General features: G+C 41.3%; 1 protein-coding gene and 1 long non-coding RNA gene across 2 annotated transcripts; one reads left to right on the forward strand and one right to left on the reverse strand.

Moving 5' to 3' along the window:
• Positions 1–3,979: 3,979 nt before the first annotated feature.
• LOC125466329 (BMP and activin membrane-bound inhibitor homolog) lies at positions 3,980–52,124 on the forward strand. Its single transcript, XM_048560690.2, has 3 exons — positions 3,980–4,384; positions 32,534–32,818; positions 51,253–52,124. Exons 1-3 carry the CDS (start codon positions 4,309–4,311, stop codon positions 51,666–51,668), a joined length of 777 nt encoding a protein of 258 aa, XP_048416647.1. The 5' UTR covers positions 3,980–4,308; the 3' UTR covers positions 51,669–52,124.
• On the reverse strand, positions 24,780–107,169 carry LOC132206114 (uncharacterized). The gene is made up of 4 exons (XR_009442835.1): positions 107,056–107,169; positions 71,139–71,336; positions 63,356–63,432; positions 24,780–25,791 (listed from the first exon to the last, which is right to left on the reverse strand). It is a non-coding gene; the product is annotated as an uncharacterized LOC132206114 (long non-coding RNA).
• Positions 107,170–144,179: the final 37,010 nt, after the last annotated feature.

Raw genomic sequence — 144,179 nt, forward strand, 5'->3', positions numbered from 1 at the left:
AGAGGGCCATGATCCTGTTGGATGGTGGAGCAGACTCAAGGGGCTAATTGGCGTACTTCTGTTCCTTTCTCTTATGAACTTATGGCTAAAGCCGGACAGATTCTTCCTGTGTCTGTGTCCTTACAAACGAGCATGTTTACACAGCAGTACTGGTGACATTTAGGAGCAAAAACAGAAATTGCTGGAAAAACTCAATCAGTCTGGCAGCATCTATGGAGAGAAATCAGAGTTAATATTTCAGGTCCAATGACCCTTCTTCAGAATAGATGGCATCTAGGAAAAAGTTGATATTTATGCAGAAGTTGGGGTGGGGGGAGGGTCGAGGGTAAATGATAGGTGCAGATAGAGCTCGAAGAGAGAGAAAAATAGATGGACAGAAAAAGGAATGGCTAAAAGGTTGTCTGGGGGAATGAATAGCTGCTAATAGTGTGCATTTGTAGCTGACAACAGGTAATGTGTGGCAGCGGCCCACATGATAACAAGACCTGGTGTTTGGGGTTTGGCGTAAGAACATGGTCTCTAGCCCTAAAATTGTTGAACTCAATATTAAGTCTAGAAGGCTGCAGAGTTCCCAAGTGGAAAACGAGATGCTGGTCTTCCAACTCGTGCTGAGCTTTGCTGGAGCACTTCAGCAAACCTGAGACAGAGATATTGACCAGCAGAGATGCTGGTGCATCGAAGAAGCTGGCAACTGGAAGCTCAGGGTCTTTTTTTGCAGGCAGAAGGTAGATGTTCTGCAAAGCAGTCACCCAGTCTATGCTTCATTTCCCCAGTGTAGAGGAGACCACATTGTGAGCAGCAAATGCAGCAAACCAGATTGTAGGAGGTGCAGATAATGTGCTGCTTCATCTGGAAGGTGTGTTTGAGCCCTTGGATATTGAAGAGGGAGGAAGTACATGGCCGGGTCATCCGTAGATTCTTAATTCTAGATATCTTTAAATTGAATTCGAATTCCACCATCTGCTGTGATTCGAACTCAGGTCCCGTGAACATTAGCTGGACTAATAGTCCATTAATAATATCACTTGGCCATTGCCTTCTCTGATTTTATTCTATTTATCCGATGTAGCAATTTGGGTAGATGATGTTCAAAGCTTCTCAGTACAAAATCTGTAACACAATGCTATTTTTGTGCAAAAAGTCACAATTTGTTCAAAAGATGGAACAGATTGACTAAAATAGAAATATCATCATCAAAAGATGAGCTGATGTGATCAGAGATCTAAAATAGTGTTTCTCTTTTCTGTTTACTAATCTGTAAAAACCTGGGTGCTGAGCTTTGAGAATGAGGTGGTGCTTCGGACTGAGAAGAGAGGAGAGATGCTTCTTACTTTCCTCTAGGTGCTCTGGTTTCCTCCCACAGTCCAATGATGTGCAGGTTAGCTGGATTGGCCATGGTAATTTGTTCATTGTCTCCAGGGATGTGTGGGTTTCATGGTTTAGTCATGGGAAATGGAGAATTACAGGGAAAAAGGTTAAGAAGGGATGAGTCTGGTTGGGATGCTCTTTGGAGGGTCAATGCGGACTTGATGGACCGAATGCCCTCTTCCACACTGTAGGGATTCTATGATACTAGATGAGTAACACCTGAAAGTCAAACATCGCCCAAGTATTCTACAGACCAGCCTGATGTTGGTGAAGTGATGTCCTAGCGGTATTAACGCTAGGCTATTAATCCAGAGACCTAGGTAATGTTCTGGGGGACTGGGCTTGAGTCCCACCATGGCAGATGGTGGAATTTGAATTCAAGAAAAAATTATGTAATTAAGAGTCCAATGATGACCAAGAATCCAATGTTGATTGTTGGAATAACCCATGGGGTTCACTAAAGTCCTTTAGGGAAAGAAAATGCCATCTTTCCTGGTCTGGCCTATACATGACTCCAGGCCGAAGCAATATGGTTGACTCTTAACTGCCCTCTGGGCAATTAGGGGTGGACAATAAACGCTGGTGCTAACCAGTGACGCCCTCATCCTGTGAATGAATAAAAAAAAATTCAGCTCTGGACTCGAAAATAAAATCTGCCACTTTGGATGGAGAATGACTGCAAAATGGATACCAAATATGAATTAAAATGTGTAGATTTTCCTTTCTTTCATTGTCTGTCCCCTGCATCAGTGCTGATTTATGTGAACAATAAAAGACAAATACTTTGTGGTATTATCGCTGGACTGTTAATCTAGAGATCCAGAGTTCTGAGGAATGGTCACCGGACCTGAAACATTAATTCCGCTTTTTCCTTCACAGATGCTACCAGACCTGCTGAGCTTTTCCAGCAACTTTGTTTTACAGCATCCGCAGTTCTTTCGGTTTTTATTGAGTATTTAGCTCACTGCCACATCTCTTCCAGGCATGCCCACCTTGAAGAAGTTCTGCTCCTCTCTCCGATAGGATTTCTGTTCCAATCTCTCTTCTTGCCCACAGACTTTAATCTCACTGTCATTCCTGGTGTTTGACCAGGTATTTGCTAAAACTCACTTCCACAGCCATATCACATTCCTCAGTTACTGCCTCCGGCTCAGACTCACCTCACATGGACTGCAACTGAAGTTCCATCCCTCACATTTTGAATCCTCCCAGGATGACAGATATGTCCGGATGTTCAATGTTCCACAGACAGCTGCTCTCGCCACATCCTGAGTTCCACACTCAGTGCCATGCGGCGTCACATGTATACTCTTAGCCTTTCTCTCAAACATTGTTGATTGTTGAAGAAAACTCATCTGACTCACTAATATTCTTTGGGGAAGGAAACTGCCATCTTTACCTGGTCTGGCCTACATGTGATTCCAAACCCACAGCGATGCGGTTGACTCTTAACTGCCCTCTGGGCAATTAGGGATGGGCAATAAATGCTGGCCTAGCCAATGCCACCCTCATCACGTGAATGTGTTAAAAATTTCTCTAGGTATCAGCAATTCAATTTTTACTCTGACTTAGCCTTCCCATTAAAATAGTAGAGCTTCTGCATATTGAAAACTTCCTATATAGTTGGCCTGGTAGAATTTCCCCTTAATAGTTCTCAGTTAAACCCAACTTATTAGAGTACGGAAAGGTGATCAGCCATGATTGAATGTCACAGCAGACTCGATGGACCAAATGGCCTAATGCTGCTCCTACATCTTATGGTCTTACTGTGACTACTCCAGCTAACATAACCTGTATAATGACTTTTAGATAAAAGTGACAAAGTGGCCCTTTTAAATGCACAAAAACTTGTACTTTGTATATATAATTGAAGGTTGTTTATACGTTTGTTAAAGTAACTCTTTTTCAAACACTTAGAGTGCTGGAGAAACTCAGCAGGTCAGGTAGCATCTGTTGATTGAGGAACAGTCACTGTTTCATGTCTGGTATGATTAATAAGAAATAGGAGCAGGAGTAGGCCATCTGGCCCCTCGAACCTGCTCTGCCATTCAATAAGATCATGCCTGATTTCTTCATGGACTCAGGTCCACTTACGTGCCCTCTCACCATTTACTGCTCAAAAATCTGTCTTTGCTTTCAAAACGTTCAACTAGATAGCGTCAGCTGCTTCGCTGGGCAGGGAATTCCACCAATTCCCCCAAAATCCTCTTCAAAAATTTTAGATTTCTTCAGAGAATCAACTGAAATTAATAAAAGAACAAAATTAATAAAAAGTGAATTTCAGTTTCATAAAGGGGCAACATTTAAAGTCATATACATATTTATATTTATATACATACATATAAACGCATTAAATAAAGGAAAAAAGGGGGAAAAGACTTTTCTCAGTTCAATAACGCAACTTGCTAAATTTCCCGTTACACCTTAAATTCCTTGACTTTTGGAAGGACTCCAGGAAATCCTACGAGATGTGATAAGGTTCCTCAGGGATGCCAGTTTCGTTTAGTGCCCGGTTTGGGGGCAGCTCAGTCAAGTTATTAGCAGGACCGATCTCTAAAGGGAGGGGGCAGCAGCGAGCCTCAATGCGAAAGCAGGAAGTTTTTAACAGTGATCCCACTCGCTGCTGTTTGCCGCATATCACCAGGACTGGGGGAAAGATATGGGCTATTTGTAGGTGAATTTCTCTCGACATCATTCGTGGATCTGCTGTGCTCTGGACTTGAATGTGACTGGCGTGGCAATTAGCCAGACTTTCAGCGGAAGAAGCAAAGAGATAATTGAGAGAGAGAGAGAAAGTTCAGTGACTTGGAGGAGGGAAAGAGAAAGTTGAGAATAAAAGTAGAGCTGGTGTTTACATGGGTTTCCTGCTGGGGACTGAGGCGCTGCTCCGACCGGATAGAAGTGCACTGAAGTGGTGGCAAAGTGACTTAAACAGAATCAATGGATCGCCATCCCAACTTGATGGCTTTGTGGCTGAAACTGAAATTATGCGTCATCACCATCCTGTTCACAAAAGGCAAGTTTTTTTTTAACTGACAAACCAGATCTTGCAGATTGAGCAAGTTTGAGAACAGATAGGAGGAAACAAACTTTTCCATTTTCTTTGTTTTTATTGGAAAAAGTTATCAAAATGCACTTTAGAAACTTGTTTCATAATAGTTCAATTTCTTCTGGCTGTCCGTTTGCAATATTTGCCTCGTATCGAAATTTCTTCTCTAAGTGGGAAATGCACAGAATATAGCAGGGAGCTGCTTTAACGAAGTTCTCAGTGTTTCTCTCATGCGAAGTGTAGCCTGACAGCACACAGGAGCTTTAACTCCGCTTTGCCGGTGGCTCTAACCAGTCTTGCGGTGTTTCCCGGACGCCAGTGATTAAGGAGCGAGGGATGAAATGAGTTGTGACAGGGGCTGGCTGTAGAAACTCATTAATGACTGTTAAGCGAGTTTCCTGGAGCGTGGAGCCAAAAGAAAACACGATTAGATTATTGACCAAGACGAGCTTGAACTGCACTAATTGCATGAGAATATTTGTCAGAGTTTCTTGGAGTAAATTAGAACAAAGGTCCCTTTCAAAATACAGGCAACAATTTTTCCCCACATTTTCTTCTTTTTATTTTTTCATATGTGTCTTTACTTTTCCCCCTCTCTAACAATGAAAATGAAATTATAAATTCTGTTCTTCCCTTTTGTTAATTTCAACTGATTCTCTGAGGAAATCGAAAAAAAAAGTCCTAATTTGTTACAGATGAAAGCCTCACTAATTCAGGCTTTTTCCAGTGGACCGACTTAAGCCAGCTAGGTTGGCAATGATCTGATGAAAGGGGTTGTTTTGGGGTCAGGCTTTGTTATAAACATTGATCCAAGTTTACAAAGCCTGTGGACAAAAGTGGGTCAAAGACACGAACCATTAACGTTTCCTATTTCAGCTACTTACACACTGAGCCCTCCTTATCGTCACTAATAACAGCCTAGAAATTGCATGCTGTGATATATGCATACTAATGTTTAATATATTTATGTGAAATTACTTACTAGCTTAATGAAAACTTTTTTAAACCACCCTATTAAAATACAAAATTAATTTATGAAGAACATGTTAAGCTTTTAAAATAAGTAGCACTCAAACTTGAGAGTCAATTCTGAACCATAAGCCATTATGTTCATTATGTTAAATGGTTAATTTTCCACCCTCCCTCCCACTCAAAATGCCATAAATGCTCAGAGTCTTCCCCGATTCATTAAATATGGTTGTGCTTCTAAGTGAACCAATTTGGAAAGATATGCTGCATTTCACTTTATTTTTAAAAAGACCTTGAATGTTTAGATGCTGATGTGCAACTTTCCTTGTGTTAGCTTTAAACATAAAGTTCAAGTTCCATCATTTTCAGGTTTGTGCAATTCTTACCCAATTGCAGCTTCAAGTAGCTGATCTACTTTCACATTCCTAAGTATGTAAATCAAACGTCTGATGCTTCAATAAATGAAGGTGATGTATAATCAGGAAGTTTCAGTAAATGAATTTCCCAAACTTCCAAAACTCAAGAGGCTGTGGAGAAATAATTGGAATGCTTAGTTTAAGATTGCTTTATTTAATGTTGATGAAAATACTGGAGTTTGATTTGCACAAGAGCATGCATCTTCTGGAAAGATAGGAAATAACACGACTTCAATTCCCAGAAACAGCTCTCTGACTTGTTTAATTTTGACTCCCAACTGGAGTGCTGCTAACCTTGACTCCCAGAGTTGTGGGGATTTTGCTAACCACACATTTATGTTCTAGCGACTGTGGAAATAACAAAAATAGGCTTTCTTAACACTGATCATCTTTGTCCAGTTTCTTAAACACATGCAATTTCTGGCTGCATTGGGTATCATGCAAGTTTAAAGTCTGCATTACAGGATCAAAACAATGAAAGAGGCTTTTATTCTATGCAGCAGTCGATGTGACGTTGTAAATATGTTTTCATTGAAGCTGTGGAGTTGTACAGCAGGCAGCATGTTTTATTTCTAACGCTCTTGCGTCATTGAGTTGTGGGACTAAGATATAATGAAATGTCCAATTGAAAAAAAATGGCATCTTGCCATTATTTATAATCTGGTCTCGAACTGAGCATGTGCATAGACTTTGCATCCACCCATGTATCTTAACAGTGTATTCTTTTATATAATCCAAACAATTACATTGTTCTACGCACCTTCCAATAGGCATTGTGCTCCATATGACTTCTGTTCCTTTTCTTCTCTTTGGTGAGCCAACAGGCAGTTTCTAGTTTCTTGTTGGGAAAACAATCCCCCTAATCACTATTCTCACTTGAGGCTGATTAATGTCATACTCCTGCCCTTCAGCTCTATCTTCACTGTCCATGTTAAATAATTTGCTCACATCTGCATTATTTAAAAACTGCTGTCTGTTTCTCTTTCCTGCATCTGCAATGGCCATATATTGGCTTTTCCATTTCAACCATGGTGTGGGAGGATGGAGCCACAGAATGGAGATAGGAACTTTTCACATGCTGTTCCTAGCTGTAGCTACTCCTGCCAGGCAGATCTGCTAACCGATTTGTATTGTGCTGCCATCCTGCATCCACTATAACTCTGTAAACTGCTCTGTAATTTTTGTCATCCAATGTGTCAAAGTAGACATCAGGGAAAACAAATGAAACTTGCAAGTAACACATACTGATTCATCCTGTATAAAAAAAATTGGTTTGATATTGTCAAATGTACTGAGACATGGTGAAAAGTATTGCTTTGCATGCTATCCAGACAAATCATACCTTATGTAATTTATTAGGCTAATAGAACAGGATGAAGAATATAGCATTACAGCTACAGAGAAGGTGCAGAGAAAGATCAAATTTACTTGCAGTACATTCATTTCTAATGAATACTTTTAATTTTATTGGTTTTGCTCTCTGGAAGAGACATCTGTAGCTTTCAGCTTTACTCAAATGGCCAAACTACTGACCTTTTCTTTTCTAGATGTTACTTCTTACAGTTCTTTCTGCTGTGGTTGCTTTGTCTGGTTTTATGGTTGGTACATGGAATCTTCAGCGTAGGTTTTATCATCCTTTCAAAGTCCATTCAACTAGCAGACGTTTAACTTAGTGTCTCACAGGTACATGTTAGTTGAGGAGTTCAGGGCCTCATTGGCACAAAACTAAGACTAGTTTGTACTTATATTCAGTTGTGGAGTGTAGTAAAGTGAAAAACTAGAGGGTATGAAGCAGTAGGTTACAGTGTTGGTGGGTGCAATAAAACTGGCAAAATGAAAGCACTAAACGGAGAGGACTGGATTAAAATAATAACAACCTTTGTGTTTACGAAAGTGCTCGATAAGGCAATAGCAGAATTAAAATACTTCTGTGCTAAAAACTCATGCCTGGTAGGGTTTAGCAGAAAAAAAATTCAGTTTGCAGTCATCAGTCCTTATGTTGCTATTGAAATATACACTGAGTCACATTCTTAAGGGGTTGTAACTACTCTTTTAACAATAAATTGGAGAATGCTTTTTTTCATAACGATTTGAACTATTTATCAAATTGCAGGACTGGTTAATTATTGGTGAATTTGAGAATGAGATGCTGAAAGGATGTTCCCCCTATCGGGAAAGACGAGAACTAAGAGACACAATATCAAAAATAAGGGGCTCCTGTTTAAAACAAAGATGAGGAAAACAATATTCTATCAGAGGGTTGTAAATCAGTGGAACTTTACTTCCCCAGCGAGCAGTGGAAACAGGGGCATGGGATATTATTAAGGCAGGGCCAGTAGATTCTTGATGAACAAGGGAGTCAACGGGTATCAGGCATAGGTGTTGAGCCCTTCAGCATTTTGATGATGATGTAGTTGAGCGAAACAGCCAACTGGAGGGACTGAATGTTCTATTCCTGCTCTTAGTTTGTATATTCAAATAAGATTTAATGACTGAGTCTTAGGTTATGTCCACGTGGGTTGTACTTGGCTGTGAGTTGAAACATGCTGGAGTGGAAGAGGATAAAACTAGAAATAAGGCACTTAAGTGATTTGGACATTCACTGTGTGATTACATCAGGTCAGTGGCTGAGGCCACACTTTATACCCATGACTGGCACTCCCAGTGACTTCCTGATTTCAGCATCTCTTTGCGAGTGTTGAGTGAAAGACCCAGCATTCGTCCTTGGAGAGGGAAAACAATAACGGCTGACCAATGCTGGCACGTTTTGTATACATTCCCCCTACAGATTGGAGAATGGCATTAACAGAGACCGGAAAATTGATCACATGTCAGAGCCCAGAAGGGTGGCCAGGATTTTCAGTTGTTCTCCTTGCCAGCTCAAGAACGTCTACCCATGCAGTTAATTAGTCGCTAATAAAAGTAATGCAACATGTGCAGGCCAGGCTGATATAAGGTAGGACATGAGATTGAAATGTCAAGAAACAAAAGCCTACAGATTGGAGTATTTAATGGGAACTGGAGTAATGTACTTTCTTGTTCCTGTCAAATGGCTGATCATTGCTCACTTGGAAGAGTTTGTTATCTTTATTTTGTCCAATTACCTCACTCATGAGCAACTTCACAGTGATGTGCAGCCACCATTGGCAAATTGAAGGAAAAATATCCAGAAAAAAATTGGAAAATATTACCCAGAAGGAACACGGATTTCATCCAGTCATTGTGGTGCACTCATTCTTCAGAAAGTGGTTCAGGAAAAAACAGATCATATTGCTCATCAATCCAATTTCATCTGAAGTGTCCTGACATGGAATTAATTGACCTTCTCTCACTTTTCCATTACCACAACCACAGGACCACCTACTATTGAGAACATAAGGGACCTAAATAACGTACCAGTCCAAACTGACTGCAATTCTAATAGTGCATTTGGAAGACACCGAGCTGAAGATCAAAGTAAACTCAAGCATAAGACTCATCGAATAAATCAGATGGGCTATAGGTGCAGCTCACCCAAAAATCTTTTCTTTCGGAATTTAGCCAATTTCTCTCCAAGCCAGTATTCAGAAGTAAATCTGGGTGCGGGTGGAGGCAAGGCCTTGGAGTGATGGTAGTTGACATTGGCCCAGAGTATGTTGGGTCTGAAGAAGGCCTCTTGCTCCTTCCAAATCTGTAAACACAACCATTTTGGGATATTTTCTCCTAGTGCCCCATTTAGGGACCACAGGTTTAGCAATTCCAAACCTGACACTGTTAATAGAAACTTTTTCATAATTAGATCTGACTGGGACAAACCAATTTACTATGATGGGTCAGAAATGATTTTGGGCAGTCAACAATGTTTCTGAATAAAGAAAGCCCCTGACCCAATTTACTTGTGGCCCTGATACCCATGATACCCACGAACACATGGTGCAGGCCTCTCTCCTGCCAAATTGATTATCTCACTTTAGGCCTACAATAATGTTAAGTTTAGATCCCTAATTTCCATCCATTATTATGTTTTTAAAAAGTGCAGTAATACTATTAACATGTCAACTTGACCTGCAAAATCACAAAATCACACCTCGACCGTTATCAGTTTGAGCTCCTTTAAAAAAAATACCAATTTTCATAAAACCAGTTACCTGCTTTATGAGTCTCTGATAAAATGGCTTTCTAATCTTAATCCTCTCCAAAAATGTTCTAAATGATGTTACAACACCATCTAGTACTGCAATCATTATACAAATTAAATAGATTGCTTACTTTAGCCATATCTATACTTTGCATTAATTTAAAGCATCTAATTTATGAAGTTTTATCCCCATCAAGATGAAAGATTTTAGTGATTGGGGAATAGAAAGCATTTTTAATGTTTACATTGGTTGATATGAAGTATTTTACAAACCAGGCAGTGTATGGATCAGCTGTAAAGTGCCTGTCTCTGGGAAGTACAACAGCTTCTGAAGATACTTTCCGGTCTGGTCACACTATCAATCCAACGGTTGTCTGGAATCCCCGCTGCAGGTTGTGGGGCTGTGCAGAATGTTCGACATGAGTAAACATATTTAGCTGGCAAGTGTTGGCATAACTGATTCATTTTGCAGCAAAGATATTGGCATTTGTTCTTTGAATCTTTATCAGGAGAAGATTACATGAAATATTCAGCTCTATAGGTCTGGCACCTGTTGTAAACTCCTCATGCACAGGCTTTGGAACCTGCTGTTAATCAAAGCGACTTCATATGATCCTAACCTGAATGAGAGTGGTGAAATAGTATTTGATTTGTACTGTGTTCTGTGCAACACAGGCGAAGACTGACCAAGGGATATCTGGAGTCCATTCCAGTTTGCTCTTGGCAAACGTATAACCTCTTAATTGCCAAGTTCCTAGATTGAACAGGAAATTTGGAATGCTGCCTTGTTCAAATGCCAGGAGAATCTGCTAAGATTGCATATGTGGACCCCATAAGGAACTGGAGTGAAACAGACGACTCAAACTCATTTTTATCAGGACCCTTATGGTTGGCTGGGAGACGACACTGTTTATCCATTTGGGGGAAAATTGAAATCAGATCCCAGGGCAGTGATCTAATTACACTACACCACCAAATTCCCTTTCAAAACACGCTTGGAAAGATGTTATCTACTCCAAAGGATTTTACAAACTAGCATAGGAATTTTCAGTACTCACACTCCGTCATTACACTTTAGGTTATGGTACGCAGAGAGTATAAATTTCAAAATGACATTCTAGAAGATTTGAACCAAATGATTAGTCCTGATGTTACAAATTGCCAAGTGAGCAGTGTATAGTTGAAGCAGTGGATTTGCAAAGCATTGCGAACGTGAACAAGCGTCAAATTGCATGCGGTATATGTTTCCATTAATATCATTGCCTGTTATCTGTCCAATAAACAAAAGGTTAGAGGTGCATCAGTCTGTTTGCTTTACTATTGCAGTGATGCCAGCAGCCTCCAGGTTTGAATAAGATAAGAATGATGGATTCAAACGTCCGTAAATGATTCCAAACTAGTATGGCCAACTGGGTCAGTAAGATAATTAGTCAATTATTGAATCCATTTATGGCTCCTGTGCATCTCCTGGCACTTCCCTACATGCCCTACTTGTTTGAGAGTATTTGTTGACTACCTAGCTTGTTAAAATGCTAACATTTCCACTGATTTATGCAACAAAGTGCTTCCTGACATCAGTCTGAATGCTCAAGCTCCATGATTAAGGTTCTGCTGTTTTGTTCTGAACTCCCACACCACAGGAAATTGTTTCTCTCTGTCTTCTGTCGAAAACTATTTCACTGTCTTTTTTTAAAAAAATCAACAAGTTCACAGCTTAATCTTCTTTACTCAAGGGAACATAAAACTAATTCACAAAATCTATCTCAGAATTTAACCCCTTTAGCTTCAAGATCATTCTCGTGAATTTTGCAGTGCACCCCCACAGATGTCAATATATTCCTGTAAGGTTTGAGAACTGACTATAGCATCCCAATGCTGCCCTTACTGAGATCTTAGCTAGAGCTGATTGGTATCAAAACAAGAACTTTCTAGGTCAGTATGATTCATATCATTTACCGACCAAGGTAATGAGGAAACATATTCAGGTTTCGGGACAACAATTCGTTGTTTAGGTGGCAGATTATGACTTAGAATGGATTTAGTGCTAGCTGGGGTAGACGGGGCACCTGAAGTCCGGGCAGAATACTTTTGGAATTTCGGAGGATTCTGCTGCTGTCACTTTCACTTTCTGAGATAGACATGCGATGAAAAGCAGAGAATAAAATTCCCAGGGCTTGCTTCCAATATCAAAGTGGTTTTCCTCTGAGATACACTTAATAGAAATTACTCTGCAGGAACATCACTTTGCAGGAAGTCGGATAGCTTTTACAATGACTTCTCCACATCTTGTAGTGCTCTTGATTATACCCCTTAATGAAGAGAAGCTGTGCAAGAAGTTCACTGATGATTAGAGTGAAGTCATGCTGTGGGATATTGGTTACAGATGCATTAATTCGTTGGTATAAAATTCAACTATTTTAATAAAGGTATTTTAGACCAGTTGACACTTCTATTAAAGAGCAGAGAGCAGACTTGCGTAGTGACTGTTTAACTTATTGGGTAATAATAGCACCGTGAGTGTACCTACAGGCTGCAGAAGATAGCTCACCACCACTTTCTCAAAGGCATTCCAGAATGAATGATGTGATGCTAACATTACATGAGTGAATAGAAAACAAATGACATCATGTGACCTGATTCTAACCATACAATGTGTGTACGTGAAGAGAAAGTCAACAATAAATAGCAAGAAAACCTAAACAAGTTTAGATGTGGGAGACTCAAAGTGAAAGAGATATTTGTGTTGTAATAAGATGACATCTTCCATGGGTACATATGACTGTCTATGATCTTAATCTCTGGCAAGGAGTGTAAGAAATTGTTAATGTTGGAAGAGAGGGAGAGAAGAATTCAGGGGATGAAAGAAATGCAGTGTATAGGCAACATTTAATAGCTTCCAATTTATTCAATTTGCCCAGTGAACTGCTCAAACTCTGCTGAATGGCAACCCTATTTCTAGTTTTCAGATCACAGAATCTTCCTTCACCCTTCAGTACCTTCTCGTGCCTAGTTATAACAGAAAAATAGGAGGTAAACTGGCAGAAACATTTCATATGAGCAGTTTCAAATAAATAAGATCATTCATTCATGTAAGTGCCAGCTGACAAAGGCCATTTCTAATGAGAGAGCATATTAACAATCACATTTTGACATTCAGTAGCATTATGGTTCACTTCGTCCAGGAGCAGAACTGGACTAGCTATGTAAATGCTATAGCTACAAAATAGGCCAAAGCTGGGAATTATGCAGCAAGTGACTCATCTCATGACTATCCAAAGCCTGGCCACTATCAACAAGCCCCAAGTCAAGGGTGTGACAGATAAGTGCAACTCCAATAACGCTCAAGAAATTTATCGCCTTCTAGGACAAAACAGCCGATTCAATTGTCATAGATAACAAAGTGTAAAGCTGGATGAACACAGCAGGCCAAGCAGCATTTTAGAAGCACAAAAGCTGACATTTTGGGCCTAGACCCTTCATCAGAGAGGGAGATGGGGAGAGGGTTCTGCACTTCTTCCACCACCTTAGACATTCAGTCCCTCCATTATCAATGTGCAATAGCAGCAGTGTGCAGCATCTACAAGGTGCCCTGGAGCAATGCTTCAATAGCACCTTCCAAACGTGGGGCTCTAAAGACAACAAAGACGCCTTCAACAGCAACTGTGATTCTAAGGACACTGGATTTCTGTAACATTGTTTAACCCATTGGGCACTAGCAACATTATGGGTATGCCTGCACCCAAATAAATGACAGAAGATCGCTCACCACCATTTTCTCAAAGACATTCAGGATTAGAAAATAGCTACTGGCCTTGTTGGTAATGCCACATTCCATGAATGAAGTGATGGAGTAGTGGTAATGTCAATCGACTAGTAATCTAGAAACTTTGACTGACATGAGACAAGTTGTAATAAAATGTCATCTCCCATGGATTCATGTGACTGTCTGAGACAGGTTCCACTGTGGAATATGGTAAAATTTGATTTCAATAAAAATCTGAAGTAAAAAGTCAGACTCATGGCAACCATTGTTGATTGTTGTAAAAACCCACCTAGCTCAATAGTAGCCAGAAAATAACTCAGGAAACATGGCAGAAAAGATACATCATTTATTACTGAACACCAGAGATATAAAAATAGACAGACAGGATAGGCTGCGACTTTTTTCACTGGAGCGTAGGAGGCTGAGGGGCGACCTTACTGATGTTCATAAAATCATGAGGGGCATAGGTAAGGTGAATGACCAGGGCCTTTTCCCCAGGGTAGAGGAATTCAAAATTAGGGGGCATAGTTTTAAGGTGAGAAGGGAAAGATTTAAAAAGGACACGAGGAGCAATTTTTTTTACACAGGGATTGATCTGTGTATGGAATGAACTGCTAGACAACTGATGGATGCAAGTACAGTTTCAGTGTTTAAATGACATTTGGATAAGTTCATGAATAGGAAAGATTTGGAGGGATATGGGCCAAACACAGACAGGTGGGACTAGTTTAGTTTGGGAAGATGGTCAATGTGGAATAGTTGTACTGAGAGTCTGTTTCGTGCCATATGCAATGATTAAAACAGAGGCACAAATCGCATACATAGGCCAGTCCAAGCCTAGGATGGACAGTTCCGCACATCTATCTTTGGGCCTGCTTTATGTATTTTCTAATCAGTCTGCACAGGGGTGTTATCACACACTTTTGCAGCAGGTGGGACTTGAATCCAGGTTTCCTGGCTGAGAGGTAGGGACTTTACCACTGTGCCACAAGAGCCCTCTGGGTCCACTTTAATTTTCACTTTGATGCCCGGAAGTGCTCTTACGCACAACTGAATGGTTTCTCCATGTATCCGCTTTGTATTTTCTAATCAACTTCAGTTGTTGTTATACACTTCTAGGCAAGACTTCTACACAGACAAGACTTGAACCCAGGGTCCTAGCTCAGAGGTAGGGATTCTACCACTGCACCACAAGATCGCTTTTGGTCTGCTTTAAGAATTTTTTCATATCCAGAAGTGGACTTTCCCACCATTGAGTCAGCGTGACATTTTTTTTCTTGTTTTAAACTATGAACCACCACCATCAGTAAATCACACACTTGGCCAATTAGATATTTGCAAGCAAAGCCCATTTCAGGGAATGGAGTTCATCAAAATGAGGGAGGGGTGGAGACAGCATGAAGGGGCTAAATGGAAATGGAGTTGAAGGGGAAATAAAGCACTCTGATGCTCGCAGGGCCCACCTTTCTCTTAAGCCATTGAGAGCATTGGCGGACACTGTATGCTCCCTCTGCAAGATCACCCAGGCAGAACGTAACCCAGAATAGGGGGACTGGGTCTGCCTTTATCGTTTTTCTTCTCTTCATATTAGAAGTGCTATCACACACAACTGAATGACTTTCTCACCACCAAATCACTGTGACTTCTGTTTGCCTTTCTTAGCTCCTAACTAACACCAGTGTAACTAATTAAACATTTACATGCAAAGCCCATCCTGGGCAATGCAAACCATCAAGGCAAAGGATAGGGGTAGGGAGAACGGGAAAAAACTTAATCAAAATGATGTTGGAGGTCAAAATAAAGCACTGTAACTCCTGCAGTGCCCACCTCTCTTTCACCCATCAACAGCATTGGTTGGCAATGAGTGCTCCCTCTCTAATGACAGCTGGGCACAGACTGGGGAAGAGGGGCAGACGGTCAGCAGATGTGATCCTCTCCACAGCCTCCTGCTCAGAGTGGCCTGATTTAGAAAGAATTCATCTGACATCCTTATGTAACTCAATGTTATATCCAGAGGAGAGTATTGTGGGAGAATGGGTAAATACTTCAGATTGGCCATAGCTGAGAGATGGCAGGGGTGCACAGCTATTCCACATTAAGGGATCTGAGCAGATTATGAGGAATTGCCTGACCCAGGAATAAAATCAATATTGCATTGTACATAGCTAAGAGAGAAATATAGGTTGAAATATCTGAAATTACATCTTTCTGCCTATCTTCATATATCTGTAAATCATTTTAAAACAGCATTGCAGCCTCACTATTGTGAGCAATGTCATTAAAGATTACAGACAACCTCGCCTCATAGTAACCATTTCACCTCTCAGCCTGTAGCCTGTGCATTCAGGTCCATGCTAGTAACCAGACCACGTAATCCAGTCTGGCAGTTCAGTGCAGTCAAAAAGGAAAGCTGTGCTGCTGGAGATCAGGAGAGATCATAAACCTAGGATCTTTCAGAGTAGTCAGTCGATTGGGACCAAAAATCATTCTGTTCTCCTGGTGTTCTGAACAATATTTATTTCTTAACTAGCACTGCTAAAGCAGATTATCTGCTCAGTTATCTCCATATCATTTGTAGAAGCTTGAAGTATACAAATTGCGTTTTGTGTTTCCCAGTGTTGCAGTTATAATTTTCATAGTAATTCAGTAGCTGTGCAGAAATTGAGATGGTATGAAGCTGTAAGAAACTACTATACCTTTCATTAGAACATAATAACTAGGAGCAGGAGTAGGCCATCTGGCCCCTCAAGCCTGCCCCGCCATTTAATAAGATCATGGCTGATCTTTTTGAGACTCAGCTCCACTTACCCGCCCTCTTACCATAACCCTTAATTCCTTTACTGTTCAAACATTTATCTAGCCTTGCCTTAAAAACAATCAGTGAGGTAACTTCAACCACTTCAGTGGGCAGGGAATTCCACAGATTCACAACCCTTTGGGTGAAGAAGTTCCTCCTGACCTCAGTCCTACATCTGCTTCCCTTTATTTTGAGGCAATGCCCTCAAGTCCTAGTTTCACCTGCTAGCAGAAACAAACTCCCTGCGTCCACCTTATCTATTCCCTTCATAATCTTATATGTTTCTATAAGATCTCCCTTCATTCTTCTGAATTCCAATGAGTATAAGGCCAGTCTACTCAGTCTGTCCTCATAATCCAACCCTCCCAACTCTGGAATCAACCGAGTGAGTCTCCTCTGCACCCCCTCCAGTGTGAGTATATCTCTTCTCAAGTAAAGAGGCCAAAACTGCATACAGTACTCCAGGTGTGGCCTCAGCAGGACCCTACACAGCTGCAGCATAGCCTCCCTGTTTTTAAACTCCATTCCTCGAGCAATGGCAGACAAGATTCCATTTGCCTTTTTAATCACCTGCTGCACCTGCAGACCTACTTTTAGCGATTCATGCACAAGGACACGCAAGTCTCTCTGCACAGCAGCGTGCTGCAGTTTTTTACCATTCAAAACATAGTCCATTTTGTGGTTATCGCTCAACTTGTTCAGGTTCTATCTTTTAGCATAAACCCTGGAATTGAGTCTTTTTTATTCAATCACGGAATGAGGCCATCTCTAGGCCAGGCAGCATTTATTGCCCATCTCTAATTGTCCAGAAGGCAGTTAAGAGTCAGTCACGTTGCTGTGGGCCTGGAGTCACATGTAGGCCAGACCAGGTAAGGATGGCAGTTTCCTTCCCTAAAGGATATTTGTGAACCAGATGGGGTTTTACAACAATCAGCAATGGATTCATAATCATCATTAGATGATTATTTCCTGATACTTATTGAATTCAAAATCCACCATCTGTTTGGTGGGATTTGAACCTGGGTCCTCAGAACATTACCTGGGTCTCTGAATTAACAGTCCAGTGATAATACCACTAGGCCATCACCTCCCCTATATTTGTCACATTTCATACATGTCTCACAAATAACCTCAACAAAAGATCGGTGTTCTATTTATCACATTCTTTAGAGCTGTAGCCTGATAATTGAAAGTACCTTCCCACCTTCGAACTACACTCATCAAGTAATAGTTGAATCCTAATTGATCTCAATCTATGTTCACATTTACCTTTGGGGTACAGTGACTCTGCTGCACTTTAGCAGCAGAATAATATATCGTGTAGCAAATAATATAATGTTTGTCTAAGATGTGAAATTCACTATGAGTGATTAAACATCTTTTTAAAATGCTTCTTAAGTAGAAATATATCTGCTCAGTAAGCTTTTTTTCGTATGAGTCAATTAAGTACACCAGACGACACAGTGGATCCAGTGATGATGAGATGGGGTAAAATAGCCAAGACAGGGAGCTGAAGACCCAATGCTGACCTACATCTACATGAAAACTGAAATAACTCCACAGAGGCCGGTATCACCGAGTCACCCTTCATTTGCACAAGGGAAGCCCTTGACACTGATCCTGCTCTCAGAGTGACTGGATGTCTGACACTTCTGTTCTTATTTGTGAGCCACAGCTCCCTGATTGGGGTTGTTAATCTGCTCCAGTTAGGGAACTTATATTCTATGAGGCCCAGCTGGCTGACCTCATTACAAGGACATAGGCCAGTTCTATTCCTTGGAGCTCCTCTTGGGATGTTTTAGCACTGCATCATGTTGCTCCAACTCTGCCTCAGAAGTGGTCTGTGTGTAACACACAGTAGCTCACTTATTGCACTCGGAATGTCTTGGCAGAAATTCATGATCTTTTTCAGCTGGCAAAGACACTCACCGTGTCCATCTCAGATTCCAAGGTCTCCTCATGGAATAATTGTGGGAAACAAGACATGGCTCTGTCAACCCGTCCGTCAGTAACTTGGAGAAATTGTAAAGTATGAAAGAAGTCAGTTTAATTGGTTTGGTGGCCTTTTCGTGGTCATTCTTGAGGAAGACCTTTTCATCAGAAAGTGCCACTGTCAAGTCAGGAACAGAACATGATAAATACAGGCAGCAGCAGAAAAATATGAAATTATTAGCTCTGTGAATATATTCTGTAAAGTTAGGTTAGAATACAGTTATTAAATAAAATGTCAAGGGCAGTTTCGGCAGAGTGAGCTAGAAGGGTAGCTCGCTGTTGATGTCAGACTGACCAGGGGAAATTTCAACTCTTCATTGGCTGTAAATACAAACTGAATTGAGTTTGGATAGAACCAACCAAGTTCATAGAGGACAGACGCCCTACACAATATTGAAACTAAGTGAAAATTATTCACTTTTGCTTTCTCATTGAACACAAAAATATTGCCTTCAAAATAAAGCTGAAATAAAAATCAGATGAACCCGTTAGAAGATCATGGTGATATCATGAACTAACATTTCATAGACATTATATAAACACATAAAACTATAAATACAAAAGTAAATAGAAATATCAGCATATTTTAGGTGTAATTTCTTAAGATATAATCTTGGATATATATTTGAAAATACGCACATAGTGAAAGCTTCTTTATTGGAAATTCCTAATACAAAAGACTAATATGTATTTGTAATTACATTTCTTCTTCACATTGGGAACATTTTGTCTTCCAAAAATCATCTGACAAATGGCCCTAGCAGCCAAAATTCAAAAATCAAGTCAGCTCATCTCTGAGAATTAATATTGTTGATAAGCAATTGCTTAAATAATAAAAAAAATTGGAAGTGCACAGCAGGTCAATAAACATTTGAAAGAAAACATTTAAACTGAAGATTTGATCACAATCAAAATGTTAACCTGTTCATGTATTGACAGGTTGTTTTTTTGGTTCCCCAGCAATTGTGATTTCCCCTTTTATTTCCTTCAGATTAACTGTTAAAACAACAGAAGTGTTGGCACAGAGGACAGCATGGCAGAATGCTGAAAGATATATTTGTATCCATTACTCCACACCTGCATGTGCTCGAGCATAGGTTACTTTTAATATTTTAGGCGATCTTCTCTGCTCCCGTGGTTCATCCACAAAGATGAAGGTAAATCTGCCATGGCTGTAGCCAAGACTATAGCCTGGGAATATTTTTTTGTTCAATTAGTGTGAATTTGGCAGGCAGCAGATAAAACTCCTTCATGGAGTTTTGGCAACGTTAGAATCAAAGCATTTTTTAAGCATTATTATGGCCAGGGTTCCCCTCTGAATAAAGGGATGACTGTTACTAATTGACCCTGAACTGTTTTAGAAATTGGCTGAGTGGCATTATCTTTGAATTTCAAAGAGGGTTTCTCTGTATGAGGTTTGAGTTTTTGCGCACTATTGTTCCAAGCCTGAGTCAGTAACTAGGTGCCATGCCCCTACGGTGCCCTCTCATTCAATGCGCTACTGATCCTCCTGCTCACTAAATGACAGTACTCACCATTGCCAAGACATCCTGGGATTCCTGATGTTGGTGTTAAGTCTAAAAGTCTATTATACACCTGATCAACTGCTGGCAGTCTTGAGCTGCTCTCCACAGCTTGTTACAACTACCCTGACAAACTGTGAATTGGTGCTCCACTTTGTGGACGAGGTTCCGGAGGTCCTGATGAATGGAGTGATATGGAGGAAGACTGTCCTTATCCCCAGGACCAGGCCCCTCCTGCCTGCCTGGCACAAGGCTGGCACCCAGATCAATGCAGTCTCAACCATCCTGAGGAACGGCCAACAATTTGCTCCTCCTGCCATCATCCTCTCTCTGCCAGGTCACACTCTTGCTGTCTCTGCTACTGCACCCACCTCCTGCTGAGGCTTCTGCCCTCACACTGTCAGCATTGATTGCAACATGCTCCCTTTGCTCACATTCATCCACCCAAAGCCTCCAGACTATGGCCTCTGCATCTTCTACTCACTTAGGACACCTCGCCAGCTTTCCTTCACCTGCACCAGCGCTAAACACTGTGTCAGCCACTTTCATCCCTCACTCAATTCCTACTTTTGTCTCATTATAGAGGATGATGACCCACTGTAGGGCAGAAAGAGCTGAGAAGGATGGTCAGATGTGCATTCAGCTCCTCAGTCCATACAAGGAAAGGATCCTGCCAGTGCACTATGCAGCCAGCTGGTGATGCCCAAGTTCTTGGCCTGATAAGCTCATGACCAAATGCACCAGGATCCCATCTGATGGGAATTCCTCTTTACTTGATTGAGGGCTTGACCTTCAGAAGAGCAATTAGGGATGCCTTACTCCTTGAGTGAATTTTAAAAAGAAGTTATAACAATAAGAAAAGTAGAACTGAAAGAAACAATTTCTAAAAGCGAGTTCCCCTTACAATAAAACAAAACTCAACAAGTGTCATTCAGATTACATAGAATTATATTAGAGTTTATAATGAAGAAACAGGCAATTCAGTCCGTCTGATCTGCTACATTATTTCATCTAACCATAGCAGCATATCCAACACTTTCTTTCTCCCTTATATCTCCTTCTTAAATAGTTTTATGTTATTCGTTCGAATGTATCATGAGGTCATGAGTCTCGGTTTCTCCAAACTTTTCATCCATCTATCAATTTTACTGGTATATTGCAGAAGGTCACAAGAAAGGTCTGCACCTTGCTGTATGTCAAATTTAAAATGTTACCTTTTCAATCTCCTTTGATACCAACATATATAGATATGGTTTTTGACATTTTAACTATAGTTATTTTTTAAAGTGAAACACAAAGATAAACCATATGCTTCTTCTTGAATCCCCTTTCTAGTTTAGGAAAGTATAGTTTAAACTCTGTGGTGTATCGGTGGATAGGGGTGATTATGTCTTTCAGTAAGGATCTTGAGATGCTCCTTAAATACAATTACCACATTATTGTATGAACCCCTTCTTTCAATGGATATATTAAAAGAGGCATTAATTTATTTTAATAAATAACTTTGTAATGGATAACTTTCTGATAGTATCCTCGCCAAAGGTTCCAACTACAGCACTGAGGTTTTCACTTGTTCCTTCATTGCTCAGAGAAAAGATTTGAACAGACAAAGTCCCTGTGCAGTGGTGAATCAGCCAATCTCGGTCAAGGTCAGGGCAGGTACCCAGGACATGCCAACAATAGGGTTTGCACCAGCTGGCCCATTGCAGATATGGTATTTTCCATCACAAACCCCAGTAGTATGAGCATTAGAGATGAGCTGTAGTTAATACCCCATTGCAATTGTTGGTCCTCACAGCCAAGGATTTTTTGATCCCTTCAAGTCCACTGATAGAATTTAAGCAAATTTTACAGAAATAATTCAGTTAGTGACTTTGGTGTTTTTATCGTTTTCCCTGACTTTTAAGTTTTGAATTATTTTCTATCTTTGGACAATAAAAATCATGCAGAGAGTTGAGTCTTATTGTAAGGTTTTCATGCAATCTTTCTCTTCTAGTTTCAGTTACAATGAAGGCCTGCAGCACTATTTCCACCTCTACCTTGTTTTTTACCGCTACATCAACAATGTCAAACAAAAACAGGAAGTGCTGGAGAAGCTTGGCATGCCTGGCAGCATCTGAAGTTCTGAAGAAGGGCCACTGGACTGAAAATGTTAACTCTGCTTTCTTTCCAGAGATGCTGCTAGACTTGCTGAGCTTTTCCAACAATTTCTGTTTTTGTTTCAGATTTCCAGTATCCACAATTCTTTGTTTTATATCAATAATATCAAATTGCATTGAGCTTCCTCACTGTTACAATTTTAAAGCTTTTAAATTTCAGATTTTGAATTATTTCATCACTGATTTATACTTGTATTTTCTCAGACTCTCATAAGCGTTGAATACACCTTGCACTTCATGACTTATCTCGTCACATAAGCTTTTTTATAGGAAAGAGTGCCCATATCAAACAATGTTTCACTGAAAACGTTCTGATTTGTTTCAGTTGCTCAGATGAATAACTGCATCTTATTTTCTTGTGCATATTTCTACTGTCTTGTTAGAGTAGACTCCAGAAAGTGCTCATCAAGGAGGGAAGCATAGGTGAAATGTCAAATCTTCACAGATGCCCCCGAGCTTCTTGAAGCAAAATCCAAGAAAAAGTCAACACAGAAGGATACAATATAAGTTTTACTTAGATAACAGATAACAATAAATTAGTAAATAGATTAACAAGACATGATTGGACTTGTATTTAATTTGCACTTGTTTTTCACTCTTTGAACATGTTTTCAATTATAAAAGTCAAGTTTCAATGGAGAGAGTTCAGGAAAGAATTTACTCGGATGCTGCGGGGAATGGAGGGTTAGAGTTATAAGGCGTGGCTGGATAGGCTGGGACTTTTTTCACTGGAACATAGCAAGTTGGGGTTTATAAAACCACGAGGGGCAACAGTGAGGTGAATAGTAAAGGCCTTTTCCCTAAAGTGGGATTGTTCAAAACTAGGTGAAAGGAGAAAGATTTAAAAAAGACATGAGGGGCAACTTTTTTACACAGAGAGTGTTTAGTGTGTGGAAAAATTGCCAGAGAAAGTGGTGGATGCAGGTACAGTTACAACGTTTAAAAGAAATTTGGATAAGTTCATAAATAGGAAAGGTCTGGAGGAATACAGGCCAAATGCAGGCTGGTAGGACTAATTTAGTTTGGGAACATGGTCGGCATGGATGAAGTGGACTGAAAGGTCTGTTTCCATACTGCATGACTCAGTGACTATACCTGATCTAATGCAGTCAACAGAGATGATGTTGATGTTTAGAAGATCGAGGAGTAATATTTGAAATGTATAAGATCCTGAGGGCACTTGCTGGGCTGGATACTTGGAGACTGGTTCCATTTGTGGAGAAAACTGGAACTAAAGGATACAGCTTTAGAATAAGAAGCCTCCTGTGTATGATTGAGGTGAGGACAACTTCTTTCTCTCAAAGGTCAATAGTACATGGCATGTTCTTCCCCCAGAATGCACTTGAAGCCGGATCATTGAATTTATTGAAGTGTGAGTGAGATTGATTTTGGATTGTTAAGGGAAACAAAGTTTTGAAGGACAGGCAAGAAAGTGGAGTTGAGACCATACCCAGATCAGCTATGGTAGAGCATCCTCAGTGGATTGAATGGTCAGTATCTGATCTAAAGTCCTCTCCTCTTATATGGAGGATAAAAACAAATGTTGACTGTCATTTGAAACACCTTTTTTTAAAATCATTAACTTATTACAGAAAGATAAAATTCAAAGAAAAAGTATCTTTTGAAAATGCACGGCTGTAAATGAGATAGTAACAGCAAATTAGTGTTGTGGGGTATCTGGGGACATATATTTAAACTGTACATTAAAGGATAAATAGATACTATGCTCACAGCTTGAGTGTATCATCAGGGTTATCAGATCACATGGAACTGTAACCTGAGGGGAATAATCTTCAAATAAAGTCCTGCTGAACCATGTCCATATAAATAGTGAACACATGTTCCTTAATTTACAGTAGCAGAGTTTTGAACCCTCTTCTCTCAAAAGCACAAGACCCTGAACTGTAAGAGGGTAAGAATGGACCGGATGTTAGACAGTTCTTCTTATCCCAGACAGATAAGTGTTATCACTGATCGTAGTGAGCCTATGGAATGTGTTGTGGCTGGTGCTGACTCTCTGATAACTTCAAGAGGGAACTGGATGGTCCTTGATGCAGAGATTGGATCATGTAGAAGATAAGTAGCTTTTGAGATAACACATGGTGATCCAGGTTTGTTTTGATCCCTGAACAAAGTAGGGAAACATTTTTCAGAGTATTATGTCACTTCTCCTTTTGTTTTTCCAAGGAGATGGGCTAGAGGGCAGGTAATAGTTAAGAAGTCTAGCCATGATGTTCCAACTATCATGAGTATGGGGCAAGCTTGATCAGTCGCTCTTTTCCTGCTCATCATTTCTGTAAGTTATTGTATTTAGAGTTTTAGATTAGGGAATGTGATACATTTCTATATGTCACTGTACTCTCTGTACAAGATATACAAAAAGCTGGGATGAGGGGAAGAGGGAGCAGCTATCCCAGTTATCTATCCATAATTTCACAGTGTGAGCTATCGGAGAGAGAAGGAAATGATAAATGCAAGGTGTGGACAACAGAAAACACAAGAAATTTGTTTAGATCACTTGTAGAGTTTTATGCTTTTATTTCTCTTCATTACTGAATCATTCAAAGTGGCTTGAATAATAGCCAAAGCACAGAATGATTAGAATCTCCATTTGTCTTCCATACAATTACGAAAAGCTGTGAATTTTCTCTCAGTGTATTAAAGTGAGCATGCTTTAGAGTTGCATCAAAAAACATCTGAACAGAATGATTAAAAATATTTACATAAAAGCAAAGCTTCTGTGGATGTTTTTGGACTCAGTGGAGATCAAAATCAATAACTCCCCTCAGTTTTGATTGGTTGGTGCATTATAATGAGGGCTCCATATAATTTTTTGAAAGCATCAACTAACAGAATGTTCAAAGACAAACTTGTTGAGGCTGGACTTTTTCTCTCTGCATTTTTTTTGGAATTGGAGTCATAGTCATAATAAGAATCTTCAAGGCAGCAGCCATATTCATAACACGAGATAGTATGATAAACCAGGCGCATCTGTATGTAACTAACATGTGCTCCTCCATTTCGAAATATGTTAATTATCAAAGAAGTAAATCAATGGTAATTAAAATACTGGGAAATAGGACTCCCTCTGAAATGAGGCAGTTTTAGATTCATATTGTGAGATAATGTTTGATGAATCGTTTGTTCATTTCCATAAAAAGTGGAATTGAGCCATGAGAGGTCAATTTACAAAAAAATTAATGCCCTTATTCACATCTCATCTTGCAGGTCTAGTGGAAGAAGTTTTAACCTTTTCATTTCAATAAGGTTGATGCTAGAGTGAAAACAACAGAGCCAAGAACTTTGAACACCCTGAATGCCAATATCTTGTGGTGCAATGTTGAGTACATTGAGAAGTACTATTGAGGCAACCTGATTGGTATCTATTTATGTAACAAATTTGCTCTAATGCATGCTACACACTTGAAACTTTCAGACACAAAGTCTGTCACTTTTGCTGTTGACAATTTAAGTGTCACGTTTGAAAAGAAACTGCAGTAGAACAGACAAAGGGTTGGCCAATGAAAGTTACTTTCTCCTGATTGGTGTTGAGGTTCTTGAGTGTTGATGCAACTGCATTCATCCCGAAAGTGGAGAGTATTTCATCTGATTCCTGACTTGTCCATTGTTAACAGGTACTGGGGAATAATGGATAGAGTTATTCAACACAGAATTCTCAGCCTCTGACCTGCACTTGTAGCTACTGTATTCATATGGCTGGTCCAGATCCCACTGCACCAATCTTTGCCTGACCTTTCCTTCCAAGAAGCATCTCACGTCCATCTAGTATGTCACTGTAACAAGTTAACTAAGATCATCGATTTGTCATATGAAGAATAACTGCTGAAAAACTATATCACCCTTCATTTCCTATACCCTTTCCTGGAACTCCACCCACCTGCAAGTCCCCTCCAAGCCTCTCATTATCCTGATTTGCAAATACATTGCCATTCCTTCACAGTCTCTGGGTCAAAATCCTGGAACTCACTCCTTACAGCACATGCACTACAGTGGTCAAGAAGACAACTCACCACCACTTTCTCAAAGGTGACTAGGGATGGGCAATAAAGGCTTGGCCTAGCTAGTGACACCCATGTCCCACAATTAGTTCTTAAAAGATTAGGTCATTGTCAAGGCTGTATCATTTTATGTTTTTGTAGTTTTGGTTGTGGGTTGAACTGTAAAATCGAAATTGAGGATTGTGTAAAGTATTACTGCACTTTATAAAAGCAGATTACTGACATTCTAAGTGTTGCTTACAGTGCTGTTTGTTCAATCAATAGGGAAGTTTTTAGTTGCCAGTGAGCTGGAGCCATGGGGTGTAAAAAATGAGTTTTGACCAGCAAGAATAGCTGACTGCTGTGTGGAGTGGTGACCCCAGTTTGTTGATGACAATGGCCATATGCCCATCAAGAAGTATGCACTTGGCTCCCAGGTGGCTGTGTTAAGTTATGGGTGTGATTATTCGGCTAAAAGCTATTAGACCTCCAGAAAGGAAGGTGCTCTCCTTTTCTCAAAAGTAAAAAATAATCTTGTGTCCAAAAGAAGCCACTTTATTTCCCCACATCAGTTGCTGTAAGCTGTGGCTTTTTGCTAATGTGTCAGAGACTTTCTAAATGTGAACCAGTTACCCTGTGCCTCCTGCAAGCAAGTGAATGTCCATGAGGTAGGAAGATTGAGGACCTGTAAGTCTTTGCTAGGACTCAAAGAGAGTTCACTACAAGTTCAGATGCAATGACCAGCAATTTGGTTGATCAGGAATATGAAAATTGACTTATACCTGATGGGAAGATGAAGTGGTGTGAGCCTATATCCTTACGTTGTATTATTCATGTTGATACAAAGCCAAAACCACTTACCTTCAATGTAAATAATGAAGTGTATATTTAGCATTTTCCAAGCTAGTTACTGACATATTTAGGACCCCAGAGTCTCTTTGTAGAAGATGTTGCATTTACTTATTAAATACAAATTGACAATTTAAGATTTTGCAACAAACTGAAAATTTGCATACCTGAAGCATAGTTGCATATTGTTGCTGGCCTGGCTTTCAAACTAATCACAGATAGGTATGCTGGCAATTATAAGAATAGTGAAAATTCCAAACTTGCATTAAAACACATGTTTAATATTGAATGCTACATTCCTGTGTTGAATACTGGGCACCTTTCCATTTGAGGTACCCAGACTAGAATTTGATACATTTAGTTGAAGGGGTGCACTCTGTAAGGAAGTGGTAGTTGACCCTAATAGACCAGATCACCCTGATTGACGATGTGTCTTTGAGGAGGTTCAAGTATTCGGATGGAGATATCAGAATTTACATAGGTTTTCACAGAATATGCAGCACTGAGCCAAGTCATTTGACAAAACTGTCCATGTTTAAGCTCCACACAGGACAATTCCCACCCTATGTCAGCTAACCCTCTTAGCCTAATCTTTCTCCTTCATTCTAGGCATTAGATTTTATCTAGTCTCCCCAGAAATGGATCCATTGCTGTTCAACTGAAATAATTCTTGCAGTTGTGAGTTTAATTTTCTAACAATTCAAGAAGTTCATTTGGACTTGAGTTTGATGTTCAGTGTTGTTGTAGAGAGTTCTGTGGTATTTCCAACCCGGTTTAATTGATTTAGGAGCACATGGAATATGTTTGCCTTGTATGGTGAAAAGTTGAAGTTAACTTTGAGCTGTCTCAATATCGAATTGATTAAACACATTATGCTAGCTGTTGAACGAGGGCTCGGATAGCTGAGATCCTCAGATTGTAGTGCACAATTATACCAATTGGATGGGGCAATCCCCATACTGCTGGTTATTTCAATTATATAGTTATGAATTTCTTACATGCATTTTATTATTAATTGAGGCAACCCATTGGTTCAGATAGGGTAAAACAAAGAATTGCATATGCTGAAGTTCTCAAGCAAAAACAGAAATTGCTATATAAACTCAGCAGGTCTGGCAGCACCTGTAGGGAGAAAGCAGAATTAACATTTTAAGTCCAGTGATCCCTCTTCAGAACTGATAGTAGCCATGAAAAGGTGGCATGGGGGCTGAAGATGGGAGGGGGAGTGCGGGTTGGATGGGGTCAGGGGAAGTAGGTGAATAGGTGAAGATGGAGCCACGGGACAGAGAAAGATGGGCAGGCAAAGGGATGGATGATAGTAAGCAAGGTAAGGACATAGAACATAGAACATAGAAAAAGTACAGCACAGTACAGGCCCTTCGGCCCACGAAGATGTGCAGTGGAATAATCCTAATCCAAAAATAAAATAACCGAACCTACATTCCCCTCGATTCACTGCTGTCCATGTGCATGTCCAGCAGTCACTTAAATGTCACTAATGGCTCCGCTTCCACGACTACCACTGGTAAACTATTCCATGTGCTCACAACTCTCTGGGTGAAGAACCTCCCTCTGCCTCCTCTATACCTTCCTCCTAACACCTTCAAACTATGACCCCCTCGTGGCAGTCAATCCTGCTCTGGGGAAAAGTCTCTGGCTATCGACTCTATCCATGCCTCTCATTACCTTGTACACCTTGATCAGGTCACCTCTCTTCCTCCTTCTCTCCAGAGAAAAAAGTCCGAGCTCAGTCAACCTCTCCTCGTAAGACAAGCCCTTCAGTCCAGGCAGCATCCTGGTAAGCCTCCTTTGCACCCTCTCCAAAGCCTCCACATCTTTCGTATAATAGGGCGACCAGAACTGGGCACAATATTCCAAGTGTGGTCTCACCAGGGTTTTGTAGAGCTGCAGCATAACCTTGCGGCTCTTAAACTCGATCCCCCTGTTAATAAAAGCCAAAACACCATATGCTTTCTTAACAACCTTATCCACCTGGGTGGCAACTTTGAGGGAGCTACGTACTTGAACGCCAAGATTCCGCTGTTCCTCCACACTGCCGAGAATCCTGCCTTTAATCCTATATTCAGCATTTAAGTTCAACCTTCCAAAATGCATCACCTCGCATTTATCCAGGTTGAACTCCATCTGCCATTTCTCAGCCCAGCTCTGCATTCTGTCAATGTCTCACTGAAGCCTGCAATAGCCCTCGATACTATCAATGGCACCTCCAACCTTTGTGTCATCAGCAAACATACTAACCCACCCCTCAACCTCCTCATCCAAGTCATTTATAAAAACTACAAAGAGCAGAGGCCCAAGAACAGAGCCCTGCGGGACACCACTCAGCACTGACCTCCAGGCAGAATACTTACCATCTACAACCACTCTCTGCCTCCTGTCAGCCAACCAATTCTGAATCAGACAGCCAAATCACCCTGTATCCCATACCTCCTGACTTTAAGAATGAGTCTGCCGTGGGGAACCTTATCAAATGCCTTGCTAAAGTCCATGTACACCACATCCACTGCTCGACCCTCGTCAACTTGTCTCATGACTTCCTCAAAGAACTCAATAAGATTTGTAAGGCATGATCTGCCCCTCACAATGCCATGCTGACTCCCTTTAATCACTCTATGCTTTTCCAAATAGTCATAAATCCTATCCCTCAGAATTCTTTCCAAAACCTTGCTGACCACAGATGTAAGACTGACTGGTCTGTAATTTCCAGGGATTTCCCTATTCCCTTTCTTGAAAAGTGGAACAACATTTGCCTCCCTCCAATCTTCCAGTACGAATCCCGTGGAGAGTGAGGAAGCAAAGACCTTCACCAGCGACTTAGCAACCTCCTTTCTCGCTTCCCGGAGCAACCTAGGATAAATCTGGTCTAGCCCTGGGGACTTATCAATCTTAATGTTTGCCAAAATTTCCAGCACATCAACTTCCTCAACCGCCCTGTTTGTAGAGATCCCACATTCCCCGGAATGAGCCCCAATTGTCCATGTACCTGAAGCCCTCCCTCCTGTACCATCCCTGCAGCCACGTGTTCAGCTGAAATCTCTCCCTGTTCTTTGCCTCGCTATCACGTGGCACGGGTGACAAACCAGAGATAACCACTCTGTTTGTTCTAGCTCTCTACTTCCACCCTAGCTCCCTGAAATCCTGCCTGACATCCCTATCCCTCTTTCTACCTATATCGTTGGTGCCTATGGTGGACATGGAATGAGGTACTCAGTTTCTAAAATTGTTGAACTCGATATTGAATTTTGAAGGCTGCAGTGTCCCCTAGTAGAAAATAATGTGCTGTTCCTCTTATGCTGAGCTTTGCTGGAGCACTGCAGTAAGCCTGAGACAGGGAACATAGTGATTTGTTGAAGTGACAGGCAACTAGAAGCTCAGGGTCTTTTTTGCCCACAACATAGGTGTTCAGCAAGCAGTCACCCACTCTGTACTTCATCTCCCCAGTGTAGAAGAGACAACATGGTGAGCAGAGAACACAGTGAACTAGATTGAGTGAAGTGCAGGTAAAATCTCTGCGTCACCTGGAGGCTATGTCTGGGGCCTTGGATACTGAGGAGGGAAGAAGTAAACAGGCAAGTGGTTACACCTTCTGCGATTGCGGGGGAAGGTGCCATGGGGATGTGGGGAGGTATTGAGAGTGCGAGAGGAATAGAACAGAATGTCCTGGAGGGAATGGTCCCTGTGGAAGCCTGACAAGGGACGGGGGGGAAATTTGTCTGCGGTGGTATCCTGTTGGAAGTAGTGGGAATGGAGTCATATGATCTTTTAAATGTGGATGTTGGTGGTGGGGTGGTGAGCCAGGACTGGGGTCTATCACTGTTGTGGGAGGGATGAAGGGGGGTGCAGGCGGAAATGTGTGAAATGGGTTGGACGTGGCTAAAAAGCCCTGTCAATCACAGTAGTGGGGAATCCTCACAGTAGTAAGGAAAAGTGTGGACTGGCCGTCCATCTCCCAACCACCGCAGAAGGTGACATCATTAGAACTAATATGACAAAGATGGAAAAACTGGGAAAGTGGGATGCAGTCCTTACAGGAAGCAGGTGTGAGGATATATTGTCCTGGTAACTGTGGGAGTCAATTAGTTTTAGTAGAAATTGGTGGCCAGTAAATCCTCAGAATGGAAGCAGAGATGCCTGTGATGTGAGGATCCACAGATCTCTGTAATGATAATTGTCTTGAATGATAGACTTGTTGATGATAACAAAGCTTGACGACAGAAAGCTGCAAAGAGTTACTGATATGTATGTGAATGTGTAATGCTGAGGCAGTTTGAACGCAGGGCATGAAAAAGAGGATTGTTGAGAATCTAGGAACCGTGGGTGAGTTGGAGATTCAAAGGTTAAATTACAAAAGCCACAAGAGATCTAGTGGACTGGAACAAAAAGTAATCAAAACGGGTAATAGATTATTCAGTTTTGTCTCAAGATGCTGGCAGTCAAAGGGTCAGAAGTTATGTCACAGCTGCACAGACTTCTGGCTAGACCCCATCTGGAGTATTGCTCTGGCCACTGTATCTGTGGAACTAGATAGTTGCCTTAGAGAAGGCGGTGGACAGATTCATTAGATCAAAACCAGGGCTGAAAAGTTAATTTACAACAATGTGTTGCAAAAAATCCAGTTTCCTTCCTTGGATATGGAAGATTAAGGTAAGTTTGAATTGAGGTGTTTAAGATGTCCAAAGTATTTGAAAGGGGAGATGGATAGAAATTATTTCCTCGTGTAGGATAGTCTAGAACAGAGGCACAGCCTTAAAATTAAGAGTTGGGTAAAGTAATGCTGTTAAATAGCATCTCTTTACACAGAATTCCAGAGCTCTCTCCCTAGGAGCACTGTCAACACACGGGTTCAGTGTAGGAGGAGGCCATTCGTTCCCTCAAGCCTGCTATGCCATTCAGTAAAATGGTCACAGATCTGATTGTAGCCTCAATTTCACCTTCCTGCCATGTCTGGTTAGGCTGGGTTGATTGTAAAATCTGAGAAGTAAGAATGAAAAACCACAACCTGAATTTATGGCGAACAAATAACTCTGGGTTTGGCTACCACTCCCAAAAAGTAGAATGTCTTGCCTCTGAAAATTGTAGCTAAGTTAATGACAGGTAGCTGTCCAGCCCCAGCAATGTCACCAGGAGTGATTGCCCCTGCTGGGGTGAGAGTCAGTCCACCATGAGGAGCAGTGATTGAGACTGGGTGGGAATGTTGATGGAGTGGCTCTTCTATGGGCAGTAGACAGATACAGAGAATTGGGGTGGGGAGCCACAACTGGGAGAGATGTAGGTAGAAATGCTAATGGTAGTCACCAATGAGAAGGAGAGGAAGGGCACATTGTATGTGAATTGTTAATGTTTCATTGTTCCTCAATAGACAAGAGGAACATTCTGAGTGACCTGAAGATATTATTCAAGGGTTTTGTGTTTTTAACCTTCAACTAATGAGTTTGGTTTGCTCCAAAATACTTATTGCCTTCAATTTCCCTCCTTAAATGCCCTCTCTCATGTGAACCTTTTTTGTTTCTAGGTGAAATCAGATGTTATTGTGATGGACCACAGTGTGTAGCAACAGGCTACATGTGCAAGTCCCAGCTCTCTGCCTGTTTTACCAGACTACTGGACCCCCAGAATATCAATTCACCCTTATTACATGGCTGTATGGATGCTTTCTCCAACACAACAGAGATCTGCCAATCGCAAGGCTCCTACCACCATAAAGGACACTGGTCACTTTTAGAGTGCTGCTGGGAAGATATGTGTAATTATAAAGGGCTACAGGAAATTTTGCTGCATTCTGGGAATAGCATGTCAGGTAACGAATACTAAAACATTATTAGTGCATGGTTTATTTGAAAAACCTTCAATAGGATTTTGTCACCATGTAAAAAATAAATAAGGCATCATACTCCACTGGTTTGGGACAAAGGAGAGTATCACGATGCATTGAGAAATTTACACTTCACTAGAATTTTCTACTTTGAGTCACGCAATCATACAGCACAGAAACAGACCCTTTGGTCCAACTCATCCATGCCAACCACATTTCCCAAACTAAACTGAACTAGTTCCACTTCCCAGCATTTGATCCATAACCCCCAAATTTTTTACTATTCATGTTGCTATCCAGATGTCCCTTCAATGCTGTAACTGTACCGTCCTCTGGCAGTTCACCCCACACACAAACCATCCTCTGCGTGAAAATGTTGTCCCTTAGGTCCTCTTTAAAACTTCCTTTTCACACTTTAAAAACATGCCCCCTAGATTTGAACTCCCCACTTTAGGGAAAAGACCTTTGCTATTCACCTTAGCTATGACTCTCATGATTATTATAAGCCTGTATAAGGTCACCCCTCAACCTCCTGTGCTCTAAGGAAAAAAGTCCCAGCATATCCAACCTCTGCTTACAGCTCAAACCCTCCAGTCCCGGTAACATTCTGGTAAATCTTTTCTGAGCCCTCCAATTTAAAAATATCCTTTCTATAAAAGGGTGACCAGAACTGTGTACAGTACTCCAAAAATGGCCTCACCAACATCCTGTACAGCCTCAATAAGACGTTGCAACTCCTATACTCAATGATTTCAGCAATTAAAGCAAGTATGCCAAATACCTTCTTAACCATCCTATCTACCTGTGTCATGACTTTCAAAGAACAATGTACCTAAATCCCTAGGTCTCTCTGTTCGACAACACTATGCAGGGCCCTACAATTAACTGTACAAGTCCTGCCCTTATTCATTTTACCAGAATGCAATTCAAATTAAGTTCCACCAGCCACTCCTCAGGCCATTGACCCAAATGTCAAGATCCCTTTGTAATCTTAGACAACCTTCTTCACTGTCTACTATACCACCTATTGTGGTGTCATCTGCAGACTTACCAACATGCCTACTAAATTCTCATCCAAATCATTTCTTAAATAACAAAAAAAAGTGGACCCAACACTGAACTCGCAGAATACCTCTGGTCACAGGCCTCCAGACCAGAAAACAACCCTCTACCACCACCATCTATCTCCTATCATCAAGCCAATATTGTATCCAATCGGCTAGGTCTCCCTGAATCCCATGTGATCTAACCTTACTAATCAGTCTACCATGCGGAACATGGTCAAAGGCTTTACTAAAGTCCATATAGACAACATCTTCCCCTTTGCCCTCATCAATCATTTTGGTCACATCCTCAAAAAACTCAATAAAGTTTGTGAGACGTGATTTCCCAAGCACAAAACCATAAAAACCCCACGCCGTTATTTTGACGAACAACAACTAACTTCTCTCTAACATCCTGGCCAATATTTGTCCCATGACCAACAGCACTATAAACACATTTTCTGATAAATATTCCGTGGTTGACTGTGGGAACTTGCTGTTTGCAAATTGACTTTCGTGCATTCCTCTTTACAAGTTCAGTAAGTATGTATTGGCTTTAAAGTGTTTTGGCTTCACCTCAGGATATATTATGAGTGAACCAGGAAAAATACTCTTCCCTTTCAACTTGGTTAGAAGTTTTGTTAAATAGGAGAAATTTAGTATGATGCAAAGCCCACTGTAACACTCAGCTTGGCTTAACATAGACCTAGGTAGAACATACAGCAGAGAAACAGGCCATTCAGCCCAACTGGTCCATCTTTACCCACAATGTGAGCCTTCTCCCACCTCTCTTCATCTCTCCCTGTCAGAATATCTTTCTATTCCTTTTCCTTGTGTACTTATCTTTTGATTAATGTTTTAGTTTTACCCTCTACTTTTTCTGGTCATGCTTTTTTGTTAACCTTTCTTTCAAAATTAAAAACTTCAGCCATTGCATCAGCCGCAGTTGACAAGGAACTTGATGTAATCTCTGATGTGTCAGATTAAGGGCATCATTGATTCATTTACAGCTTTAGAAACGGAATAATATGAAACAGGAAAAGAATATAGGGTGAAATCTTATAGGGGCATGCATAATGTGGGCTATGTTGAGGAATGTGGCAGAATTGCGTGTTAAGTCCAACTGCATCTATTTCAATGCTGTAACAATTCATTGCATTATTTAACTAAATTCCAGACATTATGCTGAGGTTCTCACTAGGCAGCGGCAAACTGCTAATTGGAGAGATTACTGCTTTTTAATGACCTTGTTAATCGCATGTATCACCTCATTGTTATGTGTCTTCCCATCCTAACACCTGCCACAAGAAAATTAGATGCTGATAATTCTTGATATAGACATCAGAGAGGTATCTGGTGACTTCAGCTCACTGTTTGATCCATTTTAAACACCTGGACACATTTCAAGGGCACCAGCCGTATTAACCCCACATCCAAGGTCATTGGCATCTGGATGTATCAGGCTCTAAGAACCCTCGTGGCTCATCTCCAGTCAACTTACAGTGCGCTTCCATGATTCAATGCTGCAGCTCAGGACAATATCAACAATCACTGTAGTGCTGCAGCAAGTTCACAAACTCGACCAGGCTGCACCTCTGTTTGCTTGCTCTCTCAGCGCTAACTCACTCTGAGCCTACAGGATGCTTACCGCCTTGATTTGTCTTTCAGATAGAGATCTCAGGCTGATGTACTGCATTGCCTCAAAAAGCCAGGAAGCTTGTCAAGGTTGTCTGCTGTCCTTAGTCAAGTCAAAACCAATTACCTTTGCTCAGGGAGTCTTGGCACAGTAAATCAGGGCTGTTTCTGATACCAGTCCAGGGTATTAGACATTGTCAGTCAGCTGCTCGGGGCTGTCAGAGTTGAGATGACGGCTAATCGACAGACCAAATTTCGGGCAAGCCACTTTGAGTGCTGTATTGTGGGTATAAAAGGAATGGGAGGTATTGAAGGAGATGAGAGTGGGTGACATAGCTGGTATTTTTGGTGAAGGTGGGGAGGGACAGGGTAAGTAGTCAATGTGACAAGTTCAGGAAGATATGGTAAGAGATTTCAGTAGGTCTGGAAGAGAGAAACCCTCAGTGAAACTGACACCAAGACAAAAACACCTAAGATTCAACCATAGATAACACGGTGTAGAGCTGGATGAACACAGCAGGCCAGGCAGCATCAGAGGAGCAGGAAAGCTGACGTTTTGGGTCTGGACCTTGAAGAAGGGTCAGCTTTCCTGCTCCTCTGATGCTGCTTGGCTTGCTGTGTTCATCCAGCTCTACACCTTGTTATCTCAGATTCTCCAGCATCTGCGGTTCCTACTATCTCTATGATTCAACCAATTGTTACAAATGCTATGAAAGAGACCTCAATCTTGGGCTTTACTACAGTGCTCAGCATTAACTCTGTCACACCCTTCCATCCTATACAACAGGTACACCTGCAGCCTTTGGTGGGGAGCTGCTGAATGTGTTTTCACTCTATTCCAAGTCTTTTGACGTTGCTAATATCTGTACCTTTCCCCCTTTGTGTTACCCTTAGCCGGCTTTTCCATTTTGTTGTACCACTGTTCACAAACAAGTGCATTCACATTTATATTCACAATCCACTTTTTATATATCATCTCAGATTCTGTTCCCCACTAACCTATATCTTCTGATGAGAACAAATTGAGTTTTTTTTTTAGTCTGTCTTCACAGCTCATTGAATCAAAGCTGGGACTTAATTGTTTAATTTCTCCAAATTCTTTCCACTGCTTCTATATCCTTGCATAAGTACAGTGATCACAGCTGTACACAACACTCCATGTGTGGTCTACCCTGATGTCTCCTAATGTGGGAGCATTCCACTGCTCCCACAGCTGAGTATAGATGGTTAATGCATTTATGTTGTGCTCCACAGAAATCTTCATGGAGGAAACCGTGGCTTCATTTGAAATTAGTTAGAAGTTATCCAAACTCTCTTGATGCCCAGTTGAGCTATTTCTCATGCACGTTTTTCCTTATGGATGTAGTGCTAGTACTGTGGAGGACACAAGATACCACTTCACAACAATTGGTGTCCATGCAGCTCCACTGGAACATCAATGTCAAATGTAAACACCTGCCCTTGAGATCTTTCAAATATACCACAGAGTACAGACTGAGCTTCACTTTAAATTTCTCACCTGTAAGTCAGCACCTCCAACAATGCAGCACTCCCTCTACAAAGAGTGCCCACTTAATTTGTTTTTGTCCAAGGGTCTGGTGTAAAACTCGCATCTTGCAGCTTCTGTTGCAGAATGAAGAGTGCTATCACAGAGCCGCAGCTAACAGATGGAAAATACAAGTTGCAATCACAATCTTTGAATCCCTTTTACACAATCTCATATGTATGCAAGAAAGCTATCTTCCTCTTTCTTTACGTCGATTTGAGGACCACGGCAAATGTAAAGTATCCATTGGTGAACTGCCACAAAAACTAATAAAGCAATATTTACCATCCTGTGCCCTAATTAGTTGAACTTTGGTCTTGTTCACATTGTTGCCAAGCACAATCACATTACATGCCTGTCAGAGGAATGTTAATGTACTGGAGAAACTCAGCATGTATGGCAAGGCCTGTGGAGAGAGAATCAGGGGCAAGTCTCAAGTCAGTTCTAACTGTTCTTGAAGAAACACCTTAATCATCTTGAGTCTTGTTGAACATTTTCTGTTTTTATTTCAGATATTCAACATCTGCAGTATTTTGCTCTCTTTTTAAATACACCCTGTTTGCAATACAAAAACAAAACAGAATCATTGCATTAGCTGTGGCCATTGTTTGCAAGCCAAATATTAGTTGCCCCACCAAATGCCCTTGAAATGAATGGCTTGTAATGCCTTTTCATGTTCAGAAACAACCATATGGATGTGGTTCTGGAGTGACATGTAGGCTAGACAGGTAAATATGACAGACTTTCCTGCCTTAAGGACACGGTCAACCAGATAAGTTTTTCCACCAATTTGGTAGATCTCTGGTCATCATTGCTCATTTTAAGCCCAGGCCTCTAGGTTGCTAATTCAGTGCCATTATCACTAATTCACAATTTCCCCAGATCACAGACCTTAACAACAGTGCATATTTCACACATACAATAGTGTGGAGCTAGAGGAATACAGCAGGCCAGGCAGCATCAGAGGAGCTGGAACGCTGACATTTTGATTCAGCATCCTTATTCAGAAATCTGATGCTGTCTGATCTGTTGTGTTCCTCGAGCTCCACACTGCAGACTCCAGACTCCAGCATCTGCAGTTTTTGCTATCTTTGAATGTTTCACACATAAATGCATCAAGAAAAACGGCCCTTTCATGTTATTTATGTCAACCTTGTTGATTAAAGAAGCCCTTTGCAAAAATAGTAGCTAATGATCCTCATTTAAAATGTAATAATAAAAAAAAGTGCAGTTTGTAAAGCGTGTTTTAATAATGTTTTAAAGTAAACAGCAAATGACTCAGAGCATCAGTGTGAGGATTATTTCACTGATATAGACAGTGATGAGAGAAGCCAGAAGAAAAGGGTGAGCGTGACTGCACTAAGGTTTGAATCCAAGCCAAGTGAATTGTTCTCAGTGTGTTTGGTGAGAGACCAGGCAGTTCACAGACTCGTACTATACAAACAACTCTTGGTCACATCAGTAATAACTTCAGACTTGTCTAATTTAATCATTTAACATTTGCAGCCTGCTATTTTATTATGTTTCTAAAAGCCCCGTAAAGATGCAAATTTACTGCTTCCTATTCTGTTAGAGTACTCACTTAAGTGGGCCATTCTCAGGAATATTGTGCTGTACAGGCTCAAGCAAAACTAGACCAGTTTCCCAGTGTTGTTAAAAAAAGGTAAAGTTGCCATGGTCCCCAAGGATCATAGGGCAGCTCTCTCATTAGAAAGAGACAACAGGTAATTAGTTTAACCAGGGCGTCACTACACCTCACTGGGGTCAAGTTTGAGCAGGCATGGTAACTTAAGCTGGTATGGGAATTGAACCCACAATCTTGGCATCACTCTATCAGAGACCAACTGTCCAGCCAACTGAGTTAACCAATGTCAACATCATTCTAGGATTATTACAATGTGGTGGAAGGGACTGTTGTGATGCAGTGGCAGTATCCTGACTTTTTGGCCAGAAATCTTAGATTCAAGTCCCATCTGCTCCAGAAGATAACACAGCTAGACTGGTTAATATTAAAGCATCTACAGTATGATGGAATGTTTAATTAAGTCAAACTGAGAGCTTTTCCAAGATTATAAGAGTCAAATGAAAAAGAAAAGAGGAAAGGTTAGAGACACTCAGCAGGCCAGGCAACATTAGAATGGCAATTGCTCTCTGCAAAGGTGGAATCTTGTGTCCTTCTCCAAAGCAAGGAGTTGATGGGAGGGTGGCTTTTAATTGTGCAAAGTGGGGAATGAATATGGAGACAACCACCTTCCTGCCTCCAGCCTCAGTAAATCTCAGATACAAAGGCTTTATCTGCAGCTTTCCTGCCCATCACCAATAAAAGCCCATTAACAGGCAATTAATACCTGAAACTGATGATTCTCATTGAATTTTTTCATAGAATCCCCAGAGTGTGGAAACAGGCCCTTCAGCCCAACAAGTCCACACCAACCCTCTCAGCATCCCACCCAGACCCATCTCTATAACCCACCTAATCTACATATCCCTGAACACTACAGGCAATTTAGCATGGCCACTCCAGCTAGCCTGCACGTTTTTGCATTGTGGGAGGAAACCCACGCAGACACGGGGACAATGTGCAATCTCCGCACAGAGAGGTTGTTCGAGGGTCGAATTGAACCTTAAGGCTCCACGAGGTTCCAGGCATGAGCCCAAGTTGAATCTACCGAAGCATTACTGCAGCAGCTGACCTTCCACCTCTCCCTCACTGAAAATAAATGCGAGCCTCACTGCTAAAACCCATGGCAACCCACAGCTGCCCGTCGTTTTGAAGTAACACATTCAGGGGAGCCATCTTGTCAGGTGTGAGACTAATACTAACCTCATTAAATCCATAAACTTTTTACAATATGCATAGAACGTTGTTTAAGAACAATTGGTGTGGAAGGGTAACTAAATTAATTAAAATTAACCAAGCCATGTATTGGCATAAGAAATACCATATCCAAGACAAAATGGAAATAAAAACAAATAAAAAGCTGGCAATGGAGAATTATTACTAGCTGGTGCAAATGACCAATCTTCATTAAAAAAAAATTGGTAACATTACTTTGTAACAAAGAGAGGTATAGGGAATATGGAATCAAGGAATATTGCTATTTCCTTTTTTGGCTTGTCTTTTTAAACAACTTCTGGCACACGTCTCCATTGCTCTTCAACAGTACTGAAATGTTTCTCAAGAATAAAGAAATTATAGATCTCGATGTTGCAAATGTTCCCTTTGTCCTATCCCCACAATAGATTTTAGGGAAGGATTCTGTGGAAGAGTCACCGGGCCCGAAACATTAACTCTGTTTTCTCTTTTACAGATGCTACCGGACCTACTGAGCTTTTCCAGCAACTTTGTTTTTGTGCATGGATTTTAGGGAATTTAAGTTAGTTCAGAATTGGTTCACATTACAAATTAAGCAGGGAATTCAAGTCTTGCGCAGTACTTTCCTTTTCAAATTGTAAAACATTGGAAACACTTACAAATTATTTGTAAGAATTGCTTATAACAACAAAAACATGCTGGAAAATCACACAATGTGTCATTAGAACCATGACTTAGTAACACACTTTAGTTTCTGAAATACAAGCCTCTCAGAAGGTTGGTGTTTGAACCTGTCCTTATTTTCTGCCCTTACCCTCATCATGCATTCCTCATCAGCCTCCACAAGTTTCCCAAAGCCAGAGAAACTTCTGGAAACTTCAAAATTTTTCATTATCATGTTGCTCAAATTCTCCAAGATGGTTCGGATAGGCTGACTCATGGAGACAATAGTGAGCCTGGGGGATTGCCAGACTGTGAAGTGAGCACAGTGTTTATATTTATGGATGATCTGCATGTGCATGAAAATACACACACAATTTGGTTTATGTGGATGCTTCTAAAATGCAGGTCAAAGGACATCCCAGCACCAAACAAGGGGCAGAAGATATGGTAGGCCCACAAAATACAGGCCAGTTTGTCACCTGGTTTGGCTTCTCTATTCATTAGTTTGTTATGTGTTGAAGATGCACAAAGATGACTGTAGTTCCATATCCAAATATTTATTCACAGAATGTTAAAATATCTTAGAATTGATAGGATTTTATATACAGGAAAGTTTTTTGCAGGGAGCCTCAACCTTGCTTGGAATATTCTGTATGGTGTTAATACGTGACACTTTGTCTTCACTCAGACATGGAAGAAATCAAGTACAGTTATGAGGATCAGTTACCAGATACCAGTTAACATTAGCAAACACAAATGTATTGAACCATTGAACACTGCATTCTAATGTTTCCATGTCCCTGCACATATCTTTTATTCCTCCAACGCTTTTCCTTTCACTGTCTCTCTACTCCTATATTAGGTCTGTCCTTTCTTCCTCAGTATCCCTGTTTTGCCAAGTAGGCAGTTATAATTTAACAACCAGTTATGCGTAGCTCACTGATAGTGCTGCCAGCAGGTGTTAGGCACATAGCTGGAGGTTTAATTACATGACCATGTTGTTGTAGTGCTCTGCTTTCCAATGGTCAGTTAGATGATTCATCATTCTCAGTCAAACAGACTATATTCCCAAGTATCAAACACAAGTCTTCAAAGAAAACACAATAATCCAGAGAACTTTCAGGATTTATTCCAGCTGTATTCTGGAGATTAATCTTTAATTCCAAAATACACACAAACAATCCTGGAAGGTTGCTAACGCTATACCCTGCTTTTCATTTCTCTGCACTTTATTTGTCCATTATTACTCAAAGTCAACATTTCTAATTGTCAGTTCCAGCTCTATACCCTAAGGTGGGACATGGCTTTCACTGTAAGAAAGAACCATCACTAATAAAACAGAATCAGAAATGAGAAGAAATAGGAAAAGGACCAATCAAAGATGCCAGCTGGATAGGCTGATGAAAAAGGCAATTGAAACTCAAGACCTTGCTGCAGGGTTGAGTGAAGGGTAACTCTTCAGTGATCCTGAGAGAGATAGTAGGAACTGCAGATGCTGGAGAATCTGAGATAACAAAGTGTAGAGCTGGATGAACACAATGGGCCAAGCAGCATCATAGCAGCAGGAAAGCTGACATTTTCGGGTTTGAAGAAGGGTCCAGACCTGAAACATCAGCTTTCCTGCTCCTCTGATGCTGCTTGGCCTGCTGTGTTCATCTAGCTGTATGCCTTGTTATCTCTTTCATAATCCTACATTTTTATACAGATGTCCTGTTGTTCTGGGTGATCTCTGATATAAAGATGACATAAATGGGCACCCATTGAGTACAACAATGTCAAGACATCCCAGGTTGTTTGAGATTTATGCAGTGTGGAGGATAACTCCTGACTGACTTATAGAGCCTGGTGTATGGGTATCAGGCAGAAAGTGAGCTGGAACTAACCAAAACTCACAATGTAGTTCCAAAATTCTAAGGATGGGTCACTCAGCCTGAAAAGTTACCTCTGATTTCTTTCCACAGATGCTGCCAGAACTGCTGAGCTTTTCCAGCAATTTCTGTTTCAGCTTCAAACTTGCCAGCTGTAACTTTCCTGCTAAAGCTACCGGTCATGTAGCACTGTAACAGATTTAGAATAGAAAGTCGTCTGCTGGATTTTGAATTCAGTTGAGAAAGGATTCAGGAAGAACATGCCAGACCTCATCAGATTGAGCTTATGCATTCATGTGTTGTGTATATGCACAAAATACGTTATTTAAATAAGTGCATGCACAGCCTGTAATATTCATAACATTCCTGTTATATATATATCAAATCAGACACATGATGCCTGTATTCTTAAACTTCTGTGGATTCCAAAGTGTAGCAGAGGTAATTCAAGGAGAGAGTTAATGTGTTGCAAACTGTGATAGTTTTAAGATGGGTCGTTGATATTGAACACATACATCCTGTCAGTTTTCGTTTAAATGCTAAGCTTATGTAGCTCTTTTTCTAAAGAAACATGCTTTTACAAATGTAAAATCTTTTCAAGTATAGTCTATTTAAAGTATTGAATAGCAGCAACTTGAATGTTAACCATCAGCTTAAACTGCAACAGTTTAAGAAAACCCACTGATTTATAGGCCAGGGTGAAGCAATTATAGGCCTATAATTACTTCACCCAGATCCTCCTTCTGTTTAAAAAGGTATTTAACTGGTACAGGATTCTTGTTGCCAATTGTTCTGTTTCTTAAAGATGAACACGCTTTGTTTAAAAGTATTCAGTCACTAAACTGTGCCTCATTCATGGAGGTTCATTATTTAGATCTGCCATAATCTATGACATGGATCAGAAGCTAACATGTGAGAAGCTGCGCTCTCAAGAGAGTGTCCTGTCTGAATGTAAGTGTTGGTGGGTCAGACTGAATCCCTGAGCAGAGGAGTGTTGCCTAGATACACTGGCAGAGTGAGATTACAATGCAATGAAGAGCTGGTTTCTGACCCTTAGCCACAAAGTTTCAGAGTATGACAGGGAGCTAAGTAGAAGCCCAACGCTTCAGGGGAAAAGTAATTTGAAATCTAGTCATCCAAAGCCACTAGCATTCATGTCACAAATGGCAAAGGTAGGGACTTCAATAGTTTTCATCTTCATTGTCCCACTCAGGGATTAGCTCCTGTCCCAGGAAAGCGGGAGGGAAATGAAAATAGCAGAGATCAGTTTTCCAAAAGCACGTGGAATAGATTGTGACTGGGTGCAGAATCTGGATGGTTGACTGATGTAAAGTGAGATCACCATCTGTCTGTTAGCATTGACGTTTACAAAAACAACTGCTTGTATTAACATAGATTCTCAACCATAATGAAATATGACAAATTTCACAGCAGCAAAGGCATTAAGAACAATTTGGCGCTGAGCCACACAAGCTAAAAAGGTTCCTCAAAGTGGTATACTTTAAGAACTGACTTGAAAGGGGAGGGAGAAATAGAGAAGAAACTTGGAGAGGTACAAAAGGCAAAATTGAAGGATTGTACATATATCAGAGAGTTATGGGACTGGAGGAGATTAGTAGTAGGAAGATGTGAGGCCATGGAAGGATCTGACCTACTAGTTAATGTGAAAGCCTCTGTAAGGTCATGGGTGAACAGGACGTAATGCGAGTAACAAAATGGGGAGCAGTAATGGTATCAATCAAGAGAAAATCATTGATCTTGAGGACCAGGTTTCATTATGAGAAGGTTAGCATGCTACCAACAAGAAGTCATAATCTGGATGTATGTTAATGGCACTGTACAACGTCGGAGAAGCTGGGAAACCAACTGGGAAATCTGTTCTCCGATGGAGGGAAATGCCTAGGAGAATACTGTTTGCCAGCTAGACTTTTTTGGAGCCCAGAAGAGTTTCTGGACTATTTTTCATTTTAATGTCCTGCAAATGCAATGTGAAACATGCAACTAGGATACTCTTGGAAATGGAAACAAGACCCCCATGTATGTCATAAATGATGTCATAAATCTTTTGTTTACTTATCGAAGGCTTACCATCTGACTCAAGTAGATGTTCCAACAAAAGGACTTGAAATGCCAACATTGATTTCTCTGCACTGACACTACCAGACCTGCTGAGATTTTCCAGCAATTTCTGCTTTTGTTCAGATTCCAAGCATCCATTGTTCTTTGGAGTTTTTTTTAAACTCAAATAGATGTTCTGACTGTGTAGACTTAGAGTCCCTGGGGAGAATAAATCGGCCACAACATCAGTAATTAATTACCACTACTTTCAGGGCATTGCACACCCTGTTTCCCTAAAGTCTGCCCCACAGTTTGCAACATACTCTGTATTTGCTTCCTAAATTTTCCCTTGAGGGTGGGACTCTTGTGGTTTGCTTTGCTGAATGCTGGCAACCCTCTGGTTCCTGCTTTGGTGCTTGAAAACGCAAATCTTCATTCGTGGATCTGCACAGTCCATGTTGGCAGGATCGCTGACTAATGGGCGGAGAAGTGAATCACAGCCAAGTCCAATCCTATCCTGATCCATTGCCCACAAATACTCACTTTCCATGAAGGCAGGGCAAAGAGTTTTCGATGATTTTTCCTTTCTGGAACTTTTATCCAGAAATCAGGTGTTACTTGAAATCCCCATTTGGTACCATTGTCAGAGGTTAGCCAGTTTCATAAACCGGTGATCAAACCTGGATTCTTCTTGGATACAGCCACAAGTTAATTACTTTGTCATTAGTTGGAAGCATACTATAGAGAAAGGTTTACATTTCATTCCTCTCTGCTTGCTACTCCCAGCCCTGTTGTAGAAAAATAATCCAATTTGCAATATTATACTGGATGAATGCTTCCAGATAAATTGCAGTCTGCTGTATTTTACATAAATAACCAGTAAATTGGGGCGAGTATATTGGGGACAGTAAGCGTCAAATAAAATTGTGGGAAATCACTTCTGTGTACCAGACTTGCTATTCATATTTACCTTAGAAATTATGAGAATTCACAGCTTGCATGGAAATTTATATGTTTAACATTGTTGAAATTATGACCATAATTGACAAAGGTAGTCAGGAAAATTGTGCAGACCATAGTGAGGTATCCAAACATGTTTTAAAACTAGAGTCCAAGGTGTAAGGAGCAAGGAAGTCAGTTGGACGATCAGCCATGATCATATTGAATGGCAGAGCAGGCATAAAAGGTTAAATGGCCTAGTCCTGCTCCTATTTCTATGTAAATTCATTTGGATCCATTACACCCAAATACAATGTGATTTTGCAAAAGAAAACACACCAAGTGACTCATGAAGAAACAGTGTCATGAGAAAAGTAAATGTATATTTGGAGAACGCAGTGAGATGGGGTTGGTTTTTATGGAGAGTGGCATTGTTGTGGACAATAATCCTGTCCTGTCCTTGACTATTCTTGTGTTGACTCAATGAGTTCAGCATCAGCTGTAATGACTGGATTTTGGAAGCATATTGATATGAGACAATTTATGAGGTGTAGCATCAGCCATGCAACGTTGTACTAGTTGATCTCTTGCCCTGAGTGCTTACTATTTGTTTACAAGTGTTTCTGATTATTACCGAGCTGTTTGACTGGATGCTACAGTAACATTGGAAAGTTGCAGTGTGAGTTGGTGGGAAAATGATTGTTTACGAACAGAATGCAAAGGGTTGGCTTGCCAAATGTAATGAAAACGCAGGTTCCCTGATCAGATACAGACTAAATATTGTTAGCAACATTAGTTATGTTAATAGTTCATGAAATAATACATATTTTGACATGTAACTTCAAGATTCATCTTTGGTATTTAAAATATTTATCATTTTACTATAGTTTTACAGAATTCATTAAACAAGAATCCAGGTCAGAAGTTCTACAATATTAAATTCTTAGTGGAAACTGTTGAGAGCAAATTACCCTCAGGGACATTACATGATTTAGAGAAGTTCACTGGAGCTCGACAGAATTTTTCATAGGCCACAAAAACTCCCCTACCTTGACCATCAAGTCCTGAGTGGAGTTTGAACTTCTGACTTAGGAGCAGGGACTGGACCCACTGGATCAAGAGAATTCCTGTAACTCAAGAGTCAGCAAATGGATTAACTAACATCAGACCTTTAGTTACAATAAAGTCCCATCATAAGATGAATTCCCATTTAGGTGTCCCTTTCAGTCACTTTTGGTGGAAACTGGGGTTGCCTGTAAATTAAGGTCTATGGCAAGCAAATCCTTGCAGGGACTCTTGCAAGCTCACAAAGGGGTCCTTCATCCAAAGACACTCTTAGTGATCCTTATGATGTGGTGGTGTCATCCCTACCTCTGAGCCAGGAGGCCTGGTATCAAGTCATACCTGCTCCAGAGATGTGCAGCAACAGATTGATTAGAAAATACCTTCAATGGCTATCAAAAGCTGATCAAGCCTCTCTGAAATAGGGAGAGGGACTCACTGAAAGCCACACCCCCCTTCAACCTGCACTTGCTGCCTATCCACCCAAACCCCACCCCTCAAAGCTCTTCCTGACGTGATTCCCATGCAGCTTGGGATCCTGTTAAAATTCTAGGCCTCAGGCAGGTGTCACTTCGGATTGGCTAGCAGTTCTTGATGGATGGCATTCCAGATCACAGGAGAAGGCTCCCCACTTACCTGTAAAGTGCCTGAATGGAACAAGATGTGGTGAGCCTTCCCGTAGAGAACTGTCATGGGGTTTTCACTGCAACCAACAGCTTAGTTCCCAGTTATTGCCACAGATAAGAGTTGGGAAGCACATGCTTAAACACGTGAAAGAGAAACTTAGGACTGATAGCAAACATTTCTTAATACAGAGTAATAAACACACGGAACTAATTACTGCAAAAGCTTTGAGATTATTTAAAATTAATGGCATGAAAATTGGGCTGTCTGTTTAAAAGAAGGTCTATGTGCAGCTCCAAATTGGAGACGTGACTGTGAAGATGCAAATTTAACATAAACAAAATATGAAACTGTTCATTTAAGTTTTTTTATGGGATGCAACTGAATGAAGAACTCACATCTTTGTTTGACTTCTCATATACATAAAGTATAAATGCTCCAATAGTTGATATATTTAATTCTTCAGAAGGATCCAGCTAATCATTGTAAATGCTGAATTTACAGAGCTGTTATACAACATTTTTTTTTACAGGCTGTGAAATGGTTTTGATCTCACATTAATGCAAAACTATGTAAGATAACCAACAAGATCAAAGTGAGATCTAATTTTGGCTTCAGATATTGGATCACCTGGATTAAATATTCTAAGACAACTTCTTACACCAGTGAATGTGAATGTTCTGCTAATATTTTATGAACATAAACATGACCATCTGAATGAGGATCTGAAGGAGACCATTTGGCCCCTCAAGCTTGATCTGTCATTCAATTAAATCATGACTGATCTGATTGTTGCTCAGCTCCACATCCCCTGTCTAGCCAATAAACATGAACTCTCTTGTTAGTCAAGAATCCATCTACCTCTGCCTAAAAATATTCAATGACCCCATCTCCATCACTCTCTGGAGAAAAGATATACTTAGGCCCACAAAAACTGAGAGAAAGAGAACAGTTTTTCTCATTTCCTTCTTACATTTTTCTCATTTCCCATTTTATATACAATGTTCCAGCTGTCTTCTTTGCTGTACATGTGTGCTAACCTTTTATGATTCATACATGAGGGTGTACAGATCCCTTGCTCATCATCAGAATTCTGTAATCTGTCTACATTTAAATAATATGCTGCTTTTCTGTTCTTTCTGTCAAAGTGCAGAAGTTCAATTTACACCATCTGCCAAATTCTTATCCATTCATTTAACCTATCAGTGTCCTCAGGCGGACTCCTTATATCCTTTTCTCAACTTTGTTTCTTACCACCTTTCTACGTATCTTCCTTTCCTGTCTTGGTGTCATCTGTAAATTCAACTGCCATACATCCCTCCATCCAAGCTATTAACCTGAATTGTGCAAGAGTTGAGACCCTTGTATTTATTACTGACACACCACTCATTATGCACACCGCTTAGTGCATCCCGCTACCCCAAAAGATCAATTTACTGTGTCGTGTTAGCTAACCAATCCTAACTCAATACTAATACCCTCTTCACTAAGAGGTCTTACTTTGCATTGTGACCATTAATGTGGCAGCTTGTCAAACGTCTTCTCGAAATCTAAGTACAACACAGCTAAAGGCTCTGTTTTATCCACAAATCGTCCATAAAGAGCTCCAGTCTAACATAATTTCCTTTTCATAAACCCATGCTGACTCTTGTTACTTATTTATAGTTAGAGTTCAGGGAATTTTCAAGTGATTTTCTTATACATCTTCAAGATTTAATCTTAAATGGGGAACATTGAAAATACTATGCTGCTGGTTTGTGGAACATAACAGATTTGGTGAAAGCATCCATGTGTATGCAGTCGCTTACTTTGTAGACCACCCCTCTAATCTGTGCCATGCATAGGAGAAAGAATAGTTCCTTTCAAAAAGTGATCCTCTATAATCACAATTCATAATAATTAAACACCATCCACTTGTGCCTAACCAAATGCAAGCTTGTGTCTTTGTTATTCACTGCAAACTGGTATCAATGAGGGACAGTGCAAGTAATGTTAACATTAGTCCTTGAATGTTTCCAACTGAATCTTCTCAAAGATCTTTCAAAATGATACTGCATTGGAGACTCTGCAAAGATGGGAGAGCAGGATGGTCCTGCAACTCACTAGTCTAGAGACCCAATTTTTATCCAAAAACCCCTTTTAAATGGAGCTTGCCCATGTTTCTAATGTTGCAGAAACCATAACATTTGCATGAAAAGGCTGTTTTGATAATAATAGATCAATTCTGGTATTGTCTGCTGAACTGTTCCTTTTAACACTTGATCTTCAGAAGTTGACTCCTTGCTGAAATACAATTCTGTTGGCCTGTCAATTACTGACTAAAAGTGGTCATTATTCATATGAAAATATGCAAGGGCAAAAAGGACTCAAACTATGACCACAGATGTCCTGAAGACCTTGACAACTAATAAAAGACTCTTTTGATGTGTCATCACAAATGTGGAAAATGCAATCATCAATTTGTATGTTCGAGCATATGAATTAGGAGCAAGGGTGGTTCATTTAGACCTTGTGGAAGACAATGTAGTCCATTTTAGGAGCTCATAGCTGATCTGATTGTGACATATACTTTCCAGGTTATCCTGTTTGTCTCCCATTTGTGCATAAAGTTCCCACAAACAGCAAAGTAATGATCACCGTGTAATCTGTTTCTACGATGTTGATGGAGGGATAAATATCGGTCAGGACACAAGGACTATCTCCTTTGCTCTTCCTTGAACATTCAGCATGCAATCTTTTATCTCTTACTGAGAAGGCAGAATAGGCCTGGAGTCAGCGGTAGCACGAGTAAGAATGCCATACTTATTGACTGCAGCGCTTGACTTTTGTATTTAAAACTCATGGATACAATCCAAACCCAGAACCTTCTGATTCAGAAGTGCACGGTGCTACTTGTCCAAGGAGAAATTCACTTGCCATAGTGGCAGTACAACAGAGGTGCACCAGAATAACCCCTGGGATGACAAAATCATTTTATGAGAAGAGATTGAGGAAAATGGGCTTAGTTCTCTTGAGTTTCAAAGAGTGAGAGATGATCTCATTGACATTTACAAAATTCTTACAGGGTGTTTGTAGAGGGATGTTTCCCTGGCTGATGAGTCTAAAACCAAAGGGCATGATCTCAGGATGAAGGACAGCCTATTTGAAACTGAGATGAGGATGAATTTCTTCATTCAGAGGGTGAACCTTTGAAATTCTCTGCTACAGGAGACTGTGGAAGCTCAATCACTTAGAAGTTTCAGACAGAAATTTAAAGATTTCTGGAGACTAATGACATCAAGAGAGTTGGAGATAGCAGAGGAAAGCAGCAATGAGATAGCCATGATCCAACTGAATGAGAAATTAGGCAGATAGACTGAATAGTTTCCTGCTGGTATGTTCCCATGCACCTACTGAGCCACAGTGAGCTGACTATCTGATAAGTGATGGCATGGTTCTCAACCATGGGGGTCAATCTTTCACTCATCCACACATACCTCCAAAAACAATCACCTCACAAAACTCTGGAGTCAATATGCAGAATCCAAAGTCACAAACATAATGTTCAAACTGCTGCGAGTGCAGATGTTTTTTGCTATTCCTGCACTGCGCAATCTTTCTCTTGAGTTGAAAGCTGATACAGAATCATTTGTTCTTTCATGGGATGTGGCACCACTGGTAAGTCTAACATTTTCTGCCCATCTCAATACCCTTGAACTGTATGAATTGCTTCAGATGGTTAAAAAATAACTGCATTGCTGTCACACATAGGCCAGGTCAGGTCAAGATGGCAGATTTCTCTCCCTAGAAGGTGTGTGTGAACCAGATGGGATTTTATGACAACTCTTCCATGATAACCATCAGTCACAGAAATTTTAGTTCCATGTTTATTAAGTGAATTTAAGTTCCCCAGTTGCCATGGTGGGTTTAAACCCATGTCTCAAAGATTCAGCCCCTCGGTTAATCATCTAAAGATATGATCACTCCACCACCGTCTCTCTATTAATGACTTGAGTTCAATTATCCTCTTTGGGTTCTATGGTTGAGAAAATTTGCAATTAACAGCAGTGATGCTATTTAATGTTGGCTTGTGATTTCCTCATTTGAAACATCAAACAGTCATACCCAATAGAAAAAATCATTGAGCTGCAATAAGTTGCTAACCTGACATCTTGATCTTACTTCAGATCGACGAGCCAATAAGCGGACCTCTGGGAACAGGAACCTGGCCTACCGGCAAGAGGTGAATTCCAAGGAGATTTGGTTCAGGGCAGCCGTGATAGCTGTGTGCATAGCGGGCGCTTTCATCCTGGTGCTGCTGGTCATGCTAGCCCTGCGAATGCTACGAAGTGAAAACAGACGTCTGCAAAGGCAGCATGAGCAAATGATCTCACGGCTGCATTACAGCTTTCAGAAGCCTCCTGCTGAAAAATTCCTGGTCGGGAACTTGGACCATGAAGCGACAGCCATGACTGCCAGAGACCACGAAAACTGCTGCATGGTGCATAACAAGCAGCAGCACTTGGACCCATACAGTGAAAATCACAGCTCATTTTTTCCATGGGATGTGCACAATGTCCATAAGAAGCCAACTATGGTGTGATTATGGGTGTTTCTGCCGAACCGTTAACTTGCCTGGTAAACCCCCAAGACCCACAGCTAACCATTGCGAGTTTAAAATGGGGAACTTGTTTTCACAAAAAATGCAGTCATGATTAATGGTGAAACAATTGGCACTGATGTTTTGTAGTTTGTGATTTGGTTTGCTGCCAATTTCTGAGTTGCTGTTTTTGATGCCCTGGCACTTTTACTTGCCAATATCCATTCATTTGATCCCACTGGGGTTGGAGGCGAGCGGGGATAATGTGGTATAGAGTGTAAAGTTGTCCTCTGATCTAACTGCCAAACTGTAAACTTCCAATGACACCCTACTGAGTAAGAATTTCAAGGACTGATGGATGAAGCATGTCAGGCCTATTTACAGACACACATTCTGAGCAATAAATGTATTATAATGTACAATGTAATTACAGTTTTTGTAAATGTGATCATCTTTTCAGAGCTTTTGTCTGATTTCATTTCATGCATTTCTGCCTGTGGATACTCTTCACCTCATTGTCTTATGCTGCCAATTAGGTTTTGTGAAGTAGTGGGGTATCAATTGTTCCCAACTTCTGGGGGTAGGCTGGGAGCCAGGAAAGTGCCAGGCAGTCATGCCACCAAGCCATTTTGCCAGCAACTTGAAAAGTGGTTGGTGCATCACCCTGTCAGATCTTGATTGAGCCAGTCTACTGGACAATTAGAAGCTGCTTCTTTTTTCCCTCTTTAATTCATTTACAAGATGAGGGCATTGCTAGCCAAGCCAGCATTACCCATCCCTAATTGCCCAGAGGGCAGTTGAGAGTCAACCACATTGCTGTGGGTTTGGAGTCACACGTAGGCCTGACCAGGTAACAATGGCAGTTTCCTTTCCTAAAGGACATTGGTGAACCAGATGGGTTTTTACAACAAGCAGCAATTGATCCATGGTCATCATTAGACTCTTAATTCCAGATATTTTTTGAATGAAAATTCCACCTTCTGCCATGGTGGGATTCAAACCCAGGTCCCCAGGGCATTACCTGATGCTCTGGATTAACAGTCCAGCAGTAATACAATTGCCTCCCCTCTTCTTGATGGTGTTGGCATTTGATTAATCATTTGGGATGGGGTATCCCCTCTGTGGTATGGAGTGATTGCCTGGTAAACCCTGGTGCCCTCTCACAGGACTTCTGTATCTTCTGTCTGATGGAACAAGTTGTAAGAGAGTAGTACTAGAGTGGGAAGGGTCTTTCTCTGGGACCACACCATATAAATGGAGTCCATGGATGGGAGGTTGGCTTCCACGATGGTCTGAGCTTGCACACCATCTTCTGTAATTTCTTATGGTCCTGGGCCGAGCAGTTGCCGTTCCAGGCCATTATGCACCCAGACAGTATGCTTTCAATGGTACATCTATAAAGTTGGTGTGGGTCCTTATGGAGATGCCAAATTTCCTGAGCCACCTGAGGAAGAAGTGTTGTAGATGGGATAGTCCAGAAGGACCAACATGAGAAGTCTAGGACAGGTTGTCAGTTATTGTCACTCGTACAAAGTTAACACTCTCAACCTGCGGTTCATTACCCAACCCTAAATTCCCCTGAATGGAATGGCTTGCTAGGCCATTTGAGAGGACAGTTTGAAGTCCCGTTTAGGGCTGGTAAAAATAGAAGATTTCCTTCCCTCAAGCAGTTTGGTGAACCAGATGGCTTTTAACAACATGATTAATGATAAAGTCACAGTCACCAATAACCAGAATAGCTTTAAATTCCAGATTTATTGATTAAATTCAACTACTGTGGTGGGAACGGAACCCATTTCCCTGGAGCATTAGTTGGGTCTTCTGGATAACCTGGTCCAGTGACACTTTCATTCCATCATCTCCTCAGGATATTAATGATAAAATGCGGCATCAGGACTTGCTGATCCCAGGAGCAGGGCCACACTGCTATCCACCCACTCCAACTTTCAGCCTTTGCAGTGGGTCCCCTCAATGCTTACAGAAAATTCACCAGTAGAAGTATAACTTGAAAGGGAACAGAACACTGATAATGCAATGCCACTAGAAGATTTGAAGAAGCTTATTGAAACACAATTGCAAAACAGATGTGAACCATTGAAATCGCTAGATTATGGTCAATAGACTAAAAGAATATATAAAAAGACCAAGGTCTACAGTCTCAGAAAATTCACATCAGCATCATGATACAATGGAATTTATAACTGATGCGGAATAAACCTCCTAGAGTTCTGACTTGAGGATCCTATTTTATGTGATCAGAGGGTAATTCAAAATCGGCTATATTGCTTGGAGTCTGAAGTCACATGTAAGCCAGACCAATAAGGATGACAGATTCTTTTGCTAAAGGGCAATCTTGAGCCACATAGGTATCTATAAACAACCTATAATTGTTGTGATTAGACTAGCTGTTTTTGGTTTCAGAATTTGTTTATTTTACGTGAATTTCACAATTTGCCATTTTCTTTTATTCACTTGTGGGAAAGAACATTTATTGCCTGTCCCAAGCTGCCTTTGAACTGAACAGCTTACTCGGCTATTTCAGAGGTTCAGAGATTCAATAACATGGGTTTGGAGTCACGTGTAGGATTTGAAGTCACATGTAGGCCTGACAAGATAAAGATGGCAGATGTCCTTCCCAGAAGGAAATCAGTGAGCCAGATGAACTTTTTCTGACCATTGACAATGTTTCATGGTCATCAGTAGATTCTGAATTCTAGATTTTTTTTATTGAATTCAAATTCTGCTGTAGTGGGATTCAAACCTGGGTCCCCAGAACATTATCTGAGTTCTTGGTTAATAAAGTAATGAAAATACCACTGGACCATTGCCTACCCCTCCTGTCTCCATGTTGAACCACCCCATAGTGGGAATCAACCCCTTTCCCCAACAGCACTACTCTGGAGCCCTGGATTCTGAGTCCAATCGTATGACCACTGCCTCTCCTCTGGAGACTGCACTCTAATTGAACATTCAATAGCACCTATGTAATATTTTGCAAACATTTCTTGGGCCTCACTGTGCTGTTTTGCCAGAAAAATTAGGGATAGTTTTGTGCTTTTGACTCGAGCCTGGGTGAAAATTCGTTGAGATTGCTGTGCTGTCTTTTTACTGAGGATCCGGACAGCAAGCAGAGAAATAAAATGCTACTCATTCCAGCAGAGATAGTAGGAACTGCAGATGCTGGAGAATCTGGGATAACAAGGTGTAGAAATGGATGATCACTGCAGGCCAAGCAGCATCAGGGGAGCAGGAAAACTGATGTTTCGGGCCTAGACCCTTCTTCAGAAATGGGGGAGGAAAAGGGGGGGTTCTGAAATAAATAGGAAGTGAGGGGGAGGCGGAGAGAAGACGGGTAGAGGAGACGATAGGTGGAGAGGAGACAGATAGGTCAAAGAGGCGGGGATGGAGCCAGTAAAGGTGAGTGTAGCTGGGGAGGTAGGGAGGAGTTAGATCAGTCCAGGGAGGATGGACAGGTCAAGGGGGCGGGATGAGGTTAGTAAGTAGGAGATGGGCGTGGGGCTTGAGGTTGGAGGAGGGAATAGGTGGAAGGGAGGACATGTTAGCCAGGCAGGGACGAGCTGGGCTGGTTTTGGGATGCGGTAGGGGGAAGGGGAGATTTTGAAGCTTGCGAAGTCCACATTGATACCATTGGGTTGCTGGGTTCCAAAATGGAATATGAATTGCTGTTCCTGCAACCTTTGGGTGGCATCATTGTGGCAGTGCAGGAGGCCCAGGATGGACATGTCATCTGTGGAATGGGAGGGAGAGTTGAAATGGTTCGTGACTGGGAGGTGCAGTTGTTTATTGCAAACCGAGCGTTCTGTTTTCAGTTTTCCTGCTTCTCTGATGCTGCTTGGCCTGCTGTCTTTCCAGAAAAAAAAACAAACCATTCTGCAAAGCGGTCCCCAAGCCTCCGCTTGGTTTCCCCGAATTAGAGGAGGCCACGACGGGAACAATGGATGCAGTATGCCACATTGGCAGATGTGCAGGTGAACATCTGCTTGATGTGGAAAGTCTTCTTGGGACCTGGGATGGGGGTGAGGTGAAGGGGCAGGTGTTGCACTTCCTGTGGTGCAGGGAAAAGTGCCGGGTGTGGTGGTGCTAGAGGGGAGAGTGGAGGGGCAAGATAGTCATGGAGAGAGTGGATCTAACCTCCCCCTACCATATCCCAAAACCAGCCCAGCTCAGTCCCGCTCCCCTAACCTGTCCTTCCTCCCACCTATCCTCTCCTCCCACCTCAAACGCCACCCCCATCTCCTACCAACTAACCACATCCCACGCCCTTGACTTGTCCACCCTCCCTGGACTGACCTATCTCCTCCCTAACTTCCCACCTACACTCACCTTTACTGGCTCCATCCCTGCCTCTTTGACCTGTCTGTCACCTCTCTACCTATTGTCTCCTCTATCCATCTTCTTTCTGCCTCCCCCTCTCTCCCTATTTATTTCAGAACCTCCTTCCCCTCCCCCATTTCTGAAGAAGGGTCTAGGCCCGAAACGTCAGTTTTCCTGCTTCTCTGATGCTGCTTGGCCTGCTGTCTTTCCAGCAGAGCTGGGTTTCAGGTTCAGATTCAGATGAAAATCTGTTGCAATGCTCACTGTATTATAACAAACACTTATCCATGAACAAAATAGTTTGTGCATATCTGGGCTTCACTAAGCCTGAAGTATTTTAAGCATGAGGAGAAGCCAAGAGGAGTTTTCATGCTTTCTATTCATTGATGGTATTAGATCCCTGCTTGCTGTTTAAACAAAGCCAAAGAGCAATGCAATTTGAGGTTCCTAGGATGTTCGCAGAGAATACCAATACCAGAGAACATTAAAATGCTCTTAAGCTAACCACAGCTTGGCTATCAGTGTAATTTAATAACACATCACGTGTTTCTCCCCACAGATGACAATTCAAGATGCAAGTCAGTCCTGAGAGAGATGAAACCCTTCTGATTTGAATCAATTTACATTGCTCAGTATTTTATTAAAATCACCAGAATCTTAAAAGAAGGTTCTTTTTAAGTTTCTTGAGTAAAACAGTGGTTTAAGTGTGTATTCATTGCAGAGTTTGGGTATTTTGATTACCCAACAGGAGTTTTTAAGGAATAGACAGGGTGGAACTTAGCAGCTGCACAAACAGAAATGTGGGAGCATAGCTAGAGGAGTTGGCCACTCCCATGATGGACCCTGTCCCACCATTATATACCAAAACTGATCATCACCTCAAAGCCACTTCCCCACACTCCTTAATATCATTTATCACCAGAAACTTATTGTTTTTGATCTCAAATCTGCTCAATAAAAGAATTTCTACCTCATTGTAAAGATTTATCACCTTCTGAGCAAATAAATTCTTATGTCAATCTTAAATGTCATAAATTATGTCATCTGGTTTTAGAATCACCATGCAGGGAACTATACTATCCTGTCATGCCTGTAAGATCTTTGTCAGTTTCAATTGAACCACTCCCCATTCTTCAAAAGACTGGAGAATACAGAGCCAGTTTCCTCACTCAGCACAAGACATCCCACAAATTAATCTGGTGAACCTCCGTTGTACTTGCTGACTGACTGGTATATTCTTTCTTAGATAAGGAGACTAAATTAACATACATTACTCAAGGTGAGAGCTCACCATGGCTACATACAACTGCAGTAAGGCATATTTAATTCTGTACTCAAACACCAACTTATTATTGTCTTTCTAATTCCTTACTGCACCTACATATTGGATTTTAGCTCCTATGAACAAGGATATCCAAACCTATATAGACACCAGCACTTCCCAACCTCCTACCATTTCTGGAATATTCTACCTGTTTTTCAACCAAAGCAAAAAAAACTTCACATTTATATATGTTATATAACATCTGCATTTTCTAGGCCATTGACTTAAACTGTCCAAATCCTCTTGAAGCCTCATGCACCCAGCTTGCTGTCATCAACAACTTTTGCCATGTTCCAATTGGTTCCCACATCCAAATCATTTCTAAAAATTGTAAGCAGATGTGAACCTATCACTGGCCCTTGTGGTACACCATTACTAACAAATTGCTATCCTTAGAATGATCCATTTGTTCCCACTCTTTGCTTTCTATCTATTAAAGAGTTCTTAATCCATATGGGTATATTCCTCCCAGTCCTGTGCGCTCTCATTTTATTTACTAACCTCCCATATGAGACTGAATCAAAAGCTTTCCAAAAACCAAAATCATCATAGATCTATGCTACACTAAATATCCTCAAAAAATTTTAAAAAAAACATGTATGCCAAACATCATTTCCCTTAAATCCAAATTGACCTTGTCCAATTTTGTCATTATTTTCCAAATGTTCACTAATCACATCCTTTCTAACAGATTCTCACATTTTCCTAAATAGAGATTTCAAGCTAACTTGCGCAAGCTCCCTCTTTCTCCCTTCATAAATAGAGAAGTTCCACTTACTACTTTCCAGTCAGCATGAACCTTGCAAGATCTGTAGAACTTTGGATGATAACCATTAATGTATCCATCTGGGATGAATCTCATTTGGTCCAAGGGTACAAACAATCACTACTAGGTCCTCTGAGCCTGCTCCACCCTTAGATAAAATCATGACCAATCTGATTTTAATCTCACTTCTGCATTCCTGCATATCCCTGATAATCTTTTATCTTCTTGGTAAAAAATAATCTATTCTACCTTAAAAATATTTTAAAGAATCTGCATCCATTATCTTTTGAGAAGGTAGTTCAGCTGATCTTTCAAACATTACCTCTTTACTGACACTAATTTCTTTAAGATTTTCAGTTACTCAAGTCCATTGGTTGCCTGGTATTTCGAGAAGATTTTCTGCATTTCCTTTTGTGAATATGGATACTCATGAACTGTTTCATTTCTCTGCCATTCCCCTGTTGTCCACTATAACTTTTCCTGTCCTCAACCATAAAGGCCCCACATTTATTATTTCTAATCTTCTTCCTTTCACATATTGATCAAAGATTTTGCAGTCCGCTTTTATGTTCTATGTTGGCTTGCATTCACGTCATATTTTCCCATTCCTTATCAGATTCTTGGCCTCTTCCACTGGATCTTAAATGGCTCCCAATCTTCGGGCTTACCACTATGTCTGGTAATTGTAAAAGCCATTTTCTTTGATCTAATGCAATTGTTAATTCCATTCACTAACTACGCTGAATTACTTTCCCATTGGGTGTTTATGCCTTCAAAGAATAATTGCTGCGGAACTTATAGAATTTCCTTACATATTAGGCTATGTGTGTCTCTTGTCAAAGTGTATTTTAGCAATTTCATAGAATCCCTACAGTGTGCCCTTTTGCCCAACAAGTCTACACCGACTCTCAGAGCATCCCACCCAGACCCATCCCCCTATAACCCACCTAATCTACACACTCCTGATGACTATGACATCCCTGAACACTAAGGGCAATTTAGCATGGCCAATCAATCTAACCTGCACATCTTTGGACTGTGGGAAGAAACTGGGATACCCAGAGGAAGTCCACGCAGACGTGGGGAGAATGTGCAACTTCCACTCAGGTGATCACCTGAGGGTGGAATCAAACCCAGGTCCCTGGCGCTGTGAGGCAGCAGTGCTAGCCACTGAGCTACCGTGCCGCCTCTTACAGCTTTCCACTTATAATCTCAGTTTCCATCACTCAGATTTAAGACCCTAGATTAAAGAATGAACTGTGCAGCATTTAACTTACATGTAAAAATTATGTCATTTTATGGTTATTATGACCAAAAGGCCTCTTTACAGGTAGTTTATTAATAAGTCAGTTGTCATTACAAAATGCCAAATCCCAAATAGTCCAAACTCAAGTTGGCTCCTCAATATACTGATCCAGAAACACATCTCATAACACTACAGGAAACTACCTTCTGCAACATTTGCGCTGACTTGGTTAAGCGAGTATATATGCAAGTTGAAACTATTATTATGGGATTATCCAAGTTACATGCCTCTTTAATTTTCCCGATTTATAGCATTCCCAACATTAGTACTAGAGTTTTGTGTTCAATCAACAACCGTACCATTGCTTGTTCCCATTTCTGTTTTTAGCCCCGCCCAAACAGATTCTACATCTTGACCCTTCTATCGAAGATTCTTTCGTACAAATGTGCAGACATTGGCTGTTATTTTTAGGAGCACTACCCCATTTCCTTTTCCTTTTAATCTATCCCTTCTAAACGACAACTATCCTTGAATGTTGAGTTTCTAATCTCAGTCAGCCTGTAGCTATGTCTCTGTCATGGCAATTAATTCATCTCCTTTAATTTCAGTTTTGGCATTCACATCTTCAACTTTGTGTGAATTCTGTTTGCATTCAGATAAAGAGTTTTTAATTCACATTTTTACATAGTTTTCTATTTTGATTCTATTAAATGCCTGCCATCAATTTGGTTATCTTATATTTTTGCTTACGATGACTTCCTTTTAATAATTTGCCTTTTCTTGAATTTGAGGCTCCCATTTCTCTGGTAGTTCAGTATAAACCGTGCCTACAGCATTAGCAAATCTCTGTGTCAATTGTCTTCCTGGTTCTGCCTGCATGCAACCTGCTTACCCTTGCGCAGGTCACACCTGCCACAGAGCCAAGCTCAACGCTTCTGAATAAAAGCCGAAAGACCTGTCGATGCTTTGGATCAGAAACAAAAACAGAAGTTACTGGGAAAGCTCAGCAGCATCTGCGAAAAAAAAATCAGTTAACAATTTGGGTCCAGTGACCCTTCCATCTTTCTTCACAGATGATATCAGACCTGCTGAGCTTTTCCAGCAACTTCTGTTTTTGTTCAATGCTTGTGAAATCTGATGCCCTCCTACAGCAATTTCCCAGCCCCATGTCCAACTGCTTACTTTTCATTCGTTCTCTCCTCACTAGCACATGAGTCAGGAAATAATTCTAAATGTTGGCACTTTGGAGATTCTACTTTTAAATGTACTTCCGAGCACTCAAAATCTACTTTCAGGATTTAATTCCCCTCCTACCCAAGTCATTGATACCAATATAGACTATGAGCTCTGGGCTGATTACCCTTTTGCAGAAGAATGTCCTGCAGCTGTTCTGTGACATTTGAGATCCTGGGACCAAGGAGGCAACATTGCCATCCTGGAGTCACACTTACAGCCATGAAAAAGCTCATCCATTGCCCAAACTAAAGAATTCTCTGTCACCACTGCTCTTCCACTCTTCCGCCTATCCTGTGTAGTTGAGCCACCCATGGTGTCACAGACTTAGCTCAGAATGCAATCTTATGAGGATCCATTGGCCCGACCAGTTTTCAAAGCAGAAAGCCAAATTGCAACTGAGACCCTGCTTGTTCTCTTGTGCTGAATAAATGTCATCCATGTTTATCTTTCTGCACATGCCGAAGCTGCAGCTTGGCCACTTCCCTAAATGTATTATCCAGGTAATCCTCTGCCTTACAGATTAGATTCCCTACAGTGTGAAAACAGGCCCTTCGGCCCAACAAGTCCACACCGCCCCTTGAAGCATCCCACCCAGACCCATCCCCCTATGTCCCACACACCCCTGAACACCATGGGCAATTTAGCATGGCCAATCCACCTAGCCTGCACATCTTTGAACTGTGGGAGGAAACAGGAGCACCTGGAGGAAACCCACGCAGTCATGGGGAGAATGTGCAACCTCCACACAGACAGTCGCCCGAGGGTGGGATTGAACCCGGGTCCCTGGTGCTGTGAGGCTGCAGTGCTAACCACTGAGCCACCGTACCACCCCGAACATGCTCAACAGTGACTGCAATTGCCGTTCAACTTCTGAAACCTTGTGCTCAAACTTGCACAGAAAGTGAAATCCTGCAGATGTGTTCATGTTGGATACACAGAAAGTTCTGGAAATTCCACAATCTGCATGTTGTACAGTTCAGTCAGCCAAGCTGCCCTGCTGTATTCTAACTGAATTACTTCTTACAAGTAGTTTACCAGTTACTCAACACTTCAGTTACAGTGAAGTACAAGCCAAACAGTGGGTGGTGAAGACAGCAAATTTACAAAAAAGCAGAACTAAAACAGCACCTTCCCCTCACTTAACTTAACTGCCCATATATCAAAGTCACTGTTTGAAATCTACGCTACTTGCAAACTTATACCTCTCCTCACTCGCACCTGGGTCATGTTTACATATTTTGACACTACAACTCCAGCAATAACTAGATTGAATGTTTTAAATAGTTAACTGACCAGTTATCCTTCAATAGAGTTTATTTACACCTTCCAGAACTGGAAGAATCTGACTTGATTTTTTGACCTTACTTTAATACTTAACCCAATATAAAAATCGGCTAAATGCCAGCTACAGGCAACACTTTTAGAAAGACGTGGACACTTAATAAATGACCACTCATTGAGCTCAATGTCTGGATAGAGTTCATCAGGAGTATTACATTTAGGCGCAGTTCATCAAAAAAAAATCAGGATTAAAAGAGTTAAAGTACAAGCACAATTTGCATAGCCTAGGCTTCAATTTCCCTGAATTTACAAGATCAAGAATGGAATTTAACACTCTCTCCTGTCACAGGTTTAGTGGGGGCTGTGCATTTAGTTAGACAGGAGCACTTCGAGGTGGGTGTGAACCCAGCCAACATTCTCACTCCATCTCAACTGAGTCGGCAGTGGGAAGTCCCATAATAGTCTTTTCACTCTGCTGCCAGGTAAGGCCAAAAGGTGGGAAATTAATGTCCATTTAAGAGCCTTACCGAATCTCAGCCAGTATTTACCCTGTGGCAGGCAAGGGTCTCACCATGAGGGGTGGGAGGGAACAATAAGTGAGTCTCCCATTGGAATTTCTTATTCCTTTGTTCAAAGGCACTTATTACCTTAGTTCATGCATTAAGGGGTTTTTCATTGACAGTCACCACATAAATCCCTTACTGCCATCACTTACCTGTGGCCTAGATCAGTAATGATCCTGGTCTCAGTTGGTAGTCATACCAACAGCAGGCACCCTGTGGTCCTACTTTCAAATAGAGTCTCTGGCCTGTGATTGGCCAGCAGCCGCCAAGGATGGAGTGCCCCACCCAAAATCCTTGATTCCTGGGAAGGGCCATCTCAGGCCTCTCCATTGCCTAAAAGAAATAGTTTGCCTGGCCTTCCCTAAAAGAAGTGATATAGAGCCATTGAATGCAACCCCACCACCTTACTAAAAACTGCCCTGCTTTTTAATTGAGGTGTTTAGGTTTATCCAAGAAGTTAATGTCATTGATAGAGGGAAAATGTTTTCACAGATGTCACAAACATTAAATTAAATTTTATTCTTTCAGGCGTGCCATCAGATCAAACTGCCCTGTGTAAGGGTCATTGTATTCTGGAAATGCATCTTTAAAAAGTGATTAAAGCTAAATTAATGATATTTTTCAATGCTTTGATTAAGAAGGGTAGAAGTAGATACGATAGCAACGTATAAGAAACATTTAAACAGCCACATGAACTGGCAGGGAGTAGTGGGATATGGTTCTTGTGCAGGCAGATAGGATTAGTTTAGATTTGCAGCATGGTCAGCACAGACAGGATGGGCCAAAGGATCTGTTCCTGTGTTATACAGTTCTATGTTCTATATTCTATGTTCTCAGTTCTTAAAGGTATTAAAGATTATAGAACCAAGGCAAATAGATGGAGTTACAATACTTATCAACCAGAAACTAATCAATGAAGGGGCTGAATGGCAAACTTACATTCTGAAGAGATACCAATCTCTGGCAGTATTTCGCAACTCATACATATTTCTTCTCAAAAAAAATGTACACAGAGTCTGAAAGAAAAGAAAACAATAAGGAACTTGAACTAAAGGATACAGTTCAAAAATAAGAGGTCTTCCTTTTAATTGAAGATGAGTTTCTTTTTCTCTCTTTCAGAGGGTCATTAACTTGTGGAATTTTCCTGAGTGGGACTTAAGCATTGAATTCATTCATATCTGTGTTGGATAGATTTTTGATAAACTAAAGGTGACAAGGCTTCTGACGGCAGATTGAAAAATGGAATTGAAACCTGGAAGAGATTAGTTACAATCTTGTTGAATGATGGAGCAGGCTTGCGGTCCTAAGCAGCCTAGTCCTGTTCTTCAGCCCTTTGAAGTTACGCTACCACGTTCCACAGTAAGGTAACCCATTGGTGCCCATGGCCTATTGTCCTATACTGGTTCCTGGAGGCGGCCATTTAGCAGACTACCTTTGTGTTTGTTATCCTATTTAATGATGGTGGATGAGTCAAGCAACAGGAGGGCAACCTAGATTCCCAAGAGAGGAGGCTGAAGATTTGAATGAAGCAGGGGAGAGCAGTCCAAGCTGGCAAAAAAGTTCTTATAATGTGACTGTCAGTCTAGATCGCTCCACAGTTGAGGCAAACCTACCTGAATGTCCGTGCAGGTAACATTGCTAGTTTTCATTCTCAAGTGATAATAATACCATGCTGATGGCACCCTGACCTCTTGCTTTGCTCTCATCCTTGTCAAACCTCAGACTATTCAATAAATGGCTGCTAATTCCTTCAATAAATGTCTCAATCTTCTGCCTGCTGCTGGTGGGTGTGTTGCTATGGTCAGTCTGACTTCATCCCTGGGAAGCTCACTCCAAGGTGAGAATGTGACAGGGAGCAGATTTAATATGTGAGAACCCACCGCCATGGATCTAGAACCAAATTACCAAACTGCGAAGGAGTTAGGGAAATTGGATTACTGTCCAATTGTCATATTATTTTAAATATGTACGATTCCATTGACTTCAGTTTAATGCAATGAATATATCTGTGCAATTCAAAACTTCAACACATCAAGATGAATGTCTCTCCTGACTAGTTTTTCTCATTCAAGTAAGCCTTTCTAAAATCATTTGCAGTTCCAGTTGCTAATAAATATAGTTCAAACTATGTCAACTTGAACGTAATTGCGTAATAGATTTCATTTCAGGACTAGTGGGGTCTCAGTTTATGCTGAACTGAAGTAAAAAGCTAAGCTTCTCTAGATACAGGTCTACTGAATGGCACCATTCACTCAAACTTTGAGCTGACTGAGAAAATGACCAGCAACCACTGCTCAAAATGGTTAACAAACCTGATCAATGAACCAAGCCTGTTCAGAATGGGGAATATAAACAGATTGTACCTGAAATGCCTGAATATTGTATGTTACTGTGAAGAAATTTAAACACTGGGGCATTACAGTGATGGGCACATCTGCACTTCATTGCCTGTGGTTTTCTCACAAGACATCAATGCACCATGTGCTTGTGGGAGAACTGGCTCAGACTTGGGTAAACAAACCACCAAATCCAGCATTAACTGTACCAATGAAACTGCCAGCTGATTTCCCTTAGGATTGTATGGTTTCTGAACATAAGTCTCTGAAAGAGACTTAGCTAAACCCTGGTTTGATCCCTCAATGCAGTACTGAACGAGTGCAGTTGAGTTAGAGGTACTCTCTTTTGGATCAGTCAGAGACTCTGTCTGCATCTCACAAAAGATCCCATGGCATTATTTCAATGAAAAGCAGGGGATGTTTCTCCAGTGACTTTACCAATACAGATTCTTCAACCATTCCTATGAAAACAGATCAACTGCTCTATTATCATATTGCTATTTGTAGAATTCTGTTGTCTTGAAATTAGCTGCTACATTTCATACATTACAAATTCAAGAGTACATCATTGACTGGGATGTGCTGAGGTCATGAAAGATGCCCCCTAATGTGTTATTTGCCCCTTGATGGCTTACGCGTGTACTACATTTATTGTGTACTAGAACTCTGTTCTCATGCCATCATGGTGTACCTACCTGATGGTCCACAGCAGTGGCAGGTCTGTAGTACAGAAAGCTGTGTACCATGCCTGCAGATTCTTTTTCTTCAGTACCTACAAACTTGCAACATAAAATGTATAATAAATATGGCTGCAACTTTGTGAGAAGTAGCTAATAGATCCAGTAGCTCTCCCATTTTGGCATTCAGATTAGCATTAAGGAAAACTGAAAGTGCTATTTTGGGGGAATGACCTCTCTTTCTGGGCTCATCCACAATTCTTACCATTGATGGAGACATGCTGTACAATGGGAGAATTCAGACTTTTCTCCCTTAGAGTCAAGCCATGAATTGCATGTGGACAACACATCCATACAAGAACTAATGCACCCACACCAGCCCTATACCAGCCCCTGAGCGAATATTAAGGTGCAGTTCAAAAGTGCCCAACTTTGGCTCAGCTCCTTCAGCTATTGTTCTTCCAGGATCAGCAAAAGCTCTGCCCTGACATAGCTAGGCAGGGATCAAAAACAAAGGGCTGGGAACCTGAGATTGTGAACAATGCTAAAGTTGGCCAATGCTCCATTGGCATAGTCCAAAATTAATCCCTACAGACTTTCACCCCCTCGATTGTCAGAGAATCACTGAATTGTTACAGTCCAGAAGGAAGCCATTTAGCCCATTGTGCCCCTGCCAGCTCATAAAATGAGCACCATTACCTCATGCCAAACTCTTGGTTTTCCACATTTTTATTTTATCCAACAAACAATCCAATACTCTCTTGATCACCTCAACTGAATCTACCCACCACACCTCCAGGCAGTGCATTCTATACTCTAACCACTCACTGTGTGAAAAGGTTTTCCTCATTTGTGCCCATCAGGATATTGAACACTTTGTGTCTGGAATACTTTCACATTGTTGGTGCCCACAGCAATGCTTATAGAGCTGAACTGCAAAGTGATGGTCCACGTGCTCTACTACAGTCTCAGTTAGTCAATCCCAATTGTACAACACTTTGCCTCTTTTGCAAATCACTTCATATTTCTTGCCCCTTCTTCTTGTTCCTTTTATGAGTGAGAACAGTTTCTCCCTATTAACTTTATTCAACCCACTCATGATTTTAAAATCCTTTATCTGATCTTCTCTTAGCATTCTTTTCTCCAAAGCCCAAATTCTTCAATCTATCATCAAATCTGAAGTTCTTCATCCCTGGAATCATTCTTGTGAATATCAATTCTTATCAGAACTCAAATGCTCCAGATGAGGTCTAACAAGCACCTTATACAAATTTGACATCATCTCCTGATGATCCCTTTTACTCATATATCTCACTGTGGACATGAAGAGCTTTCATGTTTTAGTCTAAAGACTGCATAAAGCGTAACCACAAAGAGCTAATCATTTCAAACAGTGAATCCCCATTACTCCTCCTCAGGTGGCATGATGGCACAGTGGTTAGCCCTGCTGCCTCACAGTGACTAGGGTTCGATCTCAGCCTTGGGTGACTGTGTGGAGTTCTTGTTGTGTCTGCATGGGTTTCCATTGGGTGCTCTGGTTTTCTCCGACAGTTCAAAGATATGCAGGTTAGTTGGCTTTGTATGCTAAATTACCCAAAGTGCCCAGGAATGTGCAAACTAGGTGCATTAGCCTTAAGAAAATTAAAGTTACAGTGATAAGGTGGAGGACTGCATCTTTAGAGGATTGGTGTAGAGTCAATGGGCCACTTTCTGCACTATAAGGATTCTGTATGGAAGGAAATTATTATCAATCAGAATACTGGGTGTAGAAAATGGCTGTACAATTGGGAATGACTAACTGAGGCTGTGGTAGAGCGGGGAGAGCATCACTTTGCAGTTCAGCTCTGTAGGCATTGCTGTGGGCACCAACAATGAGGAAGTATTCCAGACACAGATTGTTCAATATCCTGATGTACACAGGGTAAGCATTCACAGAAAAATAAAATTAGGGGAGGAGGCAAAGTGAATACCCAACAAAAAAGGAACTGAAGAAAATATAAAACTACAAACTCATATAAAATGAGTCCAATCAAAAGATGAAAAGGATGAACATATTACAAAGATAATGTGAAAAAAATGAAGGAAAATGGGGAGAAGTGTTAGTGATGTATAAAATGTGCAAACTTTATCTATTACTAGAAGTTCATTCCTGTTTTGACAGAATAACTCTTAAAGAGGCAGTGCCACTCTTTTTGAGGCTTACTTTTGGAATAGATTGCTTTGTTTTGATTTGTTCCAGCCTCAGGATAAAGGTGTGTTAATGGACTGCCACTGTACATTTTTCAAATGTGTAATTTCAAACATTTTTTTGAGCCAAACATAAGTAGTGTCAGGTCACTCTTGTCAAACATGTTGCCATGTAATTATGGCCCAACCCTTCAGCACCAAGTAAATACTTCAATCTGCAAACATCTATAATTTGTTTGGATTCCACCTTGTCTGAACAGTTTCTGGCATTGTCTTAGCAAGGCCAAAAGAAAATAAAACATGTTTTTTAAAAGTGGTAGACATCAGCCAATGAAAAGGAACATCTCTCAGCAAATTCTGAAGTTTAATTTAAGGAAAATAAGAAAGGAATGACAGCTGATCGGAAAATGCTGATTCAGGTTCCATCATTTGTTAAAATGAACTTTTGTGATTCCGTATGTTTACAGAATGACAAACAAATCTGAAAATTTAGAGGTGACTGCAAAGAGAGTACTGTTATTTCAAACTGTTGTTTATAAACAGGGATTATATTTGTGGGGTACGGTTAAATTTTGGGAGAGGGCACAGAAGTGGCAGGTGTTGCCCAGTAGATGTTTGGTGACCCATCATACATTGTGCCCACTCCTCCAATCTATCGACTTCAGTGGAAATGAAAGCAGCAAAGGAAGGCTTATTCGATAGTCGGGCCCCTGATGCCAGCTAAAGAGTGATATTATGCCTTACAATATGGTAGTACCTGGGTGGCAGAGGGAAGATTTACAAGGGTTTTCACTCCTGCTGCAAGCATGTATTTAGATATTCTGTGACAACCTGATGATTGACGTGCGATGCATATTGCAGCTGAAGAGCCTACCAGGCACTCGTTGCCAGAGCTGGGCAATTCATAACAGACCAAATTAAAAGAGGAATATTTTAATTGTTACAAAATATTTTGGGAGTCTGTAAATTTTTTTTTAATATTTGGAAAGGCTATAAAGAATCATTTATAAGGAATCATTCAATAATATTTAGATTTTAAGAAATACTGATCCACAAGACCTCATAGCTCTTAGCCTGGATGCAGCACCGACAGCAAGTTAAAATACAGAATGGAAGAAAATAGTAGCTAGAGACAGTCAACAAGCCAAGTAGAAGAGCTGGATTTCTAAGCAGTGAAAAGCTTATTTAAGATAGCTGCCACTCTGTATTCATGTCTGAATGACTGACAGCACAGAATTGCCTATATCATATGAAGTTAAAGCAATGCAGAGATTTGCAATACAGCAACTGGCAGGAAGTGAAAGTTGAAAATTTTCCAGAAGGAATTGCACCCATATATGGAAGAATTCACAGGTGGAAGCCCTTCTACGTGGAAGCTGTCAGTCACAAAGAATTAACTAAGGAAATAGAAAGTTGTTTGGAAGAACTGTATGACTGAAACTGGAATAGTCCAGGCGGAGTGGTTTCCCTGTTAAACTGCAAGTGGTGGACTTTGTTGTATCTACAATTCTATGCGCTATTTATAATTCTGCTGAATATGATTTGCTTTTTAACTTATGTTTGATTTTAAATGATTTTGATTGTTGTTAAGAATGTTACAAAATGTGAAATATTGTCAATTTATTTCTTCCTTGGAGTGTGGATCTCTTTAGGAAATTTGGCTAATTTGCAAGGCAGATTCCCATTTGGATTGCAATCTGATGATTAGGCCTTGTAAACTAAAATTTATGATTGGTTTTATCTTAACACCTGCAATAAAGCAAACTAATGTCAAAACTGTAAGCATTTTTAAAGAAAATGATAAAAGCACTTAATTCAATCCCCAGAATATTAACACTAATCTTGGAATACAATGTAATAAAGATATGAAGATCCATGGTTCTGGCAATTAATCAGCATTTAGCAAAATATAACATATGATGTAAAACTGGTGGCTATGGTTATCTGCATAATCCATTGACAATCCTTCACTTACCCCTTGGGCTGAAGCTGTGATCATTGTAACATTAGTTACTTTTAACTGGGATAAACTGGTGTTGAGAAAGGAGTATCAGAATAAAACATGAAAAATATAATCATCTCATTGATAAGAATGAGCTCAATAGTTTGCAGCAAGAATGCAGGAATCCGGGCTTTTTAAGATGGTCTTTAACTCAATGGCAGTCTATGAGTCTGCTAACATTGTCATTAAAGAATTTGATTGACTGGACAAACATTTGTTAAATGCAGACAGCTGCAACCTCACTCCTTGAACAGTACTGAGGATTGAAATACTGTACATAAAAATTCAATTTGCAAATCCTTCAGATAACTAGGAAGGAGCCAGGAAGTACTTTGCTTCATAAATCACACTGACATGTTTCTCCCTCTTTAAAAGATCTTGCAATAATCAAGAAAACAGCACATTCCCTGTTTGAGAGAGAATTTAATTGACAGTTTGTTTGGTTTAGCATGAAGTTTGAAGTTTTAGGGCTTAAAATGAACAATAATAATAATAAAAAGTGCAGGTCGGGGCCTGGGAGCTAAAATAGGTTAGATTAGAGCTCTTTCAGTTCTGAGACCTTGATCTGAACCTCTCTTCTGTCTGATGATTCCAAAATCTCAAAGTGAAAAGGAGTTAGTGCTTTACTTCCTGGTGGTCCCAGTTTTAATGGAATATCCTGAAGTTGGCTTGCTACGTGGCTCGATATTTGATGCTAGCTCATGTCTGCCTGGAAGATTGAATCATTCTTAAACAGATGCAATATGACTGGAGTTACTACATGTCACAATGATCTCGAAGAAAAATGTACATGAGGCAGGCTACTCGAACAAACATTTCTTCCTCGTTTAGAAACTAAGTTTACTATCATTACAGATTGCTCTCTCTAATGATTTCAGACTTTTGCCTCCACCACCCTCAGAATATTATTGCTAGATTTTCTATGGGAAGAAATCAGCCTTGAGCTCACCTTTTCTAGTTTGTACCTTGACCTTCATATCTCACATTTATAACGTAATTGAAAATGATGATCAGCTCTTTTCAAGCAAGTATTTTCCTGGCAGTAGTCGGGTGGCTCAGTGGTTAACAACATTGCCTCGTAGCACCAGGGGCCTGGGTCAAATTCTAGCTTCAGGTGACTATCTATGTGGAGTTTGAACATTCTCCCTGTGTCTGTGTGAGTTTCCTCCAGGTGCTCCAGTTTCCTCCCACAATCCAAGGAAGTGCAGGTTGGGTGGATTGGCCATAGTGTGCAGGGATGCTGGGTTAGCTATGGAAAATGCAGAGATACAGCAATACGGGCAGGATTGTGTCTGGATGGGATGCTGTTTGGAGGATCAGTGTGGACTCAATTGGACAAATGGCCTGCCCTGCACACTGTGGGGATTCTATGATCTATAAGTTTCCCTCCTTTTAAAACCGAGGAGTTTGAATTTTTCTAGTTTTCTACAAATCTCTCTTGAGACTAATTCAGTCCCATCATTCTTTTCTACATCATGTCCAGAGAATAGTTAAAAATAAATTAAATTATGTATGGTTACCTTTTGATTAGACAGTGTATGAATCTGCTGTGTTGCTTCTGACTGCTTAATCAGAATTGGATTCACAGATTATGCAAAGAGAATGATTTTTAATTCCTAACTTGCCCCTCGATGTTGGAAATCTTGTATTTGTCACTTGAATGTCACCGATGTATGTTTCAAAACCTTAGTCAGGCTGACCTCCCAAAGACAATAGACCTGCAACGACAAGCAAAAATTAAGAACACAACAACAATGGCTAGTTTTGACATTAATTCTGAAGATAGGTCACTGGACCCGAAATATTTACTGTTTCTCTCCCCACAGATGCTTCCAGTGTCGCCAAGTTTCTCCGGCACTTTCTGTTTTTGTTTCACAACAAGCAGTAGATTTACTGTTTCTACAAAAAAAAAGCACTTCCAACACAAGTGCTGACCTAAGCTTGACCTTTCCGTCAATTTTTGTGGATTGAGAAATGTCAGCCCAGTGAAATTCTTTTTGTGTTGAGCCTGAGAACATGACCAGCTGGTAATTCTGTCCCAGTCAGAGAGGCTTTGTGGGTCAATTCAAGAAAAAAAATGAAAAATTTCCTGGAAACAGTGTTGGTGAGCATTATTAGAATTTGATGGGTTGGAGGGAGTTTTTTTTGATATTTTCATTTCTAGTTATCTCATAGTATTCACATTAAAAACCTCCCTTAAACATTGTTTATATTTTGTTTCTAGTGTATTGGAGGAAATTGTAATTTTAATTTATCTTGTAGAACCACATTTGTGACCTGATTTCCCATCATAAGCAGAGGCATTCTTATCTCCTATTCTCTCAGCGCTTCCAAACCTGCTGCAATGAACAAAAGAAACCTTTCCCAACTTCCATCAGAATTAATGCATCTTTTTCTCTTGTGATACCATAATCCCAGGGCCAGAGGGATATTTATACTGAAACTCTTGGTAATTCTGCATCCAAATGTTTGAATCTTTGTAATATTGAAGCTTGTTTACTTATCTGTTACATCCAGACAGTTTGCATTGTCATTTCTGTGAGTGAAATGCAGCGACAATGTGCATTGATTGAACTTAAAATTATAGGAAATGTGCTCCAGTCACTATCTCGAAATTGCTCTGAGTGTGTTTAAATTTGCTTTTCAAAGAATTTAAACTTGTGAGCAATCCAATTAAAATACATGGACTGGTACTTCCTACTGAGCAGATAGGAGGGCTTATTGAAGGTGTTCTTAATTATTACTTGTTCTTGGGATGTGGGTGATACTGCTCAGCCTGCATTTATTGTCTCTCACTATATTGTGAAAGTCCTGGCAGGGTTTCAACTGAAATAAAATTGTCTTGTAGATGAGTGGCTGCTTGTATTGAGGGCATTGAGAGTTGAGGTTGGGACGACTAGGGCTATCTGTCAGCCACACTAGCTATAATAACAGATCATCCTTTTCTGAACAGTACCAGCATGTCAATGGTTTTCCTTTTGACAATCTAAGAACTTACACGGTGATTCTCTCACCTCTTACGCCCCTTTCATCAATACCACCAACGCCAAGCCACAAATAGACTATTGGAATTCTAAATCACAATTTGTTCTGGATGGTAATGTTGTTAGTTTCGGTGAATAAAAGGGCAGCACACTCTCCTCACAAGCTTATGAGTTTGACTTCCTCTCCAGTCTTGAACATGAACTAGCCCGATACTGATGCAATCCTGAGGGAATGCCGTTTTGTCAAAGGTGCTATCCTTTTGAAAAGATGCTAATTGGAGTACTCCCTCCCATCTTGAGTAGATATGATAAATCTCATAAGGTTACTTGAGGAAAAGCAATGGAGTTTCCCCATGATCGCCCTAATCGCTTAGCCAGTATCGCAAATTTGGAAAGCTCAGTCATCATCTCAAACTGACTGACTTATTTTTCTATATTACAACAGCGACTATATTTTAAAGATATTTCATTGGCCGTAAAGAGCTTTGCGGTGTCCTGAATTCAATGATCATATATAAATGCCTTGTTTCATTTATTTTCTAATACCATTACCAAGATGGTGCAGCCTCTGCTTGGTTTCCCCGATGTACAGGAAGCCACAACGAGTACAGCGGACACAGTGTACCACATTGGCAGAAGTGCAGGTGAACATCTGCTTGATGTGGGAAATCTTCTTGGGGCCAGGGATGCGGTGAGGGAGGAGGTGTGGGGGCAGGTGTTGCACTTCCTCTGATTGCAGGGAAAAGTGCTGCGTGCGGTAGCACTGGAGGGGAATGTGGAGCAGACAAGGGAGTCATGGAGGGAGTGGTCCCTTCAGAAAGCAGACAAGGGTGGGGAGGGAAAAATGTCTTTGGTGGTGGGTCAGATTGCAGATGGCGGAGGTGTCGGAGGATGATGCATTGGGACGGCATGCAGATGGCCTAAAGGCCCTCCACTTCATCCTGTCCTGCAGGCCTGACCAGTCCCTCTTCAATGACACCCTCATCTGCTTAGCAGAACTCATCCACACCCTCAACAACTTCTCTTTCAATTCCTCCCACTTCCTACAGACAAAGAGGGTTGCCATGGGTACCCGCATGGACTATCTGCTAATGTGGTATACTGCACCCTCTGTTCCCGTTGTGGCCTCCTCTAATTTGGGGAAACCAAGCGGAGGCTTGGGGACTGCTTTGCAGAGCACCTACGCTCAGTTCGCAATAAACAACTGCATCTCCCAGTCGCAAACCATTTCAACTCCCTCTCCCATTCGTCAGATGACACATCCACCCTGGGCCTCCTGCAGTGCCACAATGATGCCACCCGAAGGTTGCAGGAACAGCAACTCATTTAGCTTGGGAATCCTGAAGTCCAATGGCATCAATGTGGATTTCTCAAGCTTCAAAATCTCGCCCCCGCATCCAAAAACCAGCCCAGCTCATCCCCACCTCCCGAACCTGTTCCTCCCCTCACTTATCCCCTCCTCCCACCTCAAGGTGCACCCCCATTTCCTACCTACTAACCTCATCCCGTGCCTGCCCACCCCTTGACCTGCCCATCTTCCCTGGGCTGACTTATCTCCTCCCTACCTCCCCGTCGACACTCACTTTTACTGGCTCCATCCCCACCTGTTTGATCTGTCTGTCCCCTCTCCACCTATTTTCTCGTCTATCCATCTTTGATCCGCCTGCCCCTCTCTCCCTATTTATTTCAGAACCCCCTTCTCTTCCCCCATTTCTGAAGAAGGGTCTGGGCCCAAAACATCAGCTTTCCTGCTCCTAAGACACTGCTTGGCCTGCTGTTTTCATCCAGCTCTACACCTTGTTATCTCAGATTCTCCAACATCTGCAGTTCCTATTGTCTCTGAACCAATTGGAGGAAATGTCCAAGCACATCCAGACTGTGAGAGATTCCTGTGCAGCAATAATAAACACACTGTTGCTGAATTATGTTATTTTCTTGTTAATATGAAATATGTTCAAACTTTTCTAAGGAAAACTTTGAGTGTTTGTGGATATTCATGAACTGTTTAAGCTTGGTTGTGGCATCGTATGGATTAACAACATTTAATGCCTCTGGAAGGATTTCTTTTTCAAATTTAGTAAACATGTTTTCACTTTCCACATCAAAGCCATTGTTATGAATTCTAAAAAGCTGAGATGCCCAGCACAGACCTCTGTGGGATTCCACTCATCACATCCTCCCAGTCAGCAAGGGACCCACTTATACACATACTCTGTTTATTGCCAGCCAACTAATCTCCTGTTCGTGCTAAGATATTGCCCTCTACATCGTGAACTCTTACTGTGTACAATAATCGTTTGTGCAGCATCCTCTCAAGTGCCTTATGAAAGTCAACTTTATCCAATCTTGCAAGTCGCTCCAAAAAAGTTGTTAAGTGTGATTTTCCTTGCGTAAAACAAGGCTGACTTTTCCCAATTACCTGTTTTTCTTTTTAACTTCACAGCTATAACCTCTTTGATAACGGATTCAAACACTTACCCTCATTAGAGACATTAAGTTAATTGGCCTACAATTTTCTGTTGTTATTTTCTTGAATAAAGTGCTACATTTGCTAGTTTCCAGATTGATGGAACTTTTCCAGAATCCAAAGAGTGTTGGAAATTTTAATTAATTTATAGAACCCCTACAGTGTGGAAACAGGCCATTTGGCCCAATGTGTCCATAGTGGCCCCCTGAACAGCATCCTACCCATACCCATTCCCCTACCCTATCCCTGTAACCCTGCATTTCCCCATGGCTAACACACCTGGCCTACATACCCCAAACACTATGGGCCATTTAGCATGGCCAGTCCACCCTACCTGTACATCTTTGGACTGAGGGAAGAAACTAGAGCACCTGGCAGAAACCCACACAGACACAGGGAGAACATGCAAACCTCACACAGACAGTCGTCCAAGGATGGAATCGAACTTGGGTGCCTGGTGGTGTGAGGCATCAGTGCTAACCACTGAGCCACTGTGCTGCCCAAAATGGGAAAGTTTTAAAGAAATGTAAAAAACACCAACATATCCACATCAGCCCCCTCTTTGAAGGATCTTGGGCTTGTTATCTATAGTTCCATCTGTTTTCACAGCTTTGGAAAGACATTTTTTCTTTGGAGTGCTGAGCTTGGATTTTTGCTTCATTCATGTCTGTTGCTGACTCTCTCTCTAGTAATGAACATGTTTCAGTTGCTGGCTGAATTTGTGTCTTCTTAAAGCACCAATGCTCTGAAATGAAAAGCTCACATGCTTAAAATGCTTTATTTTCTTCTGTATTTCTCCCCCTCATGATTAGATCTGCACTACAGCAAACATGTAGCATTTTCCCAGATGACCATTCACAGTACCTTGTCATTTTTTTGCCACCTCTAGCAGTATGTAGAACTGGGCTAAAGGTCACTTGAGGTTGTTTACTGCCATTAATTCTCTTCTACTTTGTATCAGGCCTGTCTCGTGGTTAGAAGCAGATGATGCACCAGCATAGGATATCTATACAAGAAGCATTGTGCTTGGTTTATTACATGAAAAAGTATAACTACATTTGATCAGGCAAATTACTAGGGTCTCAGAAAACTGGTTTAGATATATCTGGTCCCTCTGTAAGCTAGAATAGAATTCTTTGTCTCCACCCAAACTACTGAGGCCACACAGTTTGTGGCTGCAAGCACAAAGTCATATAGCATGGAAACAGCCCCTTCAGTCCAGCCACTCCATGCTGATCATAATCCCAAACTAAACTTTTCCTGCCTGCCTGCACTTGGCGCATATCCCTCCAAAAATTTCTTATTAGTGTACTTATCCAAATGTCTTTTAAAGATTGTAACTGCCTATGCATCCACTACTTCCTCTGGAAGTTCATTCCACTCACAAATCATGCTATGTCTAAAAAAATTGCACATTGTCTATTTACATCTTTTTCCTCTTACCTTAGAAATATGCCCCCTATTTTTGAAATCCCCCACTCTAGGGAAAAAACACCTGCCATTCACCTTATCTTTACCCCCTCACGTTTTTGTAAACCTCTAACAGGCATTTCTGTTCTAGAACACAAGCTAAGGCCCTATTTTTAATCATACAAGTCCTGTCTTTTTTTATTTCACCAAAATGCAATTCCTTGCATTTATTCAAATGGAACTCCATCTGCAATGTGGTATGAACATTAATGTTCCCCCACGATAATCAGTATCCTTCCATTTACTGTGCAATCCCTTGGTCACATGAAGCTAAAATAACTCCTTTGTATTTTATCCAGAGATATGGGAAGCTAGTTCAATAGAGAGTGATAGTGTCAAGATAGGTATAAAAGTAATGGGAAAAAATGCCATGTCGGTTCACTAAGTAGTTGTCAAAAGTCAACAGCTTTGATTATAATGAAAGACGAGAAAAATTGGGACTTTTGTTTCATTAAAGCAGAGAGTTTTAAGGAGTAAACATGGAGAGGCCTTCAAGATTATGAAGAATTCTGATAAGGTAAATACCTTGGAGTGTTTCCATTGGATGAGGAAACTGGTAATGATAGAGCACAAATTTAAGATAATTATACAAAGAAAATTGCAGGGGAGGTTTGAAAAACATTTCTTTTTTACAAAGACTGCAACTTAAGTATGGGATTTTGTTTTAGCACAAGCTGACATTGAAATAGAGATCATGAATTCCTTTCAAAGGAAATTAGGGAGGTTGTTTGAAAAGGAAGAATATTAAAGAATTTGGAAAGTAACCACACAAATGGAATTAGACTATATAGTTCATGTTGAGATATGTGCTACCACAGAATTAATGAATTGAATTACTTCCTTCTGTGCTGTACAATTCTGGTACCTAAAATACTGCAGCTACATTAAATATAGGAAATTAAACATTGACCACCACAGATGCTAGATCCAGAAATTTGTAGGATGCAGAAATGCCTTTAATTTTGAAGCTCAGATAGTTGACATAATGAGAATTGCTGCAAACAAATAGCACACTCCCACAACCTTCCAACATTATGGTCAGTACTTTGCTGTTAATAAAGATCAGTAAAATTTCTAAAGCTTAAGAATGGCAATAATTTATTATTGAAGGCCCAATGAAAAATAGAATTCAATGAAGATAAAACTTATTGAAAGATGTTAGATATTAGCACGGCAAAAGTGAATTACCTCACAAATGATTAGAGTAATTCTGTGTAATAAGAACCTTATCAATTATTTGACCTCACAAATTATGGGTTATTATTCAACAGTTAAAGAAAGTGCATTTAGCATTTTATACGTGCATCTGAACAACATTATGAACCAACATGACCTGCATTTTGAAACATTTCACTTACCTACCTCTGTGGGTGAAGTCCATATGGTCTTCAGGATACAATGTAGCAACAATCCCAATACGTTGTGACAGCGTCTCCTAAACCTATAAGCTCCACTACCCAGAATGATAAAGTTGGCAGGCACATGTCAAAAACCATCTCCACATCTCGCACCCAGTCAGACACTGTTCTTACTTGAACATATGGAGTTCTGCTGTAGATTCATCATGTACATCTCAGTTATCTGTGATTTTTGGAACTCAACGAGTTACTTGAACAGTAGCAAATGACGAGCTTCAGAATTCTTGTACAAATCAACAAATGGTATCTTTAACTCCAGAAATGTCACCAAGGTATTGTTTTCCTCCTTAGCAATTAGTTACAAATGGAAACATTTGCAATCTGCCTGTGGTGTACCACACATGCCAATAATTTAATTATTAGCTTTCGGTCCTCCACAGCAGATCTTTGTCCTATGGCGTGCGCTATAGATTTTCTCCTGTTCCTTTGTGAAATCTGTCTGTTCTTACAGAAAACATTAAACAGTGTTTCAGTAAACAGATTGTGATAAGCCTATGGGAAACAGATAGGAAGATTAAATAGAAACAGAAATTGCTGGAGAAACTCAGCAGGTCTGCCAGCATCTATGGAGGCAAACAAAGTTAATGTTCCAGGTCCACTGACCCTCCTTCAGAATTAACTCAAAATATTAACTCTGTTTTCACTGAACAGCTGCTGCCAGGCCTGCTGAGTTTTTCCAACAATTTCTATTTTTGGTTCTGATTTTCACTCATCTGCAATTTTTCTGGTTTTTGGTCTAGGAAGTTGAGATTCTTGCTTATCAAATCATTATAAAATCCTGACAGTGTGGAAACAGGCCATTTGGCCCAACAAGTCCACACTGTCCATCTAAAGAGCATCCCACTGAGTCCCATCCCCTGTACCCTTTCCCTGTAAACCCTACGTTTCCCATGGCTAATTCTCCTTACACACCCCTGGACTCTATGGGCAATTTAGCATGGCCAATCTACCTAACCTGCACATCTTTGGCTGTGAGAGCACCTGGAGGAAGCCCGCACAGACACAGGGAGAATGTGCAAACTCCACACAGACAGTGGCACGAGGGTGGAATTGAACCCAGGCCCCTGGTTCTGTGAGCTAGCAGTGCTAGTCACAGAGCCACCCTGTTGCCCCATGGTGGCATATCACTGGGGATTTCAAGGCTGGATTTTTAGGAGGAGGGGGCTGCATGTTGCCTGGTTCGCTTGACAAAGAGATGATTCTAAAATCACCTGACTTTAAACAGTGCTGGTTAAGCCCTGCAGGGATAACACGCTAAGGACACTGTAAACAAGATGACTGGCCAGCAATTCTAACTTGCCAGAAATCAGAACTCTACAGAGATTGTCAATGATGTTCAAACCCAGGAATTCCCATGCTTTTAGTGTCAGAGACTCATAGGGTTGTACAGCATGGAAACAGGCCCTTTGGTCCAACTGGTCGTTGCCAACCAGATATCCTAAATAAATATAGTCCCATCTACCAGCACTTAGTCCATATCCCTCAAGCAGCATCTTAAGAGCACAAAAGCTGATGTTTTGAGCCTAGACCCTTCATCAGAAAAGAGGGATGGGGAGAGGATTCTGAAGTAAATAGGGAGATGACAAGAGATTTGCAGTGGGAGAGAGATCCCCTGAGGTTGGTCCGGAGGGAGGAGGGTAACTTCTTCAGGTTAGGCATCCTGGAAGAGGCTTTGCAGTGAGGTTAAAATTGTGATCAGAGATAATGGGAACTGCAGATGCTGAAGAATCCAAGATAACAAAGTGAAGTCTCTTTGTTCATCAACACTCCCCAAGATCATTCCATTAAGAGTATAAGCCCTACTCTGATTTGCATTTCCAAAATTTCGCACCTCACATTTATCTAAATTAAACTCCATCAGCCACTCCATGGCCAATTGGCTCATCTGATTAAGATCCCATTGTACTCTGAGGTAACCTTCTTCATTGTCCACTACAGCACTAATTTTGGTGTCATCTGCAAAATTACGAACCATACATCCTACGTTCACATCCAAATCATTTATATAAATGACAAAAAGCAGTGGACTCAGCACCAATTCTAGTGACGTGCTGCTGGTCACAGGCCTCCAGTCAGAAAAGCAAACTTCTACTAGGATACACCTAATCGGGTCCCAGAAATTTATCCACTTTTATGTGTTTTCAGATGTCCAGCACCTTCTCTGTAATGTGGACATTTTTCTAGATGTTTCTATTTATTTCTCCATGTTCTCTATCTTCCGTAACCTCTTCTACAGTGAACAGTCGTATAGTACCTACTCCACCTGCTACACTTCCACACGTAGATGACCTTGTTGATCTCTAAGGGGCCTTATTCTGTCCCCTTGTTACTCTTTTGCCCTTAATATAATTGTAGAATCCCTTTGGATTCTCTTTAACGTATTTGCCAAAGCTATTTCATGTCCCCTTTTTGCCTTCCTGATTTCCCTCTTAAGTATACTCCTACTGCCTTTAAACATTTCTAGGGATTCACTAAATCCCTGCTGTTTATACCTGACATACTCTTCCTTCTTATTCTTGATCAAAACCTCAATTTCTCTAGTTATCCAGCATTCCCTACACTTACCAGCCTTGCCTTTCACCCTAACAGGAACATACTGTCTCCGAACTCTCGTTATCTCATTTTTGAATGCTTTCCATTCTCCATTATCCCTTTACCTGTGAACATCTTCCCCCAATCAACTTCTGAAAGTTCTTGCTTAATACCATCAAAATTGGCTATCTTCTAATTTACAACTTTAACTTTTAGATCCAATCTATCTTTTAAAATTAATAGAGTAATTGTCACTAGTCTCAACGTGCTCCCCCACTGTCACCTCTGTCACCTGCCTTGCCTTAGTCCCCAAGAGTAGGTCAAGTTTATCACTTTCTCTGGTAGGTACATCCACACACTGATTCAGAAAATTTTCTTGTACGCACTTAAGTGGGTCCTCTCTATTCAAGCCCTTAACACTAAGGCAACCCTAATCTATATCTGGAAAGTTAAAACCCCTACCATAACTATCCTGTCATTCCTACAGATAACTGAGGTCTCCGTACAAATTTGTTCTGTTACATTCCGTCTGTTTAATATGTTTTGATGTGAACATCCAAATTAGGAGCAGAAGTAGGCCATTCAGGCCTTCAAAGTTGCTCCATCATTCAATAAGATCATGCCTAATCTGACTGCAGCCTCACCTCCACTTTTCTATACTATTCCTAATATCTTATGACTCCCTTGTTCATCCCTGCGATCTCCCATATGTTGATACTTTTTGTTAGTTTTATTTCTGATGGATTCTTTCTGGAAATAATCTTTAAATTTATTTAGGGGTTATCTCGTTTTCTGTTCCATACCTTTTCCCTGATTTTAGCTTTTACTTGAAATTTGGTCTTCGGCTCAGTCTGGTTCTTAACCCCGTTCAGCTTCCAGAAAAGAAGAAAGCAGGGTTAGAGTAATTACTTGTTTCAGGTTTTTTCTAAGCTTGCTTTTAAAGGCATCAATTGTTTGAAGGCACATTTCCACTAGGACCATTCTTTTTATACAGCGACTGCTCGGATAGCTGGAAACCAAAACAGGAATTTGCTGGAATAGCTCAGCAGGTGTGTGGAGAGAAGTCAGAGTTAATGTTTTGAGCTCCAGTGACCCTTCCTCAGAAAGTTATTTAGTCAACATATCCCTCCCATTGTTTGATGTCTGTATGTAACCACTTTTGTAGAATTACGAGAGAAAAATGACATTGAAAAATTCATGAACCGAGAGGGACAATCAAATTGTAACATTCCATTTGTCATCTCAGCTTTGAGTGTGCTGAAATCAACATATATTAAAGACTGAACCTCATGCATTCCAACTGACTTTGGCAACATAGCAGCCTGTTTGAGCAGCTGAACTTATATATCCAGGTAGTGAATGCATTAACCAATCGCACTAAATGCAGACAAAACTAACAAAATGGTTTCCAGTCTCCTGATGTTCTTTCATTGACCACGGTCCTTTGAAAATTAAGACAGCAAAAATGGCCATTAAGCAATTTCTTCTGAATGGATCCATTTTGCATCTGCTCAATTTATTTTAAAAATGTGATTGTGGTTATTACTGCTGTTTCACAATGCCAGGGACTCGGGTTTGATTCCAGCCTTAGGTCTGGGCAATCCAAGATGGAAGAAGGGAAAAATTTGAGGCTAAAAGAGCTGCTTCTTTTTTGAGTTTTTTTCAGTGTTGGAGCTGATTTCCTTGAATTCTAGCAGCAGTAATCATTGTTTTGTAAGCTGTCGCATTGTTTTGGAGCTCTGGAGAAAGTAAAGATCAAAATGATAGCTCTTTAAAAAGGAGGAAGACAGACAAAGGTAGTGACCACATGAGAAGAGATTCAAATGGAGAAAGAAACCTACACTGCTGTCTGACATAGCAGTAACCTGCACAGCTGCAGCCTTTGCTGTTTGGTTTCAAGTTTCTTTGGACATCAGAGTTTGTCCTAAAAAAAATAAACAAACAGTGAAAATCACATCTGATCTTGGACAAACCTATGTGGGGCAGCTCACCGCAGGGGAGCAACTAAGTGTCTAGTTTTAAAGTGTAACACTAAAGTTTTTCTTTTGTAAATCTACAATATTGTCATCTCAGCTTTGAGTGTGCTGAAATTCTTTTTTGATCATATACATTTTATTGAGAAATGTCTCTTGATTAAATTTTAAAAATATAAAAACATGGCCACTAAGTTAGCCTGGGCCTGTGTTTTTAGAGCAGTAAGACTGTGCTATTTTCTGGGTCTGTACACTGTTAAGGTGGAAAGATAGTCTTTAGTGGAGTGATGTACTCTTCCTGTCGGATTTGAGGATTAAGGAGGGTTTCTGTGTGACTGATGATTATGTCTGCAGGAAATGTGCTTGGTTGTGAATCCTATCAGATCACATGGATCAGTTGGAGTGGCAGTTAGAGGCAATGAGGAATTTACAGGAGCTAGTGGGTGTGATGGATGGCAGTTGCAGAAAGGGAGATAAATTGAAGATACATTCAGGTAAATGGGTGACCAACAGGAAAGGGGGGAGAGGGAGGCAGTTCATGCAGGAGTCTTCTGTGTTTACTGCCAAATCAAACAAGTATGTTGATTTGGAAAATGTAGGGGGTGATGGACTCTCAGCAAAATGTAGCACTGCATACAATGACCTCCTGCTGGTCCCTCTCCCTTGTGAGAATATTCTGCACCTTCTCTGAGGTATCCTTGATCCTGGCACCAGGGAGGCAACACACTATCCTGATGTCTTGCTGCCAGCCACAGAAATGTCTATCTGTGCCTCTGACTAGAGACTCCCCTATCACAATTGATTGCTTGGAACCTGGTATACCCCTCATTACATTAGAGCCAGTGGGGTGCCTGGGTGAGATGCTCTTTGAAGGGCCAGTGCAGACCTAGGGGGCTGAATAGCCTCTTACAGTATTGTAGGGGTTCAATGAGGGCATCAATTGCACATACTAACCATCGTTCAGTACCTTTAATTCAAAAAATTAGCCATGGAGCTTCCAGTAGGTAATAAAGCCTCAGAGATTTCATGTGGAAAAATATTGAGGAATGTGGGGAGTACAGAAAGGAAGCGTTCCATTTGTATAATGACTTTCATGATGTTAGGCTATCTCAAAGTGCAATACTTTTGAAATACACTTGTTTAGAATCATGCAGAATTGAAATAGGATTCACTGCTGAACTGTGCAAAAAGCAAACAAATGCAATAGATAGTAATGTGATGTCAGTTGAGGGACAAATATTAGTGAGGACATTAGGAGAACTCCCCTGGTCTCCTTCAAAATAACACTCTGGAGCTTTTTTTAAAGAAAAAAGCGCTTTGGGACAGCAGCCAAGACATTGATGTTTCCTCCAAGCCAGCACTTCTGACACACACTCTCCTTCGTACTGCAGTGAATTGCAAGTTTAGATGCACTTAACTCTCTGAGCCTATAGCCAATAGATTTTGAGGTAGGAGTACTGTCAATGGAGCTAAGGCTGACATCAGCACTTTAAAAGCCAAATGCTGCTATGTTATGCATCCGACGATGTTAAACTCAAAATGGGACCTCCTGTTGAAAAATACTACAATGGAAACAACGTTCTACAGAGATCATGAGACAGAATGACAATGGATCAGACAAGATAATTCTCAGCTTCATTAGCTAGCCTTGTCCACATTTTATTTAGTTTGCGTTGTAATGTCAAGGACTATGTTGAATTACAACAAACAGATGTGATTTGTACTTGCAATGCAGGACATAACACTAAGAAACAAATCTCGTAGCCACCCTCTGGATTGGGGCATACAAAACAGGACAGTCCACATAATAGATGCCACACCCTGCTACTGACAGACCAATCACTGACTAAAGAGTAAAGTGAGTTCTCCAACACTGGAAAAATTTGCTCCAAATGTATTCCAAGACAGTTCACTGATTCAGCTGTTAGGGGAACTGGCTCACTGTATGTATAAAGTAGTGTTGCTGCAGAGAGAGACAGCTTCATTTCCATATTAAAGTCCATACTAATTAGAGGTGTAATTTGATGCATTTTCCACTTGATTTTTCTGTCTGAGAGAATCATGACCCTCTTTAGCCTCTGACTGTCTTTTTAGGTTGGAAAATACATCTATTCTTCTCTTCGTGACAGCTGACTGAAAAATCAGTGGTAACGCGCACTCCGAAAATAGAAAATATTGAAATTAAACCACAGGTCAGTCAACATCTATTGGTACACAATATTTTGAATGGTATCTTCACCAGAAAGGTAGCCTTTCTGTTTGTGCAAGAGTTTTATGATTCCAGAAACAACGCTAATGAAACACGTTCGAAGTATAATGATTTCAGTGGAGAAACATGAATCGGGTGTGTCACAAAGTATAGTATTTTGGTGGAACAGTTCCTCGCCAGAAGCAGAGAACTTCGAGGCAAAAAAAAATTGAGAACATGCAGTACGCATGAGCACCAATAAAGGCTCATACTTCAGGATAACTGAAGATAGTTTTGTTTCAAAGCTATTATGTAGAGTTCACTTATTTCACTGGAGGCTTTTATCAGTACTCTTTGGCATTCTTCCAGAAATGCTTAACTCTGAATCAGGCTGAGCCTAGAGTCCCTAGAGAGGGAGGCTTATCTCCAGGTCAGCCTGCCATTCTTTCCACAGTTGTCTAATCAGAAGGGAGGGACAGTTTAGTCTAAGACAGCTAAGCAGATTAGAATGTGACTGGACGGAGATAAATAATTCAAAGAACAAGTAGTCAAAATACCATTAACATTTGCTGTACATCAATGCAACATATGAGCCAACTGCGAAGATAACGGCAAGATTAACTTCAAAGGTAAATGTACTTCAGAATGAGTGTTGTGACCCATTAGCTACTCAGTGTATGCCACTTAGAAACACACACATTCTCTATCTGACCTTGGTATTTTTATACCTAAATTATACACAATATATGAAAAGCATTTTATTCAAATTTTTTTTCTAATTTCATATTCTGCTGTTTGCCCTGCACTAATGTGCTCTCAGCATTCTTCAACCATATTGTTGTTATTGTTGGGGAAGCCAAAGTATCGGTGTCCTATAGGCGCAATCATTAGCATCTCACATATCAGTGATGAGTAAAGATTTGTCCACATCCTATTAAGGCTGCATTGATTATCATTTCATTTTCTTCACCGAAGCCCTCGTGGTTAGCCCTTGTTCAACTGGGAGTCACTACGATGGCAACAGAGTAGAACACTTCAGTTGGAGTTCATCGGCTCTGTCCGTTTCTTTTTCTATTTCTGTTTCCTTTGTGTTTCTTTTTCTAACTCTTCTTTCTTCTTGGTGATATCCTGAACTCCAGGCCTTGGCGCAGAGTCAGCATGGCGGTCTCCCAGCTTGGCATGGTGATCTCCTAGCCCCATGTGCTGATCTCCCAGCCCAGCCTGGTGATCTCCTAGCTTCATGTGGTGATCTCCGGGCCTGGTGTGGTGATCTCCTGGCCTGGCGCGGTGATCTCCGGCCCCATGGCCTGTGATGGAAGGACTGTTGGTCTCTCTCCAGAGGTGTTGCTTGAGCCGCTGAAAATTTCTGGCATTTTCTGTTTTGGTCCAGCATTACAGCTTTCTACAGTAATTTGGTTCATTGAATTGAACTAAATTAGCTTTATAGTCACAGGTACTAAAAATGAAAAGTTCACAAGTCACCACTTACGGTGATATCTTAGCTACAAAGTACCTAGCTAAAAATTCTTAAGTAAAAGTTCTTAGGGAAACAAAAATTGCTGCCTTGCTATCTAGCGCGGTCAGTTTTATCAGACGATGAGTAGCATCAGCAGAGCTGAAAGGAGTCAGGCAGAAAGGCTGAAGGACTGGTGTTCACACCATCATGGGTGAGTCCCAGAGAGGATAAAAAAACAAACAAGGCACAGAGACAAACAAAATGCAGTTTGACGCTCTGATGAAAGTGATTGTGCACTAACGTGCTTCAGACTAGTTTTGGTGTAATAGAGTTAAAAGAATTTCAGCTCTGGACGAGCCTTTAACAGGGTTCGCTACCATCCCACCTTTTCAAAATTGCACACCATCCCAAAGTTGTCTGGATTCTGAGGCAAATTCTGAGAGAGAGGTTTTCAAATCCCGGTTGTATCAGCACCTGACACCACAGCCCATTGGAATCCCAACCCAACACTTCAGCTTTTTATCGAAATACTCTTTCCATATTGTGAAACAGGGCAGTACTGAGAAAATGGACAGAAATTGCTAGAAGAAACTCAGCAAGTCTGTCAGAATCTGTGGGGAGAAAGCTGTGTCAATGTTTTAGGTTCAGTGATCCTTCCAAGAACTGTACTTCAATTGGAGATGACTTGCTGGATCAGGGGAAGGGAAGTTTGGAGTGACCTCTTTTCCTAGAAGTTGTTTAAAATTTGGAACTGACTACCATAAGAACATAACATAAGAACTAGGAGCAGGATTAGGCCATCTGACCCCTCGAGCCTGCCCCGACATTTAATAAGATCGTGGCTGATCTTTTTGACACTCAGCTCCACTTACGTGCTCACTCACCATAACCCTTAATTCCTTTACTGTTCAAAAATGCATCTAGCCTTGCCTTAAAAACATTCAGTGAGGTGGCTTCAACCACTTCACTGGGCAGGGAATTCCACAGATTCACAATCCTTTGGGTGAGGAAGTTCTTCCTGACCTCAGTCCTACATCCGCTTCTCCTTATTTTGAGGCAAATCACTCCAGTCCTAGTTTCACCTGCTAGTGGAAATGACCTCCCTGCTTCCACTTTATCTATTCCCTTCATAATCTTATATGTTTCTATAAGATATCTCCTCATTCTTCTGAATTCCAAAGAGTAAAAGCCCAGTCTACTCAGTCTCTCCTCATAATCCAACACTCTCAACTCTGGAATCAACCGAGTGAATCTCCTCTGCACCCCCTCCAGTGCTAGTACATCTCGTCTCAAGTAAGGAGACCAAAACTGCACACAATACTCCAGGTGTGGCCTCAGCAGGACCCTATACAGCTGCAGCATAGCCTCCCTGTTTTTAAACTCCATCCCTCGAGCAATGGCAGACAAGATTCCATTTGCCTTTTTAATCACCTGCTGCACCTGCAGACCTACTTTTAGCGATTCATGCACAAGGACACGCAAGTCCCTCTGCACAGCAGCATGCTGCAGTTTTTTTATCATTCAAAACATAGTCCATTTTGCTGTTATTCCTACTAAAATGGATAACCTCACACTTATCAACATTGTACTCCATCTGCCAGACCTTTGCCCACTCACTTAGACTATCTATATCCCTCTGCAGACTTTTAGTGTCTTGTGCACACTTTGCTCTACCACTCACGTGAGTGTCATCTGCAAATTTTGACACACCACATTCAGAACCCAACTCCAAATCATCTGTGTAAATTGTGAACAATTGAGGTCCCAACACTGATCCCTGAGGCACAACGCTAGCCACTGACCACCAAGCAGAAAAACACCCATTTACCCCTACTCTTTGCTTTCTACTGGTCAACCAATCCTCTATCCATACTAATACATTACCTGTAATACTGTGCAACTTTATCTTATGTAGCAGCCTTTGGTGTGGCACCTTGTCAAATGCTTTCTGGAAATCCAGATACACCACATCCATAGGTTCCCCATTGTCCACCATGCAAGTTATGTCCTCAAAGAATTCCACCAAGTTAATTAATGACCTACCCTCATAAACCCATGCTGGGTGTTCCCAATGGGACAATTTATATCCAGATGTCTTGCTATTTCTTCCTTTCCCATCACCTCTTTTAGTACCTTGGGATACATTTTATCAGGGCAAGGAGACTTGCCTACCTTTAGCCCCATTAGCTTGCCCAGCACTGTCTCCCTAGTAATAATGATAGTTTCTCGGTCCTCACCTGCTATAACCTTCTTGCCATCAGTTTTCATCATGTTATTTGTGTCTCCACTGTGAAGGCTGACATGAAGCAACTGTTTACTGTCTCAGCTATTTCCTCATTCCCAGTTAATAAATTGGTCTTCTCAACCTCTAAAGGACCAATGTTTACTTTCGCCACTCTTTTATAATTTACATATTTATAGAAACTTTTGCTGCCTGTTTTTATATTCTGAGCTAGTTTACTCTGATAATCTGTCTTACTTCTCTTTATCACTTTTTTGTGGCTTTCTGTTGGCCTTTAAAGATTTCCCAGGCTACTAGTTTCCCACTATTCTTTGCTTTTTTGTCTGATGCTTTCCTTTATTTCCTTAGACATCCATGGCTGGCTCTCTCTTTTCCTACAGTTCTTCCTTATCACTGGAATATACTTCTGCTGAGCACTGTGAAAAAGTGTTTTGAAAGTCCTCCACTGTTCCTCAATTGACTCACCATAAAGTTTTTGCTCCCATTCTACCTTAGCTAACTCCTTCCTCATTCCTTCATAGTCTCCATTGTTTAAGCACAGGACAGAGGTACTGGATTTAACCTTCTCACGCTCTGTCTGTATTTTAAATTCGACCATACTGAGATCGCTCCTTCCGAGAGGATCCCTAACTCTGAGATCATTAATTAATCCTGTCTCCTTACACAGGACTAGGTTCCATTACATATTGTTCAAGGAAATTATTATGGATGCATTCTATGAACTCCTCCTCAAAGCTGCCATGACTGACCTGGTTTGACCAATCGATATGTTGATTAAAATCCCCCATGATAAATGCTGTACCATTTTTACAGGTATTTGCTATTTCTGTGTTTATTGCCTGCCTCACCACAATGTCGTTATTTGGTGGCCTATAGACCACACTTATCAGAGACTTCTTCTCCCTGCTTTTCCTAATTTCCAACCAAATGGATTCAATGAACCTACATCATCTCTCACTATCATCCTTAAAAATCAGAGCAACACCACCTCCCTTACCTTCCTGTCTGTCCTTCCGAACAGTTTGTTACCCCTGGATGCTTAATTCCCAGCATGACCATCCTGTAAACATGTCTCTGTAATAGCCACTAAATCTTTCCCATTTGCTATGATTTGCACCATCAACTCCCCCACCTTGTTTCGAATGCTCCGAGCATTCAGATAAAGTGCCCTTATGCCAGTTTTTGCTCCTTCTTTTTGGGTCCCATTACCTCCCTTACTAACAACTCTTGAGCTCTCCTTCCCTTTAACTTTTTTCTTAATTTTTAATGGAGTTGAAGCTTCCTCGTCACCTGCTAACCTGCTGCTTTGCCTTACATTAATTGTTATTCTCCCTCTACGTTCACTTCTTCCTTCCCCCCTACTTACTAGTTAAAAGTCCTATTAACCACCCTATTTACCCTTTTCGCCAGAACACTGAACCTGGCCCTGTTCAGGTGGAGTCCATCGCAGAGGTATAGGTCCCTGCCAGAACTGGTGCCAGTGCCCCATGAAAAGGAAACCCTCTTTCCCACACCACTCTTTTAGCCACATGTTTACTTCCCTGATTCTGGATGTGCTCGCTGAGCTGGAAGGTTAGTTTTCAGATGTTTCGTCACCATTCTAGGTAACATCATCAGTGAGCCTCCGACGAAGCACTGGTGTTATGTCCTGCTTTCTATTTCGTTGGAGGCTCACTGATGATGTTACCTAGAATGGTGACGAAACGTCTGAAAACTAACCTTCCAGCTCAGCGAGCAAACTCACATCCAGAACCTCAACCTGAGCTACAAACCTTCTCAAAACTCACTTCCCTGATTCTCGCCTCCTAATGCCAATTTGCACATGGCTCAGGCAGCAATCCTGAGATTATGACCCTTGAAGACCTGTTTTTTAATTTTGTTCCTAGCTTTTCATAATCCTGAAAGAGGTCTTTTTTCCTAGTCCTGCCTATGTCGTTGGTCTCTATGTGGACCACAACAACTGGATCCTCCCCCCTCCCCCAGTCTAGTATCCTCTCAAGCTGGTCCGAGATATCTCGCACCCTGGCACCGGGCAGGCAACACACCATGAGGGACTCTGTATCCTGCTCACAAAGGATACTGTCTATGCCCTGATGATGGAATCCCCTACAACTGCAATCTGTCTTTTTGCTCCCCCCTCTTGAATGGCCACCTAGATCATGGTGCCATGGTCATTTGACTCATCCTTCCTGGAGCCCTGTTCCTCATCCATGCAGGGAGCAAGTTCCTCATACCTGTGGGACAATGTCAAGGGCTGCAGCGCCTGTGTTTCTGTCTGCAGCGCCTGTCTACCTGCCTCACTCACAGTCACACACTGCTATTCCTGGCCACTCATCGAAATAACATTAGTTAATCTACCAGTTGTGACTGATTCCTGAAACATTGTATCCAGGTATTTCTCCCCCTCCCGGATGTGACAAAGTTTTTGGAGTTCGGATTCCAGCTCATTAATTCTGAGCCGGACCTCCTCAAGCAGCCGACACTTGCTGCAGATGTGGTCATTACCGTTCTCAATGGGTTCAGCGAGCTCCCACGTCATACAGCTACAACACATCACCTGGCCTGCCATCTCTACTTAGTTATTTGAAATGAATTAGTTTTTTTTAGTTTCTCAGTGTTCGCTGCACCAGTAAGTTTGCTCCGTTATATACTCTAACAGACTCTGGCTTTGCCTTCCATCCCCCTCCCAGAGGATTTGGCGTCTGTGTGACCACACTGAAAGATAAAGAGATAAGGAAAAAAAATGCAAATAGCTTACCTGCTCACCACACTTAGTCGTTATTATTAGGTTAGAGGAGGTGGAAGGGTGGGAGACCCACTGTGTACTGTCTCGGGTATTACTTTACTCCCAAATTTATTGGTGGAAGCTTACGTTGCCAGGCTGCCCTCACACTTCCTCCCGGCCTCCCGCCACCGAAACAACTAAAAGCCGTTGAGGTGAATAACAGATAGAATGGAGGATACGATGGATACGTGAGGGAGCAAAGCATTGTGAGAAGCTGTTATGGGGCATAAATACTGATATGGCCCGATTGGCTTTAAATTGGTGGGTTTTGGATCTAGCCATTCTAAGTTCACAATTCTTTATTGGCATGTTTCTGTAAGCTCAGCAGAAATGCTCTGATCAACTGCTGAACCATGCTGCAGCCCCTTCTGGGATCACAGTCTCCCTCTTCGCTGCCCCAACATTTCACTGTCTCTCTGTAGTTACTGGCCAATTCCTCCATGCTATCAGCTCAAGGATTTATTCACTTCACTCCAGTTCTCCTACACTAGCTTCAGCAGGGCAAGTGCAGTTACTGTTTTGAAGTCAAGAGATAAAAAAAGACAATTCAGTCTCCATTCTGTTCCATGCTTCCTGAGAGAATGGTCCCATGAAATATCCCATCTCCTTGCCTTACAGTCACCCACTGCTTGCAAAGTGGCCTTTCTGTGCATCAGATCTTTTCTTTCTCACCTACAGCTGTACTATATCACACTAGTGTACTAGAAAGCAAAGACTTACATTTATGTAGCAGTTTTCATAGCCTCATGGTCTTCCAAAATGGTTTACAAGTAGTGATTTTTTTTTAGCTTAAATTACTCTTTGCTATAATGTGTATACCATGCAAGCATTTTGCTCGCTCTGATAGCAACATGTTAATCAGATAATTTATATTTTTTTGTCATGGTTAAATTTAGCAAGGACATTTTATAGCACTCTCACATTTATCTTCAAGAAAGGCAAGGATAAGTTGGACCAAAGGGTCTGTTTCCATGCTGTACATTTCTAAAGTGCTAGTGAATCTTCCCGTCCACCTGAGAGGGTAGAAGGAGACTTACTTAAATACCTTGCCTGAAAGATATCACTGGCTTTGTATCAGCCTCAGTTAGGTAGTGAGATCTCTAGATTCTGATTGTCCACATCTTCCTAATTCATAGGACCAAAGGAGAGAGGTGACAATTTCAGAGGAGGAGTTGACAGGACTCTGAGCGCAGGATCAACAAGAAATGCATAAAATACCTGCAAATGACAGAGGATCAGTGGCAAAGAGGACTGGAACTTTTAGATACTTAGACACCATTGTGCCCCTATCTGTGCAGAGTTCTGTGACGTACCCCAATCAGCTGCACATTGGTGTGGTTACCCAGGTGACAGATGAAATCTCTCCTGATGTTGGACACCACATTCAGATCTCATCTGGCAAATATCTGGCAATCAAATTCTGAATCCAATAGAGCTCCAAAATCCTCTAACACAAAGTGGTCTCACAAACACTAAAGCAGCCTTGTCACAGACACCATTGCTGCAACTTCAGCATCTGTTTTACTGTTCACTACAAGTGAGAACGTTGCATTGATGGAAGTAGTAGAAAATGAATATATCAGGAAGACCCATCTCTGACCACAAATCTTGGACCATCTTTTCTTCAAGAGCTCCTAGTTGGTGCCATCCCTATGGTTTCAGCAGAGTTTCAAGGCAGGCTGCTCATCCTCCACTGGATGTTGAGATACTTCTGGATATGTCCTCTTGATTAAGAGCCTGTGAGTATCTGCCAAAGCCCCAAACCCCACCCAGTGCCAGAACATACTAAATCATCAGGATAGGTGGCAGTACTTGTGGCACGTCAACAGCAAAGTCCCCCATATTCATAGATAATGGGAACTGCAGATGCTGGAGATTCCAAGATAATAAAATGTGAGGCTGGATGAACACAGCAGGCCAAGCAGCATCTCAGGAGCACAAAAGCTGACGTTTCGGGCCTAGACCCTTCATCAGAGAGGGGGATGGGGGGAGGGAACTGGAATAAATAGGGAGAGAGGGGGAGGCGGACCGAAGATGGAGAGTAAAGAAGATAGGTGGAGAAGGTGTGGGTGGGGAGGTAGGGAGGGGATAGGTCAGTCCAGGGAAGACGGACAGGTCAAGGAGGTGGGATGAGGTTAGTAGGTAGCTGGGGGTGCGGCTTGGGGTGGGAGGAAGGGATGGGTGAGAGGAAGAACCGGTTAGGGAGGCAGAGACAGGTTGGACTGGTTTTGGGATGCAGTGGGTGGGGGGGAAGAGCTGGGCTGGTTGTGTGGTGCAGTGGGGGGAGGGGATGAACTGGGCTGGTTTAGGGATGCAGTGGGGGAAGGGGAGATTTTGAAACTGGTGAAGTCCACATTGATACCATATGGCTGCAGGGTTCCCAGGCGGAATATGAGTTGCTGTTCCTGCAACCTTCGGGTGGCATCATTGTGGCAGTGCAGGAGGCCCATGATGGACATGTCATCAAGAGAATGGGAGGGGGAGTGGAAATGGTTTGCGACTGGGAGGTGCAGTTGTTTGTTGCGAACTGAGCGGAGGTGTTCTGCAAAGCGGTCCCCAAGCCTCCGCTTGGTTTCCCCAATGTAGAGAAAGCCGCACCGGGTACAGTGGATGCAGTATACCACATTGGCAGATGTGCAGGTGAACCTCTGCTTAATGTGGAATGTCATCTTGGGGCCTGGGATGGGGGTGAGGGAGGAGGTGTGGGGACAAGTGTAGCATTTCCTGCGGTTGCAGGGGAAGGTGCCGGGTGTGGTGGGGTTGGAGGGCAGTGTGGAGCGAACAAGGGAGTCACGGAGAGAGTGGTCTCTCCGGAAAGCGGACAGGGGTGGGGATGGAAAAATGTCTTGGGTGGTGGGGTCGGATTGTAAATGGCGGAAGTGTCGGAGGATAATGCGTTGTATCCGGAGGTTGGTAGGGTGGTGTGTGAGAACGAGGGGGATCCTCTTGGGGCGGTTGTGGCGGGGGCGGGGTGTGAGGGATGTGTCGCGGGAAATGCGGGAGACGCGGTCAAGGGCGTTCTCAATCACCGTGGGGGGGAAGTTGCGGTCCTTAAAGAACTTGGACATCTGGGATGTGCGGGAGTGGAATGTCTTATCGTGGGAGCAGATGCGGCGGAGGCGGAGGAATTGGGAATAGGGGATGGAATCACTGCACCACACAACCAGCCCAGCTCTTCCCCCCCACCCACTGCATCCCAAAACCAGTCCAACCTGTCTCTGCCTCCCTAACCGGTTCTTCCTCTCACCCATCCCTTCCTCCCACCCCAAGCCGCACCCCCAGCTACCTACTAACCTCATCCCACCTCCTTGACCTGTCCGTCTTCCCTGGACTGACCTATCCCCTCCCTACCTCCCCACCCACACCTTCTCCACCTATCTTCTTTACTCTCCATCTTCGGTCCGCCTCCCCCTCTCTCCCTATTTATTCCAGTTCCCTCCCCCCATCCCCCTCTCTGATGAAGGGTCTAGGCCCGAAACGTCAGCTTTTGTGCTCCTGAGATGCTGCTTGGCCTGCTGTGTTCATCCAGCCTCACATTTTATTATCTTGGAATCCCCCATATTCATGTTCACTTCATCCACCCTTTCCTCTCAAGGTCCACTTGTAGTTCCCTTATTAGAAATAAGACCATAAGAACATAAGACATTGGAACAGAAGTTGGCTATTCAGCCCATCTAGTCTGAACCACTATTTGACAAGATTATGGATGATCTGGTAATTCTCAGCCCCGGATTCTTTCCAATGAGCAGCAGATGCTATATTTGCTGCACAGTATTGAGATGTTGAAGCGGCAAGGCCAAGTTTTCATCACTCCTGCTTATGGTGGCATTCTGAGTGAACCCGTTATTGGTGAGGGCTAGCCTGCACTTGCTTAGCTTCCCAATGCCTACTCTTTGTTGAATGTTGGAACAGACTCTATAAGCTGAATGGCCAATCTTGCTCTGATTTCCTGTGTTCCCAAACTCCTTGTGGGCTTTTGCAGGTTGTAGCTTCAACTGCAGGAGGCAAAAGTGAAGAACAATGATCCCTTTCAAAATAAAACCAAAAGAACTGTGGATGCAGTAAATCCGGAACAAAAACAGAAGTTGCTGGAAGAGCTCAGCAGGTCTGGAGCATCTGCAGAGAGAAATCAGACTTAACTCTTCAAGTTGAGTGACCCATCCTCACTTGACTTGAAACATTAACTTTGATTTATCTCCATAAATGCTGCCAGACTTGCTGAGCTTTACCATCAATGCCTGTTTTTGTTTAAAAAGACACTGATGGATATGGCATGTAGTCAAACATCCAGTTGCCTATCTGCTCTTAAGCTCACTGTAAGCTTCGAATCCAACCCTATTTTTTCTAATTCAGAATGTTAAATTAGTATGTAGACCACTTAAATTTAAGTTGTGAAGATAAAACTCATTCCCCGTTTCGATCATTTTAATTGCCACATAAACAAGATTAATTTGGCGTGAAAGTTTTTTTTAGCAGGATTTCTGCCTCAGAGGGGATTATAGGTAATGGCAGCTACCATTCTTAACAATGTGTTCATATCACTTGTGTACAATTTTGGGAGGGGGTTTGATGTCACATTGAAACAAACTCTCTTCAACATAAATCAATGATTGTATGACGGAGTTGTCAAAATTAGATACATTGCTATCTAATGATGGCCTGCAAATCACTTTAATAACAGGAAGAATGAACGGAAATTAGTCTGGGTCCGTTGTTATTATGCAAACAGTCTGATCTACTGCGCAATATATTTATTCGATACTACAGCTGTGGGTAATAAATAATATGGCAGTTGGTGTGTATAAATCGCATTACCAATGAATAGTTTGCAGTCCTTTATTGATTTAACAACAGCAGCCATTCAGCATTTTACTGAGACACTTAAGAGATCCAGCATTCAATCAAATAATATTGTACTTTGATTTTAGACCTGTGCAGTCTGTAGATTAGTATGTTGCAATGTCATTCAAAGAGTTATTTGAATGAATATTCTGCATGGAAAATGAATAAAAATGGGATGATGGGTTAACCGCAATAAGTTAAAAGGCAGTAATTCTGCTACATGGTTTTGCTGATCCCATAAATTATGAGGAAAGCAGATTTTAAAATATATAATATTGTCCCCTCTTTGACCTTTGTAAGGAGATATTCTTGAGCCTGACAATTCCCAGTTACCTTATCAATATGAACATATATCATCTCGCCATTGAGTGTTAATAGATTGCTTATCAGTGCAAACACTCCAATTCTGCCCCCATCAAGAGTGGCATTTTGGATTGTCTGGCGGTGGTGGGGGTGGGGGGGGTGTGGTGGTGGTGTGCTGTCACTTGAAGCCACCCCAGTATAGTGTGCCAGTTTCCCAATGTGAGACTGACATCCTCAGACTTTGAAAGGCACAACAGGAACTGGAAGAAGTAGCTGAGATATTGATGGTGATTGATGAGCTTGTTTTCAGCTTATTTAAGGGTCATGTAATGTTCAACTCTTCTGTATTTAGTTATGTGAGTCGGTTTACTATTGATGCTCACTGTGCTTCATTGGTCAAGGCTGTGCCTGGACTCAGAGAAAAGGGACATTTAGAGAAATCAAGACACTTAAGTGACTCTTGGATAGGCACATGGATGACAGTATAATGTAGGGTATGCAGGTAGTTTGATCTTACTAGGATATTGGGTCAGCATAACATCATGGGCCGAAGGCCCTGTACTGTGCTATACTGTTCTATGTTCTATGTTCTTATGAGTTGAAAACTGGTGCTGAATAACAGAATAGGCATCGTAAAGCACTATGAATAGAACCTGTTAAACGAATAGTGCTATCCCTGAATTGCTCAGAAACATGTAAGAGGCTTTGTGCAGGGGAAATATAGTCACATAGATTTGTGTATTAGAAATTGTGTCCCACTAATTTGATTGAGCTTTTCTGAGGAAGTGATTAAGAGGAATGATTAAGATAAAATGGTGGCTCAAAAGTAGGAGACAGAGAGTATTTGTGGAGGGTTGCTTTTGGATTGAAGGCCTGTGACCACAAGGATCTGTACTGGGCCCATTGCTTTTTGTCATTTATATAAACGACTTAGATATAAACGTAGGAGATATGGTTAGTAAGTTTGCAGATGACAACAAAATTGATGTTGCGGTGGACAGCCAAGAAGGTTACCTGAGAGTACAACGGGACTTTGATCAGACGGAATGATGGGCTGAGGAATGGCAGATGGAGTATAATTTATTTAAATGTGAGGTGCTGCATTTTGGTAAAGCAAATCAGGCCAGGACTTATACACATCAAGGTAGGATCTTGGGGAGTGTTGCCAAACAAATAAACCTTGGTTCATAGTTTCTTGAAAGTGGAATCACAGATAGACATGGTGATGAAGCAGGCATTGGTATGTTTGCTTGGTCAGTGTATTGAGTATAGGAGGTCATGTTATGGCTGTGCAGAACATTGGTTAGGCCACTTTTGGAATATTGTGTTCAATTCTGGTCTCCCTGCTATAGGGAGTATGTTGTTAACTTTGAAAGGGTGCAGAACAGGATGCTGGAGGTTTTGAGCTACAGTCAAAGGTTGAATAGGCTGGGGCTTTTCTCCCTAGTGTGTCGGAGGCTGAGGAATGACCTCATAAAATGTTTATAAAATCATGAGGGACATGAAAAGGGTGAATAGCCAAGGTCCTTTCTTCAGGGTAGGAGAGTCCAAAATTAGAGGGCATAAGTTTAAAGTGAGAGGGGGTAAGATCTAAAAGGGACCTGAAGGGCAAATTTTCCATGCAGAGGAGAGTGTGCATGTGGAGCAAGCTGCCAGAGGAAGTGGTGGAGGTTGACATAATGACAACATTTAAAAGGCATCTAGATGGGTACATGAATAGGAAGGGTTTAGAGGGATACAGCCCAAATGCTGGCAAATGGGACCAAATTAATTTGAGATATCTGGTCAGCATTGATGAGTTGGACTGAAGGGTCTGCTTCCATGTTATATATCTCTATGACCCTACACACTAAATGCAAGATTTTGATTCTAAGAGATGAGTTTACAATGACAGGGAGGAGGAGGTGTGATAAAATGAGGGAAAGATCTACAACAGCTGGGAGAGATAAAAACTGGATTGCGAAGGTTGAGAGATGATTGAGAGAAACGCAAGCAAGGAGTTGTGCTCAATGACAAGAGATCGTCTTCATAACTTTTAGTTTCAATGAATAGTCATAGTACTCAAAACATTCAATTATTTAGCTCTCAATAGCTACCAGACCTACTGATTTTCTCCAGTACTTTCTGTTTCTATTCCTTACTCAATACACATAGTCCATTTTGGTGGGCGCTTTAGTTTGTCATGCAATCAAGTAAGCTGTACAATATAGGAGAGGAGTAAATCACTCACTCCACCATTGAACACAAATATCCCACTGCATATCCAGCCAGAACTCATGCTGGACTCTAGGTTTCACAAATGTCTGCACTTTCTGACTCAAAAGTATGGAAAACCAAAGGCTCATTCCACTACCATTACCAGATATTTACAAAACATTTCTACAGGTACAGAGCTGAGACTAGGATTTGGTCTGCATTGGGGCTTTATGAACTCATAGCATGTCTAAATAGTATAAGACATCAAATTGTCTTTGGTCTGGGGTTGTTCAGTACCATTGAGTAATTTTTGCATGATATTATCTACTTTTTTGTCTAAATGAGAATATCAAACAATGCATTGTAAGTTGATTGCCAGTGATGCAGGCAATTCATGGTTCACAGAAACTGCTAGGAAAGGAGGGAATGATAGAGAAAGAGATGACAAGAATTTATTTTTCTAAAAATATACTTTGTTCATAAAATTTGTAAATGGATTTTACATGACCGTTCCACATTTAATTTACATTAGGTGCAAAGCAAATCTGTTTCTTTCAATACCATATATCACAATGCTTACAAATGTAATAATTTTACGCCATTCAGTGCACAATGAAAATGCAACTCAAAGGATTTTACCCAGTTTCTGCCCCTTTGTGCATTATGGCTGAAAGACCATAGATGATGACCATTCTCTGTTGTACACTGTGTTCTTCAGGACATGGTTCTGAAAATTGGGATGCTCTAATCTGAAACTCTGGCACAACACAATTCTGTACACTGGAAGACCAGCATGGTTCAGGCAGTCCAAAGAGCATGATTCACTGAGTTGCTGGTCCTCCAGCTGTAGCTGATGTTTATTTCAGTACACATCCTCAAGAACAGCCCATAGAGCACAAAGTGCTATGTCAAGAAACAGCTCATAATAAGAATTAATAATGATACGGTGGCTTTAAGGGGTGTGTTTTGTCCTGCTTCCTTTTAGGGAGAGATTAGGTTCCTAGCAGTCTATGAGTAGATGAACAATTTGTGAAGTCTTCAGTGTTTTTTTGTAAAAAGGCAGAATCGTAAAAGCAGCCTGAATGGGTGTTGTCAAGTTCCCACCCACAGGACCTGGATTTTTAGTTTCTTAGGTTTTTAATAGTAGTTGCTGTTGGGGTCTGGGAGAAGTGAAAGCTATTTATCTCCTATCTCTGTTACAGCCAAAAGTTGGGGATTCTCTATCTGCAATGGGAGTTATATGTGAGGCAATCTATTTTCTGAATTTGCCCTCTGCCAAGGGTGTATTTATAGGATGTTACTATAGTGGAACAGCTAAATAGTAATAATTACTGTATCTATTATTCTGTTAAGTTTTCCAAAAGATTTACATTATTCTAATTCCTTCTTTCTTTTGTTGTATTTTAACAAAGGTGAAGACATGAAGTGCGTTTTGCTTTAAACCCAGCAGTTTAACCAATTAAATTGCATCTGGAATGCAACATCTTATATTTACTTTTAAAATAAAAAAACATTAGGGTCTTCACTGTCTTCCGAATATTTTAAGGGGGCTTGGTCTGATCCATAACACTGTGACAAAATTGAAACCAAAAATAAAACTTGACAAAAGGAAAATGCACCTTTTTCCAGACTTCCTTCACAAAGGCACATTCCAGAAAAAAAGAAGTGGATAGCAAACTGTTCCCCTCACACATCGCTTGTGCCAGTCAATGGGTGAGAATTTGGGAGTGCAGAAAATCTTAATGTCACCACCCGTGAACTTTGTAGCAAAAAGGAAGATGACAATGAATTCTTATATTGATTCAACAATATCCTCAGTCGAGCACCCAATTGTTGCTCACCCCTTATCCTCAACTTGACCAATCCAACAGTTCATTTCCTCTGGTCTTTCAGAATTATTGTTTAAATATTCTGTTCTCAGTGCTGAATGGTTTGGTGCAAAATGGAATTGAACATCATCAACAAGAGTTTGCATTTATACAGTATCTTTAATGCAGCAAAATGACTGAAGGGAATTCATAGGAGAATTTTGCAGCAAAATTTGACACTATAAAGAAATATTTTGGAAGCTGAATGAAAGCTTGGTCAAGTTATCAGGTTTTAAGGAGAAGGGAGAAGAAAGAATATCTAAAAAGGGAGTTGCAGAGTTCAGGCCCTAGACAGTCAATGCCATGGCTGCTAATGACAGAGCAATGAAAAATCAGAGGTCTCACAGGCATCCCTCGCTATCCGTAATGGATAAATTTTAATGTCTGTTGATGTTTCTATAATATATGTATTCTGATATAAGGGCTGTAAGCCCAATGCTAATGTTTAGGTCACAAATCATACTGAAAATAACTCTAATACAAGCTGGATGATATACTTTTACTATTTCTCATAGAATTCCAACAGTGAAAATTTGGCCCAACATGTCCACACTGACCCTTTGAAGAGCATCCCACCCAGACTCACCCCACTACCCCTGTAACCGTGCATGTCCCATCTAGCCCACACATCCCCGGACACTATGGACAATTTAGTATGGTCAATTCAACTAACTCGCACATCTTTGGAGTGGGGGAGGAATCTCACGCAGACGCGGGGAGGATGTGTAAACTCCGCACAGTCACTTGAAGGTGAAATTGAACCCCAATTCCTTATCTCAAGTTCACGCAGCTCCACTTTAATAATCACGTGACCTAATTTTCAATAAAAAAGGACTTCAAGACATTTTCTACAGAGCCTCGTTAATATAGGGAAATCTCTCATGACATATCACAGAGACAAGCTCTTTTTTGAAAACAAGATATACAGAGCCCAAGACATGAGAAGGAGTTGTTTTATAAGGAAGGGTCTGAGGAAGGATCGCCGGACCTGAAACATTAACTCAGTTTATTTCCTTCACCGATGCTGCCAGACCTGCTGAGCTTTTTCAGCAACTTTGTCTCTTTTTTCTGATTTAGAGCATCTGCAGTTCTTTTGGCTTTTGATTTATAAAGTAGTAGCTTTGAAGGAGTTAAGGCTCATGTTACATGAACTCCATCCTTTCCAATTTTACACAGTCAGTGGGTTGAGACAAAGATTTCTACTGTAGCTTTTGGAGGCACTAGATATAAATCCTAAAGTCTGAGTAATTTGCCTGACCAAATGTAGCCGTACCAATTGAATCATAGATCTTTACATTGCAGAGAGAGATGATTTGGCCCATGAGGTTCATTCAGGTCAAGAAAGGTCTGACTAAACTAAGACAATAAGGTGTGGAGCTGGATGAACACAGCAGGCCAAGCAGCATTGGAGGAGCAGGAAAGCTGATGTTTCAGGCCGAGACCCTTCTTTTAAGAACGGTCTAGGCCTGAAATGTCAGCTTTCCTGCTCCTCTGATGCTGCTTGGCCTGCTGGTTTCATCCAGCACTACACCTTGCTTTCTCAGATTCTCCAGCATCTGCAGTTCCTACTATCTCTGACTAAACTAATCCTATTTTCCAGCTTCTGGCTCATAGCTATGGATGTTATGTTAATGCGTTGAATATCTGAATACTGCTTAAATGTTATAAAAGTTTCTGACTCAACCGCCCTTTTGGGAAGTGAGTTCCGGACTCCCACCATCCTCTAAGTGAAAGAATTTCCCTCTTAGCCTGCTAAATTTCAAATCTATGTCCCCAACTTATTGTCCCCTCTACTATTAGAAAAGGTGCCTTCCTATCTATCTTAACTATGCTTTTCATAATCTTCTACATCTCTATCAGGTCCCCTCTGAACTTTCTTGCTCCAAGAAAAACATTAGCCTATTCAGTCTCTCCTCTTAGTTTAGATCCTCCAGCCCAGGCAACACTGTTCACTGTATGCTCTCTAGTCCAAACACATCCTTCCTATAATTTGGTGACCCCAACTATATGAAGTGTTCTAATCGTGGCTTCACCAGCATTTAAACAATTCCAGTGTAACCTCTCAAATTTCATGTCTCGGCTAGTAAAGGAAAGTATTCCATTAGCCTTCTTCACTACCTCATCAACCTGCCCTGCTACCTTCAGGCATCAGTGGATGTGCATACCACTCTTGGATTCTATTTGACGCTGTTCTGCCTACCTGACCAATTCTCCTTGCATTGATAGCTATCCTGCTCACTATGCATCACCCAACCAATTTTTGTGTCATCCACAAACCTTGTGATCATACTCCCTACATTTAAGCCCAAATCATTAATGTACACCACAAACAGCAAGGGCCAGAGCATAGAACTCTGTAGAACCCCATTGAAAATAGTTATTACACTTCTGCTACTCATTAACAAGAATCCCGTCTCAACATACAGGAATTAGTTGGAAAATGTGACCTGTTGGTCTTGATATTGACGTAGGCCTCACCAATTCTCCACAAATTTCACACCATAGTCCATGTTGTTCAGGGTCTGGGAAGGTTCAGCCCAAAATTTTTCAGAAGTGTATGAAAATCAGATATAATTTCTCCTTGTCACTGCTGCAGTGGCTAAGTTTAAACTAACTTACTGCAGGAAAAACCAAATGGATAAGGTAGAATGCTAGGTCTACCTCCTAACCTCCTGTGGAGAACCACAACTGGCTCAGGGCATTTTTCTTCATGGAAGTGTGCTCAACTGTTACGTTCTTCATTATTTCAATGTTCAGCAGTCTTGCCTAACAACTTAAACCCTTAGACGACTTACACAACTTAGACAGCACATTATGACATTAGCTCCTACTCGATTCGATGAAATGTAAAATAGTTTGTGTATAAGTCTAATGTTTCACTCAATTCTTCAGTTTATTGACAGCTGGACTAAATTAAAAGTGTCCCTCCAAACCTGGAAAAGTGAAAAGGGTGAACTGAATGAATGCATGAGCTTAGCTATGGATTTGATATTTAGCCTGTGCACACATAGATGTATTTGATGAATTAATCAAAGTGCAGTTGCCGAGCATTTCCCAGTCTTCACTGAATAGCATACAATAATTAGACTCTTCCACTTGGGGACAATACTCCACTCTTACTGTGGAGCACTTCCAATGGCAAAATTAAGCCACATTTCATTATGCATCTTAATTAAATTAGAAAGATTTCATTCCTACCCATCCTCGGGGTTATATTGTTCTTGTGCTTTTGGCTGTCACAGGGCAATGAGGAACAAACTCAGATAAAAGTTCCCATAAAAATCATCCAATAAACTTTAACTTCATCCATTAATCATGGAGTTTCTTTGGTGGGAATACGCCAGCATGTCTGCTAAATATTTGATGACTTTTGTCAGCTTCTAGCTCTGCCTAGCAGAATTAAGAAAATATCATATTAATCTGTCTGCTTCCTATCTATATTCAGGCTGTTGTTGGTCTCCCACATTTCCCAGATAAATTTGATAGGAATGGAGACTGATGGGGTGGGGTGATGTCTGTAGTTTACCCCCTTCTCAGCTTTCACTCAACATTAATCTGAGGAGAATGACAACTGACTCAGGGCATTTTTTTTCACGGTAGTATGCCCTACTGTTGCTTCCTTCATTATTTCAATGTTCAGCAGTCTGCCCTAACAACTTAAACAGTTAGACAACCTACACAGCTTAGACAGCACATTATGACAAATTAATCTGTCTTTGTTTTTGTACCTTCTTCAAGGTCCAGCTCGGCACTACTTGAAAGTGTTGGCTGAACGCCAACTTCGTCCACTGTGCTAAATATCCCAAGAAAATTACCTAATTCTCAAGGCAGCCCTGGAAGCTTATTCTTGGTGCCGGATTTCCAATGGATGATCCAGATACAAGGACAGGCAGATTTTCATCAAATGATAAATATCGTAGCACAGCAGGAAGATTTCTGCAGCTATTTTACAGAGAACTTTTGGGAGAAAAGTTGTGTAAAAGAATATAATTATAATTGGAATAACATAATACACTGCACTAGAATTAATGCTTCTATTAAGTTGTATACCCATTCTTTCACAGGGTGCTAGTGTCGTTAGCTAGACCAACAGTCGTCACTATTCTTTATGTGCCATTGAAAAGGGAGTAGTATGCTGGCACAGTGGCTCCTCACAACACCAGGGACCTGGGTTCGACTCCAGCCTTGAGTGACTATCTGTGTGGAGTTTGCGTGTACTTCCTATGTCTGCGTGACTTCCATCTGGGTGGTCTGGTTTCCTCCCACAGTCCAAAGTTGTGCTGGTTAGGTGGATTAGCCATGCTAAATTGCCTGTCGTGTTCAGGCATGTACAGTCTAGATGGGTTAGCCATGGGGAATGCAGGGTTACAGGGATGGTGGTGAGGGGGTATCGGTCTGGCGGGATGTTCTTCAGAGGGTCAGTGCGGACTCATGGGCTGAATGGCCTGCTTCCACACTGTATGGATTCTATGATTCTAAGTTTGTGGTGAGCTGTTCTCTCAAATGGCTGCAGTCCATGTGCCCTAGGTATACCCGCAGTGTTGTCAGGGAGTGTCTAGATTTCAACCCAGTAACAGTGAGAGGAACAATGATAGAGACACAGATCTTTAATCAGCATCAGAGCCATCAGCCCTAAAACTGACCAGGCAGAGGAACGACACTTCCCCTTGTAAATTGCTTCAGGTTATGCTTCTGATTGTGGTATCCAACGAGGGCCCTCCAGTGCAACAAACCAGGATCCCCTTAAGCACAGCACAGCATAACAACAGAGATAGTAGGAACTGCCGATGCTGGGGAATCTGAGATAACAAGGTGTAGAGCTGGATGAACACAGCAGGCCAAGCAGCATCAGAGGAGCAGGAAGGCTGACGTTTTGGGCCTAGGCCCTTCCCCTTCCCCTACCCCTCCCCCATTTCTGAAGAAGGGTCTAGACCCAAAACGTCAGCATTCCTGCTCCTCTGATGCTGCTTGGCCTGCTGTGTTCATCCAGCTCTATACCTTGTTATGACAACATAACAACAGGCCAGGCTTACCTGTAGTGCGTGCAAAGCTGAGAGTGCGAACTAAGATCAGGTAATAGCTTATTTTCAAGTTCTATGAGGTGAGTCATCTGAAGTCCCCTGACATCTTTTCATCTATTACAATTTGTTTTAATTTTGTTTAAAAAGCATTTGGTGCCATTAAGCAATTTTAAGTGGACCCCACTGAACTGCAATTATTTATTTGCACGCAGAAGACGACAGTGCAGAGAGTCATTGTCCAGAAGGTAAACTATCAGCATTTCACAGATGAAGAGCTGAATATTCTTCTAAGTGGGGTCCAAAAGAAAACAACAGAAAATGCAGGAAAGTGACACCCTTGGCCCAGAGGGTGGGGAGTGCAAATAGTGTGCCACTTACCAAAGCTGCAAAAAGCTTAACAGTTTGGTGCATTCTGTCAGAGTTATATGGAATTATTTTGGTAAATTTTAAATCCTTGGTTGTCAAATTGAAAATACAGAAAGGCCATGACTTTTTTTTTGCTCTTTTTCTTGGGTCTTTTAAAACGCATTTACCTCAGAGATGGTTCTGACATTGCCTTTGAGTATTAAGTTTGATCACAAACCCTGCTCCCCATCTCCTCAGCAAGTGCAGGGGGCAAGTTGTCGCCAGTCCTTGAAAACTGTGCAAGAAGGCATTAAAGCAATCTTTTCACATGAGGTCTTCTTTAAATTTTTTTTTGCTTTTGGGGAAAGATGACTCATAACGTGTAGCTATGCTCATTGACCAGCTGGCAGTTTTGGGCAGGAGCTGATGGAACATTAGGAGTTGGATAGTCTATGTCCATCCCCATGACAACCAGTGCTGGATCAAATCTGTGGATAAGCAAAAGTGCTATTTTCCATTGAATCTTAAATCATGCTATTAGGTGGAGAGTTAGGTTACTTGATTAAATATAATTGTCCTTTCTTCTTCTTTTGGCAGATATCACAGATCTCCATGGACATACCTGACAGTGAAGGAGGTGTGTTGCTGCTAGCAAGCGAGGCATCTGAAATGGGCGATGTGGAAGGGATAGGGGCGTTGCAGTGGAAGGCAGGGAGGAATGTCAAACAACCGAGGAGGGTGTGACTTTGGAGTTTGAAGGTAGTCATGAGTGGAGTTAGGATGTTGAATTTTTCTGGTTGTTGTGGAAGAGGAGGCCACTTTGTTAATGGCTGCTGGCAATTGATTTCAATCAGAAATGATGGCAGGTGAGGAACCTATGCTTTAGAAGCAGAAGATCTGCTATCTTCAAACGTACATGGACAACATTGTGGTGACAGTATTGAAAATTTCTAACAAACAAAGTAGCATGACGGATGCAAGATTCCCAAAAGAGCAAGCAATAAACATGACTCCACCTCACTGATTGAATCTACAAGAGATGCTGCAATGCCTGTCAAGGTGATGACTTACATTATTTTTAAATTAGCTTATAAAGGTGTTATCATAATGTGGTGCACTTCTATTAAACATTTTTTACAATAACATTACAGAAAGAATTAACAGTGAATTCTACTATGCTGCAGATTTATACCATAAATATGGAGTACTTAAAAAGTTAAAAATCCTCGTTGAATTAAACGGACTTATAAAAATCAAATCTACTACCTTATATTACATAGCACATTTACAAAACATGCTGAACTGCTAAATTGCATGAAAATGTTTTGAAAGAAATTATAGATTTACCTTTTATAAATGTCCTGGAGACCATAAGACATAGGAGGAGAATTAGGCCATTTGGCCCATCGAATCTGCTCCACCATTTGATAATGGATTTTTTTTCAACCCCATTCTCCTGCCTTCTCCCCATAACCCTTGATCCCTCACTAAACAAGCACCCATGATTTGTACCTTTCATTCATCGTTAATATTGTTTTAATGAACTTTCAGGAGGTCTGTGATTCAGCTGCTGCACACACTATTTCAGTTTCAAATTTTGTAATGCTGATGTGACACGACCCCCTGGTATTATCTAGGTGAATCAATACAATAATCTGAATTATTACTGGGTAGTTACCCCGAGTCTCTGTGCTCATGCACATTCAAGTTTGAAGCCTGGAGCTTGCAGAAGAATGATTGTAACACTCTGGGGAAGGTAAAATCACAGCTGCCAGTGCAGCATTTACTCCTGGGTATTGCACCTCAAGAAGGACATAAAGGACTTAAAGGGATGCAACACAGATTCACTAGGATGACACGAGCAGTGTTAAATTAAATTGAAAGGCAACTCAAGCTAGCTTTGTATCCCTTTGAGTATAGGTAATTCAATGGTGACCTATTTGACTTTATTAAAAAGCTTAATAGGGTAGGCAGAACAAAAAACATATTCTCCTGCAGTATGTCCAAAACAGGGGATTTTAGCCTTAGTTCAGAGGTAGTTCATTCAGGGGCTTGTGTCAAATAGCGTTTTTTAATACTTGAAAATCTGGGACTCAAATGCCTGGATCTATTTTCTGAACATCCAGAGGCAGGAAAAGACCAGCAGTCCCAACAAACCCTACACCAACATATGCAACAATGCACAACACTGATATACCTTGTCATCACACAGAATTACTGACAGAGCTAAGGAGTGTTTGTTCTACCCTGGCTGGGAAATCAAAAACAGAGGCATGACCTCAAGATAAAGGGACAATATTTTCGGGCAGACATGCGACAAAATTCCTTCATTTAGAGGTTCATGAATTTTTGGAATTGTTAACTCCAGGACAGGACTGTGCCCCATTTTTGAGCATATTTAAGGCCAAACAATACATTGTTGCTTCTACGTGAAATCAAGGGATATGTGGAATGCAAATTGAGTTGAGGTGGAAAGTTATCCATGAGATATTGAATGGGTGATGACTCACAGTGTCAATAGATCTTTTCTTGCTTGTACTTTTCATGCTCTTATGTAAGGAGAGTGATCCAATTCTTATCTCCAATCACCGGATTTGTTGATTTGAGATTAGTTCAAACTTAAAAATATTCTGGATCTGACCACCTCAACCCCCAGATAGACATTATCACCAATTTGCATTTAGGAAACTGATAAGCATGGATTTGGGGTCTTATACCAGATTGACAATAAATACTAGGAACTGATCCTGAGAAATATATTGTAAGTAAACATTGCCACCACTATGCCAGTAACATAGGAACTCAGTAAAGTTCAGTGAACAGTAAGTCCAATGCTTTAGGTGTTAAGATTTAATTGCAATTATTTGTCTCTCTTGAAACTAATCACTGTAAGCATTAAATCATTAGGCATTGTTTTCTTGTAGCTACTAATGAAAAGGACAAGAGCAACACTAACAATTCCAGAGATAGTAGGAACTGCCGATGCTGGAGAATCTGAGACAACATGGTGTAGAGCTGGATGAACACAACAGGCCAAGCAGCATCAGAGGAGCAGGGAAACTGACGTTTCAGGTCTAGGCCCTTCTTCAGAAAAAGAAACAATTTCCAAATTCTTTTCTAACGTGGATAATTCACTCTTGTCTACTCAGAAGAAAAACAGCAAAGCACAAAGTGTGAAACAATACTCCCCTCATTCTGGACAAGTGTGGCTCCAACAATACTCGAGAAGATTGACACTATGCTGTACAAAACAGCCTGCTTGATTAATACCACATCCTCCACTTTAAAGATTCACTTCCTCTACCACTGACAATGTGACAGTAGTGTGTACCATGCTTAAGATGCACTGCAGCAATTTATCAAGGTTCCTTTGGTGGCAGCTTCCAATGACCTCTACCACATCAAAAGGGCAAGGGAGCCAGATGCAGTGGAAATGTAGATTTTGTGGTATTTGCACTAACAGTTACCTAACATAGGGGGTCAAATATTTGTAGCAATGTTTTGATAGTTTAATTAGAAGCTGTAGTTTAGATTTGGAAACAAGGGTAACTTGATGAAGAAAGGAAATATAAGATCCATGACAAATGACATTGCTTCACTGATCCTAAATTTGTTCTATAAAGTGGTAGAGTTTGCGAACTCTATCCCAGGTGTCTTGCAGTTTTTCAGCAGTCTTTAGAAGCGGCTGTCTTTGTTCTTCACTTGGCCCTGTGTAAGGTAATGCCTGGCCTTCCCTCAAGATGAAGGTGTCTCATCAGCTCATACCCATCTCTCCCCACTTTGCTTTGTTCACTGGGGCTGTGTCAATCTCTTGCCTTAACACTCCTGGCCATTTTTCATTGGCAGTTACACATGGTGCCTGGATGACCATTGTTCCCCTCCCCACCTACATCTGAAGATTCATTTTCATTCCTTCTCAGAACAAAGCCTTTATAGTTTGAAAACAGCACGCTAATAATAAGGTACATTTGGCACCAGATAAACTGTTGACACTAGTTCACGACTCCCATGTTTCTTACAATTCTTTCCTTTTGGTTGCTCATGCCAGAATTTTGGAAGGTCAATTACTGCTATATTATCTGTTGAATAAAATTTCATGCTACACAATAAATACCAGGAAAATTCTGTTTTTAAGTGACCGCAATTTCCAGCAAGCATCGCCACCTGCAAGTTCTCCTCCAAGCCATTCACTTTCCTGAGTTGAAACTGTGTAATTACGTCTTGACGGTTTTGGTTTACTTTCCTGTAACTCCCTCCATGCCTGTGGGTTTTACCTACATCCCAAGGACTGCAGAGATTCAAGAGGGCAGCTCGCCACTGCCTTCTCAAGGTCAGCTGGGGATGGACAATAAATGCAGGGCTAGCCAGTCATGCCCACATCCCATTGAAAAGAATTGAAAAAAAATGTGATACGCAAGATATGCAAATATACTATTGTTCCGCCATCATTCCTATGCCAACCACCTGGAATTCCCTACATTGCACAATAGTAGGAATACCATCACCATATTTAGCAGTTCAAGGAGAGGCTCTCACACCCAGCATATCAGTGTACCCAGAGATGAACATTATTTTCAGCTTTACTAAGAGCACAGTAAGAAAGAAACCTATTAAGTTTCAGAGTTTCCACATGACTGATATGATGAAGCATTTAAAACCTGACAATTGTGTTTTTGTCTCAAATATTGATCTATGTCTGCTCTTTCTCGATCCTGCCGGAGAACTGCTGTCAGCCTTGAAGGACTCATTGAGGTTGATTTCAGTTTAATCTTTCTCGAGGCATTTCATCAGCTGCATTAATATTACTCGTACATAGCAATGATTCAGATTTTCAGACTATTGAATTTCCTTTTCATAGTTGTTTGCCCGTACAGTTGCAGATTAACAATTTGTTTTAATCTTTCATCAGCCATTGCAAAAGTTACATTTATTATAAATCACTCATGAGAATGTGTTTTTGTTTCGGTGGGGGGGGGGGCGGGAGGTGCTGGTGTTGTGGTGGGAGTGCAAAACAAATCTGTTATAGGTTGTTTTTTTGTTTGCTTGATGCTATCAATAAAATTGAAGTAAAATATGAAAAAAAACATGCCCACACAGCACAAACATATGGCTGAATCAAGGAACTGAAAAATTCCATGGAGCTATGGAACTGATAGAAGCATTTGCACTCCCAGGCCAGCTCCGACATGGCTCCGTCATGCAGGCTGAAGAAAGAACTCTTTGTTGAAGTTTTTTTTGACATCAGTGCACTTCAGGGACATCGCATTCCGCTCCTGAAGTTAAGTGTAAAACTCTGGAAGCAGATAACTCGAGGTTTAATCTTTTTGTAGGAACAGGCTCCTAATCATTCATTAAAGCCTGCTAGGTTAAAAGAGGTTCAACAATTTGTGCCTCACTTAAATCAGTTTCGTTATTTCATGAATTCTTCACTTCCGGCTGTCTGCAACAATCCAGGTTCAAACACCATTCTCCATTTTGATGGCTAACAGCAAATTTTAACAATTTGGATAAATTCATCTTTAAGTTTGTATTTTTCCCTGCTGTCTTATCGCATTCATTGTTTATACTTAACCTTGTCTTATTAATATGCGCACTCCCGTTCTACCAGCTGCTGGATAGAAACCAGATGCCAGGAGTTCCCAACATGAATTTGCAAGCAGCTTGTAGGAGACTCCAGCTCCCCACTTGCTTCTCTGGATGTTGATCTTGGAAACCCAGTGCCAGCATCTCAGCTCCTCTGTGGGCAGCAGTTGCGTGCACACTGTGTCCATGGATATTGGCATCCAACACTTGCCATCCTCTCTGCATCATCGTGCTACATTTCTAACCCACTTACTGTATGCTTCTGCAATGCGATACTGTTCTTTGCTATGCACCAACATCTGTTCTTAAAATGCTTTTGGAAGGACTCATGTAGTGAGAGGCACCCAGCTCCTGATGGCACCAGGCTGCCTCTCAGGGATGTTTTCTTCGTGATCACTCACTTTGTGTTTAGCTGGATGCCTTGTGAAGTGCTTTTACTTTGCTTTGGGTTTAGTGAAGACACAAAGTAAAGCAGCATGACGTGCTTGTCAGCCATGTTAGTCATGTTACTGCACAGTGTGATATCAATCTCATACATGCACTGTGTGGCAGACCAATTGCATGTGCTGCAACCATATCTCAATCTATAAGGGGAGTTGGCCTCGCTTACACTCAGGCAGACAGCATTCAGTCAGGATGTATTGGCACAGCAAGTCAAGAGAAGCCTTCACTATCAGCCCAGGGACTTGGACATGGCCATTCAGCCCTTTGGAGTGGTCAGGGTTAGGATTCTCTCCTCATTGCAAGTTGAGGAGCTGAATATTGGCATCCCACATCCAGTTTTGGTTTGTTCTGCCCTTTTGGGTGTTGTTTTCTCCTACAATGAGAAGAGAGAGAAGAAAGTGGGTGGCGCAGCTGTTAACATTGATGCTGGTGTGGGCAGGTGGTGAGGTGGCAGGGCTGAGTGAGTAGACACTCACCACGAGGTGATGGGGGTGAGGGGGTGGGTGGTGGGCATGTGAGACTAATGATGTGCGGAGTTGGGGCGGGGAATGAGAGTGACTGATGGGATGCAACAGTGAGGGTGGTAGATTATGAGCCTTAGTGGATGGTGGATGCAGTAACAGCAAAAATGGGAACACTTATCAGGTAATAGACCTCCTTCTTGCATTACTGGGTAATCATCCAGACTGCTGAGACCACACTGGCCTGGGTAGCAACACTAGACCAGCTGACAATTCTGTGGGAAGACGGCATTCTTCCTTTGGACATGGAGCACTAATTTCCCCACTAATTAACCATGCTCAGGGAAAATGTCTTCAACCATGAAGGGCTTCTCCAGACTGCCAGTGCTGAAAAGGGTATATAATACCTTTTAAATATGGATGTGACACTAACGACCTTTTTAAACGTGCGTCCAATGACAGCGATGATGATATATTCCTGCATGTCCCTACAGCGAAGAGTAATCATGTCCACAGCAAGTGGGATAATTGGCTAACACCAGTGAGAGGGACCCCATGACAAACCCTCCATGTAACTCACTGAAAATGACACTTAGCCAAAATATGGGAAGATTCAAGCTAAGGAGTTCTGCAGTGGCCTTTATAGGAAGTAGATGTATTCTGCACAGCTCCTGAGAGTCCTTAGTAATCATGCTTGATTAGTACTAATTGCTATCATGTAATAAACCATCATGTTAACTAGTACAGTTGCCTCTGCTATTTTGACTCCCCAGTGGTCTATCAGCTACCATTGATAATTCTCTCAGAGAGTTGTGTGGCATTAGAACGCTCTGCTCGAGAAAGCAGGAGAGGCTGGGTCCCTGAATATGTTTAAGATAGAGTTAGAGGAGTCTCGTTAGACAGGGAATCTAAGGTTGCTGGGGATAGATTGGGAATTTGGAACCTGAAACATGAATAGATAGGCCATGAGGTTATTAAATGATGGAGTAGTCTGAAGCAAGCTAATTGCCTACTCCTGCTCATATCTTGATGTTCCTATATTTGTAGACAGGCTCGAAATGCGTGTTGGAAAAAGAAGGATTGGTGGTGAACCACTTCGACCACATCTGATCCTGTGCTTCACACTGACCCTGATGGCAAATACACATAACACTCTTTATGGGATACAGAGCAGTCAGAATTTTTTAAAAAATTGCCAGCTCATCAGTGCTGTTGAGAAAATTATGTCATTTTTTCAGCAAGAAATACTTTGAATAGTCATCAACCTGGCTTGATTTGCATTTTATTTTGCAAGTGACTAAATCGTGTTTTAAGCAAAATAATTAATAGCAACTTCTATATAATGGGAATTGTAATAAGCACAGAGGGTACTTGGCAGCATGACAGAGTGATGGAAGCGATAAAATGTGAATGTTTCGATAAATTTACTTTTGGCCACTCCATGTAAAGTAAAATTCTATCGTTACATTAGTTCAAATGAACCGGCAACAAAACCATCTAGATTTGGTGCATAATGAAACCTTTCGAACCAGAGATGTAAGGGAGCTTCCAAGTTCACTCCCAGTTTATTTTGGCAAAGGCTTCAATGAATGTGCTTCATGTTAGTAATGGCACATGGTCATGTTGCAGGGTTTCACTGACAGATGACATCTGACCTTGTTGGCAGGGCATTTAAGCACTCTACATGCTGGTTGGAGTCTTATGGCTCCTCCCTGACTGAGCAGCTTGTGAAATGCTGTGCATATCGCTGCCTGCCTTTGACTTATCTCCCTTTATAAGAGATTAATGGAGGTATTATGCAGCCTGCCCTTCTTTTGTTCTATAGGGGCCAATAATTACTACTCAAGTATCTCATCCTGCCCCTGCTGCTATCGTAACAACAGAAAGGGAGGGCCCATACTAAGCAGGTATCCCTGCAGCTTTACCTGCATAGACCAGTATCAGGCAAACTGGGAACTAACACTTTCTGGGGACATGGAAGCAAAATAGTTGGCAGCAGAAAGTAGGCCATTTGGTCCTTTAAGCCCATTCCACTATTCATGGAAGATCATGGCTGATCATCCAACTCAATACCCTGCTTTCTTTCCACACCCTTAGCCTTAAGAATTATTTCTAATGCCTTGAAAGCATTCAAAGTTTGCTTGTGGTGGTAGATGATTCCATTGGCTCATCAATCTCTGGGTGAAAAAAATTATCAGCTCAGTTTTAAATGGCCTGCCCTGCATCCTTAAGCTGTGACCCCTAGTTCTGCACTCCCCAGTCAGAGGGAGCATTTTTTCGACATTTACCCTGCTTAATCTTGTAGAATGTTATAGGTTTATGTGAGATCCCACTCATTCTTCTAAGGAAGGAGACAAAAAACGCACACAATCTTCCAAGTGTGGTCTCACCAAGGCACTGCGCAATTGCAGCAAGAAATCTCTGCTCCAGTAAGTGAATCCTATTGCTATGAGGGCCAATGTACTGTTCGCCATAGTGTCAGCAACTGGTGCAGAAGGACACCCCAATCTCACTGCACATTCTCCAATCAATTACCATTCAGATAGTAATCTGGCTTCAATCATTTGCTACTAAAGTGGATAACTTCACATTTATCCACATTGTACTTCATCTGCCATGCATTGGCCAACTCACTCATCTTGCCCAAATCACATTGAAGCATCCCTGCATCTTCTCCCAGTTTACCTTCTCACCCAGCTTTGTATCATCTGCAAACTTTGAGATATTACATTTAGCTCCCTCAACTACAACATTGATGTGTATATATATTATGAAGAGCTGGGGTCCAAGCACTGATCCCTGTGGCACTCCAACATTCACCGCCTGCCACTCAAAAAAACCCCATTTATTTACACCGTTTTTTTCCTTGTCTGGGGACTATTTCTGTGACCATGTCAGTGCACAATTCCCATTCCCATGCAGTATAATTTTACATACCAGTCTCTTGATTTTGATTTGATGTATTTATTGACACGTATACCTAAGGACAGTGAAAAGCTTTGTTTGCAACTATGGGATCTTACCAAAAGCTTCTAAATGTCCAAATAAACCACATCCACTGGCTCCCCCTTATCAATTTTACTAGTTACAGCTTCAAAGGTGAGGCAGCTTGTCATACTTGTCAGCAGTCATCTGTCAAGGGGGTGGATATTTTATTGGACATGGCTATATCAAATCTCACACCTGCACCATGTGTCAACTGTATGCACAGAAAACACACTGCATATGATACAAGCTAATGGCCTCGTCTTACATAGGAGAAGTAGCCCTCAGTTAAATCAAGGGAGACAACATTTATTCCTTTGTCCAATATAGACTTTCTTCAATTCCACACTCAACATATCACCATTAAATCTCTGCACATTCACCTCTCCAGTTTCTTAAATTCAGCTTCCCAACATCTTCTCATCCATCATTTCCATTGCTGGAGCATGCCTACAAGGCCATGCAGATATCCTGAACACACCCTTCAGTCTGGCCTCAACCTATTCCTCTTCTTCAGGGACTGCCTGTAGTCCCAGACACGGCCACTGCTTAAACCCGCAACCTCAGCTTGGCCATCTGATTGGCCAACAGCTCTTTAAGCAAGTGTCATACTCCCTACTGAAGGATGGAAGTCCCACACTTCACCAATTAGTGCCCTGTTGAACATTAAATGGCTACATGGCATTGATGATCAGTGAAGATACTTACCTCCCTGACTTGTGTATTAATATTCACATGTAGGATGTCACTGGTTGGGCCAACATTTATTGTTCAAATCCTGCCTGGATTGAGCCATGACAGGGGTTGTTTGAAAGGGAAGGTGAACTCAAATAAAATGTTTCTTTTACTTTTCATGAGTCCACTAAGAGCCCCAGCCTGGATCCCAGGTACATCTCAGAACTGCCATGCCAGTGTCACACCTGAGGAATCATAGACTAAAACTAAGGAAGCACTCAAACTGGTTCTGTAGCAAGACCCCACTGATCTCTGATTCAGTCCTCAGATTAAACTAGCCCCATTAATTAGTTCTCAATGTGCGCTTATAAAGAAGATCCTACTGGCTTTGGATAGCTACTATTGACACTTCAAAATTGCATTTAGTTATATCAACATGAAAGCTAGTTTATAAGTCCACCCCTTCCCTAATGGGTTTCTATTGGTGCTAAATTCCCAAAGAGCCCTATAAGCTAAAATAAGCAAATTTACCAAATGACCCCACCCCAAGAAGTCATTACCAACTGATTTACTCTTCTGTAACTTTTACTTAGCTGTGAATTAGAAACAATACAAGTTAATAGGTAAATCATAGTCAATATGAATTATAAAGCACACACGAAAAAGCAGATACAACAATGACTACCTAGCTGATTTAATGAGTAATCCACATTGCTAAGGTCACTTTTTGAGCTCTGCTAGAATTCCAAGCTCAAGTCCAGTCTCCTTCCTGCCAGGATTCTTCAAAATTCTTCAAAAACTGCAAACTCTTGGTAATCAAGGTTTGACCATACAATCCTCTGCCTATAGTATAATTCCTTTCTGAACTTTTGCAACTCCTCACCAGCTTGCTGCTTCATACTCCACCTGTCTCCACCTGTATTCTGATTGCCTGTCATGTTCAGCTCACCTTGTGCTTAGCCACATGTCCATTTTTTTCTCTATTAGCACTGCTTCTGGGTTAAGGTTTTTCAGGCCACATGGACCAGTATAACACACTAGCCAAGATAATTACAACTGATCCCTTCACAATTGATGCAACCTCTTGAAAGTCCTTTTCAAACATTCTTAAAGAGAAACTATTACAGATTCCCCAATCATGTTAAAACAATATGGTCGCTGTTTTTGTTTCCAGGTTTAAAGGCCATCACAACTGAAAGAGGAATTTAAATTGACAGTGGGTAGCCAGCTTGGTTCATTGAGAGTGCTTCTGCCTCTGAGCCAGGAGATTGTGAGCTCAAGTCACAATTCAAGAGCTGAACACGTTACCTAGGTATTTTATGAAAGCAGCAAAAGAGTAAACCATGTCAAAGTTACTACCCTTTATCGAGGACGTTATACTGACTTGACTGTTCAACTGGACATAGAGTATCCTGCGGCATTACTGGACAAAACAGCAGTACAATTGTCTTAGAATTTTGGCCAATGTAATCCCTTAACTAGATTGACTGGTCATCAACTTGCTTGTGTTTGTGAGACCTTGCCCTTGTTGTGAACACAGGAAAAAAGAAAACAAAGTGGACCATCCAGCAGTTTGATCCTGTTCCACCATTTGACGTTGACAGAAATTGCACACATGATTACATTTCAAAAGTTATAACCTTTTTTTCTCCTTCACTTACCATTCTAAAAGCCAAAGGCATCATGGCAGTGCCTTTCCTAATTGGACTTTTTCAATAAAATATTTCCTTTATCTTCTATGGTCATAGACCATGTAATCCCTCAAGTGTGAAAGCAAGCCCTTTGGCCCAACCGACCCTGACAGCATCCCATCCAAGTCCATCCCTCTATAACCCACCTAATATACACACTCCTGAAAACTACAGACAATTTAGCATGGCCAATCCAACGAGCATGCACATCTCTGGACTGTTGGAGGAAACCGGAGCACCTGGACAAAACCCGCACAGATGCAGGGTGAACACGCAAACTCCGCACAGACAGTTGCCTGAGGGTGGATTTGAACCTGGGTTTGTGGTGCTGTGAGGCAGCAGTGCTAACCACTGAGCCACTGTGCCAGCCCATAACAAAGGCAAGGAATCAGGACTTGTGCGGGATTTGAACCCTGGACCTGTCGCCTCCCCAAAGGGAGAATCATACCCCTAGACAAATGGAATGAGTCATTTCCACAAAGTATCCAGTGAAGACTGAAGTAAAATATTAGTTTCCTCACCATTCCTTAATTTATGAATCCTATTATCTCTTTCTTTCTTACATTCTTCCTTTAAAACCTGATTTTACATGAAGTAAGATTGTATAGGCTCAAATTATTTCTTTAGAAAAGAGATAGGTGAGGGAGATGTAATTGAAGTGTATAAAATTATGATGGGTCTACATAGAGATAATAGGCAGCCTTATTGATTGAGGGGTGATAGCCAGGGGCCAAAGGCTTAGGCTAAGAGGCAGGAACATTACAAGAGATTTGACGGGAATTCTTTTCATCCAGAGATAATGGGCTCTGGAACCCAATGCCTGAAAAGGTAGCGAGAGGCTGAAAAACATCATAACATCACAATTTCAAGATTGTCAGCATGGGAGCTAGAAGTGAGGTGAGGAGAAACTTCTTTACTCAGGGAGTTATAAGGATTTGGAATGCGCTGCCAGGGAGAGTGGTGGAGGCAGTTTGCATAGGCGATTTCACATGAAAGCTAGATATCTATTTGAAAGTGATAAATTTAGAAGGCTACAAAGATAGGGCTGGAGCTGGTACAGACATAATGACTCAAGTGGACTCCTTCTATACTATAAAATTTGCTGACTCTATTTTAAAATTACTTGGACATGTTATTGAAGTGCTTTTCTCTACAGGAAAATAGCTAGAAAGTGGGAATAGGGAGGATGGCCATCTGTCGGTTAGTCTCTCATGACTTGATGGACCGATTGGCCTCTTTTGTGCTGCAAACCTCAATGCTCCAATGATTTCTCATTATTTTGCTTCTTCCATATTTTCAATTCTTCACTTGATTTCCTTTGGAATCACCAGTCATGGCATAAAAGGGGTAAATTGAGGCTACTTACCCCTGATCTTGTGTTGATTTTTCATGACCATATAAGCAGCAATTGAAAACTGTTCATTCAGAGTCTATTTTTCTAAATTGTACTTGTCTGCAATGCCCTCAAACCCCAACCTCTCAGTCTTACTGTTTAGATCCCCACTATAAACTATAAAGTGTTGAGAGACAGTTTGTTGTCTCCTCCCTGATTCAGATCTGTTCATTAGTACAACATGCTCTGCCTGGTGCTCAGTCCGAGGGCTCGTAAAAGTGAGGGGAAGTTGAGTTCAAACATGTATCATATTTTTAGTTCAAGTTTGTCCTGCCCACTAGGGAACAGGCCACTTTACATTAAAGTATACAATCACTCCATATGGTATCTCAACCATCCATTCTTTGTGAAATCATTCTAAAGCACTACAGATCATCTCTCTCACTCTTCCTCTCCCAAACCCTCTTTCACACACACACACACACACACACACACACACACACACACACACACACACACACACACACACAAACCGGAGGAAGGGAGTTCACCGTCAAAGTTCAAATCCAGTCACTTCAAGCAAGTCAAATATTCAGGAAAACTCTGTCAACATTTTGGTCTCTGCAAACAAGAAATCATCTTGATTTAAACTGTGTGCAATATAGACAGTATATTATTCTATCTCAGGGAGTTAAGGGATTATCATTAAAAGTCTCACAATCATCAATACTGAGTGTTTATAGACAAGGGTAATGTAGCTGTAAGTACTTACATCTGTATTTGTCTCAACATTGTACTTATTAAATCAACCTAACCATTTTATAGGCATCCCTTGACAGAAAGCTCTTCAATATTGTCCAGGCTTTAATCCTGAAGATCCAACACAGATACATCTAAGTATATCAGGCAGGGGCACCCTGCAGAGTGCATTTGCAAACCTATAATAAGTCTTTCTTTGCTTTTATGTTTCATGTGTCAAAGGGGAGCTATGGCCTTTGCAACTTTATTGTAGAATTGAGCAATGGCCTTGCTGGAAAAATTTACTATTACTACGGATGGTGCAGTTTCACCTGTTTTTAGCAACAGTTATGTGGTTTGGCCACAATTTGTCAACTTTCTTTCAAGTCTGTCTCCAACTCTGCTAAATTAAAGTATTCTAATATCACTGGAATCTTGAGATTGGATACTGAGATGTCTTATCACAAAACTTACGCAAATCTAACATCAATGAAAAATGTGCAAGAGTCAAACTGACCCACAATGTTAGTTACATATTAAGCGTGGAAAGAAAACTGGACACAGTGATTGCATTTGGCTTTATTTTACACATTTTGCTCTGGGCTATTGATTAAAATCTGTCGAAACAGTCCTTGAAGATGATCCCCTTCCTCTCATAAGGTGACTAAGTCCCAGATGTTTGACGGAGAACATATTAATGCTGGCCCTGTGGAAATTCTGGAGTTGTGCTGTTGTCTGTATGGAATGACTTCTATAAAATTCAAGAAGAGTCACATTATATCGAGCATTATCATATCCATGATCATATGTCATTTAGGTTTTGCAATTTTGTGAACTCTCATGATCTGAATGCTGAGATTGAGTTCTTACTGAGAACAATATCAGAAAATTACTTAGCAATTATAGGCTGAATCCTTTTTGGCTAAGTCCAAACTTTTTGTGGGGGGATTCTTGATGCGAGGCCCCATGGGTTTTTTTTTGCCATGTCTACTCAAAGTTAGAGCAGAGACTACCTACTCGGACTCTATCGCATCTGTCACATTTGATTCTGAACCAATCTTACCATGCGCTGTTCCAATAACAACTCGACACTCAGCAGAAATCCACTGAAAGACCTGCATCTGTAGCTGCCATGCCATCTTTAAAAGCCCGTTGTACAACCAGCTGGGCACTAGCATTCTGAAGCTGCCCTTCGCAGTCAAAGACATTTGGCATATGATATCAGAGAAGAGAATGATGGCACCACAATTCCCCGACAGGAACCTGGAGTTCCTAGTCAAGGGGATGGCGTAAAGCGGAAGAGTTCTCTTCCTGACCATTGGCAGAGAAGGCCACACACCTAGACTGGTCTGAGAGCACTACCCAGGTCAGTAACACCTTCCTGCTCAGCAGAAAAGCGTTGCTATAAGAAGGTCAATGCTTTTCTTCACTCTGCCAGCATAAATTCTACACTGAAAGGGGAGGTGATGGTCTAGTGTGGTACCATCACTGGGCTGTTAATCCAGAGACCCAGGAATGTTTTGGGGACTTGGGTTCGAATCCCACCACAGCAATTAGTAGAATTTGAATTCAGTAAAAAACACTCTGGAATCAAGAGTTGACTGATGACCATGAATCCATTGTTGTTTGTCAGGAAAACCCATTTGATTCATTAATGTTCTCAGTGAAGGAAGCTTAAGTGGCCTACATGTGGCTCTAGACAAACAGCAATATAATAGACTGTTTACTGCCTTCTGGACAATAAGGGATGGGAAGTAAATACTGGCCTGGTCAACAATGCCCTTATCCTGTGAATGTACAAAAAAACCCTGCTCTCTCTGCTACTTCACACTCACTCTATTGCTGCTACTGTACCCACCTTATCATTGGTTTATTCTTTGCCACTCTTGCTTTTGCTATCACTATCTTGATCTCTGAGGGTGCGGGTAGCAAGACATCAGAGGGACATTGGTAAGGCAGCCTCCTGAACCTTCCCGCCAGCTCAGAAAACCCACTAATGTTAAGTTTAGAAAGTGTGGAAACCCAATCTAGTGAACACCTCAGGACACTGCTCCATGGTTGGCCATTGGCACTTGGAGGATTGCCAGAGACTGGGCACCAGCTCAGCCCCAGGCAGGAGCGGAGCCCATAGTGCCAACAGTCAGGGAATTTGCTTACATATGCAGGGAGCAACAGCAGCAGCAGTCAGGGATATGAGATGCAAAGGCTTTTCTTGCCCAGGAGCTGCAACAGTTCAGTGAATCCTGTAGCCATCTGGCTGCTTCCATAGACATGTCGTTGGCTACCCTGGAAATCCAGGTCTTGTACCCTCAGGGTCTGCTGAACAGCTGCACTTTCCTGCAACCCATTGGCTCAGCCATTGGTCCTCGGACCAGAAGATATAGCACCGGGGATGAGAAACCTGGTATAAAATCCAAGTGGCCCTTGTTCACGAGGAAACAGGCTGCTATCAGAAGATATACAGCAGGAGGATGAACCTCACAAAAGTCCCTCAGAAGTCTCCACTCAGGACATCCCAGAAGTGGCCTGACCCTTCACCTCTACCCTGCCAACATTCCTCTATCTCTTGGAAGTTCATGCTCCAATGTGTCTGCCCGACCAAGCATCCAGGACAACAGGCTTCACTGCGGAGCTGGCATCATGCCGGCTGTGGAACCAGGGACTACACTACGAAAACATAACAGGGAGAGGAAGAAGAAAGCCTGTTCAAAACACTTTGGTAATATGAGTCACAATGTACACTACATGAGTACACTATTTTGCACTTTTTTGATAAATGCCGACCCTTTCATGTTACATCTGATTGCTTCCCTCTCTGTGATAATGTGTTCATACACGAGGCTTCACATGATGGCCCATTGCTTCATTGGAAAGCAAAAGAAACAAGGCATCTGGAGGGCAATGGATACTGCTGACAACATTGACTCAGTCCTTGGGCATCTCTATTCCTTCTTGGCCCCTGTGTCTAAAACTATTAGTACAAATAAGTTAGTCAGTGACATCTGAGGCAGGCAGGTGCAGAACAAGCAGGGGACCTACATTTTACGCCACAACATTATCGATGTACTTTCCAGAATTTCTAATAGTTATAGGAATACTGACTAGAATACATTTCTGGCCAAACTTTATAGATGTCATTTAATTAACTGTACGAGCAATGAAATTCTGTTCAAAAAGCTTGTATAATATGATACAAATGTAATATTTTGCAACAGCATTTGTATTTACTCATCACTGAAAAGCATTGGTATCATTTTCCAGGGATGCTCTCAATGCAATTTGCTGATGTCATTTACAGTTACAGCAGTAAATGTCTCTAACATCATCACTCACTATTTTTAAGGAGGCCTGGTTCCATAATATACCTCTATATAACTATCTTCATTCTCCAAGACTCTGTCTCAGTATACAATAAGGGTCATTTTAATCTCTGCTGCCTGTTGAAAGATACCATGAGATTGGGTGAAATGCTGATGTTATGAATCACTCAATATTATTCCCAGTGACTTTATTGGAGCATCACATGATGGAGGAGGCTGTGAAATCAGTGTTGCGTCTAATAGCATTATTTCAATTGGTGAACTAAGTTATGTATTGCACCTCTTGATAAAGCTGTTTCCAAATATCCTTTCAAATATTTAGCCCTCAGTTGCCACTGCAAATGGGAACAGATGATCCGATCTTGACCTTTGGTGGGAGATTTCTGTGCATAATTTTGCTGCCAGATTTCTCACAACACCATCAGATATTTATAGAAAATTGAGATAACTTTTTGACAGAGGACATTTTTGTTTTTATTTTAATCCCTAGAACCTTCAAATTTATGCTTCAATTTAACTCTAAAAGATATAAAAATGGGGAGAGGTGCAAAATGGGTTTCCAAATCGCAAATCCACATTCTACACCATTGTTCCATTGATTTGATTTGATTTGATTTGCCTTCATTCGAATATATTTATTATTGTCGCATGCACCTCAGTACAGTGAAAAGTTTTGTTTTGCATGCTGTATAGGCAGATCATACCATACAAAGACATTCAGATGATAGCATGATTGAATAGATTAAGGAAGATCAACATTAGGTTTGAAATTTGAAAGGTCCATTTAGCAGTCAAAGAACAGCGGGGAAGAAGTTGCTCTTGTACCTGTTGGTACATATGCTTAAGCTTTTGTATCTTCTGCCTGACAGAAGAGGTTGGAAGAGATTATAACCGGGGTGGGAGGGGTCTTTCATGATGTTGGCTGCCTCTCCATGGCAACGAAAAGTGTAGCTGGACCGCAACAAGAAGTGTAGATGGACAAAGTCGAGATTTATCCCAGATTGCATGAAACACTTTGTTGACTATAATTATGATATCAGGTTACCATAACTGGAGAAGTTGTACTCAGAATTTCAGCTGTCAGGTTATGTCTAACCAACATTTGAACAGAGCTGCCAATTAACCAAGAGGATATGTCTTCATACTTTTTGTCTGATCCATTTCATAATGTTTTGTAATGAATTTTAGGGGTGTATGCTTCATTCTTTGCCCAGAGCAGCAAAGGAAAATAAGGATCAGTTCAGAGAAAATAATTACAAGAAATATGACAAAGAGTCTAAGGAGCAGGGTTTAACAGGTTAAATAATTTGGGTACTGTCAAAATGATATGATGACATGTCTAATTGCTGCTTTAAGATAACACCTGCTGACTGACAAAGAAAGAAAGACTCTTTCATAATGGAATATGATTGATATAATAGTTTGCTAGGATCACAACAAACTATTTGGAAGCCAGATGTAAAACTTGCAGCTTCATAAACTCATTTAAATTTATTGTTTCCCAGGGGTCATGTTGCAGGTTCTGTTGGCAGGCAATTTGAAACTGCCAGGCCAGGCTGGATGCTGAAATAATGACCGCCTTATGAAGTTATTGATGAAATGTTATGAGCTGAATGTTTGGGGTTTGACTAAAGGAGTGTTTCACAGGAGTTCAGTGCGACTGCCTCTCAGGATTTGCAGCAAAGATCAGTGATACTCATTACTTCCATTTAAAAGTACTGCTGCTCAGTCAGAGGAAAAGGAGATAATTGGAGTGAAAGTTCCAGTCAAGTCTGGAGAAGGTCTGTCGCACAAACAATCGTGTGATTGTTTGACTGTGCTAATGAGACAGCCCTCAACACTGTAATTCGCAGCAGTAATTAGCATGGAATTTTGAACTCATGCATCCAGTGTTGTGGTAAGGTAACTGTTCAAAGCAATCAGTTACCAGATCTGAATGGTCTGATTCAGTAGCAGGTCAGAACCTCAGCCAGGATTTCAAGGTGCAACTGGAGGACATAACTGAGGGCATATTTAAACCCTCGCAAAAGTAAACCAAACCAGAAGATAAAATAAGGAACAAAATGTCCTCTAGCTGGGAAGATATAAGGAAAAAGAATCAGCACATTGTATTATGGAACAATTATCATTGTTCATTGTGACATCTTGAACCAAGATTAATGCAGTTAAAAGGAACAGGTAAAATAGTTTGTAAGAATATAGGGAGATTATGGTTATGCAGGTGTTGGCGCCCATCCAATATTGGGAATCAAGTCAGACATAAACAAAATACTTGGATCATACTGAACCATTAAATTTGATTTTAACCTCAACTCTACATTCCTGCGTACCCCGATTATCTTTCATCCCCTGGGTATTTGAGAATCTATCCATCTCTATCTTAAACATTTGCGCCCACTGTCTTTTGAGGAGGAGAATTCCAAAAATTTGCAAGCGTTCCTCATCTCTGTTTATATGAGCACCCCCTTATTTTTAAACTGTAACTCCTAGTTCTAGATTCTTCCACAGGAGGAAGCACCCTTTTGACATCCACGCAGTCAAGTCCCTCAGGCAAACATTGGCACATGTGTTTGTAGAATCAAGTCCTATTCTCTGTGCACAAGAAATGCCATAGCAATGTGTCAATGTGGGGCATGAATTCCTTCCCTGATATCCCAACCAATATTTTCCTGGCTGAAATATCAGGAGGTAAAACCGTCTCCACTTGGCTAAGCTGATATACAAGCTGCTGGATGGTTATTGGCTCAGGGTGAGAGTCCCACCTCCATCTGGGAGGAAGCAAGCCACCAAAAGCTGCTGGCTCTCAGTAATCCGAGCAGCACCACTGGCAGCAGTGGCCAGTTATAAAATTATAGGTAGACCCCAGTGAAAATGAGTGAGGGGTCTCAAGACTTAGTTCAGTTGTAGGGTTTCACTAGACTCAGCAGCCCTATGTGATGTGTGGATGACCAGTTTCAGGAAGATAGGAAGGGAAACATTGAGGGAGGGGATTCCTGTGGAGCGGGCATCCATTGGACAAAAGCTGCTTGAATGTATTCAACACTGAGCTAGACTTTTGATTCACAAGAGAGTCAAGAGCAGTCAGGAAAGTCCAAAAGTGAAGGTGAGGCCACTATCATATCATCTGTAATCTTACTGAATCATACAGTGTGGAAGCAGGCCACTTGGCCCATCAAGTCCACATAAACCTTTTGAAAAGCATCCCACCCAGACCCACTCACCTCCCCCATCCCTGTAACTTTGCATTTCCCATGGCTAACCCACCTGGCCTGCACATCCCTGGACATTATGGGTAATTTAGCAGTCAATCCACCTAAGCAGCACATCTTTGGACAGTAGGAGGAAACCAGAGCACCAGGAGGAAATTGACATAGACTCTGGGGCAAATGTGCAAACTCCACACCCACAGTCAAACTCAGGTCCCTCGTGCTACGTGACAATTGTGCAAACCACTGAGCCACCGTGCTGCCCCCGAATGCTCGAGCAAGCTCAAAGGGACAAAGTGACAGCTCCTGTTTCCATTTCTTACATTCTATCTCACCTTCCTGAGCACAATCCTCCTCTCATCCCTGACTGCCTGCTAGCCTGATACTGGAGGGGCTGTAAGATTAAACCTAATATGCGATAGACCAGTGTTTCTCAAGGATATCTGCAGCATTTGTGTAGCTAAAAAGAAGTCGTCCTCAGCAGTAAAGTAGAAAAGGCAATAACAAGTCAAATAGGCACCAAATAATGCATATGCTACCAATTAAACACTGTGACAAGCATTCAGTCAATGACTGCTAAATTACCCATAATGTCCAGCGATGTGCAGGCCAGGTGGGTTAGCCATGGGAAATGCAAAGTTACAGGGATGGGGGAGGTGAGTGGGTCTGTGTGGGATGCTTTTCAAAAGGTTTATGTGGACTTGATGGGCCAAGTGGCCTGCTTCCACACTGTATGATTCAATAAGATTACAGATGATATGATAGTGGCCTCGCCTTCACTTTTGGACTTTCCTGACTGCTCTTGACTCTCTTGTGAATCAAAAGTCTAGCTCAGTGTTGAATACATTCAAGCAGCTTTTGTCCAATGGATGCCCGCTCCACAGGAATCCCCTCCCTCAATGTTTCCCTTCCTATCTTCCTGAAACTGGTCATCCACACATCACATAGGGCTGCTGAGTCTAGTGAAACCCTACAACTGAACTAAGTCTTGAGACCCCTCACTCATTTTCACTGGGGTCTACCTATAATTTTATAACTGGCCACTGTTTGCCAGTGGTGCTGCTCGGATTACTGAGAGCCAGCAGCTTTTGGTGGCTTGCTTCCTCCCAGATGGAGGTGGGACTCTCACCCTGAGCCAATAACCATCCAGCAGCTTGTATATCAGCTTAGCCAAGTGGAGACGGTTTTACCTCCTGATATTTCAGCCAGGAAAATATTGGTTGGGACATCAGGGAAGGAATTCATGCCCCACATTGACACATTGCTATGGCATTTCTTGTGCACAGAGAATAGGACTTGATTCTACAAACACATGTGCCAATGTTTGCCTGAGGGACTTGACTGCGTGGATGTCAAAAGGGTGCTTCCTCCTGTGGAAGAATCTAGAACTAGGAATTACAGTTTAAAAATAAGGGGGTGCTCATATAAACAGAGATGAGGAACGCTTGCAAATTTTTGGAATTCTCCTCCTCAAAAGACAGTGGGTGCAAATGTTTAAGATAGAGATGGATAGATTCTCAAATACCAAGGGGATGAAAGATAATCGGGGTATGCAGGAATGTAGAGTTGAGGTTAAAATCAGATTGGCCATGGTCCTATCGGATGGCAGAGCAGGCTCAAAGGGCTGAATGGCCCATTCTGTTCAGTGCTTGCATGTTCAGATGGATCATGTGTGAAAATGCCACAGGCTGAGCCATGGTTGCCATCAAAGGGCAAGTTTAACCTTAACCTCCAGGAGAAGCTGGATGGGCCAATCAGATCACGTACCTTCCACCTCTGCACCTAGCTACGACCCTACATGCTGCCCCCACAAACTCATTGTCCAATTCCACTGCTCAAGGCAGTCAAAGTGGACTTGACATTAAATTAAACAACTTTCCTGAACAATAAATCCTATTCAATTCTGTTTTTTTAAAATGTATATGGCAAACTGTGTCACTTTCAACCCTCCTTTTGTAAAGTCTCTACTCCTATCTCTCAATGACTGCACCTCCACTGATTTAATGACCAAGATTCTGAAAATGTAGCATTTCCTCCTTTTTCAGTGTTCCCTCCATCTGTAACTAACAGGGGATTTCATAGTGTCCATTGTACTGCATTTTTACTCCATCATCCTAAAAAGAAAAGGGGCATTTCTGAAGAAGGGTCTAGGCCCAAAACATCAGCCTTCCTGCTTCTCTGATGCTGCTTGGCCTGCTGAGTTCATCCAGCTCTACACCTTGTTATCTCAGATCCCTTCACCTTTATTGCTTACACCTCAATATTCAACGGTTTTGCCATTTGTGCCATTGACATCAACAAAAATGTCCTCTTCCTTCTTTACCAGTACTATTGCAGAGAGACCATTCCTTCAATGAAATCCTCGTTCACTTTTTGATCACTCTTGAACAGAGCTGTTTCTTTCCCGACAGTCTTAACTAAGCAACAGCTACCAGTTCACTTCTTCCTATGCAACACTCTGCAACTCCAGTAGCAATTCCCATGTGGGCTAGAATCAGTTGTACAAGCAGTCTTTGCCAGGATGTTTACTCAACCATTTAGCATCGCAGAGGACATAAGTCAAACTAACAATCCTGGGCGACCTGCAACCCTCGCCCCATACACATACATACACATATACATCCTCTAAAACATTCTAAGATAATAAAATGTAAGGCTGGATGAACACAGCAGGCCAAGCAGCATCTCAGGAGCACAAAAACTGTCGTTTCGGGCCTAGACCCTTCATCAGAGAGGCTGTCAGCTTTGAAAATCTTTACACATTCTGGCTGAAATTACTAGTTGTATGTTGATCATTCACCAATTTGATATCACTAATTAACAGTTTAGTGGCAGATTATCTGTAATCTGTTAATTGATATATTTTGCCTTTATTTGTTGTTCACACCTTGCCTCTTTGTTTTGGCTGAAGGTAAAGAGTTTGCATAGCACATTTCATGACCTGAAAATGTTACAAACTGCTTCTGAATAAGCAAAGCCCTTTTGAAATGTAGTCCCTGTTATGGCAATGGAAATACAGTAGCCCATTTTCACACAACGAGCTCTCATCCACAACATTGGATTAATGACCAGGTAATCTGTTTTAGTGATGGCACTTGCTTGAGGGATGAATATTCGTTCTTCTTCAAACTAATTGATGGATTGGATACATCTACCAGCAAGGTAATTTGAGCTTTGTATTAATCCTGCCTCTGAAAGACAGTGTTTCTAGCAATGCGGTACCATCAGGGTACAGCATGGGGTTATGTACTCATAGCTTTGGAGTGGACTTGACTGCATGATCTTATAGCTCCGAGATAAGAATGCTACTAACTGAGTCACAGCTCCCATTGATCAGTTCTATTGACTCTGCTGAATGGCATCTTCCCAAAGGTGCAATCTTCCCACTTTTCAGGCATTGACAGTGCTGCAAACATTCAGCAGTGTATTTCAGTGTGGCTGGGTCAAAATTCTCAAACCCCCTTTCTAATCGCATGGTGGGCCTACCTACTGCAGATACCGCTGGTTCGGATGAGGCGATGGAGAGTTACAGATTAGCTAGGAAGGATTTAAAGAGAGAGTTAAGAAGAGCAGGGAGGGGACATGAGCAGACATTGGCAGGTAGAATACAGGGGAATCCTATGTGATGAATAAGAGGATGACTAGGGTAGGAATAGGGCCAGTCAAAGAGAGAAGTGGAAAGTTGTGTGTGGACCCTGTGGAGATTGGAGAGGTGCTAAATGATTATTTCTCGTCTGTTTTTACTGAGGAACAGGAGAATATTGTAGAGAAGATGACTGAGTTACGGGCTACTAGAATTAAAAGGATTAAGATTGGTAAGGAAGAGGTGTTATTAATTCTAGAAGGTGTGAAGGTAGATAAATCCCCTGGGCCAGATGGGATTTTTCCAAGGATGGTCTGGGAAGCTAGGGAGGAGGTGGCGGAGCCTTTGGCCTTGATCTTTGAGTCCTCGTTGTCTACAGGTTTAGTAACAGAGGACTGAAGGATTGCAAATGTTGTGCCCTTGTTCAAGAAGGGCAATTGAGATGACCCAGGTAATTATAGACCTGTGAGCCTTACGTCTGTTGTAGGAAAAGTTTTGGAAAGCATTATAAGAGATAGGATTTATAATCATCTTGCAAGCAACAATTTGATTGGAGATAGTCAGCATGGATTTGTCAAGGGCAGGTCGTGTCTCACAAACCTCATTGAGTTTTTCGAGAAGGTGACCAAGCAGGTGGATGAGGGAAGGGCAGTTGATGTGGTGTACATGGACTTCAGTAAAGCGTTTGATAAGGTTCCACATGGTAGGCTATTGGGGAAAATACAGAAGCACAGGATTGAGGGAGATTTAGCAGTTTGGATTAGAAACTGGCTTTCTGTAAGAAGGCAACGAGTGGTGGTTGATGGAAAATATTCAGCCTGGAGTCCAGTTACTAGTGGTATGCCTCAAGGATCTGTTTTGGGACCACTGTCGTTTGTCATTTTTATAAATGACTTGGACGCAGGCATAGTTGGATGGGTTAGTAAGTTTGTAGATGACACTAAAGTCAGTGGAGTGGTGGACATTGTGGGAGAATGTTGCAGGTTGCAGGGACACTTGGATAAACTGCAGAATTGGGCCAAAAGTTGGCAACTGGAGTTTAATACGGATAAATGTGAGGTGATTCACTTTGGGAAGAATAATAGGAAGGCAGAATACTGGGTGAATGGAAAGATTCTTGGTAGTGTAGATGTGCAGAGGCATCTTGGTGTCCATTTACGTAGATCCCTGAAAGATGCCACCCAGGTTGATAGTGCTGTTAAGAAGGCTTATGGTGTGTTAGGGTTTATTGGTAGAGGATTGAGTTCCCGAGCCGTGATGTCATGCTGCAACTGTACAAAATGCTAGTGCGGCCTCATTTGGAATATTGCATGCAGTTCTGGTTGCCCCATTACAGGAAGGGTGTGAAAGCATTGGAAGAGGTGCAGAGGAGATTTACCAGGATGTTGCCTGGTCTGGAGTGCAGGCCCTATGAAGAAAGGCTGAGGGACTTGGGTCTGTTCTCATTGGAGAGAAGGAGGCTAAGAGGGGATTCAATAGAGACATACAAGATGATCAGAGGATTAGATAGGGTGGACAGTGAGAGTAGTTTTCCGAGGGTGATGACTTCAGCTTGTACAAGGGGGCATAGCTACAAATTGAGGGATGATAGATTTAAGACAGATGTCAGAGGCAGGTTCTTTACTCAGTCAGTGGTAAGGGTGTGGAATGCCCTACCTGCCAATGTAGTTAACTCAACCACATTAGGGGTATTTAAATAGTCCTTGGATAAGCATATGGATAATGATGGGATAGTGTTGGGGGAGGGACTTAGATTAGTTCACAGGTCGGTGCAACATCGAGGGCCGAAGGGCCTGTTCTGCACTGTATTGTTCGATGTTCTATGTAAATGGACTGCAGTGGTTTAAGTAGGCAACTCACCATATTTTCATCAGCAACTAAAGATAGGCAATAAATGCTGACCCAGCCATGTCCCATGTCCCAGCAATGAACTTAAATAAAAACCTTTACCTGATGTACAATTGTAGGGTGCAGTTGAGCCCCATCTTGTCATTGTCCACCTTGGCAGATGATTAAAATGAAGAAGCTTAGTAGAGGAGTAAATTGGGAAAACACGCTGCTTTACTAGAAGCAGATTATTTCCATTTGCAAGTTCAGGCTAGGGTTATAGCTACATTAATGTGATGGGGAATAATAAATGTTAGGTTTTCCTAAATCAATACACATTGCAGATAAACATTATGAAATTAAAGGTCTTAAAGTGGAATTTCTCATACCTTCGTTCGAGTTGCTGATCTTTTCAGATGTTTTGTTTTGAAAAATTCCCTCCCTTCACAAATTTAAACATCTTATATTTGTAAAGATGAAGGACAACTGTGCTGGAGAGTGAGACTCTGAGGTCTCAAATATTGAGCTCTCAACCAGATTCAGAAATTGTTAAATAAGGGAGTTTGCTCAGAGTCTAAGGTAGAGGTCAGGCCAGCTGCAGGCTGCCAAAATAAGCTTACTTCAGATAAAAGTTAGTAATGTTCCATTTCATTTTTGCACTGGAATCTCATCAAATTTCATTCTGGATTTGAAGGTCCTCATGAATAAAGTTGTTGATCGCTTTCACAGCAGTGATCACTCTGCCTTTGTGGAGTGCCTGTTTAGATTACAAAGGTTTACTGTGTTTTCCTCTTTGTTTCACAGAATGGCTAATGGGTAATGGCTAACTACCCGCCCTACCCCACCAACATCCAAGCTACACTGAAACTGGGAGGTTCACAAGCAAATCACTGTTTTCAAGATTTGGAACATGAAAAAAGTAAGACTGTCGCGAAGAGGTTGGCAGAGTTAAGTGCTAAAATGGAGCCCTTCTTCCTCAAAATTTCACCCTATATCCCCTGAAGCTTGTTGCACTCATTGAGTTCTACCTTTTTCACACAGGGAGAGGTGCACGTACGGAAAGAGCTGCCAGAGTGAGTGGTTGAGCCAGTACACCAACAACATTTCAAAGCCATTTGGACGAATACATGGATACGAAAGGTTTAGAAGGATATGGACCAAATGCAGGGAAATGGGAGCAGCGTGGATGGACATTTTGGTTGGCATGGACCATTTTGGGCTGAAGGGCCTGTCCCTGTGCTGTAGGACTCTATGAGTCATAAAGTCATGGAGTTGTAGAGTCATACAGCATGCCCTTTCAGCCCAACTTATCCATGCCAACCAAGTTTCCTAAACGTACCTAGCCCCATTTGCCAGCATTTGGTCCCCTTCCCTCTAAACCTTCCTCATCCATGTACCTGTTCAAATGTCTTTTAAATGTTGCAATTGCACTCGCACCTCTACGTCCCCTGGCAGCTTGTTTCATACACGCACCACCCTCTGTTTGAAAACGTTGCCCTTCAGGCCACTTTAAAATTTTTCCCGTTCCACTCGGGTTTTGAATTCTCCTATGCTGGGGAAAAGACCATGGCTATTCACCTTATCTATCTGCCTCATGATTTTATAAGCCTCGATTAGATCACCCCTCAGCCTCCTATGCTGCAGGAAAAATAAAATCCCAGTATCTCCTTGTGACCCAAACCCTTTTCTCTTGGTAACATCCTTGTTATTTTTTTTCTGCACCTTTTCTAGTTTAATAACATTCTTCTGATTGCAGCCTGCCCAGAATTGTACGCAGTGTTCCAAATGTGGCCTTATATGTCATAACATGATGTCCCAACTCCAGTACTCAGTGCTCCGACTGATGACCGTAAGTGTACCGCTTGCCTTCTTCACCACCCTGTCTACCTGTGATGCCACTTTCAAGTAACTATGTCCCTACCCCTCCCTCCCCCCGATCTCTCTGTTTGACAGCATGCCCCAGGATGCACACCATTAACTGTGTAAGCCCTGCCCTGGCTTGTCTTACCAAAATACAACACCTCACATTGGTGTATAGTGCCAAAAGCCTCCAGCATCATGTCTGAATAGTCATCTTTCTTAAGTACATTCAACATTTCATTTCACTAATCTTTCAGACCGGTAACACACAGGGGACTCTAGTCTTTTAAAGAATTTATTCTTGGGATATATGTATCGATATGAATCTCTAGCTACCCTTGAAAAAGATTGTTGAACCCAGCAGTCCATAAAGTGATGCTTCTCCCATGATGTTGATAGATAGGAGGTTCAGGGAATCGACACAGTGATGATGAAGGAACGGTGGTGACTTCCCAAGTCAGCATGGTGTGTGATTTGGAAGCAATGGTGTTACCTGATCCAGCTGCCAGAGTCCTTTCAGGTAGCAGAGTTTGTAAGTTTGGAAGATTCTACAAAAGAAAGTTTGGAGGAGCTGTGGCAGTGCATTCAGTAACACTATAGCCATGCTGTGCACGTGATGAAGTGGATGGATGCTGAATATGATGCCTTGATTACCACACAATTAGAGTGACTTATCCTGGATGATGCATTAAATGTTGGTGGAACTGCATACATTCAGTCAAGTGGCGAATATGGTATCCTACTCTTTTTTAGGTAATGTGCATCAGTAGGTGAGCCTTTTCCTACAGAATACCCAGCTTCTGAGCTGCAATTGCCATTATAGTATCTTTGTAGCTTCTCAGGCTGACTTTCTGATTGGTGATGATGACCACAGTGCTCCTGTTGATGAATTCAATCATGGTATTGGTAAATCGTGGGACAAAATAGAGGCCTGGGTAATGCGGATATTCAGATGTATGCTTAAATTCTATATACTGACCACAGAATAAACAAAAGTGCTTGAAACTGCAAGAACAAAAAAGAACTCTATAAACATGATACCCAGAAACAAAAATGTCAGTTATTTGGCCATTTGATCAGAGCTGAAAAGCTAAAGTGCTCTTCAAGACAGCAAAGTGGAGGGCAGCAGAAAGAGAGGTATGTCAAGGCACAGTTGGATGATGGATATCGCAGAGCAATTATGGAAGAGTTACATTGGATGTATGAGGATAATGCAAGAGAAAAGAATGAGTCATACCATGTCACAAAATCTTTCAGTAGGAGTAACTACAGCAATGCCTTGCAATGCTATGGAAAATTGTCAAGAAGGCATTTCCTCCTTAATGGTCATGCTGGCACCATTTTGTTACATATGTTCCTTAATACTTTGCCACTGAGGTCTGGACATTGTCTAAGGCTTACTGCATGTGGACACAGACATCTTCAGTATCTGAGGTGTTACAAAAGAAATTGATCAACTGTGAAACCTGCAAATAGCCCCACTTCTGCCCATATAACAGAGAGAAGGCATTAATGAAGCAGTTAAAATTGGATAGACAAAAGATATTACCTTGAAAAAGTTATCCAGCGATGGCAAGATATGACAATGTTGTGGCTTTAAATGATGTATTTTGTCCTGGTTTGTTTTGAGAGGAAGATTGAACAAGATGTGTTGGGGGTACATGGTAATAATCATCTTGTGAGGCCTTGGGTTTTTTTTATAAGTTGAAATAATGCAAGAAGCGTGGATGGGTGTGGCTAGCTCTCATAGACCAGGATTTCTAGTTTTCTTTTAGCTTTTAAATTCAGTGGAAGCAGCTCGAGTTTTGAAGATGTAGAAGTGATTCTCCCCCCTCTCTCATTATTACTAGTAGCTGGGGTTTCTCTTCCTACTGTGGGAGTTATTTGTGAAAAAAAAATGATTTCTGAATTTGCCAAGAGATGTGTTTTTCAGATGTTGCTATATTTGATCAGTTAATTATTATTAGTTATTGTATCTTTTATTATGTGAAGTTTTCTAGTAGAGTTAAATTATTCTGGGTTCTTCTTTCTTTTGTTGTATTTTAGCTAGCGTTTGAATTGTGTTTACGCTGAATAGTTTGATCTGTCAAATTTCATCTGGAACACATCACTGTACATCTGCCTTTAAAATAAGTAAAAGTTAGTGTCTAGATTACCTTCTTAACTTGTTTGAGGGGATCTTTTCTGATCCATAACAAAGAGCTTAGATGATTGACCTCTAACACGTGCAACTATATTCCTTCCTGATCAGATAGCAGATAGCAGAATTTTCCCGATGTGTATTGATTTTAATTTGGTTAAGGCTTCTTCACACCACAGTTGATCAAATATTACTTTAATGTCATGTATAGTCAAGCTTACTTATCCCTGTAAGGCAACTTTTTTTATACATATTTGGACAAATGCTCTAAAGATGTTTAGAGTAGAGTGTTCCTGAAGGAGCCTAGGCTTAGCATTAGTGAGCAGATTATTGGTTATGTATCATGAAAGCACACTTTTGAAAACTCTTATCCATTACACACTTATGAATTAGAGCCAAGAATAAACCACTCACTCCTTTGAGACCCACTCTGCCATTCAACAAGATTACGACTGATATATTGCTCCACATTCTCTGCAAACTACATTTAACATTTGTTGATCACTGAAAGGAAAACATACAGAAAAGTTGATCCAGAGATAGCAGGAACTGCAGATGCTGGAGAATCTGAGATAACAAGGTGTAGAGCTGGATGAACACAGTTGGCCAAGCAGCAAAAGAGGAGCAGGAAGGCTGGCGTTTCGGGCCTAAGCCCTTCTTCAGAAATCCGAAACATCAGCTTTCCTGCTCCTCTGATGCTGCTTGGCCTGCTGTGTTTATCCAGCTCTACACCTTGTTATATCAGAAAAGTTGACCCACCTTTTCTTTTCTGAAACAGTGAGCATAATAGATCATGTATAACTTGGATAAAGCATTTCATTTCCTTCAAACATTTATTGGGCTTTGAAGGTCCAAACAAAGGCAAAAAAGTTCAAACAATAGGCTCTAAATAGAGGCAATTCTTGCCTCTGAACCTCAGCAGAATGTTAATTGCTAATTTATTTTAGAGATACACATGCTAAGGTTTATGGATACGTCAAGCTGTCTTTTGAATGCTATTATTGCACGCTGTAGCAAGTATGCATTACCATTTTCATTGTTGAACTAAAAGAACTAACTGATCCGGGGGAAGAAATTAATTCATATGGCAGAGCTGCATAGCATTAGTATGCTTCCCTACAATGCAAAGTGGGCTGCTGCCTGCACACTGCTTTCTGTTGTTTAACGGCATTGATAAAGAACTTGAAGTGACCCATGAAGCGAACAGCCTGTGACACTGCTTGATCCAGGCAACCAGCTACCTCCCAATATGACAAGAGATGCTATGAAATAGAATTCCCCTCCCTCTAAGTTGTAGATGAATAAATATCTTGAGATGATAAGAACTGCAGATGCTGGAGTCAGAGATAACACAATGTGGAGCTGGAGGAACACAACAGGCCAGGCAGCATCAGAGGGGCGGGAAAGTTGAGATTTCGGGTCGGGACCCTTCTTTAGAAAAATCAGCATTCTTTTAAGATTAAATTTTTTTCTGAAGAAGGGTCCCAACCCGAAGCATCAACTTACCAGCTCCTCTGATGCTGCCTGGCCTGCTGTGTTCCCCCAGCTTCACACTGTGTTATCTCTAAATAAATATCTATATTGTCATCTGCCATTTTGCCAGTGCAACATTAGCTCCAGTTCAATTCTAGCCTCAGTAACACACATGATAGATACAATCCTGATAATTTTCAGGATTGCTGTTGTATACAGTTTTAATTTCAAACTTCATTCATGACTTCAGATAGTTTCCTACCTCCCATATTCCAAGCTGCAAATTTAGAGCTTGCATTCACATCTCACTGCAATGTTCTCATTTAATCCATGTAAACTCCAGACCTTAATGCAGTTTCTCTCTGTCTTTGGGAATGGATTCATTCTTTGACTGGTATACTTCTGCACTTGGGATTTGTTTTCTTTTATATTTTCTCATTTGATTCTGAAAAAAAATCTGCTTTTGATTCTCTATACAAAAGCTACCAATCTAACAAGTCTTTACCAATTACCTGAAAACTGTTGGCTTAATAATCAAAAGGCTTGCACTCAAACTGTCTACTTCCTAGCATGATTAACAAAGTGTTCATTTTTAAAACATTCAGTAGGCTTAAGAAGTGTTCTGGGCCCATTATTACAGCTGTATAGTGAAGGATGTGAATTGTAGATTGTCACATCGCACTCGCAGATATTGCAAATCTCAAAACTATGATGACAGGATGTTTTAATTTTAAAAATCTCACTGCGATTGAAAATGTGCAGTGTTCTTGTTTTCCATGAAATTAGGATGCCAGGCCTGAGCCAGGATGGGACCGATATGCAACTGAAGAAAGTAAACTGTAGGAAATTCAGAAAGATCTGAGTAACTGAAACCACATTGTACAGGCAATGGAATCAAATGTGAGCTGAAATCAGCTTGGAGTTTGAAGGCTTGGTATATAAAACTAGTGCTGACCATGGTTGAATCTGTACATGAATCTAATGACTTGTTTATACCTGAAGAATAATTTTATACACTCTGTTCATTATGTTCAGGAAGTTTGGTGATGGCCACTAACCTCAGTTTTCAGTCAGTTTATGAGCTGCTGTCTGGTGAAATTTCCATGAGAAGCTACATATTCATAAAGCCTACTCATAAATATAATAATAGTCTTGAACTTACATATTTTTAGTGTAATTTTTAAACTGTCATTAAGATGCATTTCAATTTTTTGCATCTAGGGTATATCATAAAACGCGTAGATGCTAAAGAATGAATAATAGGTTTGGAATTTAATCATGGAGTTCATCTAAAACCACTCAAACCTAGAATAAATTACAGCTGTAGTATTCATTCCAAATCATCTCATAATTCTATATCTCATTTGCACGCTACACTGCTGCTCATCACGGGTCTCCATCACAGCACACAAAAGAATAAGACAACTCATGGTGGTGAAAGTGATCTGTCTGTGCTGAGATTATGGGGGAAAAAGAGACGCAGCAGCAAGATCACACTGAATGTTGCAGTCAGCTGAAATGAGAGACTCTGGATATAACCAGAACCCCTCTCGAGTCTGATCTTTGTGACAGAATAGCAGCAGAAAGAATGCTATGTGATTGGATATTCTGACACCAAATATTGATGGTTCACAGGATCCTGAAATACCTCAGCCTTAAGTACACAGATAGCAGTGAGCTCTCAGTCTTTTATCACCACAAACACTGCCGGTAGTTGAGATAATGCTAGAACTGCACAACAGCTCCTGCTGATAATAATGTTCTTGATCCTGCAAAGTATAAACTGTGTAGTAATTGTCCTGGCATACTTGAAATGGTGGCAGTAGCAGAAATGTTTGACATTGAGCTTATAATATGATCACATTGCCTGTGGCAAACTGATTTGCTACTTTATGTCTTTTCTAAATACTATTTTCTGTACCTTTGGCCTTCTCCCTCATTTTAGCTATTGCCACCATATTTCCTTCACTGCTGGACAAATGGAATAATCTTAGTTCCTATAATTTCCACCACTTATCATTGACACGACTTTGTGGTTAACCGATAGGAGGAAGACTCTTCTCTGGCACCTTCTTCCCCGAAAGACTTCTTCCTCTTTATGTAATATTGAGCAAGTTAGTCCATGGGTTAGCCTCTCCTAAAGCCAAAGCACATTCAGTAATGGTTGGTGCATTAAAAATACAGACTGTGATTCCCTGGGTTTGAAGTTCAAGCCTTCACATATGAGCACTATCAGGTTGTGACTCTCATTTTTCAAGGCCAAGATGAGTTCGCCATTTGGATTTAGCTTGTCCCTTTGAATGCTTAAATCCTTTGATGTGGGCACTTTGATATTTTTCTATTTACTTCAAACCTTGAAACAGAATTATCATTTTCTACAGTAGCTCTATTGTGCAATGCAATTTTTTTTCTTATTTTTCATTACATGGCGTGATGGTACCTTTCATGTGAGGAAATGAAAACTGAAGTGATTGAAATGTAGCAATACTTTGGTAAAATACTGGTGCTTCTGTTTCTGAGATATGTTTAGAGAACATCAAAAGACTAGGATCAAAGGAAAGGTGATGGGAGAAGGGTGGAATGGGGATTGAGGGAGGGTGACCAAAGCGGTTGCTACATTACTAACAATTTCTACTGATCTCTCCCACCCACAATTCCAGAGATAGGCGTCGAGGAACTCACTAAAACAATTTCAAACGGCAAGGAAATTATTATAACTGCAGAGATATGAAGAGGCAACCTCCCGAATTCTTTTTCGCTTCCTGTGCACTTTGCCTCCCCTCTTGGCACTAGATCAAATTGGCAAAACATCAAAGGACCACATCAGGACAACAATGTTTGCTCATCCTTATTTTAAAAAATTAGTTAGGTTTGGTGGTGGGCATCTGTAGCAATGCTAAAACAGGAGTAGGTTTCTTATTACTTTCTTGAATACTTCAGGCTTGAAAACCAAAATGAATTTCAAAACAATAACAACTCTCATCTTTTAATGGTCACTCCCGTCAAGCATTGTAAATCGTAACTTTTCATTAGTTACTTCTAACTGTGTGCAGCCTGTGTGCCAGCTCCCACGAGCACTCTGGCTTCAAATTTAATGAAAGCAAAGAACAAGGCTCAATTTAAGTCTGTAGAAAGTTCACAGTGTTTATCCATGAAACTGCTGTGGAAGAAGAGCAAAAAATGTTCGACAGTTTACCTGTCACAACGAGTTGTATAAAACTATTAAAGATGTCTAAGAATTGTCAGTGAACAATAGTCAGTTGGCAGATTATTGCAATACTATTCCTTATTAACTTTATATAGTCTACTATCCAACCACTAGAAATGAGCCAAAACTCTGCTACCTTCTCTACCCTACTCACACCATATACCCTCCCACACCAGATATAATATCCTCCATTCTCTTATGTCAGGTGGAAGACGCAAAAATTTAAACACATTTCAATCAAATTCAGAACAGCTTCTTCCCAACTGTAATTAGACTTCTGAATGGGTGTTTCATATTTTAAATTTAATATTGATCTCAGTCTTATCTGCAGCCATAACATTGTATTACTCAGGGAGGGTGTTCCTGACGTTTGGTGTGCCCAGAACCAAGGGTCACAGTCCGAGCATTTGGGGTAGACTTTTTAGGATGGAAATGAGGAGACATTTCTTCACCCAAAGAGTAGCAAGCTTGTGGAATTCATTACCGCAGGAAGTAGTTGATGCCAAAACATTTAATGTATTCAAGAGGCAGCTAGATATGGCACGTGGGAGGTGAATGAGATCAAAGTTTACGGGGAGAAAGCAGAATTAGTCTATTGAGTTGAACGATCAGCCATGACCCTGATGAATGATGTAGCAGGCTTGAAGGGCCAAAGGGCCTCCTCCTGCTCCTATCTTCTATGTTTCTATGCTTCTGTTCTATTACCCTAATCTAACGTGTATGGCAATGATCTGCCTGCCCTGCATTCAAAACAAACCTTTTCATTGTACCTAGGTACATGTGACAATAATAACCCAAATCAAATCAAATCAAGTTAAATCAAATCAAAGATAATGTAATTACATTGTAGTCACTGATTTATGCAGTACTCTTGAAGCAACACCTTAAATTTGAATTTCTCTTCCTTACTTTGAAATTTTCTATGTTCTTGTCCCTCCCTATCTCTTCTCCAGCCTCACGACACTCTGAAATATTTGTGCTCCTCCAATTTTGGTTCCTGATCATCCCTGACTTTGATTGCTTCATAATCGTCAACCATACATTTAGCAGCCTAGGCCTAGAGACCTGGAATTCCCACCTTAAATGTCCCCTAAACATTCAGTCCAAGCTGCATTGATGCAACGAAGTTGCCCACATTGGCGTGCCGATGTATGACTTGCGGAATTTAAAGGGACCAAGCAGCAGCAAGAAAAATGACAAAGGAATGTTGTTCTCTGTCCCTGCACCTCTCTTCCTTTTTTAAAGACCCTAATTAACAGTTACCTTTTTGACCAAAGCTTCCTTGTTAATCTCTAACTCTGATCCCATTTCATATGGGTCTGCACCAAATTTGGCCTTATAACACTCATCAGAAGCATTTTGGAATGTTTAACATTGTTTGCAAGCTTTACATAAAGAGAAAGTGTTGTAGACCAGGCCTCTCTCCAAAATCTACTGCACTACCTGTGCTGCTCGACAATGAAGTAAGTTCAGAAGTGGAAGGGTATTTTTCCAGAGCAAATAGACCTTCACATATTCCTAGCAACCACAATATTGATGCCAATAGCAGAGACAGTTGCTTCATCATTTCATCACTTAATAGATTGACTAGACAGCGTGAATATTTCTCTGTGCCTTACTTTGAGATACTGGGAAAAATAGATTTTATTTATTTGAAAATTTTGTGTCACACAATAGCCCATGAACATGAGTGAGTTTCAATTGAGCATTACATGGTATGCAAAAAAATTCAATAATTCTATGGATTTATCCTTGTTTAGATTTAGAATTGTGTAACCATCTTATTTTATGCAGCAATTGTTTACCTGTATAGTCAAATGTTTGACTACTTGAAGCCCCAGCATTGTTTTCAAAGCAGTTAATATTTACCAAGGGCCTAAACTGATATTAAACTCCTATCGGCCCCTTTGCCCCCTTGGGGAGGTGGAGGGGAAGAGTGATAAGGACTGTGATGGAGGTGAGGAGCTCAAGGAGAAAGGTGCTATGCAGAACAGTAGCAAAGAACAGTAATCGGCAGGAAGGAGTCATTGACTGTGACCACCACTGCAGTCTCCACAGGGGCTGAGTAAAGGAGCAAACTAGCATCATCATCATTAAGTAATGTCGGGTTGGAGAAGCTCTAAGGACAGTTGTAGGCAGAGGAAATGGGCTGTCTGGGTACGTGAGGTAAAAGATGGTAATGGAGGCTTGGAGAGGGGGTTGTCACCTGGTGACCAGGTAGATCCTGGTGCTCACTCCGTCCATCACAAGCTGCAATCTCAGCCATCACTTTCCCTTCTCAAGATGCAAAGTGCTAATGGAAAATGGCAGGACCATTGCCCAGTGTGAGTGGTACAGGTGTTAGTTTGATGTGAGAAAGTGCAGCTTCCACGTTTTCTGGATTCAACTCATCATAGCAACCAAAAAAAATACAAGGGAGCAGCCTTTTGCGAAGTGCAGCTACATTTCATCTACAATCATTTCAGGAACGTCTTGCTACCCATGCAAAAGGGGCGCTTAGTGGTCAGATGATGGTAAAAGGTGACTTTCAATAGGTTGTTGCTGCTTGTGAATTGAACTTGGCTATTTCAACGAGGCTGATGTTAGCAGTGATGACACATCAAAAGGCCAAGGCTCACTTACATCCAACTTCCAAGGATCCTGTGCGAGCCTCATATCAATTCATCATCTGTCATGTAAGTACAACAATTTGTTACAACTGTGCTGAATGCAGTGAGGAATTGAGCATTTGATATGGGTTTGGGGTCAGAGGACCGCAGACACTTCCATCTCGATGGCATTGGATGGCCATTTAATCAACATGACTCCTAAATAATGTTGCTGCACATTCTGAGCCTGAATGTAGTTGAATGATGGAGATATGTCTTTTGTTGTCAGGATATAGTATGTCTCACTGTGTGGGGGTGCTATCACAGCCCTCATCTGCATTATGTTCCATCAATGACTATTCTGAGGACTAAGAATCAGTTCCCCTCCTTCTATTCCTAATTTAGGGCCTTTCCACTAAGACTCCGGGTCCTGTGTCTGGTGGAATCTTGGTCTGTCTGTGCTGTCTCTAGCCAATGGCAAGCCCAGGAGCAGAGGCAGCAACTGGCCAGCACAGAGGGTGAGAAACACCCGGCTCAGGGAGAGGTCACAGCAGCAGAGTCCCTCAGGAGGGATGTGCAGGAGGCCCAGAGTTTTCTGGCCACTACTCCATTTCCTAGCGTTGAACAAGACGCAGCACCAGCACAGTCCCCAGCTGCAGCACTGAATGTCTGCATGCCTGGCTCTTTCCAGACAGCAATGGGTGACCTGTGTGAGATATCTCTGTTGAGCACCCACAACTACATCAGGATAGTGCCCAATGCCATTTGTGCAAGATCACAATGGTTTATTTCATTCCATCATTGCAAGTCCAGCTGCCATCACTTCTACATTCGGGAGAACTCTCGTGTAGCTGGTGTGTTTGAGTGTCCAGGGGCCTTACATTGCTGGTTTCTAGGGAACAAGGGCTACCCACGGTGACCATGGCTGACACCAACTTCATACACCCCCCTGACTGATGTGGAGCTCAGGTTTAATGCAGCCAATACCACAATCAAAGTTTGGTGTTGTAGAGCACAGGGCAGCTGAAGAGGTAATTCTATTGCTTGGACTGGTCTGACCTGACCAGACAGAGCATGCTGCATAATCCTGGCATGCTGTGCTGTACAAATTTGTAGCTGCAGTGAAGTGATGCTGAGTGCTAAGGAACTGGGGGAGTGGGAGCACACCCCTGAGGAGGAGGATGAGGACATGGAGACAAAGGAGCTGTCATTGTCCATGATAAAGCTCCGCTGGAATGGACACTACAAGCCAGACAGAACCTGACTTCCAATAGAAAAGAGCATTATGCAGCTGACAATAGTAGGCTTTAAAATAATCTTTGATAATGGTGCTGACATTGGTTAGTGTTGTGTCGG

The sequence above is a fragment of the Stegostoma tigrinum genome, chromosome 31 (genome assembly GCF_030684315.1).
Source record: "Stegostoma tigrinum isolate sSteTig4 chromosome 31, sSteTig4.hap1, whole genome shotgun sequence".
In the NCBI taxonomy this organism is placed as follows: Eukaryota; Metazoa; Chordata; class Chondrichthyes; order Orectolobiformes; family Stegostomatidae; genus Stegostoma; species Stegostoma tigrinum.

Coding starts and splice junctions, on each gene's coding strand:
- LOC125466329 (XM_048560690.2), top strand. CDS start 4,309: ATGGATCGCCATCCCAACTTGATGGCTTTGTGGCTGAAACTGAAATTA. Junction 4,385..32,533: donor CACCATCCTGTTCACAAAAG/GCAAGTTTTTTT, acceptor TTTTGTTTCTAG/GTGAAATCAGATGTTATTGT. Junction 32,819..51,252: donor TTCTGGGAATAGCATGTCAG/GTAACGAATACT, acceptor ATCTTACTTCAG/ATCGACGAGCCAATAAGCGG.